Below are 144,179 nucleotides of genomic sequence, written 5' to 3'. Positions count from 1 at the left end.
TCAAAAAAATAAAAATGATTTTAACACTACCTTTTTTATTTATTTATTTAACCTTTAACTAGGCAAGTCGCTTAATAACAAATTCTTATTTGCATTTACATTTCTAAAAACATGTTGTCAATTTGGGGTATTGTGTGTAGATGGGTGAGAAAAAATAAATTTAATCAGTTTTTCAATTCCCAACAAAACTCAAAAGTCAAGGGTTATGAATACTTTCTGAAGGCACTCTGTATCCTAAAATTGTGGCCCCCAATCTGCAATAGAAATAAGAAAATGTCAATCTTATGGGTCATATTTAAAAAGTTTTGGCTAGAGCAGGGGTCTCCAACCTTTTCTTTCATAAAGGCTAGCGTAGTCCGGCTGGGATAGGCCGTCATTGTAAGTAAGAATTTGTTCTGAACTGACTTGGCTAGTTAAATAAAGCTAAAAAAAATACTCCTATACAGCCTGCATATGTTGTTATTGTGTAGGCCTAATTTGACGAATAGAAACAGCACTGCAAACATTATGTAATTGTGACCGACCAGCTCGATCTGGTTCTATGTAGCAACATTTAAAATTGTGGTTTTTACATGGATAAAAGTAGAGACTCTGAGCTAGAAAATGGTATATCATACATTAAAGTTGAGGACCAATGGGAAATTAATTCTGCTTTGAAAGTTGATACACTTGGAACCCCACTTTTGAGAAAATGGGCTTTGAATGTTTTGGTTCACTCACTGTAGAGCTCTTCTTTGTCTACACCCATTCAGCAGTGTTCACACCATCTTAAGCTATAGCCCGCCCGTAAACTCAGAGCTTTGAATTGACGAACGTACAATCTGACAATGTTTCAGAGGGCACACTGGACAGTCTGGCAGTAGGGTTGATCCAAGGGTTCAGCCAGTTAGCTTGGGTTCTGGACAAACTTTGGTTAGCTACTTACAGAAACAAATGAGAGAACAGCTCACTGACCATTTCTCTCCCTAGCAGAGCTGGATAGGCGTATTCAACGGGTGTTGAGCGTTTGTAAATTCGTCAGTTATTCTGCACTCTGGCACACTCAGACGAGAGTGCTCTGAAAACGGAGTAGAGCGCCAGAATGAATTTACCACCTACGTCTATCATCAGTTGTCGCAGTGACATTCTATTGAAATGGTTACTTGCATAGTGGAGTCTTTTGTTTGGGCTAGGCGTCCCGCTAGTGGGACAACCTCTGAAACTGGAGGGCGCGCTATTCAAAGAAATAAAACCCACTCTGTTGGGACGAATGGTGCCACAAGCCCACACCTTCAGCTTCCTCAGATCTGTAAACAGGGTAGGGCTTATGTAAGAGTACCTCCTCCAAGCTGCCCACTGCACTGAGACTAGGAAACACTGTCACCACTGATAAATCAACGATAATCGAGAATTTCAATAAGCATTCCTCTATGGCTGGCCATGCTTTCCACCTGGCTACCCCAACCCCAGCCAACAGCTCTGCACCCCCCGCAGCAACTTGCCCAAACTCCCCCTGATTCTCCTTCACCCAAATCCAGACAGCTGATGTTCTGAAAGAGCTGCAATATCTGGATCCATACAAATCAGCTGGGCTAGACAATTCTTAAAAATATCCGTCGCCATTGTTGCAACCTTTATTACTAGTCTGTTCAGCCTCTCTTTAGTATTGTCTGAGATTCCTAAAGATTGGAAAGGGGGAGACACTCTTGACAATCTGTGAACAAACAGATCACAGACAATTTTGAATCCCACCGTACCTCTCCGCTAAGCAATCTGGTATCAAAGCTGGTCACAGGTGCACCTCAGCCACGCTCAAGATCCTACACGATATCACAACCGCCATTGATAAGACAGTACTGTGCAGCCATCTTCATCAACCTGGCCACGGCTTTCGACTGTCAATCACTGTATTCTTCTCGGCAGACTCAACAGCATTGGTTTCTCAAATGACTGCATCTCCTGGTTCACTAACTACTTCTCTCTGATAGAGTTCAGTGTGTCAAATCAGAAGGCCTGTTGTCCGGACCTCTGGCAGTCTCTATGGGGTGCCACAAGGTTCAATTCTCGGGCCGACTCTTTTCTCTGTACAAATCTCAAAACGAGCTTCAATGCCATACAACATTCCTTCTGTGGCCTCCAACTGTTCTTAAATGCTAGTAAAACTAAATGCATGCTCTTCAACCGATTGCTGCCCGCACCCGCCCTCCCGGCTAGCATCACTACTCTAGACTTAGAATATATGTGGACAACTATAAACACCTATGCGTCTGGCTAGACTGTAAACTCTCCTTCCAGACTCACATTAAGCATCTCTAATCCACAGTTAAATCTAGATTTGGCTTCCTATTTCGCAAACAAAGCATTCTTCACTCATGCTGCCAAACATACCCTCGTAAAACGGACTATCCTACCAATCCTTGACTTCGGCAATGTCATTTACAAAATAGCCTCCAACACTCTACTCAGAAAATTGGATGCAGTCTATCACAGTGCCCTCCGTTTTGTCACCAAAGCCCCATATACTACCCACCGCTGCGACTTGTATGCTCTCGTTGGCTGGTCCTTGCTACATATTTGTCGCCAAAACCAATGGCTCCAGGTCATCTGTAAGTCTTTGCTAGGTAAAGCTCCGCCTTATCTCAGCTCACTTGTCACCAGAGCAACACCCACCCGCAGCACGTGCTCTAGCAGGTATATTTCACTGGTCATCCCCAAAGCCAACACCTACTTTGGCCGCCTTTTGTTCCAGTTCTGCTTCCAATGACTGGAACGAATTGCCAAAATCACTGAAGTTAGAGACTTTCCTCCCTCACTAACTTTAAGCATCAGCTGTCAGAGCAGTTTACTGATCACTGCATCTGTATACAGCCCATCTGTAAATAGCCCATCCAGCTACCTCATCCCCATATTGTTATTTTTTGCTCTTTTACACCCCAGTATCTCTACTTGCACATCATCTGCACATCTATCACTGTAACGGTTTTCTTCTGGGGAAAGAGAGGCGGACCAAAATGCAGCGTGGTGGTTATTCATGTTTAATTTATAAAGACACTATACATGAATAAACTAACAAAAACAATAAACGTGGGAAAACCTAAACAGCCCTATCTGGTGCAAACACAGAGACAGGAACAATCACCCACAAAACCCAACACAAAACAGGCTACCTAAATATGGTTCCCAATCAGAGACAATGACTAACACCTGCCTCTGATTGAGAACCATATCAGGCCAAACATAGAAATAGACAAACCAGACACACAACATAGAATGCCCACCCGTCCTGACCAACACTAAAACAAGGAAAACACATACGAACGATGGTCAGAACGTGACAATCACTCCAGTGTTAATGATAAATTCTAATTATTTCGCCACTATGGCCTATTTATTGCCTTACTGTCTAATCTTACTACATTAATGCACACTGTACATAGATGTTTCTATTGTGTTATTGACTGTACGTTTGCCTCTCTGTTGTTTTTGTTGCACTGCTTTGCTTTATCTTGGCCTGGTCGCAGTTGCAAATGAGAACTTGTTCTCAACTGGCCTACCTTGTAAAATAAAGTTGAAATATATATATTTTTTAAATAAGAATCTCTGGATTAACTATCTATTGTCAGCTAAATGTAGTAATAATCTGTGAACTGTCTTCGGCAAGTTTTAAATTGACACAATACCTGTTAGCAAAGGTGTCAGCTAGAGATAACGTGAAGGAGCTTGCAAGGATTTGTAGACTTGCATGATGTTTACTTTGATGTTAATGATCATTTTCTAATCTGAGAGTAAATGGAGCTTAATATATTGATAAAAGTCACCTTGTCCGGAAGTGATTTACATGATTATCAAAACGTTACACCAGGGTTAGCGTACACGAAACACAGCCCTTATTTTAAGTGTTTCTAAAATTACCGATGAGAAAAATGTATGGTGGAAAAATGATTGGAACCATTTCCCTGTTTGACCGCTTGGTTTTATGGGCATCATGACACATCCACTGTGGAGCTCTATTATATTACACTCTAGGAACAAATCTAAACCTTTTTCCTAAAGGTGTACAAACACTTGCCACTGTAGTGGTACCCTTTAACGATCCAACTCAGATGTATTTATCTCAATCAAATAATTTCTGGGTAACAATTAAGTACTTTACTGTAATTATTCTCAAGTAAAATGATAAAAAATAAACACGTAGCTTCTTAGCAAAGCGCAATTTGTCAAGCAAGAATTTTGCTACGATTGTCTGAGTGGGGAGGGGAAAGCTGAAAGGTTTTCTTATTGGTCAATTAACTTATTTCACCAGACAGACCAACTCCATCCCACCGTTTTTCCCAAAACCCCATTCTTTCTCCATTATCTTCCCCCATAGGAATGGCTGGACGAACCAGAGGTACAGTTGAAGTCGGAAGTTTACATGCACTTAGGTTGGAGTTATTAAAACTCGCTTTTTAACCACTCCACAGATTTCTTGTTTACAAACTATAGTTTTGGCAAGTCGGTTAGGACATCTACTTTGTGCATGACACAAGTAATTTTTCCAACAATTGCTTACAGACAGATTATTTCACTTACAATTCACAGTATCACAATTCCAGTGGGTCAGAAGTTTACACTAAGTTGACTGTGCCTTTTAAACAGCTTCCAGAATTCCAGAAAATTATGTCATGGCTTTAGAATTTACTGATAGGCTAATTGACATCATTTGAGTCAATTGGAGGTGTGTCTGTGGATGTATTTCAAGGCCTACCTTCAAACTCAGTGCTTCTTTGCTTGACATCATGGGAAAATCCAAATAAATCAGCCAAGACCTCAGAAAAACAATTGTAGACCTCCATAATTCTGGTTCATCCTTGGGAGCAATTTAAAAATACCTGAAGGTACCACGTTCATCTGTACAAACAATAGTACACAAGTATCAGAGGTGTGGACTCGAGTCACATGACTTGGACTTTAGTCACACTCGAGTCACAAATATGATGACTTGCAACTCTACTTTGACACCAATGACTCATAACTTGACTTGGACTTGAGCCTTATGACTCGACCTAACTTGATACCCTCTCCAAGCCCAAATATTAAAAATGATGTTATTTTAAAAAGTGTACAGCGCATAAACTCTTCATTTAACAGATTATAGTTTGAATCGGACAGCAGCCATTCAATTTGTGCCAGCTGAGAAAAACTTGTGGGTGACATTGCAGAGGAACGTTGGCGGATGAATTCAGATGGAGCGCTTGGAAAGAGGATACCCCAAATTATTATTTTCGGATATAAAGACGATGCTGTATCACCAATAAACAAATTGTAACTTGCAAAACATATGGGATGAAAATTACAGACGGAGGCACAACAATTTCCAACTTTGTTCGACATTTGAAGCTGCACAAAGAATGGTCATGGCTAATATAGCCGACAACTATATATTTTATTACTTTGCTAGGGTATCATGTAGGTTAGCGTAACGTTAAATCAATGAGCCGCCACACAGTCAGTCAGTGCACGAACATGATCATTGCACCCAAGATTGAGCTACAACTGGCTAGGCAGTTGGTAGCCTAAATCCTGCCTGATGTTCCTAAAACAAGGTTGGGCGATTGTGGTTGGGTGATTGCGTACAAGTTTTTCTCATCGCTATTTCCATGGCAACGTTTATTTGGAAAGTAATAAATTATATAGATATTTTTTAAAGCATTCATGATTTACGTAAATGTAATATACAAACTATTACTCTTTGTTAAACATATGAAATGGTATTACATTTGGTGAAGAGCACATTATGATTTGTTTAGGACTCGAAATTCAAAGTTAGACTTGAGACTTGACTCGGACTTGCCTGTCTTGACTTGGGACTTGACTTGCTGAGTGCTAAGACTTGAGACTTACTTGTAACTTGTAAAACAATGACTTGGTCCCACCTCTGGCAAGTATAAACACCATAGGACCACGCAGCCATCATACCGCTCAGGAAGGAAACGCGTTCTGTCTCCAGAGATGAACGTACTTTGGTGCGAAAAGTGCAAATCAATCACAGAACAACAGCAAAGGAGCCTGTGAAGATGCTGGAGGAAACCGGTACAAAAGTATCTATATCCACAGTAAAACGAGTCCTATATCGACATAACCTGAAAGGCCACTCAGCAAGGAAGAAGCTACTGCTCCAAATCCGCCATAAGAAAAGCCAGACTACAGTTTGCAACTGCACATGGGGACAAAGATCGTACTTTTTGGAGAAATGGCCTCTGGTCTGATGAAATAAAAATATAACTGTTTGGCCATAATGACCATCGTTATGTTAGGAGGAAAAAAGGGGAGGCTTGCAAGCCGAAGAACACCATCCCAACCATGAAGCACGGGGGTGGCAGCATCATGTTGTGGGGGTGCTTTGCTGCAGGAGGGACTGGTGCACTTCACAAAATAGATGGCTTCATGAGGCAGGAAAATTATGTGGATATATTGAAGCAACATCTCAAGACATCAGTCAGGAATTTAAAGCTTGGTCTCAAATGGGTCTTCCAAATGGACATTGACCCCAAGCATGCTTCCAAAGTTGTGGCAAATTGGCTTAAGGAAATTAAAGTCAAGGTATTGGAGTGGCCATCACAAAGCCCTGACCTCAATCCTCTGGAAGATTTGTGGGCAGAATTGAAAAAGCTTGTGTGAGCAAGGAGGCCTACAAACCTGACTCAGTTACACCAGCTCTGTCAGGAAGAATGGGCCAAAATTCACCCAACTTATTGTGGGAAGCTTGTGGAAGGCTATCCAAAACATTTGACCCAAATTAAACAATTTAAAATGGCAATGCTACCAAATACTAATCGAGTGTTTGTAAACGTCTGACATACTGGGAATGTGATGAAAGAAATAAAAGCTGAAATAAATCATTCTCTCTACTATTATTCTGACATTTAACATTCTTAAAATAAAGTGGTGATCCTAACTGACCTAAGACAGGGAATTTTTACTCTGATTAAATGTCAGGAATTGTGAAAACTGAGTTTTTAAATGTATTTGGCGAAGGTGTATGTAAACTTCCGACTTCAACTGTACTTATTTCTAGTTTTAGGACTACAAACTTGTGAGCACTATATAAGTGTATTTTTGTACCCTAGTTCATACCTCAGGCCACATCAGGCCTCCAAGTAGGCTGCAAAAGTCTGACTTTCCTCAGATTTTCCAAAAATCCTGGTTGTAGGATTTTGGATTTCCTGCTTCTGTTTCCAGGAATATTCCAAACAGAATTTCTGGAAAACCTGGGAATTTGGGACAATTACCAAAATGTTGCAACCCTACCTGCAAGGGTTGTTACGTTTTGATACCGGAGCTCCGAGGAATGCAGCTAACTTTGAAGCAGTGTGCCGGTGCGTGCATCTCTTTATCGGAAGTACGCCAATAATGACGTCCGACGCTTCTTTTGATCATAAGCTGTGTGTTGCAAAATGTGAGATCCCACTGATTTCACCTTATTTTCAGTGCTTTCTTCGATTCCAAGCTGCTTTCAAACACCAACCTCTACTTGCAAATATAATTAGGATTTTGTACAAAACGTTTCACCTGACTGGTATTTTAGCAGGTAGAGTAGGTAAATCAAATCAAATCAAATCAAATGTTATTTGTCACATACACATGGTTAGCAGATGTTAATGCGAGTGTAGCGAAATGCTTGTGCTTCTAGTTCCGACAATGCAGTAATAACCAACAAGTAATCTAACTAACAATTCCAAAACTACTGTCTTATACACAGTGTAAGGGGATAAAGAATATGTACATAAGGATATATGAATGAGTGATGGTACAGAGCAGCATAGGCAAGATACAGTAGATGGTATCAAGTACAGTATATACACATGAGATGAGTAGTTAAAGTGGCTAGTGATACATGTATTACATAAGGATACAGTCGATGATATAGAGTACAGTATATACGTATGCATATGAGATGAATAATGTAGGGTAAGTAACATTATATAAGGTAGCATTGTTTAAAGTGGCTAGTGATATATTTACATCATTTCCCATCAATTCCCATTATTAAAGTGGCTGGAGTTGAGTCAGTGTCAGTGTGTTGGCAGCAGCCACTCAATGTTAGTGGTGGCTGTTTAACAGTCTGATGGCCTTGAGATAGAAGCTGTTTTTCAGTCTCTCGGTCCCAGCTTTGATGCACCTGTACTGACCTCGCCTTCTGGATGATAGCGGGGTGAACAGGCAGTGGCTCGGGTGGTTGATGTCCTTGATGATCTTTATGGCCTTCCTGTAACATCGGGTGGTGTAGGTGTCCTGGAGGTCAGGTAGTTTGTCCCCGGTGATGCGTTGTGCAGACCTCACTACCCTCTGGAGAGCCTTACGGTTGAGGGCGGAGCAGTTGCCGTACCAGGCGGTGATACAGCCCGCCAGGATGCTCTCGATTGTGCATCTGTAGAAGTTTGTGAGTGCTTTTGGTGACAAGCCAAATTTCTTCAGCATCCTGAGGTTGAAGAGGCGCTGCTGCGCCTTCTTCACGATGCTGTCTGTGTGAGTGGACCAATTCAGTTTGTCTGTGATATGTATGCCGAGGAACTTAAAACTTGCTACCCTCTCCACTACTGTTCCATCGATGTGGATAGGGGGGTGTTCCCTCTGCTGTTTCCTGAAGTCCACAATCATCTCCTTAGTTTTGTTGACGTTGAGTGTGAGGTTATTTTCCTGACACCACACTCCGAGGGCCCTCACCTCCTCCCTGTAGGCCGTCTCGTCGTTGTTGGTAATCATGCCTACCACTGTTGTGTCGTCCGCAAACTTGATGATTGAGTTGGAGGCGTGCGTGGCCACGCAGTCGTGGGTGAACAGGGAGTACAGGAGAGGGCTCAGAACGCACCCTTGTGGGGCCCTAGTGTTGAGGATCAGCGGGGAGGAGATGTTGTTGCCTACCCTCACCACCTGGGGGCGGCCCGTCAGGAATTCCAGCACCCAGTTGCACAGGGCGGGGTCGAGACCCAGGGTCTCGAGCTTGATGACGAGCTTGGAGGGTACTATGGTGTTGAATGCCGAGCTGTAGTCAATGAACAGCATTCTCACATAGGTATTCCTCTTGTCCAGATGGGTTAGGGCAGTGTGCAGTGTGGTTGAGATTGCATCGTCTGTGGACCTATTTGCGCGTTAAGCAAATTGGAGTGGGTCTAGGGTGTCAGGTAGGGTGGAGGTGATATGGTCCTTGACTAGTCTCTCAAAGCACTTCATGATGACGGAAGTGAGTGCTACGGGGCGGTAGTCGTTTAGCTCAGTTACCTTAGCTTTCTTGGGAACAGGAACAATGGTGGCCCTCTTGAAGCATGTGGGAACAGCAGACTTGTATAGGGATTGATTGAATATGTCCGTAAACACACCGGCCAGCTGGTCTGCGCATGCTCTGAGGGCGCGGCTGGGGATGCCGTCTGGGCCTGCAGCCTTGCGAGGGTTAACACGTTTAAATGTCTTACTCACCTCGGCTGCAGTGAAGGAGAGACCGCATGTTTTCGTTGCAGGCCGTGTCAGTGGCACTGTATTGTCCTCAAAGCGGGCAAAAAAGTTATTTAGTCTGCCTGGGAGCAAGACATCCTGGTCCGTGACTGGGCTGGATTTCTTCCTGTAGTCCGTGATTGACTGTAGACCCTGCCACATGCCTCTTGTGTCTGAGCCATTGAATTGAGATTCTACTTTGTCTCTGTACTGACGCTTAGCTTGTTTGATAGCCTTGCGGAGGGAATAGCTGCACTGTTTGTATTTGGTCATGTTACCAGACACCTTGCCCTGATTAAAAGCAGTGGTTCGCGCTTTCAGTTTCACGCGAATGCTGCCATCAATCCACTGTTTCTGGTTAGGGAATGTTTTAATCGTTGCTATGGGAACGACATCTTCAACGCACGTTCTAATGAACTCGCACACCGAATCAGCGTATTCGTCAATATTGTTATCTGACGCAATACGAAACATATCCCAGTCCACGTGATGGAAGCAGTCTTGGAGTGTGGAGTCAGCTTGGTCGGACCAGCGTTGGACAGACCTCAGCGTGGGAGCCTCTTGTTTTAGTTTCTGTCTGTAGGCAGGGATCAACAAAATGGAGTCGTGGTCAGCTTTTCCGAAAGGGGGGCGGGGCAGGGCCTTATATGCGTCGCGGAAGTTAGAGTAACAATGATCCAAGGTCTTTCCACCCCTGGTTGCGCAATTGATATGCTGATAAAATTTAGGGAGTCTTGTTTTCAGATTAGCCTTGTTAAAATCCCCAGCTACAATGAATGCAGCCTCCGGATAAATGGTTTCCAGTTTGCAAAGAGTTAAATAAAGTTTGTTCAGAGCCATCAATGTGTCTGCTTGGGGGGGGATATATACGGCTGTGATTATAATCGAAGAGAATTCTCTTGGTAGATAATGCGGTCTACATTTGATTGTGAGGAATTCTAAATCAGGTGAACAGAAGGATTTGAGTTCCTGTATGTTTCTTTCATCACACCATGTCACGTTAGCCATAAAGCATACGCCCCCGCCCCTCTTCTTACCAGAAAGATGTTTGTTTCTGTCGGCGCGATGCGTGGAGATCGGATAGCGTCTCTCCAGTGAGCCATGTTTCCGTGAAGCAAAGAACTTTACAGTCTCTGATGTCCCTCTGGAATGCTACCCTTGCTCGGATTTCATCAACCTTGTTGTCAAGAGACTGGACATTGGCAAGAAGAATGCTAGGGAGTGGTGCACGGTGTGCCCGTCTCCGGAGTCTGACCAGAAGACCGCCTCGTTTCCCTCTTTTTCGGAGTCGTTTTTTTGGGTCGCTGCATGGGATCCACTCCGTTGTCCTGTTTGTAAGGCAGAACACAGGATACGCGTCACGAAAAACATATTCTTGGTCGTACTGATGGTGAGTTGACGCTGATCTTATATTCAGTAGTTCTTCTCGACTGTATGTAATGAAACCTAAGATGATCTGGGGTACTAATGTAAGAAATAACACGTAAAAAAACAAAAAACTGCATAGTTTCCTAGGAACGCGAAGCGAGGTGGCCATCTCTGTCGGCGCCGGAACATTCAGTTACGTGAGGGTATATGGTTTAGTCCGTTGGAAGACGCACTTAATGTTTTGTGAAACCACACTTTCTGCACTGTTCAAATAATTTGTTTTATTTAGTATAGTATAAGCTTCTGTCTTAAGTATCCTAAATAGTGCCATAGATTACATTTTAGAAAAAACAGTCAACTTGAAGGCAAAAAAGAGAAGCGTGATGTAAGATGCAAGCCTGGTTTTCCAACTGATAATAGGCTCCTGAAAGCCAACAATTTATCGCTGCGCCATGGAGTTTTGATAAAAAGTGTGTGGGGGAAGCAATATTCACGCGCTGCTATTTATTGCTGACCAGCAGATGTCACTAATGTGCATTGTGAAAAGATAATGAAGAACCGTTCTTCGACACAATTTGGTGAAAGCACCAAAGCCTTCAGAAAGCCTTTGTTTCCCATCACTAGAACCAGACAGAAGTAGGATATCCAACAGTTGGAATTTGTATTAACCTGCAACCTACAATCAGAATGAATTCCAAGTTTAGAAACATTGTGAGGAGACTACTCAAGGCTTATAAACTGGAACAAACATTTCAGTAACAAGTGCAAAAAATCTAACTGTTTGGATTAGTTTAGGAAAATGTATGTTATTTATCTTTGTGTGGCATACAACTAATCAATTCATGTACATGCACAAACATATATTGAAACAAACAATTCTGGATTTCAACCTGCAATAGAGCATGCTGGTATATGATAACGATGGGTGTAGTTTTCTATTCTAGTGTCTTTGGGTCCATAGACTCAACACTTTGTTTTGTTTTTTGGGGGGTTGTTTTACAATGGAGAATTTGCAGTTTCGTTAAAGGGATATCAAGGTTCAGTGCAGTCAGTGCATGGCTCTGGGGTAGTCTCAGTGATCCCAGTTGCTGCTTAAACCACAGGGCTGGACTTCATAGAGCAGCTCAGATTAGGAGTAATGATCTAGGATCGGGCCCCCCCCCCTCCAGGTCCATTCATTATAATCGTAAAGGCAAAAAAAGATCAGCACTCCTCTTTATGAATATTGGCCCTGATCTCCGAAGTCAATGACTCCAAACTGAGAGTTGCCATTGGAACAGCTCAATGTCTGTGGAGCCACAAGGACTGGTAGGCTGGTTCTGATCAGGTTAGTTTCTATCACTGATGTTTGCTGCATCTCAGATTCTATCGATTTTATTTTGGTATACATTTTAATTGATCATGGCAATGCTGTAACAATAGACAATAATTTTATACATTGACCCAGAGTGGAAGGTAGTTGAGGTGAATGAAGTGGGTTATTAGAGGCATGGTGAGGCACCAGGGAGTCTGCTCTTGCTCTTTCTCTCTCTCTGATGAATATGCTGCTTGTTGTAATGGAGACAGATACTGTGCTGATGTCTCTGTTCAGGAAGTGACCACTGATCACAGCAGATCGGGAACAGGGGTCTGGATGCGCACAGCAGAAATACATCACATCATTCGCTGTGGGCAATATATTAAACTGTCTCATTCTCTTACTGTAGACACTGGTCTCATACACTGCAGCCATTCTAAATCTGAAAAAAACTTTATGGATATTCATGGGTGATTCTGTGGAATAGTCAACTTGCGCATTCCCAAATCATTCTAATTTCAAAATTAAAACATGTTTACACTTATCCTTAAGGTCTATATGTTGGGATCATGCTTTATTTAAAAAGTTTAAGTAGGAAATCGCATGATTTTTGTCCATTTCAGAGTAGGAGGCCAAGTCTTAAAGGCTTTTCAGTCAATCATATTTCTTGGCTCACAACTGTCCCCCTATTTGAATGATGAAGATGAGATATTAATGAAGCAATACAGACCAAATTGAAGTGTCTAGAATTTTGTTTGCATGTTCTACAGTGTTGTAAAGACTGGGACAGGCAATCTAACGTTCATAATGTTTTTTAAGAAATGTTTTTGTAAAACAACATGCACCTCACATTGTATCATCTTGATCATCTCTGTATAGCTAACTTTCATCAAGGTTATATATGGTATTTTCATTGTCTATTCTTTTTCAGCGTTGTGAAATCAGTAAAATTGCTAACAGTTTTTGATGTGTTGGATATTGATCAATCAAATCTTAGATTCAGAAGCTTGTGCATTCACCACATGGTATGTGTGCTAGCCCATGTAGTATTCAGACTTTTACAGAAGCAATTGTTGGGTAGATACACCTATACACTACCGTTCAACAGTTTGGGGTCACTTAGACATGTTCTTGTTTTTGAAAGAAAATGACATTTTCTGTCCTTTAAAACAACATAACATTGATCAGAAATGCAGAGTAGACATTGTTCATCTTGCAAAATACTATTGTAGCTGGAAATGGCAGATTCTTTATGGAATATTTACATAGGCGTACAGAGGCCCATTATCAGCAACCCTCACTCCTGTGTGCCAATGGCACATTGTGTTAGCTAATCCAAGTTTATCATTTTAATAGGCTAATTGATCATTAGAAAACCCTTTCGCAATTATGTTAGCGTGGCTGAAAACTGTGCTGATTAAATAAGTCATAAAACTAGCCTTTAGACTAGTTGAGTATCTGGCGCATCAGCATTTGTGGGTTCTGAAACTTGTCAGTCTATTGTTGTTCTGAGAAATTAAGGCTATTCCATGTGAGAAATTGCCAAGAAACTGACGATCTCATACAACACTGAGTACTACTCCCTTCACAGAACTGCGCAAACAGGCTCTAACCAGAATAGAAAGCGGAGTGGGAGATCCCGGTGTACAACTGAGCAAGTGGACAAGTACATTAGTGTCTAGTTTGAGAAACAGACGCCTCACAAGTCCTCAACAGGCAGCTTCATTAAGTAATACCTGCAAAACACCAGTCTCAACGTCAACAGTGAAAAGCCAGCATCCTGGAGTTGTACACATAGCTAGTTTCAGCAGTAAATAATACAGCAAGAACCCAATTCAGACTTAGAAAATGTACGCCTTTCTTATGCACTTTTTAGTAGTTAGGTTTCAGACTTACATTATGCAGGTACGTAACGGGCTGTGCAGACATTGTTCCCTAAATAAAATTTAGCCGCTGAAAACCCTCTCCACCTGCTGGCCAACAGATGTTCTTGTGGAGTTTAAATTCAATAGGGTTTTCAGTACATTTATCTAAAGCCATCACTAAGTACCTTTTAATTTAGATTTTCTCAACATACACTAGAACATATGGAGAGAACGTTCCAGAATATTAGGGATGAATTAAAGAAAGCCATGTACAGTGCATTCGGTAAGTATTCAGACCCCTTCCCTTTTTCCACATTTTGTTATGTTACAGCCTTATTCTAAAATGGATTAAATATTGTTTCCCCTCATTCAGCTACACACAATTCCCCATAATGACAAGGTGAAAACAGGTTTTTAGCCATTTTTGCAAATGTATAAAAATAAAAATAAATTTTATTTACATAAGTATTCAGACCCTTTTGTTATGTGACTTGAAATTGAGCTCAGGTGCATCCTGTTTCCATTGATCATCCTTGATCATCCATGTTTCTACAACTTGATTGGAGTCCACCTGTGGCAAATTAAATTGTTTTGACATGATTTGGAAAAGCACACACCTGTCTTAGGTCTCAGTTGACAGTGCATGTCGATGGGTGGTGACAGACAATTGTTGATGGATCTTTATAGAGCTCTGATCAGGACGATAAATGATTACGGGTGTATAGTTTATGAAACAGCGGCGAAGATTTGGCTTCAGAAGCTCGACAGAATCCAGTAAAAAGCTATAAGAATATGTATTGGTGCATTTAAATCAACATCTGTACATGCCATACTAGTGGATGCAGGTGAGATGCTTTTGGATATATGGCATAAATAATTGTCATTAGTTTATTGGGTTAGGTTGAAAAGCTGTGAGATTGAGCATCCCACTGCTACTGATCTATATGACTGTTGGGAATATACAGTGGCTTGCAAAAGTATTCACCCCCTTTGGCATTTTTCATATTTTGTTGTGAAACAAACAAGAAATAAGACACACAAAAAAAAACTTGAGTGTGCATAACTATTCACCCCCCCAAGGTCAATACTCTGTAGAGCCACCTTTTGCAGCAATTGCAGCTGCAAGACTCTTGGGTTATGTCTCTATAAGCTTGGCACATGTCTCTATAAGCTTGGCACATCTAGTCACTGGGATTTTTGTCCATTCGTCAAGACAAAATTGCTCCAGCTCCTTCAAGTTGGATGGGTTCCGCTGGTGTACAGCAGTCTTTAAGTCATATCACAGATTCTCAATTGGATTGAGGTCTAGGCTTTGACTAGGCCACTCCAAGGCATTTAAATTTCCCCTTAAACCACTCGAGTGTTGCTTTAGCAGTATGCTTAAGGTCATTGTCCTGCTGGAAGGTGAACCTCCGTCCCAGGCTCAAATCTCTTGAAGACTGAAACAGGTTACCCTCAAGAATTTCCCTGTATTTTCATTCCTTCAATTTTGACCAGTTTCCCAATCCCTGCCGATGAAAAACATGGTATTCTCGGGGTGATGAGAGGTGTTGGGTTTGCGCCAGACAGTGTTTTACTTGATGGCAAAAAAGCTCAATTTTAGACTCATATGACCAGAGTACCTTCTTCTAAATGTTTGGGGAGTTCCCACATACCTTTTGGCGAACACCAAACATGTTTGCTTATTTTTGTCTTTAAAACTTCTTAAGGTATAGGGGGCAGCATTTTTGCTTTTGGATAAATAGCGTGCCCAATTTCAACTTCCTGCTACTCATGCCAGGAATATAAGATATGCATATTATTAGTGGATTTGGATAGACACACTCTGAAGTTTCTAAAATTGTTTGAATCATGTCTGTGAGTATAACTGAACTTATGTAGCAGGCAAAACCCTGAGGACTAACCTTTCAGAATGTTTTGGGGGGTCTCTGTCTGTCTCATTGGCAAATTATATTTCTTAGGAACCTGTTTTCAGTTCCTACCGCTTCCACTGGATGTCACCAGTTTTTGGAATTTGGTTGAGGTTATTAATTTGTGCAAATGAAGAAGTAGGCCATCTAGGAACTGGGTAACACTGTTGAGAGTGCGCAAGACATGAAAAGTAGCGTTGGTTTGTTGTCTTCCTGTATTGAACACAGACCAGTCTACAATTTGATCAATTTATTAACGTTTAAAAATACCTAAAGTTGTATTACAAAAGTAGTTTGACATTTTTTGGCAAAGTTTATAGGCAACTTTTTAAATATTTTGTAGTGACGTTGCATTTTTTGGAAGCTGTTTTCTTCTGGATCAAACGCGTCAAATAAATGGACATTTGGATATATATGGATGGAATTAATCAAACAAAAGGATCAATTGTGATGTTTATGGGACATATTTGAGTGCCAACAAAAGAAGCTCGTCAAATGTAATGTATGTTTTATATTTTTGTGTAGCGCCTGTAGGATTGAAATATGCTACCCTCTTTGTTTACTATTGTGCCATCATCAGATAATGGCTTCTTATGCTTTCGCCGAAAAGCCTTTTAAAAATCTGACATGTTGGCTGGATTCACAACGAGTGTAGCTTTAATTGAGTATCTTACATGTGTGATTTAATGAAAGTTAGATTTTTATATCATTTAAAAAATGTTTTGCTGCGCTGTATTTTCCCCGTTTTTTGCCCAAGTGGGACGCAACCGTCCCCTATACCATAAGAAGTTAAGCAATGGCATTTTCCTGGCCACTCTTCCGTAATCCCAGCTCTGTGGAGAATTTCAATAAGCGTTTTTCTACGGCTGGCCGTGCTTTCCACCTGGCTACCCCTACCACGATCAACAGCTCTCCACCCTCCACAGCAACTTGTCCAAGACTCCTCCATTTCTCCTTCACCCAAATCCAGATAGCTGATGTTCTGAAAGAGCTGCAAAATCTGAATCTGCTACAGACCTATATCTATTCTACCTTTCCTTTTGATTGTCTTCGAAGGTCTTCGAAAGCCAAGTTAAAACAAGCAGATCACCGACCATTTTGAATCCCACCGTACCTTCTCCGCTATGCAATTTGGTTTCAGAGCTGGTCATGGGTGCACCTCAGCCATGCTCAAGGTCCTAAACGATATCATAACCGCCATTGATAAGAGACATTAATGTGCAGCCGTATTCATCGACCTGGCCACGACTTTCGACTCTGTCAATCACCACATTCTTATCGGCAGACTCAACAGACTTCTCTGATAGAGTTCAGTATGTCAAATCGGAAGGCCTGTTGTCTGGACCTCTGGTAGTCTCTATGGGGGTGCCACAGGGTTCAATTCTCAGGCTGACTCTCTTCTCTGTATACATCAATGATGTTGCTCTTGTTGCTTTGGTCACCAAAGCAACACCCACCCACACCTACACCCAAAGCCAATTCTTCCTTTGGCTGCCTTTCCTTCAAGTTCTCTGCTGCCAATGACTAGAACGAACTGCAAAAATCACTGAAGCTGGAGACTCATATCTCCCTCACTAACTTTAAGCACCGGCTGTCAGAGCAGCTCACAGACCACTGCACCCGTACATAGCCCTTTGTAAATATCCCCTCCAACTACCTCATCCCCATACTGTTATTTATTTACTTATTTTTCTTGCTCATTTACACCCCAGTATCTCTACTTGCACATTAATCTTCTGCACATCTACCATTCCAGTGTTTTAATTGCTATATTGTAATTACTTCGCCACCATGGCCTATTTATTGCCTTACCTCCATTATCCTACCTCATTTACACATGCAGCATATAGACCTTTTCTACTCTATTATTGACTGCATGTTTGTTTATTCCATGTGTAACTCTGTTGAATGTGTCAAACTGCTTTGCGGTATCTTGGCCAGGTCGCATTTGCAAATGAGAACTTACTCTTAACTAACCTACCTGGTTAAATAAAGGTGAAATAAAAATAAATAAATAAAAAATGTAAGGGCTTCAAAGAAAAGGGGGTGAATATCACTTCACCAATTTGGACTATTTTGTATGTCCATTAAATGATATCCAAATAAAAATAAATTGAAATTACAAGTTGTAATGCAACAAAAATAGTACTAACATCAAGGGGGATGAATACTTTTGCAAGGCACTGTACTAGTAGACAAGGCAGTGGTTTTGGTAGGACAGTTGGCAAGCTTGCTGATGAGAGCAGTTTGAGTGAGTTGGAAGCTGGCCCTTCTGTGGTGATAGGGGATGTTACTCCCAGATCCTGTTGTTGATCTAACCTAGATAGAGAAAAGGAAATATTGGTCAGAAGTCAGTGATATAGGGAAACTGGTTGACAAATTGTCACGTTCTGACCTTTATTTCCTTTGTTTTGTATTTATTTAGTATGGTCAGGGCGTGAGTTGGGTGGGCAGTCTATGTTTGTTTTTCTATGATTTGGGTATTTCTATGTTTCGGCCTAGTATGGTTCTCAATCAGAGGCAGGTGTCATTAGTTGTCTCTGATTGAGAATCATACTTAGGTAGCCTGGGTTGCACTGGTTGTTTGTGGGTGATTGTCTATGTTGTAGCTTCACGGTCGTCATTTGTTTATTGTTTTGTATACAGTGTCAGTACTTTCGGTATTAAAGATTTACCATGGACACTTACGACGCCGCATTTTGGTCCGATCCTTCTCGCCTCTCCTCTTCAGATGAAGAGGAGGACGACCGTGACACAAATACTGTACATACACTACGGGTCAGAAGTTTTAGACCACCTACTCATTCAAGGGTTTTTCTTTATTTGTACTATTTTCTAAATTTTTAATAGTAGAATAATAGTGAAGACATAAACTATTAAATAACACATATGGAATCATGTAGTAAACAAAAAAAGTGTTACACAAATCAAAATATATTTGAGATTCTTCAAATAGCCACCCTTTGCCTTGATGACAGCTTTGCACACGCTTGTCATTCTCTCAACCAGCTTTGAGGTATTCACCTGGAATGCATTTCAATTAACAGGTGTACCTTCTTAAAAGTTCATTTGTGGAATTTCTTTCCCTCTTAATGCATTTGAGCCAATTAGTTGTGTTGTGACAAAGTAGGGGTGGTATACAGAAGATAGCCCTATTTGGTAAAATACCAAGTCCATATTATGGCAAGAAAATTATGAAACTGGCTCAGACGCATCTCAAAATCAACTGTTCAGAGGAGACTGTGTGAATCAGGCCTTCATGGTCAAATTGCTGCAAAGAAACCACTAAAGGACACCAATAATAAGAAGATACTTTCTTTGGCCAAGAAACACAAGCAATAGACATTAGGCTGGTGGAAATTTGTCCATTGGTCTGGAGTCCAAATTGGAGATTTTTGGTTCCAACCGCTGTGTCTTTGTGAGACGCATGTGTATTTCCCACCGTAAAGCATAGAGTTGGTGGTGTTATGGTGTGTGGGTGCTTTGCTGGTGACACTGTCTGTGGTTTATTTAGAATTCAAGGCATACTGAACCAGCATGGCTACCACAGCATTCTGCAGCGATGCTCCATCCCATCTGGTTTGTGCTTTATTTATTTTTTATTCTTTTAACTTGGCAAGTCAGTTAAGAACAAATTCTTATTTACATTGACGGCCTACCCCAGCCAAACCTGGGCCAATTGTGCACCACCCTATGGAACATCCAATCATGGCAGGATGTGATTCAGCCTGGATTCAAACCAGGGACTGTAGTGACTCCTCTTGCACTGAGATGCAGTGCCTTAGACTGCTGCACCACTCGGGAGCCCCAGTGGGACTATCATTTTGTTTTTCAACAGAACAATTACCTCCAGGCTGTGTAAGGGCTATTTGAAAAAGAAGAGTTATGGAGTGCTGCATCAGATGACGTGGCCTCCACAATCACCCAACCTCAACGAAATTGAGATGGTTTGGAATGAGTTGGACCGCAGAGTGAAGGAAAAGCTGCCAACAATTGCTGAGCATATGTGGGAACTCCTTCAAGCATTCCAGGTGAAGCTGGATGAGAGAATGCCAAGAGTGTCCAAAGCTGTCAAGGGAAAGTGTGGCTTTTTGAAGAATCTCAAATATGAAAGATTTTGATTTGTTTAATACTTTTTGGGTTACTACATGATTCTATGTGTTATTTCTTAGTTTGCTGTATTTACTGTTATTCTACAATGTAGAAAATAGTAAAAATAAAGAAAAACCCTTTCATGAGTAGGTGTTCTGAAACTATTGACCCATAGTGTAGGTAAAAGTTTGTTTTTGCTTTTTTTACAGCTTTTCACAGATTGATGCAAGAACCCAGATAGTGGGCGCACAGTTCCTGAATTTGATTTGCAGATATGTAGAAGACTAACAGATGAACTGTCAGTATACTCAGTTGAACTGTTGGCGATAATAGTTTCCCTCCAGTGGGTGGAGGACGTACAACCTGTTAGAATTATAGTATGCTCAGATTATCTGTCTTTATTGAATAGTTTATCATCTGGTAAATCTAATAGGAGTGACTTACTATTGAAGGTATTAATGTTATTATGGAGAATTGAGAGAATAGGTGTGGAAGTGAGATTCTGCTGGTTCCCACATTCGGAATGAAATTGTTAGCCAAAAGGGCTTTGAAACTAGATATAATTGATAGTAGCTTTTTTTCTGAATGCTTAAAACACTAACAGTGATACTTGAAGCACTATCCCTGAAACCATTAACACTTGTTGCCAATGCATTTATCAAGTGTGCAAAATGGAATGCACGTTCTCTGCTTTACACTCAGTTTGTAATTTTATAACACACTTTTGCAAACTGTTAACACAACTCACTGCATAACACTCAGGTTGCAATTTAACAACACGTTTCTAGCAAAATTGTAAACATAGGTCTCTAGATTGCAACACTACTTCGCCAATTGCCTTTCCACATTGACACATGTGAAAACACTTTTAGATAATGAGTTCACTTACAAATCAGAGCTTGAGCACTATCAATAGGCTGCAGGTAAACATTTGGTTTGGACAACAATGGAGGCCAATAATGGACAGAGTTAGAGGGGTGAGAACTAGAGGAAGTGGAGGATGAGGAGGTGAAGAAGTAGGAGGTGGAGGAGAAGGAAGAGGTGAAGGAGGACAAGGAAGGGGAGTCAGGAACACAATAACTAAGGGGTGCGTACTGGCGGCAGAGAAGTCAGGCGCAGGAGAGCAAAAACTGTGTTACAACGGTGCAGTTTAATAATAAAATCACCGTAAACAATCAAATACAATGGGTACAAAACCCTTCGCACACCAGATATGACGTGCACAAGCATTTACAATAAACAATTCCGGACAAGGACATGAGGGGAACAGAGGGTTAAATACACATACAGTGCCTTGCGAAAGTATTCCGGCCCCCTTGAACTTTGCGACCTTTTGCCACATTTCAGGCTTCAAACATAAAGATATAAAACTGTATTTTTTTGTGAAGAATCAACAACAAGTGGGACACAATCATGAAGTGGAACGACATTTATTGGATATTTCAAACTTTTTTAACAAATCAAAAACTGAAAAATTGGGCGTGCAAAATTATTCAGCCCCCTTAAGTTAATACTTTGTAGCGCCACCTTTTGCTGCGATTACAGCTGTAAGTCGCTTGGGGTATGTCTCTATCAGTTTTGCACATCGAGAGACTGAAATTTTTTCCCATTCCTCCTTGCAAAACAGCTCGAGCTCAGTGAAGTTGGATGGAGAGCATTTGTGAACAGCAGTTTTCAGTTCTTTCCACAGATTCTCGATTGGATTCAGGTCTGGACTTTGACTTGGCCATTCTAACACCTGGATATGTTTATTTTTGAACCATTCCATTGTAGATTTTGCTTTATGTTTTGGATCATTGTCTTGTTGGAAGACAAATCTCCGTCCCAGTCTCAGGTCTTTTGCAGACTCCATCAGGTTTTCTTCCAGAATGGTCCTGTATTTGGCTCCATCTATCTTCCCATCAATTTTAACCATCTTCCCTGTCCCTGCTGAAGAAAAGCAGGCCCAAACCATGATGCTGCCACCACCATGTTTGACAGTGGGGATGGTGCGTTCAGGGTGATGAGCTGTGTTGCTTTTACGCCAAACATAACGTTTTGCATTGTTGCCAAAAAGTTCAATTTTGGTTTCATCTGACCAGAGCACCTTCTTCCACATGTTTGGTGTGTCTCCCAGGTGGCTTGTGGCAAACTTTAAACAACACTTTTTATGGATATCTTTAAGAAATGGCTTTCTTCTTGACACTCTTCCATAAAGGCCAGATTTGTGCAATATACGACTGATTGTTGTCCTATGGACAGAGTCTCCCACCTCAGCTGTAGATCTCTGCAGCTCATCCAGAGTGATCATGGGCCTCTTGGCTGCATCTCTGATCAGTCTTCTCCTTGTATGAGCTGAAAGTTTAGAGGGACGGCCAGGTCTTGGTAGATTTCCAGTGGTCTGATACTCCTTCCATTTCAATATTATCGCTTGCACAGTGATCCTTGGGATTTTTAAAGCTTGGGAAATCTTTTGTATCCAAATCCGGCTTTAAACTTCTTCACAACAGTATCTCGGACCTGCCTGGTGTGTTCCTTGTTCTTCATGATGCTCTCTGTGCTTTTAACGGACCTCTGAGACTATCACAGTGCAAAAACCAAGCCATGCAGTCGAAGGAATTGTCCGTAGAGCTCCGAGACATGATTGTGTAGAGGCACAGATCTGGAGAAGGGTACCAAAAAATGTCTGAAGTGTTGAAGGTCCCCAAGAACACAGGTCATATTAGGAAGGAAGAGGTGGTGTTTGTTCAATTGTGCTGTCCATCATTCTTAAATGGAAGAAGTTTGGAACCACCAAAACTAGAGCTGGCCACCTGGCCAAACTGAACAATTGGGGGAGAACGGCTTTGGTCAGGGAGGTGACCAAGAACCCGATGGTCACTCTGACAGAGCTCCAGAGTTTCTCTGTGGAGATGTGATAACCTTCCAGAAACCATCTCTGCAGTACTCCACCATTCAGGCATTTATGGTAGAGTGGCCAGACAGTTGCCACTCCTCAGTAAAAGGCACATGACAGCACCTAAAGGACTCTCAGACCATGAGAAAAGAGATGATGCTCTGGTGTGATGAAACAAACATGTAACTCTTTGGCCTGAATGCCTTGTGTCACGTCTGGAGGCAACCTGGCACCATCCCTACAGTGAAGCATGGGTGTGACAGCATCATACTGTGGGCCTGTTTTTCAGCGGCAGGGACTGGAAAAATAGTCGGGATCAAGGGAAAGATGAACGGAGCAAATTTCAGCAAGATGTTTGATGAAAACCTGCTCAGGACCTCTGACTGGGGCAAAGGTTCACTTTCCAATGGGGCAAAGACCCTAATCACACAGCCAATACAACACAGGAGTGGCTTTGGGACAAGTCTCAATGTCCTTGAGTGGCCCAGCCAGAGCCCAGACTTGAATTCGATCGAACATTGCTGGGTAGAATGGAAAATAGCTTTGCAGCAGCACTCCCCATCCAACCTGAGTTTGAGAGGATCTGCAGAGATGAATGGAAGAAACTTGTAGCTTCATACCCAAGAGGACTTGAGGCTAATCGCTGCCAAAGCTGCTTCAAGAAAGTACTGATTAAAAGGTCTGAATATTTATGTAAATGTAATTTATTTATTCTATATATTTTTTTGCCAAAAATATTAATGTATATGTGTGTGTGTTTGTTAAAATGTTTTGCAAATATATTCCTACAAGCATTTAAATATAAAACAATGTGCCAAATCATATAGTAGTGCAATGGTGACTGTCTTAACAGTGAAACTTTAGTAGGCTCTTTGTTATCATGTTCACTTATGTCTCAATAAGACTGTACAGTGCCATTTCTGCAATCTTAACCTTTATTCACAGAACACACATTAACTTGCATGACAATCCTTCTCAAGGAATGGAAAAAAGGTATAAGACAAAGCCTAGCTCCAAACAATCCACGCCTCCAAGTATTCCAATAGGCTGTCACCGGTTCAATATATTTTCTCAAAATTCTTTTTTTATTGTACTTGATACATACCAAAAGCATTAACATGCATTTAAATGGCTACTAAAACGACTACAAATATGATACGTTATTGGTCATGTTCTGACTCCATGTCTTTCATGTGCATATGACAAATAAACAAACTTGACGAGAGCATTGCAACCAACGTCCAACAGCAGAACTAACATGTACTGGGTCATTCCATGAGATGCTTTTGAATCCCTTTATGTTTAGTAGAAATGATGCACTAATATAGAATTTTAAAAGCCTGTTATATGAAATGAAGTGCCCTTTAATATGGACTACATGGACATCTCTATAAATCAGATTTTCAATATGAAAAAAAGACTTCTGAGTGCCCTGCGTGCACCCTCGGTGACTTCTAGGAAGATATTAACCCACTAGCCCCCTCCCAAAAAATACTCCCAAGTTTCGCCATCATTGTAAGACTCTAGTTATTTTGTTGCTTTGACAAAGTTAAATAAACACAGTTATCTAATTTTCAGCACCAATTGGTATATTTAAAAATACTCTGATCTTGTATATTATTTAGGGTTAAGAAAAATCTGCTTTGGAGAGCCTTTACGAACTAAATATATTGGTGAATCAGAAAGACGGTAGTTTGCTTTATACTGAATGTTGCCATATTGAAGTGTACAATACACTGTAAAACCAAGTGCGCCGTGGTGATCTTAGGCTTGTGTGCGGCTGGTTGGCCATGGAAACCCATTTCATGAAGCTCCCAACGAACAGTTCTTCTGCTGAAGATGCTTCTAGAGGCAGTTTGGAACTCGGTAGTGAGTGTTGCAACTGAGTTCAGACAATTTTTATGCGCTACGCACTTCAGCACTCGACGGGCCAGTTATGTGAGCTTGTATGGCTAACCACTTTGCGGCTGTGCCGTTGTTGCTCATTGACGTTTCCCTTTCACAATAACAGAACTTATAGTTGATCGGGGAAACTGTAGCAGGGCAGAAATTTGAAGAACTGACTGGAAAGGTGGCAATCTATCAAATCCACTAATTTGAAGGGTTATCCACATACTTTTGTATATATAGTGTACCTTAAAAAAAGGTAAGGCTGTGTATCAGAAAACCAGTCAGTATCTGGTGTGACCACCATTTGCCTCATGCAGCGCAACACATCTCCTTCACATAGAGTTGATCAGGACGTTGATTGTGGACTGAGGAATGTTGTCACACTCCTCTTCAATGGCTGTGCAATGTTGCTGGATATTGGCAGGAATTGGAACATGCTATCGATCCAGAGCATTCCAAACATACTCAATGGGTGACGTGTCTGGTGAGAACTGGGACATTCTCAGCTTCCAGGAATTGTGTAATGCACGACATGGGGCCATGCATTATCATGCTGAAACATGAGGTGATGGCGGCAGATGAATGGGCCTCAGGATCTTGTCACAATATCTCTGTTCATTCAAATTGCCATCGATAAAATGCAATTGTGTTTATTGTCCGTAGCTTATAACATAACCCCACCGCCACCACGGGGCACTCTGTTCACAACGTTGACATTGGCAAACAGCTCGTCCACACAACCCCATACACGCTGTCTGTCATCTGCCATGTAAAGTTGAAACAAGGATTCATCTGTGAAGAGTGTGCCAGTGAAGGTGAGCATTTGCCCACTGAAGTTGGTTACGATGCCAAACTGCAGTCTGGTCAGACTGCATGGCAGCCCATTCTTGCATAATCAATGCTTAGAGTTTGTCAGAATTTGTGTGGTTTTGTTTGTCCACCTGCGTCTTGAGGATTGACCACAAGTTCTCAATGGGATTAAGGTCCGGGGAGTTTCCGGGCCATGGACCCAAAATATAGATTTTTTTGTTTGTTCCCCGAGCCACTTATTTATCACGTTTGCCTTATGGCAAGGTGCTCCATCATGCTGGAAAAGGCATTGTTCGTCACCAAACTGTTCCTGGATGGAGAAGTTGCTCTCGGCAGATGTGTTGTTACCATTCTTTATTCATGGCTGTGTTCTTAGACAAAATTGTGAGTGAGCCCACTCCCGTGGCTGAGAAGCAACCCCACACATGAATGGTCTCAGGATGCTTTACTGTTGGCATGACACAGGACTGATGGTAGCGCTCACCTTGTCTTCTCCGGACAAGCTTTTTTCCGGATGCCCCAAACAATCGGAAAGGGGATTCATCAGAGAAAATGACTTTCCAGTTATCAGCAGTCCAATCCATGTACATTTGCAGAATATCAGTCTGTCCCTGATGTTTTTCCTGGAGAGGTGGCTTCTTTGCTGCCCTTCTTGACACCAGGCCGTCCTCTAACGTTTTCCCCTCACTATGCATGCAGATGCACTCACACTTGCCTGCTGCCATTCCTGAGCAAGCTCTGTACTGGTGGTGCCCCGATCCCGCAGCTGAATCAACTTTAGGAGACGGTCTTGGCGGTTGTTGGACTTTTCGCTCTCCTTGAAGTTCTTGATGATCCGATAAATGGTTGATTTAGGTGCAATCTTACTGGCAGCAATATCTTTGCCTGTGAAGCCCTTTTTGTGCAAAACAATGACGACGGCACGTGTTTCCTTGCAGGTAACCATGTTTGACAGAGGAAGAACAATGATTCCAAGCATCACGTTCCTTTTGAAGCTTCCAGTCTGTTATTCGAACTCAATCAGCATGACACAGAGTGATCTCCAGCCTTGTCTTCATCAACACTCACACCTGTGTTAACGAGAGAATCTCTGACATGATGTCAGCTGGTCCTTTTGTGGCAGGGCTGAAATGCAGTGGACATGTTTTTTGGGATTCAGTTAATTTGCTTGGCAAAGGGGGACTTGGCAATTAAGTGCAATTCATCTGATCACTATTTGTAACATTCTGCACTATATGCAAATTGCCATCATACAAACTGAGGCAGCAGACTTTAAAAATGTATATTTGTGTCATTCTCAAAACTTTTGGCCACGACTGTACAGTGGCAAGAAAAAGTATGTGAAGCCTTTGGAAATACCTGGATTACTGCATAAATTGGTAATACAATTTGATCTGAACTTCATCTAGGTTACAACAATAGACAAAAGCAGTCTGCTTAAACTCACAACACACAATTATACGTTTTACTGAATCCACTGTGTAAACAAGTCTGTGAACCCTTGGATTTAATAACTGGTTGACCCTCCTTTGGCAGCAATAACCTCAAACATACATTTTCTGTAGTTGTGGATCAGACCTGCATAACGGTCAGGAGGAATATTGGACCATTCCTCTTTACAAAATTGTTTCAGTTACTCAATATTCTTGGGATGTCTGGTGTGACCTGCTCTCTTGAGGTCATGCCACAGCATCTCAATCGGGTTGAGGTCAGGACTCTGACTGGGCCACTCCAGAAGGCGTATTTTCTTCTGTTGAAGCCATTCTGTTGTTGATTTACTTCTGCGTTTTGGGTTGTTGTCCTGTTGCATCACCCAACTTCTGTTGAGCTTCAATTGACGGACAGATACTCTAACATTCTCCTGCAAAATGGCTTGATAAACTTGGGAATTCATTTTTCCGTTGATGATAGCAGTCGTTGATAGCAAGCTGTCCGGGCACTAAGGCAGCAAAGCAGCCCCAAACCATGATGCTCCCTCCACCATACTTTACAGTTGGGATGCGGTTTTGATGTTGGTGTGCCTTTTTTTCTCCACACAGTGTTGTGTGTTACTTCGAAACATCTCAACTGTAGTTTCATCTGTCCACAGAATATTTTGGCAGTAGTGCTGTGGAACATCCAGGTGCACTTTTGCAAACTTCAGATGAGCAGCAATGTTTTTTTGGGGCAGCAGTGTCTTCTTCTGTGGTGTCCTCCCATGACTCCATTCTTATTTAGTGTTTTATGTATGGTAGACTCGTCAACAGAGGTGTTAGGATGTTCCAGAGATTTCTGTAAGTCTTTAGCTGACACTCTAGGATTCTTCTTAACCTCATTGAGAATTCTGCACTGTGCTCTTGCAGTCATCTTTGCAGGATGGCCACTCCTAGGGAGAGTAGCAACAGTGCTCAACATTATCCATTTTTATAGATAATTTTTCTTACCATGGACTGATGAACTGAGGCTTTTAGAGATACTTTTGTAACCCTTTCCAGCATTATGCAAGTAAACACTTCTTAATCTTAGGTCTTAGGTGTGAGTGTTTTTAATAGGGCAAGGCTAATGTTGTTCACTCTGGAAGAGTGATGTCAACAGCCATGTCAACGGTTCGCATTGGTGATGAGCGTTGTAGGATAGTCTCACTTATTCTCGATATCTGACTTAAGACCGCTAATCAGCTGTCCCAGTGATTGTCTGAGATGAGCTTCTCGACGCTTCCTCCTCGTGTTGGTATTCAGGATTCAGACCACGATGGACATGAGCTGCAGCTCTTCGTCTCTCTGGTCTAAAGGAAGGTGAGTTTTTTTTTCACCTCGTGTTGAGGTTCAGAGTTTGACCAATTTAAAACATGTAGCTCTACACCTCACATTTCCTGGTCTAAAAGTTGATTCCTCTTCACAGACTTTATACACTCTTGGTAAAAAAGGGCCATTCCGTCATGCTGACAAGCTCTATGACCTCACTCTGAGCGTGGCTAGTTAGTTACTGGGCAATGGATATCAAAAACTATTATATCATTACAAAACTAAAATCCCATTCCTATCTTAACACAAATACCTTAATCACTTTTCTTATTGTATTCACAGCATATTGGATGAAAACTTGACAGATAAAGGGGTATCCTTTCCAAGTTACAGTATTTGGTCCATACAGTTTTTTTTATAACATTACAAAATGAAAAACAATATGACATTAGTTTTCCATAGTCCTCCACTGATCATTTCCCACATTCCCCATGTTAGAATTTTCTACTTTTAGAGTTTTGGGCAGTCAACAGTCTCTGGAGACAAATGCATTCCTTTGGTTGAAACGGGTAGAGGGAAAAGTTCTCTACTGCTTAAATTTATGACCGGGGTGGAGGTGTCAAAACTCCCCCCCCTTTCCGGGCGAGAGAGGGTCTGGTTATTGTCAGTCATTGCCAAGCTGATCTGACCCACTCTGATCCTCACAGGACAGTCATGAAACTTGGGAAAGGAGAAATGCTCTCTAACAGCGATGTTAGAGCTTTTTGTGCTTATGGAAGATTTCTGGGATCTTTTATTTCAGCTCATGAAACATGGGAACAATCACTTTACATGTTGCGTCATATATTTTATATGCAATGCCCACTGGACAAAAAGTGTGGATACGGCATACACCTGTGTATAGAACCCACTATATCACTGAGTACACCCTTCTGTAGTCTTTTTTAAAAATGAAATCATACCAAATATTCAGAATTCAGAAAAGTGGATTGGCTGTGTAAGCACAAGCATATTGTCTCATTTGCATATTTTGTTACAGTATTTCAGAAAGATTGTAATATTTTTTATATATATGTATTTGTGTCTACATTCAACTGATGAAGCTTAATTTTTATATACAGTACCAGTCAAAAATTTGGACACACCTACCATTCAAGGGTTTTTCTTTATTTTTTTACTATTTTCTACATTGTAGAATAATAGGGAAGACATCAAAACTATGAAATTACACATATGGAATAATGTAGTATCAAAAAAGTGTTAAACAAATATTTTATATCTGAGTTTCTTCAACGTAGCCACCTTCGGCCTTGATGACAGCTTTGCACACTCTTGGCATTCTCTCAACCAGCCACACCTGGAATTATTTTCAAACATTCTTGAAGGAATTCCCACATATGCTGAGCACTTGTTGGCTGCTTTTCCTTCACTCTGCGTTTCAACTCATCCCAAACCATCTCAATTGGGTTTAGGTTGGGTGATTGTGGAGTCCAAGTCATCTGATGCAGCACTCCATCACTCTCCTTCAAGGTCAAATAGCACTTACACAGCCTGGAGGTGTGTTGGGTCTTGTCCCGTTGAAAACAAATTATAGTCCCACTAAGCACAAACCAGATGAGATGGTGTATCACTGTTGAATACTGTGGTAGCCATGCTGGTTAAGTGTGCCTTGAATTCTACATAAAGCACAGACAGTGTCACCAGCAAAGCACCCCAACACCATCACACCTCCTCCTCCATAATTCACGATGGGAACCACACATATGGAGAGCATCCGTTCACCTACTCTGAGTCTCACAAAGACATGGTGGTTGGAACCAAAAATCTCAAATTTGGACTCCTCAGACCAAAGGAAAGATTTCCACCAGTTGCTCATGTTTCTTGGCCCAAGCAAGTCTCTTCTAATTATTGGTGTCCTTTAGTAGTGGTTTCTTTGCAGCAATTTGAACACGAAGGCCTGATTCATGCAGTCTCCTCTGAACAGTTGATGTTGAGATGTGTCTGTTACTTGAACTCTGAAGCATTTATTTGGGCTGCAATTTGAGGTGCAGTTAACTCTAACTCTGGGTCTTCCTTTCCTGTGGTGATCCTCAATAGAGCCAGTTTCATCATAGCCCTAGATGTTTTTTAGACTGCACTTGAAGAAACGTTCAAAGTTCTTGACATTTTCCGGATTGACTGAGCTTCATTTCTTAAAGTAATGATGGATTGTCATTTTTCTTTGCTTATTTGAGCAGTTCTTGCCATAATATGGACTTGGTCATTTACCAAATAGGGCTATCATCTGTATACCATCCCTACCTTGTCACAAGGTAGGGATGGGGCGGCAGGGTAGCCTAGTGGTTAGAGCGTTGGACTAGTAACCGGAAGGTTGCAAGTTCAAATCCCAGAGTTGACAAGTCATTCTGCCCCTGAACAAGCAGTTAACTCACTGTTCCTAGGCCGTCATTGAAAATAAGAATTTGTTCTTAACTGACTTGCCTAGTTAAATAAAAGGTCAAATAAAAATATATCAAATTAAAACAACACAACTGATTGGCTCAAATGCATTAAGAAGGAAATAAATTCCACAAATTAACTTTTAACTAGGCACACCTGTTAATTTAAATTAATTCCAGGTGATTACTTCAATAAGCTGGTTGAGAGAATGCCAAGAGTGTGCAGAGCTGTCATCAAGGCAAAGGGTGGCTACTTTGAAGAATCTCAAATATAAAATATATTTTGATTCGTTCAACACTTTATTTGTTACTACATTATTCCACGTGTTATTTTACAATGTGGAAAATAGTTTTTTTTAAATTAATAAAAACCATTGAATGGGTAGGTTGTCCAAACCTTTGACAGGAACTGCATATAAAGCAGAAAAAATACATGTTAGAGTGTGGTGCCTGACCTTGTATACTATATTCAGCCTAACTATTCAGTAATGTCCATAATACTGAAATTGCCCTCATATTTTAACAGAAATGTATATTGATGTTGTACATCAACAATTCCACGTCTATCTTCTGTATGATATAGTGGGATGTGTTTCTAATTGTCTGTGTGTTGTTCCACATGAAATCAATCACCTTTTTGACCTCACTCATGTTGATTTGAACAAGTGATGGGATGGGCTATGCAAAACTTATCAACTTTGACAACCTATATCTCCTGAATGGTTGGACATTCAGGTCTAAAATTCACATTCCGACTATTTCTACACTAAAGTGTGTGTGTGTGTGTTTCTCTCTCTCGTCAGATTCTGTGGGGATGGAGTTGAGCAGAAGAGAGGTGCCTCTGTATGTGAGTATGTCCCATTATTGAGTTGTGTTCCACCACCATTTTTTTTTTAATATTCAGAGCTGGTTCCAGCTAAATTTGCAGACGGCCGGGACATGGTTTCGAACTAGAATTCCCGTCTATTGTTATATTTTCTAAGTCCACCACAAAATGGTTTGTGTTGGAGTGAACAATGAGAGAAGGGAGAGTGGGTCTCCTCTCCTCCCTCTGTGACTTTGGCAGGTTTTGAGAAGGTCTGAGGCTGGGATGATGTTTATCACCATACACAAGTTTATGTTTTCGGCCCAAATGGCTTCCTAAATAATGCACTACTTTTGACCTGGGCCCATATAGCTCTGGTCAAAAGTAGTGCGTTATGTGGAGATGTATTATTTTGGAATCCATTTCGTAAAACTGATATGTTTAAAGTTTTGTCTCAAGCGTTTAACCCTTTGTGAGAGGGAAGTGATCATTGACGCTACCTTGTTATCCACGGACTGAGGAGCAAACTGAAAAGGAAATTCAGAAAGTCTTTGAGGCTAGTGGAAGTTCATAAAACAATGCTTCTATAGCGATAAAAAAACTATGTTTTTCAGCCATTAGCCGTCTTCAAGAAAAACCGTGATGAAGGCTTGCCTTCTTAAATAAAGGTTTAAAAAAGACTATGGGCCGAAACGTGTTGGTTTTTATGAATAAAGAAGCGCATCCACTGCTCTTCAAGATCTGCTGAATTCATTTTCATTGCAACCCTTCATGAGAGCAAAGATATGGGTATGTTGAGGAAATAGTCAAGGAATACTGATAGAAAGTTAAGGGTATATTGATTGAATCAATACCTCTCGTATCTCCCTGAGTAAGGTCAAAGAAAGGTGAGGGGTTGAGGACTTCACTGCATACAGTATAACTACTGTCATACTCAGACTTCTTATTTCCAAACTTGCATTTGCAATATTTAATGCAACATTCTAGCTTTCAACTCATTGATAAGCTAAAATTCAATAGATTTTTATTGCAATCCTCAGCGCTGGAGATATTTTATGTATTGTTTCTTAGCTCAAGAATGATTTTTAACATCCCTTGTAAACATTACATTCTATTGTACAGAATATTTCCAGTCTATCAACGCACTGACTTTAATGTAACTATGCATTAGTAAATTTGAAAAGTTCATTTAAAAAAGTTAATCATTTATTTACTAAGGTGTGTTTTATTTGCTAGTAAACTTATATGACGAAGAAAAGCACTTTATTCTGGTAATGATTTACCAGTTTTTGGTCACTTTGAACAAATTATCAAATTTGTCTATTAGCTTAGCTTAAGCCTCAGCCGTCTCCCAAAAGGCACCCTATTCCCTACACAGTGCACTACTTTTGACCAAATGCCTATGGTAGTGCCCTATATAGGGAATAGAGTGCCATTGGGTGCAACATCAGTCTAATCATGATTGTTTTGGTTCTAGAGCCTTTTGTGGATTTCTGAGACTGAGTCAAGTGAATGAACCAACAATGTATGGTCATCTGAAGATTAAAGTTATATTTTGGAGCCTACAGTGGTTCGTCCTTTAAAAGTTGCAGCATACTGCGACGCAGTTTGAATGGTGCTGCAGAATTCTATGGCACGTTATTTAAGTTTGAACCACTCGTACCATTAATGCTAGTTAGTGCTAGTTTGACCACCAGAGGGCATCTTTGAGAAGCATTTGATAGCCTTCAATAGTGGCTGTACTAGAGAATGCAGGCATGTGGGAGACTGGGGTTAAATCCCCCGACAGGGAGAAAGGAGTTGGCTGTCCTTGTAAATAAGAATTTGTTCTTAACTGACTTGCCTAGTTAAATAAAGGTTACACTAAGAGCATATCATTTCTACACCTTAATTTTCTAGTTATAGTCTAACCAATACCCAAACAGAGATTCAGTGAAAGTAAAAATCTCATTGATTTATCAAGACCAGTCCCCATGCTTGTCTCAGAGCAGCGCAAAACAGTGCTAAAATGGTTGTAGGCTATTGCTTCAAATCCAATTTGCTTCTAACTTCAATATGCTCTTTAAAATAAACAAGACATACACCACTTAACAGCACATTACTCAACACTAGTGAGACTCATGTCGCCTACGGTTGGCCTACAGTATATCGAAAAAATATAATGTGACTCTCCACCAATAATTACATATAGCAGGTTTGGAGGATTCTAAATTAAAACCATAAGCTGCCTCATGGGTCTCCCAGTGGCGGCCAGCATGGGTATCTGTAGCAACGCATTTTGCATTGCGATGCAGTGACTTAGACAGCTGTGCCACTGGGGAGGCCCCATCCACAAATGATCAAAATACAGAGAGGTGTTGGTAAAGGTTTATTGTCCTGCTAATAGCTCATAATGGTCAATTATGATTCTGTACATGGTGTCCAGATCAGGATAACCAAAACATGTATTTATTAAAGAATATCAAAAAGAATGTTGGTACTTATTTATTTTGATCCAAAGCCATGAATGAGTGAGTCACTCAGCTTTATGTAGGTGCCGGCTATATGACTGTGTTATCAACTTGATAATATATAATGATATTTTGGAGGTTATTTTGTTTTTTTAAAAATAAAAGAGAGCAACTGTAATCTGAATAAAGGCAAGAATAATATTAGCAAAGGTCAACATATTTAGTTCTGTTTTTAGGGGCAGAGAAACGCTGGGCCAATTGTGTGCCGCCCATAAAGGCAAAAATATAGCCCTGCTAATAGCCATAATGGCACTGTACAACGTGACCTTGTGCATTTGAAAGTATTTGAGTATTTTTAGCATTATTTTATTAACGAAAGCAAAAAGATGCTGAAGAAATACAGTACTGTATATGCTTTTACATTTGGATAATAAAGCAGTTAAAGCATTTTGAAGATACAGTACATGGGCTTTGGTTGCTATCATGTTACAGCCTAAGCCCTCTATGTGATTTGAATTATGCAAAACTGTCATTAAGAGTGGCTACTTTAAAGAATCTCAAATATGAAATACATTTTGATTTGTTTAACACTTTTTTGGTTACTACATTATTTCATATGTGTTATTTCACAGTGTTGACGTCTTCACTGTTATTCTACAATGTAGAAAATAGTAAAAATAAAGAGAAACTCTTGAAAGAGTAGGTGTGTCCAAACTTTTGACTGGTTCTGTATATGTATATACAGTTGAAGTCGGAAGTTTACATACACTTAGGTTGGAGTTGTTGAAACTCGTTTTTCTACTACTCCACAAATGTCTTGTTAACAAATTATAGTTTTGGGCATTTACTTGGTTCATGACACAAGTAATGCATGACACAAGGAAGAAAAACTGAGTTTAAATGTATTTGGCTAATTATACTGTGTCTTACTGTATCTCATGCACCTTTAAATCCAGGAGCTATCCTGACAAGAATGGAAGACAACCAAGCCCTAAACAGTTGCTCTCCATTTGTCTTATAGGTCTCAAAGAATGACTCGAAACTTGAGAGACAACTTGAATTTTCATGCAAATATACCATTCACATCAATCTAAGGTTTAATGTGAAAGTGTACACATCTCTAGTTATTTGGCGCACAGCTCCCAGATCAGTGGTCTTATGTGTTTTGGCCTGTGAAGATCAGGGTAGATCAGAGACTGGAACATTCCTCTTTTTATTGAGTTGGGGGGAAAGATGTCTTCATAAAGTATGCTGAGGTAGGATTTAGTGTATATCTTTACTAGATCGTCCTAACTGTAATTTGATCATATCAAATACCTGTCTCTATCTTTCCCCCTTCTTTCTCTTCAACCTCTCCTCTCCCCACCTCCAACCCCCCTTCGTCTCCCTTACCCCTCCCCTCAGGGGCAGGCCAAGGTGTTTGCATTGCTGCAGGCCCCAGACCCCTTGCCAAAGGAGGCAGAGATCTTCATCGTTCTAGAAGGTTCTACGCTTGCCCATGTGATCAGAGCCCAGAACGATGTCATGCTCTGCTTCATCGTGCCTGGTGAGAGAAACGGTGTAGAGTAAAGTTGTCCCTAGACACTGATCTGTGTTCAGTTTAGCATTTCCCTACTAATGGTTAAGGTTAGGATTGGGGAGGAAAAACAAGAAACTTCACCCCAAAGTGAGAGGGAGGAAGAGGTGGGTGGGGGTGTGAGTGTGTTGTGTGTAACTGCCATCGTAAAGATGCCTATGACCTATGACCATCTCTATGACCTGTGTGTGAGTGAACCCTATGACATGTGGGGATCAACCACAATAACTGCTTCCCAAATGGCACCCTATTCCCTACTTAGTGCACTACTTTTGCCCAGAATCCTATGGGTCCTGGTCAAAAGTACTGCACTATTTAAGGAATATGGAGCCATTTGTGACACATACAGTATGTTGCATGTGAGACTGGGCTATGGAAGGATGCACTATCTTATCAGCTTTCTCTCAGGAGGGAAACAGTCAGACTCAGCACCCCAAAAACAACACCAACAATGGAGAGACCCCTGGAGAACTGTGAACTCTCCCCTGGCTGGCTACAATACACATTACTACACTACCACCCCTGGGTTTTTGCTCCATCTCAGCACTAGCAAACCTGACATTATTTCTTCAATCTAGCCTAATTAGTTGAATCAGGTGTGTTGGTGCTGGGCTTGAACAAAGGCCTGCACCTTGTGTGGCCTCCTGTTGTAAATGCTTTTTCTCAACAAAGTTTCCCCCAGGGACAGATCTAGGATCAACTTCCCCTCTGCTGATCCTAAACTTGAGGAAAGTTCTAAACCGACCGAAGATCCACGTCTAGGGTCAACTTAGCAGGTTGACGTTTATTGGGATGAGTGTTGTCCTTGAAGCAGAACTGAGCAATTTACCCTAGATGGACAAGCTACAAAGTCAAAATTGGCTATATTGTAAAAATGAATGATATTCATTTAAGGTTAAGGTTAAGCATTAGGGTTAGCAGTATGGTTAAGGTTATGTTTAAAATCTGTTTTTATTACTTTGTTACTGTGCCAGCTAGTGACCACTCTGCAAAGTTGCCTCCAGAACAAGATTCATGATGAAAAGCGCTAACCTGCTGCAACTTCACCCTACACTAGTGTTTCCCAACTACAGTCGTCGAGTACCCCCAACAGTACACATTTTTGTTGTCGCCCCGGACAAGCACAACTGATTATATTTGTCAACTAATCATCAAACCCTCAAGCTGAATCAGGTGAGTTTGCCTTGGGAAACAACAAAAATATGTGCTCGAGGATTGGAGTTGGGAAACACTACTCTACACCATTGTAAACACCTTGGTGTGACATCCTTTCCCATTGTTTTGTAGGTCATAACCTGGCTGAGACTGTCTCAGTCTGTGCTTACATCTACTCAGAGACTACACCTTTTACCTGTGTGGGAGGGTCCAGGCTCAAGTACGTCCAGGACGACGCCCAGGTAGGGTTGGCACACACACACACACACACGAGCATGTGCACAAACATACACAGTTACACAAACACACACTAGCAACAGTCATTGAAATTGTTAAAAGGTTTTAAAAACAATTATAATAAATGCAACGGTTGGAACATTTGGATGAAGATACTCCAAACTGAATTTTGTAAAAATGATCAACTTTTATTATCCAGCAGATATTGACTGAATTGAAGCACATAAAACATTTTACTGGCTCGGAGAAATAATGAATGAAGTTCAGGGATTTTGGTGGGAATTCAGGTATTTCATTTCAGGTAAAATGTCACTATTGTTTTTTGTAGAATGTACTCATACTGTATATACATTTTCTTATTGTACCAGGTATGTTTGTGTGTGTGTAAAAATATAGACAATTATAGGTGCATAATTTGCATAAACATACGGTGTGTATTTGCATAGGTGAATCAATTAACATAGAGGGGCGGAACAAAACACCAAACACTGAAGCCTGTCACATGCTTCCCAGTCGCTTATATTATGATTACACTTTGTGATGTATTTGTTCGTTTTGGTGTTCGGCAGGTTTTTTTCCGGCTGGTCGCGCACACAAAAATTTTTCTTGAGGCAAGTCGAAGTTCGGCAGCTTGAGTCTGGGCACCTTCACCGGTGATTGGTCAACAGTACTACTCCTAGTACAAGCATTTTGCTACATAACATTTGCAAACACATGTATGTGACAAATTAAATTTGATTTGATTTAGTAGTGGTGGGAACTGTGGACAGGATCCTTCAATTAAGTGTTTGTCAATGAGAGATCAATCAACGAGAGACTAGTTTTCATGCACATTTTTTTACTTGAGAAATACTTCACCAGTTAGATGTAAAATTGCACTACTAAGACCTATGCAGAAACTTCAAAACGAATAACAGAATTCTTGATTTAGCTAAGATTAATTGAGACTATTTTGAGGAAGTGTATACTGGCTATGTTGTTGCTACATCGTCTCAAGAGGGACATACCATAATATTGCGGAGGGGTTTTCTTCATGTTTTTCATTTTCTTAGAGCCGTTTCCCGCAGTCATATTAGCAAATCACCCTCGAGTGGCCTTATGGGTGAAAAGTTATTCATATTTTCATAATTTTGTAATTAATCAACTTTTCCTTTTTTTTTTACACTGACAATCCAGTGTTTCTACTGTATGTGAAATGGTTTCATAAAAGTGGGATGCAAAATTTTATACATTTCCACTATATATCTGACATGGTACAGGTGTCTTATTGTTTTATGCCCATAACCATGTGTGTGAGGTGTATTCTTTTGTTTCAAAGTAGATTTGTTTAAGACTACCAAGAAACACTCTGTGGGACCCTGATTTAGCCCACTGCAGAAAAAGGTTTGACAGGAATATTTCCCAGGCACAGAAATTCGCTTAGCCAAGCAAGTTCTGTTAGCAGCAAACGGAACCTAGTATGCGGGCGCCTTTACTCTGTCTACCCTACCTGGACTCACTTGCACTATCTAGACTGCATCATTAATTTCTGTTGTTGTCGATTTCTCTTGCATATCTCATCAAGTGTGTCAATGGCAGGATACCATCAGATAAAAAATCTACGCGCTTGGCTCTCGATTATATCTATCTAAACACACCTTACATTGTTTGCGAGATCAGGCATAATATCACTATAATCCGAGTGTTCCTGTATTAAATTATTTGTTTTTTCAATTCCACAAAAAAAATGAACACTCATCAAAATAAAGTTATCTTTCTTGTGATGTAATTGTCGAGACAGTGCGTTAAATCCCAACAAAACTTTAGCATTCATATACAGCATCAGGCAAAAGTTTTGACACACCTACTCATTCAAGGGTTTTTATTTATTTATACATTGTAGAATAATAGTGAAGACACCCAAATTATGAAATAACACATATGGAATAATGTAGTAACCAAAAAGTGTTAAACAATCTAAATATATTTGAGATTCTTCAAATAGCCACCCTTTGCCTTGATGACAGCTTTGCACACTCTTGGCATTCTCTCAACCAGCTTCATGAGGTAGTCACCTGGAATGCATTTCAATTAACAGGTGTGCTTTGTTAAGAGTACATTTTGGTAATTTATTTCCTTCTTAATGCGTTTGAGCCAATCAGTTGTGTTGTGACAAGGTAGGAATGGTATACAGAATATAGCCCTATTTCCTAAAATACCCAGTCTATATAATGTCAAGAACAGTTCAAATAAGCGAAGAGAAATGACACTCCATCATTACTTGAAGACATGAAGGTCAGTCAATCTGAAAAATGTCAAGAACTTAAAAGTTTCTTCAATAGCATTCGCAAAAACCATCAAGTGCTATGATGAAACTGGCTCTAATGAGGACTACCACAGGAAAGGAAGACCCCGAGTTACCCACTGACGCAGAGAATAAGTTCATTAGAGTTACGATCCTGCGAAATTGTAGCCCAAATAAATATTTCAGAGTTCAAGTAACACATGTCAACATGAACTGTTCAGAGGAGACTGCGTGAATCAGGCTTTCATGGTCGAATTGCTGCTAAGAAACCACAACTAACGGACACTGATAAGAAGAAGACACTTGCTGGGCCAAGAAAAAGGAACAATGGACATTAGACCAGTGGAAATCTGTCCTTTTGGACTGATGTGTCGAACTGCTTTGCTTTATCTTGGCCAGGTTGCAATTGTAAATGAGAACTTGTTCTCAACTTGCCTACCTGGTTAAATAAAAGTGAAATTAAAAACATTTTAAAAAAAATAAATGTGTGCAAATATTCGATTTTTGGTTCCAACTGCCGTGTCTTTGTGAGATGTGGATGATCTCCACATATAAGTTCCCACCATGGAAGAGGAGGTGCAGTGGTGTGGGGGTGCTTTGCTGGTGACACTGTCAGTGATTTATTTAGAATTCAAAGCACACTTAACCAGCATGGCTACCACAGCATTCTGCAGCAATAAGCCATCCCTGGTTTGCGCTTAGCGGGACTATCATTTGTTTTTCAACAGGACAATGACCCAACACACCTCCAGGCTGTGTAAGGTCTATTTGACCAAGAAGGAGAATGGAATGCTGCATCAGATGACCTGGCCTCCACAATCACCCGACCTCAATCCAACAGAGATAGTTTGGGATGAGCTGGACCGCAGGGTGATGGAAAATCAGCCAACAAGTGCTCAGCATATGTAGGAACTCCTTCAAGACTGTTGGGAAAGAATTCCCGGTGAAGCTGGTTTAGAGAATCTGTCTGTCCAAACTTTTGACTGGTACTGTAGATTCAACAGAAAGACACTACATCCAATTGAGCCCATTTCAGCCATTACCGGTTTGTGTTGACAGGTCGTTACAAACATTTAGATGGTCGTAATGTAAATAGGTAAAAACGACCAGCACAAGCAAGAGTGTGAAGGAGTCGCAATCAATCAATCAAAACAGTCAACTTTGCGAGATACAGTGACAAGTGTATTTTGCACCCCTGAAACACAGAAAATAGATTGCTGAAAAAAATGTATCCTCAGGTGGGACATTGCTACACGCACATTGCTACACACACAAACACAAAACCTGTATGGTGATAAAAGCAGCTATGGTGGAATAATATGATCATTATATAATATTGTATGTGAAGCACTTTGCACTGCTACTATTGTATGAAATGTGCTATTTCACAAAAATATAAACACAACATGTGAAGAAATAAAATATACCAGAAATGTTCCATATGCACCAAAAGTTTATTTCTCAAAAATGTTGTGCACAAATTTGTTTATATTCCTGTTAGTGAGTATTTCTTCTTTGCCAAGATAATCCATCCACCTGACATGTGTGGCATTTCAAGAAAAGGATTAAACAGCATGATCATTACACATGTGCACCTTGTGCTGGGGAAAATAAAAGGCCACTCTAAAATGTGCAGTTTTGTCATACAACACAATTCCACAGATGCCTGACGTTCGCATGCTGACTGCAGGAATGTCCACCAGAGCTGTTGTCAGAGAATTTAATGTTAATTTCTCTACCATAAAACACCTCCAACGTCATTTTAGAGAATTTGGCAGTATGTCCAACCGGCCTCACAACTGCAGACCACATGTAACCACGCCAGCCCAGGACTTCCACATCCGGCTTCTTCACCTGTGGTATCATCTGAAACAAGCCACATGAAAAGCTGATGAAACTGTGGGTTTGTACAGGCAAAGAATTTCTGAACAAACTGTCAGAAACCATCTCGAGAAGCTTACCTGTCTCCTTACCAGGGTCTTGACCGGACCGCAGATGGCGCCGTAACCAACTTCAGTGTCAAATTACCTTCGATGGCCACTGGCACCCTGGAGAAGTGTGCTCTTCAAGGATTAATCCAAGTTTCAACTGTGCCGGGCAGATGGAAGAAAGCATGTATGGCGTCGTGTGGGCGAGCATATTCAATGTTGTGAACAGAGTGCCTGATGGTGGTGGTGGTGGGGTTATGGTATGGGAAGGCAAAAGCTAGGTACAACGAACACAATGGCATTTTATCAGTGGCAATATGAATGCACAGAGATACCGTGACAAGCTCTTGAGGCTCATTGTCGTGCCATTCATCCGCTGCCATCAACTCATGTTTCAGCATGATAATGCATGGACACAATTCCTAAAAGCTGAAAATGTCCTAGTTCTTCCATGGCCAGCATTCTCACCAGACCGGATTTACTTGTACAACATGGTGTTCCAGTTCTCGCCAGTATCCAGCAACTTCGCACAGCAATTGAGGAGGAGTGGGGCAATATTCCACAGGCCACAATCAACAGCCTGATCAACTCGATGCGAAGGAGATGTGTCATGCTGCAAATGGTGGTCACACTAGATACTGACTAGTTTTCTGATCCACACCCCCAACTTTTGTTAAGGTATCTGTGACCCAGTCATGTAGAAATCATAGATTAGGATCTAATGAATTCATTTCAAATGACTGATTTCCTGATATGAAATGTAACTCAGTAAAATATTTGAAATTGTTGCATGTTGCATTTTTGTTCAGTGTAAATAAAGATTGATTTGATATTGTTGTCCCAACCCTACCCACAGGATCTGGCTGAGCACCTAATAACCCACGGTCACCGCCTGAGCTCCAGCGACCACAGGGAGCTGAGCAGCCGCTTCTGCCTGAGCGAGGAGAGCTCTCGCTGGGCAATGGACCGCCGTGTGGCCCTGGCCATGGCCAACTTGGATATCCCCCACAGCTGGAATGTACTGGCTAGTCCATCTGGAGAGGGTGAGAGTGGGTTTCTTTACATGATACAACTGCTAGGTCTAAGTTTCATGTGACATTTTTATTGTTGTCGTACAATACAAGCATCAACATAGAGAGCTGACTGCTAGGTCTAAGTTAAAGCATACAATAAAGAAAATAATTTACAAGTATGGCGTTTCAGATGTATCCACACATGCTACATAAGAATTATTGTGTGGGATTGTTTTGGATGAGTGAAAATTGGACAGAATTCTTAGTAGTTCTTCTCATTGTTTTGTCTCAACCGTGTCCAAGACTCCAAAGAAGGTGAACTCTTCAACTTTTCTTTCCTCCTTCTATCCCTTTTCTTTATCTCTTTCCATCCCTTCTCTCTTTCCTCTGTCATTCAGTTCATTTTTGCATGCTTGCTGTCCAGCAGTCGGAAGTGGCCATGGCTACATGACATGTGGAGCTCTGTTAAATTCATCAATGCCAATTAACCAGCGTGTTATTTGATTAGGAGAGCTTCACGGACTGGAAGTAGCTCTAGGGTATAGGCAGGGTTAAATAAACATGTGCGTGTGCGCCTGCGTGTGTATTTGTCTCTGTGTGTGTGTATTTCACGTGGGTGTGTGTAGACCTCTAATGTAAATGACAAATCTCATTAAGGCGATAATGTTGTTATGGCAGTCTGTTTCATAGCAAAACGACACAAATGTCTTTCCATGAATTTCCACAGTTAAGTGATCTAATTGGGTAACATAGCCTATGACATCAGCCTATTACCACTGTGAGCAGAATATGAAAACCCCACTTACCCTCTGTTTGAATATTTAGGGTATATTAGGCATAAGTGAATATAGAATCAGTGGTAGAGGTTCACCGCTAAATCATAGTTTGTCTGTTGTTTACAAACATAAAAAGTGGATATTGTAAAGTTATCCCCTCGACTTGAGACCACCTTTGAGGTACCAGCTTCATGCAAACAACCGGTGGTGTTACCAGGGAGAGTAACAGTTGTAGGGTTATGGGACCATATCAAATCACATTTTATTTGTCACATGTGCCGAATACAACAGGTACAACTTACAGTGAAATGCTTACTTGCAAGCCTTTAACCAACAATTAAGTTTTTAGAAAATCCCGATAAGAATAACATATAATTAAAGAGCAGCAGTAAATAACAATAGCAGGGGCTATATATGGGGGGTACCGGTACAGAGTCAATGTGTCAATGTGCTGGGGGCACCGGTGTCGAGGTAATTGAGGAAACGCCGAAAAATATTCCAAATTAGATCCATAATAATCGACAAAAACATGGCAAACTTTTTTTATAATCAATCCTCAAGGTGTTTTTCAAATATATATTCGATAATATATCAACCGGGACAGTTGGCTTCTTAGTAGGAAAGAGAGAAACAATGGCCGCATTTGTCTATTACGCACAAATCATTCTGAGACCACCAGCTGACCACTGTTGTTGTCGTTCTGGCTCATTTTTCCAAATAAAAGCCTGAAACTATGTATTGTGACACTAGACACATTAGGGAAGCCATAGAAAAAGGAATCTGGTTGATATCCCATTCACTGCTCAATAGGGACGCCTAGGAACGCAGAGCTTTCTAAATAAGAGTCCCTTCCTGATTTCATTTTTCTCAGGCTTTCGCCTGCAATATCAGTTCTGTTGTACTCACAGACAATATTTTTACAGTTTTGGAATTTTTGAGTGTTTTCTATCCTAAGCTGTCAATTATATGCATATTCTAGCATCTTGTCCTGACAAAATAGTCAGTTTACTTTGGGAACGTTATTTTTCCAAAAATGAAAAGTTTCAAGAGGTTAATGTCCCATTGGTAGGATATGTGCTTTTAGTTCGTCCCATAAATTTTCTAGCGATTGAACATTGGCCATCAGCACGGAAGGCAAGGGCAGATTAGCCACTCATCGCCTGATCCTCACAAGGCATCCTTATCTCTTTCCGCAAAACCTACGTTTCCTTTTCCAGCGAATCACAGGGATCTGGGTCTGGTCGGTTGTCTGTAGTATATCCCTCATGTCTAACTAATTGAAAAATAACTCCTCATCCAGTTTGAGGTGAGTAATCCCAGTTCTGATGTCCAGAATATTTTTGGGGTGATAAAACGGTAGCAGCAACATTATGTACAAAACAAGTTACGAACAGCGCGAAAAAAACAAGCAAAATAGCATGGTTGGTTAAAAGCTGATGAGACGGCAGCCTTACCCTCCGGCGCCAGTCAGGCAGTATGTTAGTGGGCCTTTATTAGGGTAAACTGTAAATTGCGTTAACTAGGTTAGTAGAGCAGAGATGTACAGTTTAGCAGAGGAGAGGAGATCATTGGGACAAACAGCAGTGTTGGAAGTGGGTCTCTAATAAATCCCTTCTGGTCTTATCACTGGATGTTGGTTATTGAGGCTAATTGAAGTTACAAAGCTCTCTCTCCCTCATCTCTTTGCCTCTCTCGCTCTCTCGCTCACGCTCTCTCACTTACACCCTCTCCCTTACACCCTCCCTCTATCTCTTTACCCCTCTCTCTCTCCCTTACATGCTCCATCTCTCTCTTTCCCCACCTCCTCACTCCTCTTCCCTCTCTCCACCCCCCCCCCCCCTCTCTCTCTCAATGAAATGTAATTCAAGGGCTTTATTGGCATGGGAAACATATGTTTACATTGCCAACGAAAGTGAAGTATATAATAAACAAAAGTGAAATAAACAATTCAAATTAACAGTAAATATTACTCACAAATGTTCCAAAAGAATAAAGACATTTCAAATGTCATATTATGTGCATATTATCTCTCTCTCTCCCTTCCGCCTCACACCTCTTCCATCTCTACCTTTTTCCACAGAGTTGCGTCCCAGAGAATCCCCTCTTCACTTGGCTGTGCGCTGGGGTCTGTGTTGTCTGGCTGAGCTGCTGCTGTGCCAGCCGGGAGGACTGATGGCAGTGACTCTGCCCAACGAGGAGGGGGTCACCCCACTGCAGCTAGCACACAACAGAGGGCACACACAGCTTCTGGAGCTACTCACACAGTAAGATGTTTAATACCATGACATTATATCTGACTATTACTCTTATATACTGTATCATCTGTATACTATGAAAAAGGGATGAGCAAGCATAGACAAACATTGGCAGTAGAATGGCCCATACTGAAGAGCTCAGTTACTTTCAACATGGCACCATCATAGGATGCCACCTTTCCACCAAGACAGTTCGTAAATGTCCTGCTGTGCTAGAGCTGCCCCCGATCGACGGAAAGTGCTGTTTTTGTGAAATGGAAACTGCTAGGAGCAACAACAGCCCAGTCTTGAAGTGGTAGGCCAAAAAGCTCACAGAGTGCTGAAGCGCATAGCTCACTACCGAGTTCCAAACTGTTAATCGGGAACTTCATGAAATGGGTTTCCATGGCCCAGCAGCCATACACAAGCAAAAGATCACCATGCGAAATGCCAAGCGTTGGCTGGAGTGGTGTAAAGCTCACCGCCATTGGACTATGGAGCAGTGGAAACGTGTTCTCTGGAGTGATGAATCACGCTTCACCATCTGGCAGTCCGACGGATTAATCTGGGTTTGGCAGATGCCAGGAGAACACTATCTGCCCCAATGCATAGTGCCAACTGCAAAGTTTTGTGGAGGAGGAATAATGGTCTGGGGCTATTTTTCATGGTTCAGGCTAGGCCCCTTAGTTCAAGTGAAGGGAAATCATAACGCTACTGCATAAAATGACATTCTAAACGATTCTGTGCGTCCAACTTTGTGGCAACAGTTTGGGGAAGGCCCTTTCCTGTATCAGCATGACAATGCCCCCATGCACAAAGCAAGATCCATACAGAAAAGCTTTGTCAAGCTCGGGGTGAAAGAACTTGACTGACCCCCAACTCCATCAAAAACCTTTGCAATGAATTGGAATGCCAACTGCGAGCCAGGCCTAATCGCCCAACATCAGTGCCTGACCTCACTAATGCTCTTGTGGCTGAATGGAAGCAAGTCCCCACAGCAATGTTCCAACATCTAGTGGAAAGCCTTCCCAGAAGAGTGGAGGCTGTTTTTATTTAACCTTTATTTAACTAGGCAAGTCAGTTAAGAACAAATTCTTATTTACATTGAAGGCCTAGGAACAGTGGGTTAACTTCCTTGTTCAGGGGCAGAACAACAAATGTTTTACCTTGTCAAGCTTTCAGTTACTGGCCCAACGCTCTAACCACTAGGCTACCTGCCTGGAGCGGCACAGGGGGGACCAACATGATTTTGGAATGAGATGTTCATTGAGCAGGTGTCAAAGAGCATACTTTTGGTCATGTAGTGTACTTGTCTCTCTGCCCTAACAATGAGAGTCATTGTCCACAAAGCATTACGGCAGGCTGTCAAACTCCCGCCTATTCCTCTTTTTGGATTGGTGGACACATCTCATTATTTGAAAACATTTTTGAATATTCGATAAGGGTTGTTAAGGTCAACCACCTGTATTCAAGTTGACCATGTGGTGTATATCACAACATGTTTGCTGTCCATTTAAATTAATTGAGTGTAAATTGTGTGTATTTTTTTGTTTTTGTGTGATTACTGTTTGACAACCAAATTTCCCTTTGGCATAATTGATTGATTGAATGATTGATTGCCTGTCTTTCATCAGCCCCCCCAACCCCCTGGCCACACCGCCGGCCGGTCTGTCCCAGGTGTGGGCTGTCCACTCTCATCTGCTGAGGTTCTGTCACGACTCAGAGAACCTAACCCTGACTGTCCGACAGAACCCACAGTGGAACCACCAGCAGAACCGACAGGCTGATATTCTTCTCCTGAGAGACAGACTGAGAGATCACAACTTCCTCCGACAGGTCAGTAAAATTCCAATTGAAATGTCACATACACTGTTTATCTCCCAATAGGAGACCAGGGTTCAATCCCTGCGTCACCCTTCCCATTGTTTCTCACTCTTGCCTGCTTCCCCATCTCATTTAAATACTGTCTGAATAGTGTTAAACACCTAAACATATATATTTTAAAAGACTTGAAAAAACATTTTTAGTTGAGAGCAGCAATGAACGGGGTTCACAGAATGACACAACTTAGAGTAAGTAAGGGGTCCAATCTCTAAAAAGGAATTTACAAAATGGGACAAACATCCAATTGAAATACTGCATGCAGATACCCCCTTCTCATTCGAATAGAAAAAACAGCCATCAAATTTTACAACCATCTAAAAACAAGTGACCCCAAAACATTCCATCACACAGCTCTACAATGTCAAGAGATGAAACAAGAGAAGAGTCCCCTCAGCCAGCTGGTTCTGAGGCTCAGTTCACCAACCCAAACCAACCCCATAGAGCCTCAGGACAGCACTCAGAAAATCTGGCCCAACCAAATCATCACAAAACAAAAACAAAAATATATCACCTATTGGAAAGACACCACAAAAAATCTATTTGGCTCTAAATAGACAGTACATGGTGGCAGACTATCTGACCACTGTAGAAAACTGAGGAAAACATTGACTAGGTACAGACTAGGTACAGACTCAGTGAGCACAGTCTGGCTATAGAGACCGGTCGTCACAGACAAACCTGGCTGCCCAGAGAGGACAGGCTGTGCTCACTCTGCTCCAGGGGAGAAGTAGAGACAGAGCTGCATTTCCTATTACACTGTGACAAATACTCAGACCTAAGAGAATATTTCTTTCCCAAAATTATAATTCAATACAAAGAATTTGAAACTATAAAATATGAGGAATAAATCAAATATTTATTGGGTGAATTGCCAAAATGTGCAGTTTTGTCAGCCAAATATGTGTCCTCCTGCCACAACCTGAGGGACAGCCAGTTTTGTTTTGTCTTTCATGTCATGTGTCTTCTCAGTCATGTTGACACTGGTCTACTACCATTGCTTTAATGTATTGATGTCTACTACCATTTATTTATATATAAATATATATTTTTCGATATGTATACTTTGACAATGTAAGTAATAATGTAATTGCCGAGAGAGAGAAGGGGAGAGAGAGAGAATTGACTGATGGAATAGATGCCAATCTGATGATAACATGATTGAACTGTTCTCATCTTTTTGCTCTTAGATCAAGGCCCTGAGAAGAGAGCAGTCAGAGACCATACTGGAGAAAGAGGAACTAGTGGATGAACCAGGAGATAATGGTACTTTAGTTTTTGAGTGTATCCCAAATGGCACCCTATGCCCTATATACTGCACTAAGGATGCATCATTAGTCTTTGTCTGTGTGATTTGATCAATCCATGCAGTCCAAAGCGCTTGTTCAAGCTAACGCAGCCTGTTCCACTCTTAGTACACTCCCCAAATCCTAAACTTTGAGAAACCTACTCTGACTTTGCCAGAACAGAAGGGCCCAATCGAAAATCGACCCCTATATCCTATACATTTGTGGAGATCTGACTAGATTTGACAGGTGTAAACCGTATGGTAATAGCTCCATCTTGCCCTCTGATAGACAAGGTGGAAGTCTCACCAATTTGATTTGATTAGGTGGCCTGAGAAGAGGGCAGTCAGAGACCATACCGGAGAAAGAAGAACGAGTGGTTGGGATTGAGCCAAGCTCTCGTTGGCTCAGATTGTTTGAATCACTGAACTGTATTGCCCTCCAATGGGATATAGGAGTACTACCAGTCTAAGTAAACCAAGCCCAAGCGGATCTAACTTATTTATATAGTCTGAAACTATCTAGGGCACAGTGGGGCAACTTTATCTTTATGCTCATGACCTTTATGTAAATTATACATTGCACAATAGCTCGAGTTTAGTGCTCAAGAGGGGATTCATTCTAAAGTAGGCAATTGGGTGTGTTAGTTTAAACCAATTCTGCACTCATCATTACAGCTTGTAAATAGTATGCATTAAACCAGAGTGACTATTCCTCTCAAAGTTGGATGTAGAATATTCAAACATATTGGATCAGGCCTGGTAGGCAGGCAGATAGACAGGGCAGACCCAGGGTTCATACGGTCTCTAAACATTCTTCAAACCTCTATTTAACTGGATCAGGCCTGGCAGATAGACAGGGCAGGCCAATTGTGAGTTCCAAATGGTATCTTATTCTCTATGTAGTGCACTTCGTTGTCAAGGGTCCATAGGGTCTCTAAATGGTCTCTAAACCTCTATATAACAGGATCAGGCCTGGCAGGCATACAGACAGGGAAGGCCAAGATTGAGTTCCAAATTCTCTTTGTAGTGTGCTATTTTGACAAGGATCAATAGGGTGTCTAAATGTTCTCCAAACATCTATATGTTGTGTCTTTGGCATCATTAAATTGAAGACTTATTTTATCAAATCAATTCTCTGTAATTATTATTACATGATTAAACTAATCATGTAATTAACTAGGAAGTTGGGGCAACAAGGAAAATCTTCAGATTACAAAGTTATAATCTTCATAATATAACTCTTCAGATATTTTAATATCTGATCAATTAGTCTTCTTATTAATTAATTATTCTTTACCTCACGTTAGTCTCATTCCGAACGTTGTAAGCCGATATGACAGCTTGGTGGACGGGAAAGACAAGTCACTACACAGTTGGTAATTGTATTGAAATGATAAATCCTTTGCACATGAATGCTCACTCATTTGGGAATAATTGCAATCAATATATACTTACGCCTAGTGTGTCGTCGGGATCTCTGTTGGAAAATTCATCCAAGCTTCTCTCTGCTTCCCTGGAGTCTTTTGTGGTTAGAATGGATACTTCAGAGTCCCATCTTCAATTTTTTTAATTTTTAATTTGACCTTTATTTAACTAGGCAAGTCAGTTAAGAACAGATTCTTATTTTCAATGACGGCCTAGGAACAGTGGGTTAACTGCCTGTTCAGGGGCAGAACGACAGATTTGTACCTTGTCAGCTCGGGGGTTTGAACTTGCAACCTTCCGGTTACTAGTCCAATGCTCTAACCACTAGGCTACCCTGCTGCCCCATATATTATATAATAATTAGACATTCAGAAATGTTCTTATAGGATAGATGTTTTGACGGTTGTCTGTCTTCGCATTCCAGGTCGACATAATTCCTAGCTGCAGACTAGTAATTAGTATCGAAGATTTCCTCTTATTCTGTCGGTATTTATAGTCGCAGAGTTGAACCATTTCCACCTGTGTAGCCAATGCTCCACGTGGTTTGGTTAGGAATTCAACAAGCCACCTTAGCTTATACTGAGGTTTTTGTGGTCTCTCTTCAAACCTTCGCCCCCCCTCTGTGATCGAGGTTCGCATGGTCTGAAGTGGGTTTCTCCAGGTGGGGGTTTTATTCGGAACTGTAGAAAATGGCTCTCCCATGAGCCAGATCATGTCTGTGTTCATGGGGGCAGGCCAATGACTTAGCTAAACTTTAAAGGAATACAATTGTCTCACATGAACTGTTTAAAATCACATTACATAATTTCACAAATAGTTTAATCTTTACTCATTCATTTTATATCATAATTAGACAAAAACCTCATAACGGAGGCTCCTTTATAAACAGAGTTATGGTAATGTGGCTGTATTGTCTTTCATGAGGTCACAGCCTGAAACAAAACGGACCAGGTCGTAGCTGGCTACTCCACCGACCGTTTACACATTCTCCAAAACATGGATATTGTTCAGTTCTCAAGTTCTGTGGTGTAGAAGAAGTTATTTTGTTCGACTGTGAAACTCTCTCTATACTGCCTGGCCAGGGGTAGAGTCTCCTCCAGGAATTTATGACCTGAGATAACAGAACCTGGGTGTATGAGAGGGAGAGAGAGGGGGAAGGTACTCGCTATACCCAAAGAGGGCCACGTCATGATATATATATATCCTGATCAGTCTTGGCATGCAGACAGACAGGGCAGGCCCAGGGTGAGTTCAAAATGGTACCTTATTCTCTATGTAGTGCCCTACTTTGACAAGGGTCCATAGTGTCTCTAAACGTTCTCCAAACGTCTATTTGTCTGGATCAGGCCTGGCAGTTAGACAGGGCATTTCCAGTGAGTTCCAAATGGCACCTTTTTTGCTTTGAAGTGCACTACTTTGACAAGTGTCCACAGGGTCTGTAAACATTCTCTAAACCTCTATAAAACTGGATTAGGCTGGCAGGCAGACAGGGCAGGTTCAGCATTAGTTCCAAAATGACATCTTATTCTCTGTGTAGTGTACTTCTTTGACAAAGGTTATTCGGTTCTCTAAACTTTCTCCAAACCTTTATAATTCTGGATCAGGCCAGGCAGGCAGACAGGGCAGGCCCAGTTTGAGTTCCAAATGGTACTCTATTCTCTATGAAGTGCACTAATATTACAAGGGTCCATAGGGTCTCTAAACGTTATCCAAATCTCTAAATAACTGGATCAGGGACTGTGAATAGACATAAACAAAGGCATAGACATATGCATACACACACAAGATAACATATGCACTATACACACACGTACACATGGATTTTGTGTTGTAGATATGGGGTAGTAGAGTAGTGGCCTGAGGGCACACACTTAATGTGTTGTGAAATCTGTTGTGAATGTATTGTAATGTTTTTAAAATGTTAGAACTGCCTTCATTTTGCTGGACCCCAGGAAGAGTAGCTGCTGCCTACCAAAACGGGATCCATAATAAATACAAATACCATGGCTAGAAGAAGATGTCTCTGTGACTTTGAAAGAGGGGTCTCAAAGGATAATAGAGGGTTTAAAGTGTGTGTGTGTGTGTGTGTGTGTCTCAGTCACCAGATCTCAACCTAATTGAACACTTATAGGAAATTCTGGAGCGGCGCCTGAGACAACGTTTTCCACCACCATCAAAAACCCAACGTTGTTGCCACGTCATTTCAACCCCAAAACAAATTGGATTTGCAAAAAGGAATCAACTTAAGGGCATTTCGTCTTTTTTTCACCCAACTTTTAATCTAAATACAATGACATGTTTTGATTTATGTTTTGAAATCACTTTAGTTGACAACTCAACAAAATGTAAATCAAAACTAGACGTTGAACTGACATTTGTACTTCGTGTCAAAACACCAAATAAATGGTGTTGGATCCCTCCAATAGAGTTCCAGACACTTGTAGAATCTATGCCAAAGTGCATTGAATCTGTTTTGGTAACCCAACACCTTATTAAGACACTATGTTGGTGTTTCCTTTATTTTGTCAGTTACCTGTATGTCATAGAGCAGTCTTTGAACAACCACTGGACTTGTTTTGAATGGCTGTCTGAAATGTTATGATTTCTGTATGACCTCATCATCATCATCATCATCATCATCATCATCATGCTTATTTTACCATTTCTTTGTCGAGGTTTGTATCCTGTCATCACTGCAGGCAATACCGCTACAGTAGACAATGTGAGTAGTGACTAAGAAATACCTTTTATTCTTTGAGTATTAACTATTCAATATTCCACATTGTTAAATTCTGAAGTATTGTTAGGGTGTTGAAGTTGGCATCAAACTGGTGAAAAGTGGCTTTTATGAGAGGTGTGTGTGCTCGTGTTTGTGTTCATGCTCATAGTGTGCTTCAGGATATATTTGTGATGCAGGTGGTAGGAAATTGACTACACACACACACACACACACACACACAAACACACACATGCACGCACACACACACAAACACACAGACATGGGCGCGTGCACAACACACACACAGAGATTCCAGGTACCATGCACAAACTTACTTATCACTCCCATTTTTCTCAGTGTGTGTAGCATTGTGAAAAGCCTCTTTGTGTCTCCATTCAGGACTTGGAGGAGCACCTCATGTTTTGTCTAAAAGAAGAAGAAGAAGAGCAAGAATCACTGACATACTCTGGTAAGGCTTTTTATGTCTCATCAGATCACAGTATTTCAGGGCCCTTGTTCATAAAGCCTCTCAGAGTAGGAGTGCTGTTCTAGGATCTGCCCATGTAAACGTATTCATTATAATCTAAAAGGCCAAACTGATCCTAGATCCTACTCTGAGACGCTTTATGAATACAGGGCCAAGTGTATCATGAAATAATTCACACAAAATGAATGTCACAGTGAATGTGGCCGATAGCTTCCTTCCTACCATAGATTATTATGTTTGTAACTGAACCTAGAAGGAAAAGAGAGAGAGAGAGAGAGAGAGAGAGTTGTGTGTCAGACTTTGACGCTGCTCAAGTGAGGAGACCTCATCTGCAGGATCTAATTGGCGAACGGAAAAGGAAGATTTAAGCTAGCAGACTCCACAAGGGCACCATTACTGTACTATACTTCAGTAAACCACACACTTCTCTCTTTCGCGTACTCTCTCACCACTTCTCTCTCTCTCTCTCTTCTAGTCTCTCTCCCTCTTTCCTTTCCTTGTCTCCCCTAGCCATAATCTCGCCACAAAATGTAGTATCATGTTTCTGCTTGCTGGCCTCCACTGGGCCCTTCCACACATTTCCTGGAGTCCTTTTGCTCTGCATTAGCACAGATATGGGATCAGCTTCCCCTTCCCCAGACTCTTACCTTTACCATTTGAAGAGAAAACACAAAACTCACCTTAGATCAGGGTCTAGTGGTACTGGGTTTGGCTGACTTTTGGTTGGAGACTGTGTGAACATCCTGCGAGTTAATGATTGGCTGGTGAACATCCTGCGGGTTAATGATTGGCTGGTGTGAGCTGCGTCCTAAATGGCCCCTTATTTCCTACATAGTGCATTACCAGCCCTGGACAAAGGTAGCGCACTATGCAGGGAATAGTGCGCTACCATTTAGGAATCAGACACATGTTTCTGGGTAAGAATGTTGTGGCTGCATGCTCAGGGCTGGTGTTTTAACATTTGGCACTGGCAGCTGTAATTGTAATATCCCGCGGTCGGTGTTGTTTTCACCCTGTATGGTTAAGCCATTTTAGTGACTAAAATGTGTGTGCATGTTTGTGTGTCGATGGGTGTGTGTATGTGAGTGCAAGTGTGTGTGCGCGTGTGTACATTTTATGTATGTGTTAACAGATTTACTAGTCTCTCTGTTCTTTGTATTGGTTACCACACTATCACATTTCTTATATACTATCACACACACAACTGTAGTGGAATAAAGTGGACACACACATGCAATCCAATGAAATTCCTTATCACAAATACCAAACATGACACGTTCAAAATGTGTGTCAGGCTCTCAAGCGTTACAAATGACCTCCAGTATTTTTGTTAACAAGTTTGTGGAGTATGACAAGTATCCACAAAGCAATATGTATACCTGCAATATGGTGCTCTGACTGCACTTAATTTGGTAGCTAATAGACAAACATTACTCCAATAGATGAAGGTTCAGATGAGGAATCTGGAGTGTAGTTTTCATGTTCTTCCTGTTCCTCTCTTGATAAGCTGTCTCTTTATTGCTCTATACCTCCAATTAACACATGCCGCTCTCTAACCCTCTGTCCCTATCCCTTTGCCCCCTCTTGCTACTACTCTCCCTCCTTTTGTTTGCTCTCATCCTCCTCTACACCTTGATTTTTTCCTCACCCCCTCCCCAGGGAAAGAAAGCGAGTTGTTAAAGTGCCAGACTTTGACGCTCCCTCTTTCCTCTCCTCGTCTCCTCTTAAGGTTTTTGTCTGAAGGGTTGTTGCAGCCAACTGTGGTGGAATAGAGTGGACACACATGGTCTCTGTTTTTAGCTCCCGATCAGACCTCCAGGGGGAGTACAAACTGTGTTTGGATATAGAATACTGCACTGGCAACTTGGTGTGTGTGTGTGAGAATCTCTGACAGTCTCTTGGTTTCTGCTGCCTGTTTCCACTTTACTGACATGGCAATCTGCCTTGAAACCCCTCTGTTTCTCAGTCACTATCCTCTCCAAGAGCTTTCTTCCTTTCTGAAGACTGCTGAAGACTCTGGTTACTTTGACCCTATGGGCCCTGTTCAAAAGTAGTGCTCTGTATCAGGAATAGGGTGTCATTTAGGATACAGCCTCTCTCTGAGGATTAATTTAGAACATTTCTCTGTGCATATGTGTGGTGAGGCCGTGTGTTTAGTGAGTAGTGTTGTGCCCTGGGCTTGTGCAGTAGGGGGATGTGTAGTGTTGCCGTGTGTGTTGTGTTCTCTACACAGCGTTAACTCTAGGACTGAGATTAATTATTCTTATCTCAGACTCGTCTCACTCTAACTGACCTCCTTGTCGATTCCTCAGGTCAGGACCAGCTGTCTGGCCCTGTGTTTGTCTTTCAAGATGGTCTGTAGGCGGGCACTCCTCTCTACTCTGTTTCTCTCTCTCTCCTTCGCCTTTAGTCATTTTTATCCCTGTCACTCGTTCCTCCTCCCCTCATGTTCTGGTCTCTCCCCCTCTCTGCTGAGTGTGGTGGGTGAGTGAGGGAAAAGGAAAAAAAGAGAGACTGGACTGGAGAGGGTAGGATAGAGCGAGAGTTGGGGGAAGAAGGGATTAAAAAGAGAAAAGGAGGAGAAGAAGGAAAGAGTGGACGGGAGAGGGTGGGTTAGAGAGAGGGTTGGGGAAGAAGGGAGAAAAAAGAGAAAAAGATGAGAAAGAAAGACAGGACGGGGTAGGATAGAGTGAGGGGAAGAAAAGGAAAATAAGAAAAGGAGGAAGAGAAGGTGAGAAAGAGAGACTGGATGGGAGATGGTAGGATAGAGCGAGGGTTGGGGAAGAAGGGAGAAAAAAGAGAAACGAAGAAGGCGAGAAAGAGAGACTGGACGGGAGAGGGTAGGATAGAGCGAGGGTTGGGGAAGAAGGGAGAAAAAAGAGAAAAGGAGGAAGAGAATGTAAGAAAGAGGCTGGATGGGAGAGGGTAGGATATAGCAAGGTTTGGGGAAGAAGGGAGAGAAAAGAGAAATGGAGGAGGAGAAGGTGAGAAAGAGAGGCTGGATGGGAGAGGTTAGAATAGAGCGAGGGTTGGGGAAGAAGGAAAAAAAAAGAAAAAAGGAGGTGGAGAAGGCAAGAAAGCAAGAGAAAAAAGAGACAAAGTGAGCAGTCCCGATATGCTAGATGATTTGGAGTTTTGAGGGGAACAGGGTAGGAGGGGCGTTTGGAGTCGGGGAAGGGGGAGGGGGAGATGTGGGAACATGCTGGCTCACTGCTGAAGTGTCAGAGTCTGCACTCTGCTGATACTCAGACGGAAGGAAGGAGTAAACTGGTTCAACATCAGTCCAACCAAGACTCCTGAAGAACTGAAGAGCACACTGAATGTACAAGAGATAGTCAGGAATATCCAACCTGGAGGAAAATTGAGGTTCAGTAAAATATGTTTATTTTTGTCATTAAAAACAAAGGTGTTTTGGTGTTAAAGCCTTGGTCAAGCTGCAGGGTGCTCTGAGACTCAGACGAAACACAGAGTCATGGATTCATACTCTGACTCTCCTTTTAACTACTCCTGGCCCTCTTTCCCCAAGATGAGGATACACAAGAAGATGGACAAGCAAGGTAACACTGGGACTATTTGACATCTTTTCATTTAATTTTATGAAACCTTTATTCATCCAGGTTGGTCCGGAATAAATGTATTTTCAAGAATAGACCTTGGAGTCTCCTGTGCTTTAACTATCCATTTACATTGATGGTTAGATGTGGTTCAATGGATTGTGAGAGGATCACTTTCCATGTAGACTAAATGCTTGAATTTGGAATCTTTTTCAGAATGTGTTTTCCCTTTCCAATGTTTTCCCTTAGTGGAACATCTCCTTGAAAACAATCTGGTCACTGACATGTTGAGAGCAATGTCCAAAGATGTGTGACTGCACCCTTACTTTGTTGCAGAGTATGACCAAAGTTGAAGGGATAGTTCGCCTAAATTACAAAATGACATATGGGTTTCCTTACCCTGCAAGCAGTCTATAGACAAGGTATAACAGCCGTCAATGCTTTGGTTTTGATTACCTTGATACTGTCTCCAAATGCTATTTATTTTTGCCCCCAAACCCATTCCAGTCAATATCCCAGATATTATGTTCTGTTTGTAATTAGTTGGTATATAGCAGAAGCTGTGCAGTAAGTCTGTGTTTCCTTGTCTATCCTTCATGTCCCTAAGTCATACAAGGTTTGCAGGAAAGCTTAGAGTGGTAGTCACAATGCTATATTCCACAAAGACATCAGCAGAATGAAGAATGATAATCAGTCTTTTTGGCAGTGATGTTTCAATGTTTTTTTCTTCTTCTTATTACCCATATTTAGCTGTATACCGTTGCAGTGAGAGTGTGTTTGCTAATGATGTACCTGGGATAGCTGACAACTAATAGTGGAATGTCAGATATTCTCTCTAGGATAACGGATTGGCTTGTATCTTGTGGACAGACATCTCCTGAGGCCAGATCACTCGCACTTCCTATGATGGCAGGGAGAACATAAATGTTGCCCTCTGTTGTACTTCAGTGACTGACACTGTCTGTGGCTACTCAACCCAGTTGAACTATTTGTATTTTCTTACTATTACTGATTTCCCTGATCAGCTGCTTTACTGAGGAATGTTTTCTTGCAATGACTGTGATATTTGGTTGTCTTACCTCCCTTATTTTAGTTTAGTTTATTCATTTGATCATAAAAAAACAAGCACACATAAAAGCCATACATGCACATGAGTAAAATCATTGAGAATGACACACAATAAAGTCTGGGATTTATATCAATTGTGGTCATCTTGAGGCAAGATGGCGAGGCAGGATCAAACATGTTTGAACACAGTATGGAGTGAGATAATAAAACATAAAAACAAAGAAGAACATCTCATCATTGCATTTACACAGAAGACAAACTGTTTTTAACTTTATTTTTAAAGCTGCCCAGAGAGGACGTAATTTTTATGGGCAGAGGCAACTCATTCCACGCTGATGCTCCAGTATACAAATACCTTTCCTAAGCATTACTCCTGAACCTGTATAAGCACACATTAGCAACACCTGATCTGGTGCTGTGATTTTGTGCTTCCCTAACATTGGGAAAGTAATCAGTTAGATATCTGGGTGCAGAACCATAAATTCTCCTGTAAACCAAACCCAGTCCTATCTGGGACACCCTAACCTCAACATGCAGTAAGTTGAGTTTCTGAAAGCAGCTCCTGCCTTTGTGACTATGTGGACTCACCTTCAATACTACCCTGATCAGCTTATTTTGGATACCTGTAGTTTCCCCTTCAGAAGCTTCAATAAGCTCCCAAACCAGGAAGCGTAGTCAAAATGGCATTGAATGAGAGCAGTGGCACGCACTCAAAGATTCCTTATCAAGCAGCTTGGACATTCTAGACAAAAACTTGTTTCTGGCATAAACCTTCCCTAGCACTTTAGTGACCATGTTCACACCCCCCAAGCAGAAGTAAATTAAAAGAGTTAAATTCATTGGCAACCTCTGCTTTGTCATATACCATCTCCGCCCTGATGCTCAGTCCAATACTGTTTTAGTTTGTTTTTCGTAGTAGTACTACAGCCTAGTTCCTTAAATGATTTCCAACGCTTTTTAATGGTAATTTTTGTTCTCAATGATTTTATCAGCAAAGTAACCTCTTAGCTTCATCCATCCTGCTCTGTGCTTAATTTCTGTGACGTTTACAGTGCATTCGGAAAGTATTCAGACCCCTTAAACTTTTCCACATTGTGTTACGTTACAGACTTCTAAAATGGATTAAATGTAAAAAAATATAAAAAATAAAAACTCATCAAGCAACACACAATTCCCCGTACAGACAAAGTGAAAACAGGTTTTTAGAAATGTTTGTAAATGTATTACAAATGAAAATAGATAGCTTATTTACATAAGTATTCAGACCCTTTGCTATGAAACTCTAAATTGAGCTCAGATGCATCCTGTTTCCATTGATCATCCTTGAGATGTTTTAACAACTTGATTAGAGTCCGCCTGTGCTAAATTCAATTGATTGGACATGATTTGGAAAGGCACACACCTGTTTATAGAAGGTCCCACAGTTGACAGTGCATGTCAGAGCAAAAACCAAATCATGAGGTCAAAGGAATGGTCCGTAGAGCTCCAAAACAGGATTGTGTCGAGGCAGAGATTTGGGGAAGGGTACCAAAACATTTCTTCAGCATTGAAGGTCCCCAAGAACACAGTGACCTCCGTCATTCTTAAATGGAAGAAGTTTGAAACTAACAACACTGTTCCTAGAGCTGGCTGACCGACCAAACTGAGCAATCAGGGGAAAAGGGCCTTGGTCAGGGAGGTGAAGATGGGAGAACCTCCCTCTGTGGAGATGGGAGAACCTTATAGAAGGAGAACTGTCTCTGCAGCACTACACCAATCAGGCCTTTATGGTAGAGTGGCCAGACAGAAGCCACTCCTCAGTAAACGTCACATGACAGCCCGCTTGGAGTTTGCCAAAAGGCACCTAAAGGACTCTCAGACCATGAGAAACAAGATTCTCTGGTCTGATGAAACCAAGATTGAACGGAGCAAAGTACAGAAAGATCCTTGATGAAACCCTGTTCCAGAGCGCTCATGACCTCAGACTGGGGAGAAGGTTCAACTTCCAACAGGACAACGACTCTAAGCACACAGACAGGACAACATAGGAGTGTCTTCGGGATAAGTCTCAGAATTTCCTTGAGTGGCCCAGCCAAAGCCCATACATGAACCCGATCAAACATCTTTGGAGAGACCTGAACATAGCTGCGCAGCAACTCTCCCCATCCAACCTGACTGAGCTTGAGAGGATCTGCAAAGAAGAATGCGAGAAACTCCCCAAATACAGGTGTGCCAAGCTTGTATCATCATACCCAAGAAGACTCAAGGCTGTAATCGCTGCCAAAGGTGCTTCAACAAAGTACTGAGTAAAGGATCTGATTACTTATATAAATGGAAATGTATTTAATTTGATACATTTGAAAACACTTCTAAAACCAGTTTTTGCTTAGTCATTATAGGGTATTGTGTGTAGATTGATGAGAAAAAAACAATTTTATCAATTTTAGGATAAGGCAGTAACGTAACAAAATGTGGAAAAGTGAAGGAGTCTGAATACTTTCCAAATGCAGGAGAAAATCAGGCTGCTCTTGAGTGTTCTTACACCTCTTAAAACCTTTTTTGGGATAGGGGGCAGCATTTTCACTTTTAGATGAGGGCTTCCACTAGGGCTTCCACTAGATGTCGAAGGGCTTCCACTAGATGTCAACTGTCTTTTGAAAGTTGAATGAGGATTCTACTATAAAGGAGGGGCTCATGAGACCTGTTTGAGGCAGTGGTCTGGCATATGATGCGGTCTCATGATGCGCGCTCCCGACAGAGTTGCCTCTCGTTCCAGTGCCTTTTCTGAAGACGAAGGAATTCTCCGGTTGGAACATTATTGATGTTTTATGTTAAAAACATCCTAATGATTGATTCCATACATCGTTTGACGTGTTTCTAAAGGACTGTAACGGGACTTTGAGTTTTTGTCTGGATGAAATGCTCGCGCCTCATGAAGATGGATTACTGGGCTGAACACGCCAACAACAAGTGGCTATTTGGACATACATGATGGAACTTCATGGAACAAATCAGTAATTTATTGTCAAACTGGGATTCCTGGGATCTTCTGATGAAGATCATCAAAGGTAAGTGAATATTTATGGTGTTGTTTCTAACTGTTGATTCCAAAATGGCGGCTATTCCTCTGGCTCTTTTGGGTTCTGAGCGCCGTTCTCAGATCATGCTTTTTCTGTAAAAAAATAAAAATAAATCTGACACAGGTTGCATTAAGGAGAAGTCTCTTTAATTTTGTGAATAACACTAGTATATTTTATCAATGTTTATTATGAGTATTTCTGCTAAAATCACCGGATGTTTTGGAATCAAAACATTACTGCGCGTAAGGCGCCAATGTAAACTAAGATTTTTTGATATAAATATGCACATTATCGAACAAAACATACATGTATTGTGTAACATGATGTCCTATGAGTGTCATCTGATGAAGATCATCAAAGGTTAGTGATTCATTTTCTCAGTATTTCTGCTTTTTGTGACTCCTATCTTTGGCTGGAAAAATGGCTGTGTGTTTTTACGACTTGGCGGCGATCTAACATAATCATATGTTGTGCTTTAGCTGTAAAACATTTTTGAAATCGGACACGATGGGTAGATTAACAAGATATTTCTTTAATTTGCTGTATTGGATTTGTTAATGTGTTAAAGTTACATATTTCAAAAAATAATAATAATTTCGTGCGCTGCCTTTTCAGCGGAATGTTGTCAAGGTGTAAGTAATCTTACTCTAAACTCCACCAGAATACGGTCAGTTTTGACAAATGCCAGAAGGGCTGGTAGTCCTGTCTAAATTGTGGGGTTTGCACAGCATGATCATGACTTGGCTGATAATAGGGGTCTCGAGAAGCCGGTGTGGGGGCCTCAAGGGGATCAAATGGGCTGGTGACTGTTAGAAATGCACGTGTCTATCTGTAGTGTATGGAAAGAGTTTTGTAGAATCACAGTATTTTGGTGTCAATATATTCTCTCTGTAATGATTTAAACAGTTCAGCTTTGGGAGAGATTAAGTTACTGCCATGTCTGTTTCATCACTGCTGAAATCTCTTCTCCTCCTGTTGCACTGCTGGATGTGATAGGCGATAACACACATTATTGCCTCATAATTGAGAATGATACTGTAAGATGATACTGTAAGTGTTATTTCTGTTATTCATGTGAAGATTAGGTGAATGGAATCCAGCCCACAGTGTATTCTTCTTACTAAAATGTTATCTGCATAAACATTACTGGCGGACTAAAGTATGATATATGTCCAATTTAAGTGTTCATTTTGTGTATGCAAAGTTTGTAGAAGTCAGTTTTCCTGGTTGTTTTTGCACCTCTCCCATGCATCTGTGAGGTAACATCAGGTGTGCAAAAGTTATTTTAGTTATAATTATTTGTGAATTTGAGCTTTCCGACTGAGAAATATGTGAACGCTTAAACACACACATTGTAATGATCAGGATTGGTTTGACTGCACAGGTGTCATAGCACAGAATAGTTGCTTGGACTTTAGAGGTTGTTTGAACGATTTACCTATTCCCAAGAACAGTTCAAGTGAAATAATTATAGCTATCTTTTATCCAAGATTTTGTTATTTTGCACTCTCCCATTTCAAATTCCATGATGTATGCTGGTCTTGAGCAATTGTAACTATTCACTCTATGATATTGTGATATTGATATTGTGACACTGTGTACTCATTTGATTTCACAGTCAAATCAGGTTTTTACAGTCTTGATAAACAAGCCCCACAGGTGATCATTGTTTAAATCTTGTGTTTTTCCAAGGGGTTCTTTTCTCAAATGAAGCACAACAGCTTCTAAACAGAACAGAACCTTGGAAAAGGCCGGTGACAGCTCTGCCCCCTCCCTCTCTTACTCCCTCCATCTCCATCTCTCTCCCGGGGGTCTGTAAGCTGGTTGGAGGGCACGCTTTGTTTTACTGGAAACTCTAGAAACCTGGCTCTAACTGCTGTCTTTGTCTTTGCCTCTGTTGGCTGTTGGAGCTCTAGTTGCCCTCAACTGGAAAGTTCATGCTCATTCTACAGTGGGACAAAAAAGTATTCACTCAGCCACCAATTGTGCAAGTTCTCCCACTTAAAAAGATGAGAGACCTGTAATTTTCCTCATAGGTACACTTCAACTATGACAGGCAAAATGAGAAAATAAATCCAGAAAATCACATAGTAGGATTTTTTATGAATGTATTTGCAAATAAATTCCTACCCTCACCACCTGGGGGCGGCCCGTCAGGAAGTCCATGATCCAGTTGCAGAGGGAGGTGTTTAGTCCCAGGATCCTGAGCTTAGTGATGAGCTTTGAGGGTACGATGGTGTTGAACACTGAGCTGTAGTCAATGAATAGCATTCTCACTTAAGTGTTCCTTTTGTCCAGGTGGGAAAGGGCAGTATGGAGTGCAATAGAGATTGCATCATCTGTTTGGGCGGTATGCAAGTTGGAGTGGGTTTCTGGGATAATGGTGTTGATGTGAGCCATTACCAACCTTTCAAAGCACTTCATGGCTACGGACGTGAGTGCTACGGGTCTGTAGTCATTTAGACAGGTTGCGTTTGTGTTCTTGGGCACAGGGACTATGATGGTCTGCTTGAAACATGTTGGTATTACAGACTCTATCAGGGACATGTTAAAAATGTCAGTGAAGACATCTGCCAGTTGGTCAGCACATGCCCGGAGCACATGTCCTGGTAATCCGTCTGGCCCCGCAGCCTTGTGTATGTTGACCTGTTTAAAGGGCTTACTCACGTCTGCTACGGAGAGCGTGATCACACAGTCGCCAGGAACAGCTGATGTTCTCATGCATGCCTCAGGGCTGCTTGCCTCGAAGCGAGCATAGAAGTGATTTAGCTGGTCTGGTAGGCTTGTGTCACTGGGCCACTCGCGGCTGTGCTTCCCTTTGTAGTCTGTAATAGTTTGCAAGCCCTGCCACATAAGACGAGCGTCGGAGCCAGCATGGTACGATTCAATCTTAGCCCTGTATTGACACTTTGCCTGTTTGATGGTTCGTCGCAGGGCATAGCAGGATTTCTTGTAAGCTTCCGGGTTAGAGTCCCGCACCTTAAAAAGCGGCAGCTCTACCCTTTAGCTCAGTGCGAATGTTTCCTGTAATCCATGGCTTCTGGTTGGGGTATGTACGTACAGTCACTGTGGGGACGACGTCCTCGATGCACTTATTGATAAAGCCAGTGACTGATGTGGTGTACTTCTCAATGCCATCGGAAGAATCCCGGAACATATTCCCATCTGTGATAGCAAAACAGTCCTGTAGTTTAGCATCTGCTTCATCTGACCACTTTTTTATAGACCGAGTCACTGGTGCTTCCTGCTTTAATTTTAGCTTGTAAGCCGGAATCAGGAGGATAGAGTTGTGGTCTAAGTTACCAAATGGAGGGCGAGGTAGAGCTTTGTACGCGTCTCTATGTGTGGAGTACAGGTAATCTAGAATTCTTTTCCCGTCTGGTTGATGATGACTTAATCATTTGAATGCGCTGTGTAGTGCTAAGGCAAAAACAAAGACGTGCACCCCTTTGAGTTCCCAGGATCAGGACTGAGAACCGCTGCTCTTCATTGGAAACTCTTAATCTGCATACACGCTTTCATAGCTCTCTGTATCTGAGGACAGAAAACCTCACAAGAAATAGACTTCATTATATTCTCTCTGTCACATGGATGACGCTGGAGAGACGAAGCAGGTACGGGGAGCCAAACATTTAATAAGGAACGTGCATGGAACGAGACAAGAAAACAAAGAAAAAACTATCAATGTATCAGCAGGGAATAGAGCAGGGAAACTGACAAATGTAGGGGAGGTATTAACCAGATAAGTGAGTACAGAGTCCAATATCGCTGAAGCGTGTGACGAGGGAAGGCAGATGTGAGTAATTGATGCCAGGAATGCATGATGCAGGGCAGCCTGGCGCCCTGTTAAAAATATAATGTGTCCAGCCTAGTAGCTGGTCATATGTAATTAACTTAGCTAGCTATCTATACAGTATGTAAATTAGCTAGCTACGTAAGTAGCTCATTTGAGTTCAAATGCACTGTGGCTAGTTACTGTAGCTAATAATTAATCTGTCAAGACTTCCGCCGAAGTTGGTGCCTCTCCTTGTTCGGGCGGCGTTCTGCGGTCGTCGTCACCGGCTTTCCAGCTGCCACCGATCTACGTTTCTTTTTCTATTAGTTTTGCCTTGATTGTACACACCTGGTTCCCATTACATTATAATTATTTTCCCTATATAACCCTCTGGTTCCCAATATGTTTTGTGCGTGATTGTTCCTTGTTGAGTGTTATTAGACAGCTGTGTTATGGTGTGTTTTCCCTGCGTGGAATTTTATGCTTGTTTCTTTTCGAGTAAAGTATGATATTATACTCAGTTCTGTGTCCTGCGCCTGATACTATCCTCACCGCTGCACACTGACACTTGACAGAATCACGCAACAACTAATATGGTGTCAGCAGGTGCACCCAGTCCTCCGGTACCAGTGGAGGAAGGCGTCCAGCAGCACGTGACGATGCTCCAACATCTGGCACAGCCATGGATTGCGTGCTGCTTACCATGGAGTGATGGGAGAGAGGGGGTTATCCCACACCCCCATCAACTTCACCCCGACCAACACCACAACCCACACCGCTGTCCACTCCTCCGTCAAATGGACCCAGTGGGATTCGGCTCTCGCTCCCGAGCGCATATGATGGGACGGCTGCCGGGTGCCAGGGGTTCCTGCTATCTGGTGACCGTCCACCCGGCTCCCTCGGGATACAAGAGCGTGTCCGCCCTCATCCCCTCTCTGTCGGGGAAAGCGCTTGAGTGGGCCAAAGCTGAATGGGGAAGTATAGATGCAGCGTTGGTCCGCTATGAGGATTTCACCCGCCGCTTCCGGACGGTCTTCGATCATCCCCCTGAGGGGAAAGCGGTGGGGTAACGCTTGTTCCATCTCAGACAGAGGATGAGGTGCGCACAGGAATTCGCACTGGACTTCAGAACCCTGGCTTCCAGCGCAGGATGGAATGAGAGGGCACTAATCGACCATTACCGGTGTAGTCTAAGTGAGGACGTTCGTCGGGAGCTGGCCTGCAGGGACACCATCCTTACCCTCGACCAGCTGGTAGATTTATCCATCCGGCTGGATAACCTGTTGGCCACCCGCGGACGTCCGGATCGGGGTCCGTCCATTCCATGGAGGGTCATGAGGAGAGAATTAGTCTCTTTCTGATCGATTTTCCTGTGGTGTTGGGGCTTCCCTGGTTGGCCTATCATGACCCCACTATTTCGTGGCAACAGAAGGCCCTCAAGGGATGGTCACGTCAGTGTTCAGGGAGGTGTATAGGTGTTTCCATAGGTGAAACTACGGTGGAGAGTCCAAACCAGGTCTCCACCATGCACATCCCCCCCCTGAATATGCCGATTTGGCTCCGCCTTCTGTAAAAGAAAGGCGACTCAACTACCACCCCATCGACGGGGGGATTGTGCGATAAATCTCCTGGTAGACGCAGGACTTCCCAGGAGTCATCTGTATCCACTGTCACAGGAGGAGACGGTGGCTATGGAAACATATGTCACCGAACCTCTGGGACAGGGATACATTCGGCCTTCCACTTCACCTGCCTCCTCGAGTTTCTTTTTTTGTGAAGAAGAAGGATGGATGTTTACGCCCGTGCATTGACTACAGGGGTTTAAATCAGATCACGGTGAAGTATAGTTACCCGCTGCCTCTCATAGCCAGTATGACCGAGTCATTGCATGGGGCGCGCTTCTTCACCAAATTGGTTCTCAGGAGTGCATTCAACCTGGTGCATATCCAGGAGGGGGATGAGTGGAAGACGGCATTTAGTGCCACCTCTGAGCACCATGAGTTCCTCTTCATGCCTTACGGGTTTTTTGAGTTCTCCACTCATCTTCCAATCATTTCCAGACGAGATTTTCACGGACCTGCACGGGATGTTGTGTATATAGATAGTAGTTTTGTGGTTGTGGTCAGTAGTTGTGTTTTTGTGGTTAGGAGTTGTGCTCAAGAATTTTGTTCAGTAGTGTGGTTATGGCCATTAGTTGTGTGTTTGTGGTTAGTAGTTATGGTCAGGGATTTTGGTCAATGTTTTGTGGTCAGTTGTTTTTGTCAGTAGTTGTGCTCGGTAGTTTTGGTCAGTAGTTGTGTGGTTCAGTAGATTTGAGGTCACTAGTAATCTGTTTGTGGTAAGTAGTTGTCTGTTTGTGGTCAGTATTTATGTGCTTGTGGTCAGTATTTGTGTGCTTGTGGTCAGTAGTTGTGATCAGGGATTTTGGACAATGCTCGTGGTCAGTTGTATTTGTCTGTAGTTGTGGTTTTGGTGAGTAGTTGTGGTCAGTTGTGGTCAGTAGTTTTGGTGAGTAGTTGTGGTCAGTTGTGGTGTGGTTATTGTAAGTAGTTGTGTGGTTGTGGTCAGTAGTTTTGTGGTTGTGGTCAGTAGTTGTGTGGTTTTGGCCAGTAGTTGTGGTCAGCAGTTGTGTTGTTTTGGTTAGTAGTTGTGTGGCTGTGGTCTGTGCTTTTGATTAATGTTTGTGGTCAGTAATTTGTGTAGTTCAGTAGTTCTGTGGTTGAGATTAGTAGTTTCATTGTAGTTGTCAGTGGTTTTGGTCAGGAGTTTTGTTCAGTAGTTGTGTGGTTGTTGTCACTAGTTGTGTTTCTGTGGTCAGTATTTGTGTGGTTGTGGTCAGGAGTTTTTCTTCTGAAGATGTGGTCATTGGTTGTGGTCAGTAGCTATGGTATGTTGTGTTGTTGGGGTTAGTATTTGTAGTCAGTAGTTTTGTGGCTGTGGTCAATAGTTTTGGTCAGTGATTGTGGTCAGTAGTGGTGGTCAGTAGTTTCATGGTTTATTAGTTGTGGTCAGTAGTTGTGTGGTTATTGTAAGTAGTTGTGTGGTTGTGGTCAATGATTTGTTAAATGTTTGTGGTCAGTAGTTAAACTATATCAAAAAGTTGTATGTAAGCCCACTGGTCCGAGCCAGTCTACACATTTTAAAGTTTGAATAGCATTTCTTAAGGAGTAGCCTGTTTAATAATAATAATAATAATAATAATAATAATAATAATAATAATAATAATAAATCAGAAGTAAGTTGAAGATGTAAGTATTTTGAAGATTTAAGTGGGGGGGGTTTGCTTTGCAAGCACCACAATAATAATAATAGATGGAGGGATTAACATATGAAAGGAGGTTGAATTGGACTGATTGGTACGTTAAAGGAATCAATGTATTGTTGAAGGGAGGTTGGGGGGGGGGGGGATTGGTAGTAGTTATTGCTGTTCTGATTTCAGATTTGAATATAATAGAAGTAAGTCACAATGTTTACTCATTGTCTCATGCTTAGAATGTGCTCCCTAATTTGAAAGTTCTAAAAAGTTCCATGGCAGTTATTCAACAGTGGGAAGTTACCTAAATTAGTTGATGTGGTTACTTAAACAGCTGTACCTATTGACTGGTAGTAGATATTTCCGTTCTTATTTTAGATTTGAATAGCAAAGACGGAGACAAAGGTGTCATACCCTTTAAAATTTTGCTACGTTGTTAGGAAAAGTGGGCATGGTAGCTGATTTTCGTCAAGTTACTGTGTTTGCTCATTGTCTCATGCTTAAAATGTGCCATCCCACAGTTATAATTTGAACGTTTTGATAGGTTTCATTGTCTAACTTGTTCGGAAAGTGGTCAAAACGGCAGTTTTGTATAGAAAAAGTTGTTGATGCCATTACTAAAACAGCTGTATCGTGAGATCTGTGTAATATATTTCTGTTCCGATTCCAAACTTCAGTGTAAATTAAGTTTGATTTTAGTTGAAGTTGAAGTTTGATTTTGGTTGATTGATAGGATAGTCTGAACATGTGAGAGTTGTGTTGTGTGGTTGTGGTCAGTAGTTTTGGTTCGTAGTTGTGGTCAATAATTTGACCACAAGTGTTTTAGTAAGTAGTTGTGTGGTTCAGTAGTTGTGGTCAGTAGTTGTGTGGTTGTGATAAATAAGTGTGGTCAGTCATTCTTGTCAGTAGTTGTGGTCATTAGTGGTCAGTAGTGTTGTGGTCAGTAGTTGTGGTTTATTAGTTGTGGCCAGTAGTTGTGTGGTTGTGGTCAGTAGTTGTGGTCAGTAGGCTGCATAGATTTCATGACTAGAGCTCAAATTGAAATGTGCTATCGTAAATGTTAGCAACACCTCCGCCTTTGCAGGATGCATGGGGGATATGGTCACTAGTGTAACCAGGAGGTGAGGCTTCATTTAACACAATAAATTCATCAAACTGTTTAAACATAGCCTGGACATTTGGATTAATTCAGATTTGGATCTGCGCCACAACGACCAAATGTGTACTTGTTTTGGAGCTGAGCTCATTGGAATAATTCCCAACATGCTTTGCTTTGTTTGTATTTACATTTACATTTTGGTCATTTAGCAGATACTCTTGAGGCTATCTACATTTTAAGGTAGTACATTTTCTTGCTCCCAACTCATAGGAATCCCCACCCAGTTGACTCTAAAATGTCCATGCTAAAACATGTTATATCCATGATGAGTCCTCTATCTTCATGACAACAGGCACAACCCCAAAATGCCGTGTGAATCAACTTATGTCAGTGCATTCGTAACAACCTAACCATTACGAAAATGATTTTAGATCAAATAAGCCTCACATAGTAAATTAGCAATTACATTTCTATTGACCAAATTCTACACTTAATGACCTCCATTCAAAAAATATTATTATTTATTTTTGTGGACAGACTTTGGGCTGCGTAAAACCTTTCGCTTCGCCTCTTCCGCTATGTGTTATGCCTGAATTTGACCCAAAACCAACGAGTAAGTCTGCCGCAGTGTTGAGAGCGGTTGTATGAAACCAATTGGTATATCAAGCAAAGGTCTTTAAGCATGCCAGCCCGTTCTTAATTGACACTGATCAAAAATATAAACGCAATATGTAAAGCATTGGTCCCATTTTCCATGAGCTGAAATTAAAGATCCCAGAAATGTTGCATAAGCACAAAAAGCTGATTTCTCTCAAATTTTGTGCACAAATTTGTTAACATCCCTGTTAGTGAGCATTTCACCTTTGCCAAGATAAACCATCCACCTGACAGGTGTGGCATATCAAGAAGATGATTAAACAGTATGATCTTTACGCAGGTGCACCTTGTGCTGGGGACACATAAAAAAGGCCACACTAAAATGTGCACATATGTGACAAGTTTTGAGGGAGTGTGCACTTGGCATGCTGACTGCAAGAATGTCCACCAGAGCTGTGTCCAGAGAATTTAATGTGAATTACCATAAGCATCCTCCTCCTTTGTTTTAGAGAATTTGGCAGTGCGTCCAACCGGCCTCACAACCGCAGACCACATGTGCAACAATTGTACCTGTTTTATATAAGGAAATCAGTCAATTGAAATGAATTAATTAGTCTATAATCTTTGGATTTCATGGGAATATAGATATGCATCTGTTAGTCACAGATACCACAGATTTAAAAAAAAAAAGTAGGGGGGTGGATCAGAAAAGCAGTGTCTACTGTGACCACTTTTTCCACATGCAGTGCAACACATCTCTTTAGCATAGAGTTGATCAGGCTGTTGATTCAGGATATCATCACGGTATCTCTGTGCATTCAATTTGCCAACGATAAAATGCAATTGTGTTCATTTTCCATAGCTTATGCCTGCCTGCCTGCCCATACCATCTTTTGAGAATTTTTTTTTGCTGTACTGTGCTGTCCAAACTTGTGAAACCAGACCCAATCTGAACCAATCATAGACATCTACTGTATGTTTGGGCTAAATCAAGGCCGTTCTGGCCGTTCTGTCAGTTGACGTTGAAATCAAGGCCGGTCTGGACCGCACCAAAAAAAATACCAAATTAAGAAAGGGAACCAGTGACCCTGTTGTGCACAACCTTCTGAGCCATTAATATCAATATCATGTGGGTAGGAGGCCATAGATGAGAGGAGAAGGGAAGTGAGGAGAGGCCACATACATTATTGAGGTGCAACCCTAGTCTGCGTTGGAGTCATGCAGAAACACTGGGTGTCAGCCTCCTGTTCCCAAACAAAGACAAGCTACCATGCAGGATGTATGATGTCACATCCTGTGTTTGTGAAACATGACAAGGCATTTCTTTGGAAACCCCATGGAAATACAGGACTTTCACATATTGAGAGGAACATACTGTAGTTACATACTGTACTAATGTACTAAACTGACCGTAACTGATACCTTTAGTGTTTATATTTGTTTTTTATATTGTCAGTGTTGTGTTTGTCCTCTTTGAAGTACCCTGTCAGCCCGGAATGAATTGCCCCTTGGGATTAATGAAGTTGTATTGTACTAGTAGGAAAGGTAACTAATAATGTAATATAAAATGTTCCCCCTCTCTCGGTGTGTAGAGAAGAGCCAGTCAATGAGGAGGGCCCAGGCTCTGTCCTCTACTCTGGCTGCTGCCTCCAGACTCTCAGCCATGATCCACCAACCAGGGAAGGACCAGATGCACACTAATGCCATGCTGGTGGACCAGGTGAGTTGTCGTACCCAGGTTTTTAACCAGGTAGAATATGGTGGACCAGGTGATCTGCCACAATGAGGTTACAACCAGGTAGATGCTGGTGGACCAGGTGAGCTGTCATAACCAGGTTATAACCAGCCATAACCAGGGATTGGACTGCTTTTGTCCCAGACACTGACCTCTCACCTGTTCCCCTGCTCAGGTGGATGACCTGGATATAAAGTACCGTTCTCCAGTGGAGGAGGAGGTGAGCTCTGTGCCACAGAGGAACAACCCTGCCTGGGACTCCTTCTTTGGAAGTCTCCCTGGCTCCATGGCTCCTCACAGGGACCAGGCCTTCCCCCTTCCTTCCTCTCCCTTGGCCTACCCCTTTCCTTTCTCTGGTGGTGGAAATAGGGGGAGGATCCAGCCGTCCGTCTCCCTCTCCTCTGGGCTCAGTCACAGAGGAACCAGTCAGCCTGAGAAGACCTGTGTACCGAGGTAAGTACCACACCCAAACACCCGCGCTCTGCTCTACCATGCTTGGTTAGTTATAGTTACGTAAGGTCAAAAGCCGACCAAAAATGGGGGGGGTTTCATAATATGTTATTGTTGCATACTTACTGGGGTCTCGAAGATCTCCATGTTAATGTATTTTGCAATGTAATTCCTCTAAAGGTGTCAATCAAAAACCAAAACTAACTTAAATGTAGAATAAGCTTTTTGGTCCATTACTGTATCCAGCACAGTAGCTGTAACAGCAGTAGGGGTGAAAGTCACAGGAAGTCACAATGAACCATTCTCTTTGGTCAAGATGCCGAGGTGAGCAGACACTGAACAGTGCGATGATTCTGCATCAAAGGACTTGTGGTTTCAGCTTCTTTTACGAAAGACAAAAGTATGAATAGTCATCAAGTCTAGTAGAAACTAAATGTACTAAAATGGAATAGGAAAGTGGAACTTGTCTGTCGGCAATGCATTAAAGACCATAATTCGTTAAAGAAAATTGTGATGAATAAAAAAGTATACCAGTTTCATTTAATGACCAAAAAATTGACAGCTGTGTTATGTAGATTGGAAAATATTTGGGAAGAGATTTTCGATGTACCGATTCCATGGCACATGGTTTATGAACTGATATGCAAAATGAAAATGAATATTAAAAATTCTTGCAACCAATAGCATGTTAGATACAGTTGAAGTCAGAAGTTTAAGAATACATTTAAACTCAGTTTTTCACAATTCCTGACATTCAATCCTCGTAAAAATGCCCTGTTTTAGGTCAGTTAGGATTACCACTTTATTTTAAGAATGTGAAATGTCAGAATAATAGTAGAGAGATTTATTTCAGCTTTTATTCCTTTTATCACATTCCCAGTGGGTCAGAAGTTTACATACACTCAATTAGTATTTGGTAGCATTGCCATTAAATAGTTTAACTTGGGTCAAACGTTTTGGGTAGCCTTGCACAAGCTTCCCACAATAAGTTGGGTGAATTTTGGCCCACTCCTCCTGACAGAGCTGGTGTGACTGAATCAGGTTTGTATGCTTCCTTGCTCGCACAAGCTTTATCAGTTCTGCCCACAAATGTTCAATATGTTTAAGGTAAGGGCTTTGTAATGGCCACTCCACTACCTTGACTTTGTTGTCCTTAAGCCATTTTGCCACAACTTTGGAAGTCTGCTTGGGAAGACCCATATGCGACCAAGCTTTAACTTCCTGATTGATGTCTTGAGATGTTGCTTAAATATATCCGCAGAATTTTCTTTTCTCATGATGTCATCTATTTTGTGAAGTGCACCAGTCCATCCTGCAGCAAAGCACCCCCATAACATGATGCTGCCACCCCCGTGCTTCACGGTTGGGATGGTATTCTTCGGCTTGCAAGCCTCCCCCTTTTTCCTCCAAACATAACGATGGTCATTATGGCCAAACAGTTATATTCTTCGGCTTGCAAGCCTCCCCCTTTTTCCTCCAAACATAATGATGGTCATTATGGCCAAACAGTTATATTTTTGTTTCATCAGATCAGAGGACATTTCTCCAAAAAGCACGATATTTGTCCCCATGTGCAGTTGCAAACTGTTTTCTGGATTTTTTTATGGAGGTTTTGGAGCAGTGGCTTCTTCCTTGCTGAGCGGCCTTTCAGGTTATGTTGATATAGGACTCGTTTTACTGTGAATATAGATATTTTTTGTACCTGTTTCCTCCAGCATCTTCACAAGGTCCTTTGCTGTTGTTCTGGGATTGATTTGCACTTTTCGCACCAAAGTACGTTCATCTCTAGGAGACAGAACGAGTCTCCTTCCTGAGCGGTATGATGGCTGCATTGTCCCATGGTATTTATACTTGCGTACTATTGTTTGAACAGACTAACGTGGTACATTCAGGCATTTGGAAATTGCTCCCAAGGATGAACCAGACTTGTGGAGGTCTACAAAAAAAATTCTGAGGTATGGGTGATTTCTTTTCCCATGATGTCAAGCAAAGAGGCATTGAGTTTGAAGGTAGGCTTTGAAATACATCCACAGGTACACCTCCAATTGACTCAAATGATGTCAATTAGCCTATCAGAAGCTTCTAAAGCCTTGACATTATTTTCTGGAATTTTCCAAGCTGTTCAAAGGCACAGTCAACTTAGTGTATGTAAACTTCTGACCCACTGGAATTGTGATGTAATTCACTGTAAGTGAAATAATCTGTCTGTAAACAATTGCTGGAAAAATTACTTTTGTCAATCAGTAAGTAGATGTCCTAACCAACTTGCCAAAACTATAGTTTGTTAACAAGAAATTTGTGGAGTGGTTAAAAAAACAAGTTTAAATGACTCCAACCTAAGTGTGTGTTAACTTCTGACTTCAACTATATACAGTGTGGAGAACAAGTATTTGATACACATTGCCGATTTTGCAGGTTTTCCTACTTACAAAGCATGTAGAGGTCTGTCATTTTTACCATAGGTACACTTCAACTGTGAGAGACGGAATCTAAAACAAAAATCCAGAAAATCACATTGTATGATTTTTAAGTAATTCAATTTAATTTTATTGCATGACATAAGTATTTGATCACCTACCAACCAGTAAGAATTCCAGCTCTCACAGACCTGTTAGTTTTTCTTTAAGAAGCCCTCTTGTTCTCCACTCAATACCTGTATTAACTGCACCTGTTTGAACTCGTTACCTGTATAAAAGACACCTGTCCACACACTCAATCAAACAGACTCCAACCTCTCCACAATGGCCAAGACCAGAAAGCTGTGTAAGGACATCAGGGATAAATTGTAGACCTGCACAAGGTTGGGATGGGCTACAGGACAATAGGCAAGCAGCTTGGTGAGAAGGCAACAACTGTTGGCGCAATTATTAGAAAATGGAAGAAGTTCAAGATGACGGTCAATCACCCTCGGTCTGGGGCTCCATGCAAGATCTCACCTCGTGGGGCATCAATGATCATGAGGATGGTGAGGGATCAGCCCAGAACTACATGGCAGGTCCTGGTCAATGACCTGAAGAGAGCTGGGACCACAGTCTCAAAGAAAACCATTAGTAACACACTACGCCGTCATGGATTAAAATCCTGCAGCGCACGCAAGATCCCACTGCTCAAGCCAGCACATGTCCAGGCCCGTCTGAAGTTTGCCACTGACCATCTGGATGATCCAGAGTAGGAATGGGAGAAGGTCATGTGGTCTGAGACAAATATAGAGCTTTTTGGTCTAAACTCCACTCACCGTGTTTGGAGGGAGAAGAAGGATGAGTACAACCCCAAGAATACCATCCCAACCGTGAAGCATGGAGGTGGAAACATCATTATTTGGGGATGCATTTCTGCAACTGGGACAGGATGACTGCACCGTATTGAGGGGAGGATGGATGGGGCCATGTATCGCGAGGTCTTGGCCAACAACCTCCTTCCCTCAGCAAGAGCATTGAAGATGGGTCGTGGCTGGGTCTTCCAGTATGACAACAACCCAAAAGACACAGCCAGGGCAACAAAGGAGTGGCTCCGTAAGAAGCATCTTAAGGTCCCGGAGTGGCCTAGCCAGTCTCCAGACCTGTACCCAATAGAAAATCTTTGGAGGGAGCTGAAAGTCCGTATTGCCCAGCGACAGCCCCGAAACCTGAAGGATCTGGAGAAGGTCTGTATGGAGGAGTGGGCCAAAATCCCTGCTGCAGTGTGTGCAAACCTGCTCAAGAACTACAGGAAACGTATGATCTCTGTAATTGCAAACAAAGATTTCTGTACCAAATATTAAGTTCTGCTTTTCTGATGTATCAAATACTTGTCATGCAATAAAATGAAAATGAATTACTTAAAAATCATACAATGTGTTTTTCTGGATTTTTGTTTTAGATTCCGTCTCTCACAGTTGAAGTGTACCTATGATAAAAATTACAGACCTCTACATGCTTTGTAAGTAGGAAAACCTGCAAAATCGGCAGTGTATCAAATACTTGTTCTCCCCACTGCGTGTGTGTGTATATATATTTATTTCTCTCTCAGTTCCAGTCTGGAACCAGTAGAGTGTGACAGTTGGGAGGAGAACACCCTGTGCCAGTCTCCCCCCTCCCTCCCCAACTTCTCATCTCCCTGGCAACGCTCCGACCTGCATACTAGCTCTGGGGACGTGAGGGACTCCTTTGACAACTCGTTGCACTTCAACCGTACACACTCTAACAATTCACACACACCTTCCAAGGTATTTCACACACATACACCCGACTCCACATACACACCTGCCAAGTTACTTCACAGATATACACTCATCATATACACTCACCTGCCAAGGTGTGATTGTATTGTGCTGTTATAGTTGTCCCCACATTCGGTTACTGGTTAAATGTGGCTGAAAGCATCACTTACGTTCTCTAATTGTAGTGATACTCCCTTCCCTAATAATCTATGGTTCTTGTGTGTTTCGCTCAGGATCAGTCAGACCCACAGCTTCGTCTGCGCTCTTACTCCTACTCCTCCCCCAAGACCCAGCTTTCACGCCCCCTGTTCACCCGAGATGCAGCGATCTCTGACCTGACAGAAGGTCAGTCACCTTAAACCCCTGACCCCTGACTTCTCTCTTCCCAGGGCCATCCACCATTTGTCAGACAGAAGCCTTTTTAGGATAACGTTGCAGCTGGGTTCTCTCTGTAGCTCTTCAGGACCTGGGGTCAACACAGTGAACTCTCGCTGTGTGTGTGTGTGTGTGTGTGTGTAACTCCTACTCAGTTAGTGATCATGTGTCATTATCCTGTGAAGGTTGTGCATTCAGCAGCAGTGGCTGCTCCCTTCTTCAGGCTCTCTCTCTCTCTCTCTAAACTCTCTCCTCAACCCAGTTAGTAAGTACAGTCTTGAACAGCCCTTTTAGAAACACCGGTCCCCCGAGTTCTGCTATATGAATCTATGGTTGCGCTTGCTGATGTATGGGGCTGACCATATCGTCACTATTGTTGCAATGATGTAGCCTGGGTGCCTGACTTCTACATTCAGCAGTCTTAACTACATCATTATCATATCAAGACAAACTGGCTGAAACAGGAACTAGACTGGTGCCGAGGCTATGGTGGGAGTGTAGCTATGGTTACAAAGTGCATGGTCCTGTCAGAATCCTATTTTGAATATAAACCTCACATTAACTTGAGGCCAGTCTAATACAATGATAACAGGATATGAAATGAACATGGGCTTGTCCCAAATGGTACCCTATTCCAATTTAGCATAGGGCACTGGTTTATACTACTGTACTATATAGGGAATAGGTTACCATTTGGGATGCAGTACATGTGTTTTGTACCTTGAGGCTTGACAGTAATTCTCTTTGAGGGTTGGTTTGGTTTTGTTTCGTGGAAATGCAGTGGTTCTTTATGGGGAGATGGTTTTGTTTCTCTCATGGGGAAATGTTTTGGAATTGATACCGTCTGCTATCTTTTTCTCCTCCTGTTCTCTCTTTCTGTGACCTGTTCTTCCTCAGCAGCTCTTTCCTGTGTGTGTTTCTTCTCACTCTGTAGGGGTCTGCTGGACCTGGGGCTTTATAAATGTTCTAGTTTACCTCCCAAATGGCACCCTGTTCCCTATATAGTGCACTACTTTTGACAGGTCAATGGAAGTGCACAACACACTCGCCTGCCAAAGTTTAACATAGACAGATGTGTGATTGTATCTGTAGCCCTAATGTTGACCTTTTTCTTCACACATGACATACTCAAACTGTCAATGTTTGTGTCAATCTAAGTAACAAAATAAAAAAATCCCCATCAAAATCTATAATTTTATTAAGCTATAGATATATATTTTTGCATGGACTGGTCTAAATCCACTGCATCCGCCTATGTCGGCCTTCCGCATCTACGGTGGAAGGTGGCCAAGCTACAGTGGTGTTTAAGAACATGAGACATCCCGAATATCACAAAAACGTCTCATCTCTTTAAAAAGATGAGATTCTCACAAACACGATCGTGTTCTCCGTTTTGTTCTACGACCCCCACAAGTGTCACTGGACTCGTCTGACGGTAACCAGCTACCGGTTAATAAAACATTATGGAAGTATGAAGGTACAGTTGATGTCGGAAGTTCACATACACTTAGGTTGGAGTCATTAAAACTTGTTCTTCATCCACTCCATAAATTTCTTGTTAAAACAAACTATAGTTTTGGCAAGTCGTTTAGAACATCTACTTTGTGCATGACACAAGTAATTTTTCCAACAATTGTTTAGACAGATTATTTCACTTATAATTCACTGTATCACAATTCCAGTGGGTCAGAAGTTTACATACACTAAGTTGACTGTGCCTTTAAACAGCTTGGAAAATTCAAGAAAATTATGTCATGGCTTTAGAAGCGTCTGATAGGCTAATTGACATCATTTGAGTCAATTGGAGGTGTACCTGTGGATGTATTTCAAGGCCTACCTTCAAACTCAGTGCCTCTTTGCTTGACATCCTGGGAAAATGAAAAGTAATCACCCAAGACCACAAGTCTGGTTCATCCTTGGGAGCAATTTACAAACGCCTGGAGGTATCACGTTCATCTGTACAAACAATAGTACGCAAGTATAAACACCATGGGACAACACAGCCTTCATACCACTCAGGAAGGAGACTCGTTCTGTTTCCTAGAGATTAACATACTTTGGTGCAAAAAGTGCAAATCAATCCCAGAACAACAGCAAAGAACCTTGTGAAGATTCTGGAGGAATCAGGTACAAAAGTATCGATATCCACAGTAAAACGAGTCCTATATCAACATAACTTGAAAGGCCGCTCAGCAAGGAAGAAGCCACTGCTCCAAAACCGCCATGAAAAAGCCAGACTACGGTTTGCAACTGCACATGGGGACGAAGATCGTACTTTTTGGAGAAATGTCCTCTCGTCTGATGAAACAAAAATAGAACTGTTTGGCCATAATGACCATTGATATGTTTGGAGGCTTGCAAACCGAAGATCACCATCCCAACCGTGAAGCACAGGGGTGGCAGCATCATGTTTTGGGGGTGCTTTGCTGCAGGAGGGACTGGTGCACTTCACAAAATAGTTTTCCTGCCTCATGATGCCATCTATGTGGATATATGAAATTAACATCTCATTACATCATTCAGGAAGTTAAAGCTTGGTTGCAAATGGGTCTTCCAAATGGACAATGACCCCAAGCATACTTCCAAAGTTGTGGCAAAGTGGCTTAAGGACAACAAAGTCAAGGTATTGGAGTGGCCATCACAAAGCCCTGACCTCAGTCCCACAGGTTACATGTGTGGGCAGAACTGAAAAAGTGTGTGCGAGCAAGGAGGCCTACAAACCTGATTCAGTTACACCAGCTCTGTCAGGAGGAATGGGCCAAAATTCACCCAACTTATTGTGGGAAGCTTGTGCAAGGCTACCCAAAACGTTTGACCCAAGTTAAACAATGTAATGGCAATGCTACCAAATACTAATTGAGTGTATGTAAACTTCTGACTGACTGGAAATGTGATAAAAGGAATAAAAGCTGAAATAAATCACTCTCTCTAATATTATTCTGACATTTCACATTCTTAAAATAAAGTGGTGATCATAACTGACATTAATCAGGGAATTTTACTAGGATTAAATGTCAGGGATTGTGAAAAACTGAGTTTAAATGAATTTGGCTAAACTTCCGACTTCAACTGTAGGTTTGTAGCATCAAAAAAGGGGGTTAAATATGTGTCCAAAACACAAATATTTCCTGAGCTTCTTATATCCCCTAGATGTAGGACAGACACTTCAAAACCTTATTCCTTATGATTTATATTTTGACTGTCTGTTTTGCCATTTATGAATGTGATCTTCAATACATTTCGATGGGATGTAGTAGTAAAGGCCAAATTCAATATTTTTTTCCCAATTCTTTTTTTAATACCTACTGGGGTCCTAAAATTCTAAATCAAATAGATAATAATCCATGGGGTGACCATCTTAAAATAATTAGATATGTTAGCTTTGTAGATCCCCCACCAATTTAAAATAAGTATTCCATCTGTGAGTATGTCATCTGTGAAGAAAGAAGGTATACTGTATATGATGCAATATTATCCCTAAAACATTAACATTTACCATACATTTGCAGTCTTAGCAAATCTGACCTAGGTATAATTGATCATTGCTTGTGATCCAAATGGCACCATAGTCCCTATGTAGTGCACTACTTAGAGTATTATCTGCCCTGGTTAAAAAGCAATGCACTATATGGGAAATAGGGTGCCATTTGTGACGTAGAAATTAACTCAGCTTCTGGTGTTTATTAGTTGATGGGGACTCCTGGTGAGTCTCACTTTCCTTGTTACTCACATTACTGTCATTCCTTGTTACCCTTCCAGAGCATAGAGACTTCAACTTGACTGAGACACCCAGAGAGAAGAGGTATGGACAATCTTTCATTCTACTGTATTTATTTTAGAGTCTTTGCAATGGCCCACCTCTCTAGTGTGTGTATGCATGCGTGCTTGTTTGTGTGTGTGTGTGCGCATTTGCGTGTGCGTGTGCCTGTGTGTGTGTAACACGGTCTTAGTTGCCTCTCTAGTTTAGCCCTGTGGTCAGTGACTGGCTGGGCAGGATGTGACATACTCCCTGTTACATGGCCCACGGGTCAGAATAAACTCGGATTACAACCTCAAAATAACCCCAAATACAACACACACACAGACACCACAAACAGGGCTTTCCTAAACATCTGAACTCATACACAACTTTTTGAATGCTGTAGTTTTGGAAGTGATACTAATACAATAACAACATGCATCATCATTTGAAACAGATATAGTTGTTGATTTACTTGTAATTATTTACTTGTCCATAATGTTTTATTTATCTGTTGACGTTATCAGATTGTTTGTAAAGTGTCTTTTCCATGTACGTTTTTTTTAAATCATTCATGATGACTCATACTTGCGTCTCAGTTCATCTCACTGTCGTCTCATAATGTCTTGTTGAAGAAACATTAATGCATTGCTAACAGCACAGAGAGCATATGGGATGATGGTATAGCTAGTTAAACTACATACATTATCTCAGTTAATACACAGACAGTCTTACTCCGTCTCTACAACATCGACATTCTAAAATGGTATTCCATTTTAACACAGACGGATGATGTCCATATTATTGCCAATATGCAAGTCTTGCTAAGAGGATGGGTCTCTACAGAAGGGGTAAACTGCTCAGCCAAATGGTCAGCCAATTGCTCAGATGGTCAGCCAACTCAAATGGTCAGCCAACTGCTCAGCCAAAACTGATAGAGACATACCCCAAGCGACTTACAGCTGTAATCGCAGCAAAAGGTGGCGCTACAAAGTATTAACTTAAGGGGGCTGAATAATTTTGCACGCCCAATTTTTCAGTTTTTGATTTGTTAAAAAAGTTTGAAATATCCAATAAATGTCGTTCCACTTCATGATTGTGTCCCACTTGTTGGTGATTCTTCACAAAAAAATACAGTTTTATATCTTTATGTTTGAAGCCTGAAATGTGGCAAAAGGTCGCAAAGTTCAAGGGGGCCGAATACTTTCGCAAGGCACTGTATGTCTATGCTGGCCTGGTATGATTGGGAATCAAGACAAATCTCCGTCCCAGTCTCAGGTCTTTTGCAGACTCCATCAGGTTTTCTTCCAGAATGGTCCTGTATTTGGCTCCATCCATCTTCCCATCAATTTTAACCATCTTCCCTGTCCCTGCTGAAGAAAAGCAGGCCCAAACCATGATGCTGCCACCACCATGTTTGACAGAGGCAGATGTTTTTCCTTGTCTCTGATTGGGGGATCATATTTAGGCAGCCATTTCCTCTTTTGTGCTTTGTGGAATCTTGACTATGTATAGTTGCCTGTGAGCATATTTGTAGCTTCACGTTTAGTTTAGTTTGTTTATTGTTTCGTTTTGCTTTGAGGTTCACATAGCAATAAAGATGTGGAACCCAGATCACGCTGCGCTTTGGTCCAGTTATGACGAATGTGACACACAATCCTTATTGCTATAGAACTGTTTTTAGTAGTAAAAAATCTCAGCGGTACTCAAAGTGATCATGACTCAGAAAAGGTTGGTGACCAATGCTCTAATCAAATCCAGACATATTTAAATGTAATATGCTTCAGAATGACAGTTATGGTTTTGGCTGGAAATACCGGGAAAGGTGATTTATTCTCAGGATGGAACATTTGTAAAATACCTGGAAAATATTCAACCCTAGCGTACATGTGCTTAGACCACCAGGCCATGAGGCCTGTGCAGTAGCCTCAAGATCTGTTGAAAAGGGTTCAAGACAGACCTGGTAAGCAGTGACCTCCAGAACTCAGTCATTCAGTGTGTTTCACCATAGGGATGTGGGTTTCCGTAAGAGGGTCCAGTCTGCTGAGGACGAAGGCAGCTCGTCATCATCACTCCAGCACCTCACCCTCTCAGAGTTCCTCAAAGAGTATGTCCCATTTCACTAATCTGGCTCCCATGCCACGCATGAGTAGGGCAAGACCCACCTATAATAACCCATTAACCCTGGCCCACCATTTTCTTGGATTAAGCCTGGTATGCTCCAGGGTGAAGTTTCCACTGGTTACAGATCTAGGATCAGATTACCCTCAGCCAATCTTAACCTTAACCATTAGTGGGGGAAAGGCAAAACTGTCCTATGATCAGTGTCTAGTGGCAACTTCACCCTACTCTGTCTTGTTCACCCGATCTAAAAATGTTTTTAACTAATCTAATAGCAACTCAATATGACACCTACCTCTTTACAAAACTGAACCATACCGCAACTTCTTAACCAGCCACGATACACTTGTCTTAACACTATCCAAAAGTTTTTTTTTATATCTATGTATTAATTTATTTTACCTTATTTTACCAGGTAAATTGACTGAGAACTCATTAGTTACAGGGGAGAGGAGTAACCCTTCATCACTACTTTGTCCATCTGAAGACAAGTGGAGCTCCTACCTGATGTCAACTATGATTCTAGCCAATGGCAGGATAGTTAATGAATCTCAAATGGCACCCTATTCCCTATGTAGTGCCCTACTTTAATTTAATTTTCATTTGACCCTTATTTTACCAGGTAAATTGACTGAGAACACATTCTCAGTCAACTTAATGACCAGATCCCAACGGGCTTTTGTCTAAAAGTAAGGCACTATATATGGAATAGGGTGCGATTTGGGAGGCAGCCCTTTTCTTTGAAGTCTGTTACACCAGATGTTATCAGTATGGCTCAGTTCTGCTTTGACATGGAAAGACTGTGTATTGCATTGCATGTACTCTAACTGTCCTCCTGCCTCTAACAGAATACCTATCACCTGGAATGTCAGTGTTATGAATAGCTAACATTATGTGTCAAGGTCATGCCTTGAATAGCATCGATGCATAATTTAAACTGTTGGGTTATTCCAAACTTTCCAAGTATGTTACTAAGAGTGCTGGTCTTTTTAACCAGGGGTGGCCAATCCTGGAGGCCAATCCATTTATCATGGTCTTCAATCTCTACACCCTGAATAGTTTTACTCAGGTGTTAAGGTGTTTGAGTTGACCACTCCTGGTCTAGATTAATGAGATAAACCTAGCTAGCCTGGTCCCAGATTTGTGTGTGCTCTTGCCAACTCCATGGCTCACTGTCAAGCCAGAAACAGACTGTAACCCAGGCTAAAACCTAGCTTTACTGTACTATGGAATGTAATACTGAAATTCCTTTCCTAAAAACAGGATTGAGGATGAGGAGTGGGATAAATACATAATTCCCTCCAAAATTGAATCAGAGAAATACAAAGTCAGCAGAACCTTCAGCTTCCTGAAGAGCAGGATGTCCAGCCCACGTAACAAGATCAAGGTGAGCGCTCCGGGGTGAAGTTTCCCCTAGGTACAGATCTAGGATCAGCTTCCCCTCCCCCAATCATAACCTTAACCACAAATAGCAGAAATGCAAGAATGACCCAAGATCAGCATCTAGGGGCAAATTCAACCTACGTACACCCAAGTGAGAGAGACAACAAACACTCTGTTGGTTATTCTCCAAGTTACAACAAAATATACTGTAGTACTACAGCAAAATCCAGTTCTTGGGTTAAAAGTTTAAGATAATCCACACCAGACGTGCTACTGGACCTGTTGGACTCTCCCACACAAACCTTTAAACACCTCTGTCAGGATTACTATTCTGCTGGGAGCCATTTTTCGGGAATGGTGCCTTTGCTCGGGGAAGGGAAAATTCCCTTTCCATACAGTTTAGTAACAGGACACAATGAAAACATCCTCTAAAATAATCTACAGACCCCCAGCGCAGGACCGGGATCCAAAACACATCCCATTATACTCAATCAGTCATATACCCATGTGCACTGAAAAGAACACAAAAATCCAATAAACTTTTATTTGTCACATGCTTCCTGAACAACAGGTGTAGACTAACAGTGAAATGCGTACTTAAGGGCCCTTCCGACAATGCAGAGAGAAACAAAGAGAAAAAATTGAAAAATAATAACACAAGGAATACAATGACAAACAATAACTTAGCTATACATACAGTTGAAGTCGGAAGTTTACATACACTTTGGCCAAATACAATTAAACTCAATTTTTCACAATTCCTGACATTTAATCCGAGTAAATATTCCCTGTTTTAGGTCAGTTAGGATCTCCACTTTATTTTAAGAATGTGAAATGTCAGAACAATAGTCGAGCATGATTTATTTCAGCTTTTATTTCTTTCATCGCATTCCCAGTTATTCAGAAGTTTACATACACTCAATTAGTATTTGGTAGCATTGTCTTTAAACTGTTTCACTTGGGTCAAACATTCCGATTAGCCTTGCACAAGCTTCCCACAATAAGTTGGGTGAATTTTGGCAGAGCTGGTGTAACTGAGTCAGGTTTGTAGGTCTCCTTGCTCCTTCCTCGCTCAAACTTTTTCAGTTCTGCCCACAAATGTTCTATGGGACTGAGGTCAGGGCTTTGTGATGGCCACTCCAATACATTGACTTTGTTGTCCTTAAGCCATTTTGCCACAACTTTTGAAGTATGCATGGGGTCATTGTCCATTTGGAAGACCCATTTGCAACCAAGCTTTAACTTCCTGAGTGATGTAATGAGATGTTGCTTCACTATATCCACATCATTTTCCTGCCTCATGACGCCATCTATTTTGTGAAGTGCACCAGTCCCTCCTGCAGCAAAGCACCCCCACAACATGATGCCACCTCCGTGCTTCACGGTTGGGATGGTGTTCTTGGGCTTGCAAGCCTCCCCCTTTTTCCTCCAAACATAACAATGGTCATTGTCGCCAAACAGTTCTATTTTTGTTTCATCAGACCAGAGGACATTTCTCCAAAAAGTAAGATCCCCATGTGCAGCTGCAAACCGTAGTCTGGCTTTTTTTTATGGTGGTTTTGGACAGTGCCTTCCTCCTTGCTGAGTGGCCTTTCAGGTTATGTCGATATAGGACTCGTTTTACTTTGGATATAGATACCTTTGTACCTGTTTCCTCCAGCAGCTCCACAAGGTCCTTTGCTGTTGTTCTTGGATTGATTTGCACTTTTCGCACCCAAGTACGTTAATCTCTAGGAGACAGAACACGTCTCCTTCCTGAGTGGTATGACAGCTGTGTAGTCCCATGGTGTTTATACTTGCGTACTATTGTTTGTACAGATGAACGTGGTACCTTCAGGTGTTGAAGGCCTTGAAGTACATCCACAGGTACATCTCCAATTGACTGAAATAATGTAAATTAGCCTATCAGAAGCTTCTAAAGCCATGACATCATCTTCTGGAATTTTCCAAGCTGTTTAAAGGCACAGTCAACTTAGTGTATGTAAACTTCTGAACCACTGGAATTGTGATACAGTCAGGCAACCTGGTATCACACCAGAGAACACACACAGGAAATAAACCTTTTAGCTGTGAGGACTGTGGAAAGAGTTTTACGACATCTAACCATCTTATTGTTGTCTTATTGTTATTGTTGTTTAACCCACACTTAATTAAGTGAAATAATCTGTCTGTAAACAATTGATGGAAAAAGGACTTGTGTCATGCACAAAGTAGATGTCCTAACCGACTTGCCCGAGTTTATTCATATGAAATTCCTGGAGTGGTTGAAAAAGGAATTTTAATGACTCCAACCTAAGGGTATTTAAACTTCCGAATTCAACTCTACATATTACTGTGCAATAGAATATGTCACTGTCTACACAACAGTAGCAGGTAATAGCAACATCTGACTGTGCCTTAATCTCTCTCTCAAGCTCTCTCTTCCTCACTAAAACACCCCCCACCCATGGCTTTGGCTTCTCTGGGGCTTTCTGCACTGCAGGTGAAGGATGGAAAAGAGAAGACTGGAAAGGAGAAGACAGGAGCAACTAACGTACACCAGTTTGTGCCAGTCTCTCCCTCAGGACCCTCTGGGCTGTCTGTATATGTGACCTGTGACAAGCCTGTCCCTGGGAAAGAGTTTCTGCAGTGTACCAGTGAGTCCTGTACTTTTTGTCGCTCTGTATTCCCTGTAGGGGACTATTGCTCAGGTGTTTGGCCATGTCCAATAACAAGGCAATTTGATAGCAATTCCAATCCCTTAATTAAGATTGCTAATTAGATTTTTTTATAAAATCTTTAATGCTAACATGGAGGATAGTTTGGTCAAACTCTGTGCACAATTGGCTCTGCTGAGCACTAGTATCTGATTACTGTGACAATTAACATACTGAGTGAAAGTCATAAAATGTCACTTCCTCCCTAGACTGCTCTCTGAGTGTCCATAAGGGCTGTCGTGACTCGACTGCAGCCTGTGGGAAGGTATGGGTCACCTACTGAACATATTCTTTCACATTTGACCCCATGAGTACTGTATATCACTGAGAACTAATGCTACATTCACGCCATGTGTTCGGAAATACAACTTCTAAATTCAGAGCAACAAGTTGTTTGCATTCATGTGCTTTGAATTCAGAGAGAATGACAATTGACTAACACCTGACTAGTTACTTCAACCATAAACGAGAATTACGGCTAACATGCTCGCAAACAAACAAATTATAGTGTTCTAAAACATATTTATGTAAATAGGCTGTTTTTGATGAATAACATTTTGTTGTTTATAATTAACTGCCGAAAACATTTTGTCATCAACGGTAATTTCCTTGGTAGGTGATATCAGAGTTCAACATGTCGGAGAAGTGTGTAAGGGATTTCTTCCATTGACGGAGAGGCGGACCAAAGCGCAGCGTGGTTATTTTGATTCATGTTTTAATAAATCACTTCACATGAACAAACTAACAAACTAACAAAAACAAGAACCGTGAAAACCCAAAACAGCCCTATCTGGTGCAAAACACAGAGACAGGAACAATCACCCACAAACACACAGTGACACCCAGGCTACCTAAGTATGATTCTCAATCAGAGACAACTAATGACACCTGCCTCTGATTGAGAACCATACTAGGCCGAAACATAAAAATACCCAAATCATAGAAAAACAAAAATAGACTGCCCACCCAACTCACGCCCTGACCATACTAACTAAATACAAAACACAGGAAATAAAGGTCAGAACGTGACAGTACCCCCCCCCCCCCCCCCAAAGGTGCAGCTCGGGACAGAGGTGGGGCAGCTCGGGACAGAGGTGGGGCGGCTGCTCGGGACAGCGGGGCGGCAGCACTGGACAGAGGGGCGGAAGCTCTGGACAGAGGGGCAGCTCTGGACAGAGGGGCTGCTCGGGACAGAGGGGCGGAAGCTCGGGACAGAGGGGCTCTGGCGGCCCCTGGCTGACTGGCGGCACTGGCGGCTGCTCGGGACAGTGGGGCGGCAGCTCTGGACAGAGGGGCGGAAGCTCTGGACAGAGGGGCGGAAGCTCTGGACAGAGGGGCAGCTCTGGACAGAGGGGCTGCTCGGGACAGAGGGGCTGCTGCTCGGGACAGAGGGGCGGAAGCTCGGGACAGAGGGGCTCTGGCGGCCCCTGGCTGACTGGCGGCACTGGCGGCCCCTGGCTGACTGGCGGCACTGGTGGCCCCTGGCTGACTGGCGGCACTGGCGGCCCCTGGCTGACTGGCGGCACTGGCGGCCCCTGGCTGACTGGCGGAACTGGCGGCCCCTGGCGGCCCCTGGCTGACGGGCGGCACTGGCGGCCCCTGGCAGACGGGCGGCACTGGCGGCGCCGGGCAGACGGGCGGCACTGGCGGCGCCGGGCAGACGGGCGGCACTGGCAGCGCCGGGCGGCACTGGCGGCGCCGGGCAGACGGGCGGCACTGGCGGCGCTGGAGAGGAGGAAGGCTCTGGTAGCGCCGGAGAGGAGGAAGGCTCTGGCAGCGCTGGACAGGCGGGAGCCCCGGTAAGGATGAGCCGGAGAAACAGCCTGGTGCGGGGGGCTGCCACCGGAGGGCTGGTGCGTGGGGGTGGTGACGGATAGACCGGGCCGTGCAGGCGCACTGGAGCTCTTGAGCACCGAGCCTGCCCAACCTTACCCGGTTGAATGGTCCCGGTCGCCCTGCCAGTGCGGCGAGGTGGAATGCACTGGGCTATGCAGGCGAACCGGGGACACGCAAGGCTGGTGCCATGTAAGCCGGCCCAAGGAGACGCACTGGAGACCAGATGCGTAGAGCCGGCTTCATGGCACTTGGCTCGATGCCCACCCTAGCCCGGCCGATACGCGGAGCTGGAATGTACCGCACCCGGCTGTGCACCCGCACTGGGGACACCGTGCGCTCCACAGCGTAACACGGTGCCTGCCCGGTCTCTCTAGCCCCCCGGTAACCACAGGAAGTTGGCTCAGGTCTCCTACCTGGCGTAGCCATACTCCCTGTGAGCCCCCCCCCAATACATTTTTGGGGCTGACTCTCGGGCTTCCATCCGCTCTGCTGTGCTAGTTCCTCATAATGCCGCCTCTCTGCTTTTGCTGCCTCCAGCTCGGCCTTGGGGCGGCAATATTCTCCTGGCTCTGCCCAGGGTCCTTTCCCGTCTAGAATCTCCTCCCAAGTCCATTTCTCCAAGTAGTGCAGCCTCTCCCACTGCTGCTGCTGCTGCTCCTGTTGCTGCTGCCTCTGTTCCTTCTCCTGCTGCTGCTTTTGCCGTTGCCCGTCACCACGCCGCTTGGTCCTGTTGCGGTGGGTGATTCTGTAATGGTTTTCTTCATCTGAACGAGAGGCGGACCAAAACGCAGCGTGGTGGTTATTCATGTTTCTTTAATTAAGACACTATACATGAATAAACTAACGAAAACAATAAATGTGAGAACTCAAAACAGCCCTATCTGGTGCAAGACACAAAGACAGGAACAATCACCCACAAACACACAGTGCCCAGGCTACCTAAGTATGATTCTCAATCAGAGACAACTAATGACACCTGCCTCTGATTGAGAACCATACTAGGCCGAAACATAGAAATACCCAAATCATAGAAAAACAAACATAGACTGCCCACCCAACTCACGCCCTGACCATACTAACTAAATACAAAACACAGGAAATAAAGGTCAGAACGTGACAAAGTGGGAGTACTCTGATCTCATCCGAGTTTCCGATTTGTAATTAGGAGTTGGAGGGCCATTCAAATAGATTTTTTTACCCTCGGAAACTACAATTTCAGAGTTTCAGACATGTTTTGAACGCGTCATAAAGAACATGGAGACCTATGCTAGGATCCTATTCACACTATAGCTGAACTGGGAGAATACATGGCATCCAGTCTAGCTTTGTCTTGTAAATGTACTCGCCAGTGTCGATTTTAGCATGTACATCTTGGTGTGGCAAACCAAAAAATGCATACCAGCAAAGCCACTACACAACACAGCACTAAACAATACATTAATTGCACTATAACGGTGAGAAACGGTGCCAACAAACTGTTAGGGCCTGCATAGAGCTGTCCAAACAGCAGTCCCAACTTACCACTGCTACACCTGGCTATCAGCGAAGCCTTGTCTAGCAGGGCAACAGTTCATTCAGCCTTATTTACTGCCTTTAAAAAAACATCGCTGAAATGGCTGATTTGCTTAAAACCTCTTAAAGGATTAGCCCTTTTTTTCAAATGTTCGCCTAAAATGACATACCCAAGTCTAAGACCCTGGAAGCAAAGATATGCATATTCTTGGTACCATTTGAAAGGAAACTTTGAAGTTTATGGAAATTTGAAAGGAATATAGAGGAATATAACACAGTAGATCTGGTAAAAGATAATACAAAGAAAAAAAAACGTTATTTTGTATTTTTTTGTACCATCTTTGAAATGCAAGAGAAAGGCCATAATGTATGATTCCAGCCAGGGGCAATTTAGATTTTGGCCACCAGATGGCATCGGTGTATGTGCAACGGTTTAGACTGATCCAATGAACCACTGCATTTCTGTTCAAAATTTTGTCATAACTTTTCATGTTCTTAATTATGCACTCTCCTCAAACAATAGCATGGTATTCTTTCACTGTAATAGCTACTTTAAATTGGACAGTGCAGTTAGATTAACAAGAATTACAGACCATTGCTCGTGTTTCTTGGCCCAAGCAAGTCTCTTCTTATTTTTGGTGTTCTTTCGTAGTGGTTTCTTTGCAGCAATTCAGCCACGAAGGCCTGAATCACACAGTTTCATCTGAACAATTGATGTTGAGATGTGTCTGTTACTTGATCTCTGTGAAGCACTTATTTGGGCTGCAATTTCTGAGGCTGGTAACTCTAATGCACTTATCCTCTGCAGCAGAGGTAACTCTGGGTCTTCCATTCCTGTGACTAGAGCCAGTGTCATTGTAGAGCTTGATGGTTTTTGCGACTGCACTTGAAGAAACTTTAACGCATTAAGAAGGAAAGAAATTCCACAAATTAACTTTCAACCTCTTGGAACTACCCATCCCGGATCCGGGAGAATTGTCAGCAACTACACAATTAGCATAGCGCAACGGTCAAATAATCTTACTAGAAAATATTAATATTCATGAAATCACAAGTGAAATATAGCGAAACACAGCTTAGCCTTTTGTTAATCACCCTGTCTCAGATTTTGAAATTATGCTTTACAGCGATAGCAAGACAAGCGTTTGTGTAAGTTTATCGATAGCCTAGCATAGCATTATGTCCAGCTAGCAGCAGGAAGCTTGGTCACGAAAAGCAGAAAAGCAGTCAAATTAACCATTTACCTTTAATGATCTTCGGATGTTTTCAGTGACGAGACTCCCAGTTAGACAGCAAATGTTCCTTTTGTTCCATTAAAGATTATTTTTATACCCAAAATACCTCCGTTTGTTTGTCACGTAATGTTCAGAAATCCACCAGAAATAGCGGTCACGACAACACCGAAAAAAAAATCCAAATTATATCCATAATATCGACAGAAACATAGCAGACATTTTTTTATAATCAATCCTCAAGGTGTTTTTCAAATATCTATTCGATAATATATCAACCGGGACAGTTGGCTTTTCAGTAGGGCCGGGAGGAAAAATGGCTACCTCTCTCTTTTACGCAAGAATCACTCTGAGAGCCATCAGCTGGCCACTTACGCAATGTGCTCGTTTACACTCATTCTTCAACATAAAGGTGTGAAACTACGTCTAAAGGCTGTAGACACCTTAGGGAAGACGTAGAAAAAGGAAAAAATTGAAAACATTTCAAAAAATGGTCCAAAACACACTTTTTACGAGGTAAAATGTATTTTATTAATTTTGAAGATTTCACGTTTGAGACCTGACTTTCTGACCATTTCATATATGAAATGCTACGGCGGAGCGCGCTCGCCAGCTGTTGTATTTTTGGTTTATAGCACCTGGCATTTGACATGTTCATCTTGCAATATGTTTTTGACCACCATCCAATTGAGTGGTGTTTGCGATTGTGTGTATGGTTGGCCCAATGCCAATAGATGCCATGCATTTTTGTCCATTTCATGGGGTTCTTCCTTTACCAACCCCTACGCTCTGTATTTTCCACTGGCTGCCCCACCAACACAGAAAGCACTGAGCTAGGATGAAACACCAGCATTTTGGAGCTGCCTTACCCATGAAAGCAAAAAAGACACGTAGTTTGTGTGCGGCTTTATTAACACAATTATTCTTTTATTTTTTATATTGTTTGCAAACTGATATGTGACACATATTAATGGCAAAATAACATGCCCCACCTGCCCTGAATGACGCGTCGCCACTGCATATGATAAACTACAGATTTATAGGGACCACCCCCATACAAGTCAATCTCATGTGCAGATTAGAGAAGGCTATTAGATGTACTGATAATGAAGTAAGTGCTACTAATAAATCTTGATTTGATTATCCTGTCCTCAGAGGCCTCTGGAGAAGAATGTGGCGATGTTAAAGTCCAAATCTCTCCCACACAGTAAGTTTGCCATTCCTCCTCTCCTCTGCTATCTCCATTCATCAACATCCTCCTCCTCTTCTCCTTCATCTCTCCTGCCGAGTAAGTTAGGTATACCTTCTCCCTCCCTCCCTCCCCCTTCCTCCCTCCTCCTCTCTGATAATGTGTTACAGTTTAATGGGGGCCAGGTGCGTGTGCCTGCAGTGTGAGGACATTGAGCATTTCTCACACACTGAATGAATGCGCCATTGCGCTATAACTACAGTGTGAGGCTTTGTCCCTGTTATGGGTGTTTGTGACTCAGAGGTCAAGTTAAGAAGTCAAGGTCAGATCAGAGGTGACTGAAGGAGACATTCTCACAATTAGTAGAATTGTTGTTGTTATATACAACTCCAATGGAGCTGGATGAATGTTGTCATCTTTGACATGTTCCCTTTTCTCCCCCCCTCTCTCCCCTGTCCCCCCCCCCCCCCCCCCCCATATTCAGTGATGAGGGAGGGTTCCCCTGCCTCCCCCACCTCTTCCTCCTCCCTCCTCACTATGCTGCCCCGAGGCAGAAAATATATGACTGCTCCCCTATCTAAGAGCCCCTCTGAGTCTACAGACAGGTGAGTACACACACACACACACACACACACACACACACACACACACACACACACACACACACACACACACACACTGCACAGGTCTCTCCAGCTTCACTAATAGATCCCGTCTCGCTCTCTCTAGGAGGCTGAAGGATGCTGTGGGGGTCAGTGTGGACAGTGACATGTGGAACAGCTGCTCCCTTAATGAAGAGGGGGTACAGGTCACAGGGACCGCATCATCCACAGACTACCATCTCACCACACAGGGTAATGGCTTGAACTGTACAACTGCACAACACCAGGGTATTAGAAGGACCAGACCTATTAAAGTACATCATCAACACATACTGTAAACATACAAAACAGACAAGATTCAACAGCAGAAGTGTGTGTTAAGTTTCTCAGATGGAGCCTTGTCCAAGCCAGAATGGCCCATAGGGCAGGATCTGTCTCTGTTTCATCTCCTGTTTCTGTAGTGTGAGGCAGCTGAAAGCACAAATACACCCCTAGACAGGACGCTACTCTATTGCAGTGCCTTTCCTAATAATTTTACCTCCATCAGAGTCGGTCGACACCCCCCTGCTCAGCGACCTATCGGCTGACCTGGTGGGGTTTGAGGTGGAGTCCTGGAGTCTGGCCGTCACAACTGAGTTCTGCAGAAAACACGACAAACACACCGTCAAACGTCAGGATGTCATCTACGGTGTGTTAGTGTGTGTGTGTGTGTGTGTGTGTGTGTGTGTGTGTGTGTGTGTGTGTGTGCATGTGTGAGAGTGTGTGTACGTACAATGGTCATGTACCCATGACAAAGGAATGGCAACACATTTCAGTGTCTCATATCTACGGTGTGTTGATGTGTGTGTGTGTATGCATGTGTTTGTGCATGTGCACCTGTGTGTGTATGTGCGTGAACAGGCATTTATACATAATCCTCTGTCTGTCTCTCTCTCTCCCCGTGTAGAGCTGATGCAGACAGAGTTGCACCACATCCAGACACTGACGGTGATGTCCGAGGTGTTTCGTCGAGGGATGCTGGATGAGCTCCAACTGGACTGGGAGTGTGTGGCTCGCATCTTTCCCTGTCTGGATCCTCTCCTGCTCTTCCACAGGAATCTCTTCGGATCTCTACAGGAGCGGCGATACGCTTCAGCCCAGCCCGGACACCCACACAACTACTGCATCCACAGTATAGGGGATATACTGTTGCAACAGGTTGACACGCACACACAACAACAGATGCAAGCACATGCATGTATGCTTATTACTCACATTATGCACATTCACTGTTAACATACAAACACAAACACCACATCATACAAACACCACATTTACACACTTCTGGACAACTCAAGGCCTATTCATATTCCCTATTTCTGTTGTTAGTTCTCAAAAGACAACGCTGTGAAGATGAAGCAAGTATACGGAGAGTTTTGTAGTCACCACACGGAGGCTGTCAAAGTCTTCAAAGAGCTGCAGCAGCAGAACAAGAAGTTCCAGGTGTTTGTCAAAGTATGTTTCTGATGGAAGCTTTCTTTTTTAGTCCAACTTGGTTTTTATGTTTGGTCAATAATGTCCTTAAGGAGGGACTGAACAGGATGATTTTACCTTGGTTTTGTGTGTGTTATTACACTTTTCTTATGACAACCGATGCCACTGAGGCCGTTTTTAACTGGAAAAGTTGTTTGGCAACTGCTCCTCTTTAAAATGTCTATCTTTCACTCAACACACACCAGTTGTTGTCTCTTCTTCAGCAACAGAGTAACAACTCTCTGGTCAGAAGAAGGGAGGTGCCAGAGTTCATCCTGTTAGTGACTCAGCGCATCACCAAGTACCCTGTACTACTGGAGAGGATACTGCACTATACACCCGGTCAGTTACAAAGAGCGGGGAAGGAGGGAGGGAGAGACAGAGAGAGACAGAGAGAGAGAGCAAAATTGAGAGAGAGAGAGCATAAAAGCAAGAGAGGGAGAGAGCATGAGAGAGAAAGTATGTGCTTCTTTGCACTATGTATACAACTATACAATGAAACTTTGTCAAGTATGCCAGTATAGATCGTTTTTAGCCGCTGAATGGAAGCGTTTTGTTCCTTCTACCTCCAGAGGGCAGTGAGGAGCACACTGAGCTGTCGCGGGCACTCACTCAGGTGCGTGACATCATCACTGCAGTGGACACGAGTGTGAGCAAGTACGAGAAAGCCCAGGAGCTGCAGGAGGTGTTGAGCCGCGTGGAGAACAAGAGCCTTTCCAAGCTGAAGAGCGGCGAGGTGTTCCGCAAGGACGACCTGCTAGGAAAACACCAACAGAGGGAGCTGCAGCACAAGGGACTTGTCTACTGGAAAACCGCTACAGGACGACTGAAAGGTAGGGTGAGGTCAGTGTGTGTGTGTGTATAACATTATTTATTTTTTCTGTTCTTTTTTGGGGGGAATGTGGCAGTCCCACTCTTTTTATATGATAGGATAGATCAAGTGGAAAGATAGAGGAGAGAGTTTCTGAAATAGCAGTGGGACGATTTCGAACCCATGCTGCAGCGGAATGCATTCCAGAGGCAGTGGCTTATACTGCGGCACCAACCTAGGTCGCAACAGTGTCTATTCTAACACTCTCCCTCACCCACTCTCTCTGCAGACACCCTGGCTCTGCTGCTGACTGATGTCCTGGTGTTCCTGCAGGAGAAGGACCAGAGACTCATATTTGCTGCCGTGGTATGCCGGTTTGGTCAATCTCGTTACATTACACTTCATTCATTATTTCATTACCTCGTGCCTTATCTGCAATTAGATTACATACCTAAAAAATCCCCCAAAAAGTAACAAAAAGGATTCGTTAAAGGGATGCTTCGGGATTTTGACAATCAAGCCCTTTGCCTACTTCCCCAGAGTCAGATGAATTCATTAGTGTTAGCACAATGACATGACTGGAAGTATAGGGGGACAGCTAGCATGCTAGCATGATTGGCTCGCGAAACTACCTCTAACTGGCATCGCGCATGCCCCGCCCACCCGAGGGTCTGTATTTTTTAGCCATCTATTTCCAGTGTTTGAGGGGTGCAAAATCCACTTGTAACACTGGCTTGATTGCTTCCATTTTACTCCTGCGACTCTTTCATTCTTTTGCTTGTGCCTGTCGATTGTTTCCCATCAATGTTTGTAATGACCTCTCAAACACATCCCTGTAATGGCTGAAATGGATTCAATGGGATACATTGGCTTCGTCAGGGATTTAACGCACCATCTCGACACTTACATTACCGTTCAAAGGTTTGGGGTCACTTAGAAATGTCCTTGTTTTTGAAAGAAAAACAAAAGAATTTGTCCATTAAAATAACATCAAATTGATCAGAAATACAGTGTAGACATTGTTAATGTTGTAAATGACTATTGTAGCTGGAAACTGCATATTTTTTAAATGGAATATCTACATAGGCATACAGAGGCCCCTTATCAGCAACCATCACTCCTGTGTTCCAATGGCACGTTGTGTTAGCTATTCCAAGTTTATCATTTTAAAAGGCTAATTGATCATTAGAAAACCCTTTTGCAATTATGTTAGCACAGCTGAATATTGTTGTTCTGATTAAAGAAGCAATAAAACTGTCCTTCTTTAGACTAGTTGAGTATCTGGAGCATCAGCATTTGTGGGTTCGATTACAGGCTCAAAATGGCCAGAAACAAAGCACTTTCTTCTGAAACTCGTCAGTCTATTCTTGTTCTGAAAAATTAAGGCTATACCTTGCGAGAACTTTTCAAGAAACTGAAGATCTGGAACAACGCTGTGTACTACTCCCTTTACAGATCTCTCCAGAGATGTTCAATTGGGTTCAAGTCCGGGCTCTGGCTGGACCACTCAAGGACATTCAGAGACTTGTCCCGAAGCCACTCTTGCATTGTCTTGGCTATGTGCATAGGGTCTTTGTCCTATTAGACTGGGCCAAAGGTTCACCTTCCGAGGTCTTGAGCGCTCTGGAGCAGGTTTTCATCAAGGATCTCTCTGCACTTTGCTCCATTCATCTTTCCCTCAACCTGACTAATCTCCCAGTCCCTGCTGCTGTAAAAACATCCCCACAACATGATGCTGCCACCACTATGCTTCACCGGAGGGATGGTGCCAGGTTTCCTCTAGATGTGATGCTTGGCATTCAGGCCAAAGAGTTCAATCTTGGTTTCATCAGACCAGGGAATCTTGTTTCTCATGGTGGTGAGTCCTTTAGGTGCCTTTTGGCAAACTCAAAGTGGGCTGTTGTGCCTTTTACTGAGGAGTGGCTTCCGTCTGGCCACGCTACCATAAAGGCCTGATTGGTGGAGTGCTGCAGAGATGGTTGTCCTTCTGGAAGGTTCTCCCATCTCCATAGAGGAACTCTGGAGCTCTGTCAGAGTGACCATCGAGTTCTTGATCACCTCCCTGGCAAAGACCTTTCTCTCCCGATTGCTCAGTTTGGCCGGGCAGCCAGCTCTAGGAAGAGTCTTGGTGGTAGACAACACTCTAACGTTTCAAAGACTGTTAAAATAATGTCTGTGAGTATAACAGAACTGATATGGCAGGCAAAAACCTGAGAAAAATCCATCCAGGGAAAAGAAATTGAGGTCACTCTCTTTTCAATGGGCTTTCTCTATGGATCTAGATTTCTCTGGCTCTTGCTTGCAGTTCCTATCACTTCCACTAGATGTCAACAGTCTTTAGAAATTGGTTGATGTTTTTCCTTTGAGAAATTAAGAAGTAGGGCTGTTGAGGACGAGGGTCGAGTCTAGTGTACTGTTGTGGTTGGGGCGCGCGACCTGAAAGCACGCTCCACTTTGTTTTCGTCCGCTTTTGAACACAAAATCCCATCTTAAATTTGATCGATTATTTTAAAAATACCTAAAGTTGTATTAGGAAAGTTGTTTGAAATGTTTGGAACAAGTTTACAGATAACTTAGATATTTTGTAGTCACGTTGCACGAGTTGGAACCAGTGTTTTTCTGGATCAAACGTACCAAATAAATGGAAATTCTCTGAATTTTTCGAACAAAAGGACCGTTTGTGATGTTTATGGGACATTTTGGAATGCCAACAAAATAAGTTCTTCAAAGGTAAGGCATGAATTATATTGCTATTTCTGAGTTTTTGAAATCTGACATGTTGCCTGGATTAACAACAAGTGTAGCCTTAATTTGGTGTATTGCATGTGTGATTTCATGAAAGTTTAATATTTACAGTAATTTCGCTCTGCCATTTCACCGGATGGTGTCGAGGGGTTCCGCTAGCGGAATGTCTAGCCGTAACAGGTTTTAAAGGGGTAAACTGGGATTGGTACTATCATTTTAATTTCATGTATGGTCAGTCCTTGCATCCATAGTTCCGTCTATGAATTTAAGAGTCTATACACTTCTCCAACCCCATCATTTAGCTGTTTACCAAAAAACATTTTGTTGCAGAACTCCGGTACTTCACAGAGAACAGGCTGAAAAGTAGACAAAACAAAAAAGGAGAACGAAAAAACAAAGAACTATTCAACTAAACAGGGAGCCAGGGAGAACCATCAGTCAGACAGAATGCCAGTAGTGTTCTTTCCCGGAAAATGACCTTATTTAAACTGTCCCTCTCCAGGACCAGAAGCCCCCAGTCATCCCCCTGCAGAAGCTAATTGTGAGAGAGGTAGCCAATGAGGAGAGAGGGATGTTCCTAATCTCTGCTTCCTCAGTGGGGCCTGAGATGTACGAGGTTCACACCTTCTCGAAAGAAGAGAGGAACGCCTGGATGAGACACATACGACGGGCCGTAGAGAGGTGAGGAGTGTGTGTGAGTGTTTGTGTGTTGATATTATAACAATAATAAGCCATTTAGCAGACACTTTTTTCCAAAGCGACATACAGTCACACATTTTACATAATGGTGGCCCCAGCGGGAATCAAACCCACAACTATTGGCGTTTCAAGTGCTATGCTCTACCGACTGAGCCAAACAGAACATGTGTGTGTGTGTGTGTGCGTGCGTGTGTGTGTGGATGATTTTGTCCCTAATCCCCTATGCTGTGTGTTAGTTGTCCTGAGGAGGAGGAAGAGAGAAGTGTTGAGACTGAGGTCAGACGGAACACTGAGCTGAGAGTTCAGAAGATCTACAAACTCCAAGGTAAGACATCAGTCATCCCTCCCTACACATTCATCATGTACTTAACCATTTCCATTTCAGACACTTTGTAGTGTTTCCCCCCCCCCAAAATTGATTTTCTTATGAATAGCCATTACAAACTTCAGCTGACTTTATTACCATAGATTACATTTTCTCCTGGCCAATAGACCAATTTCAGGTTGAGGAACCATCCACTATTATGTTGCAATTTACAGTACTTCCCTTTAAACTGAGTGTGATCCATGATCTATATCGTTCTTTCAGACACCCTGGCAAGTCAGGACCAGCGTATCTGCAGTGGTCTGGAGGAGAAGCTACAGCTGTATGCCGAGCTGACAGAGTTAACCCTTCATACACCAGAGCCCCTGCCACAGCACCACCTACTGGTCCAACCAGACCCTGATGCTCAAATGCCACCGCAGACCACTGCACTACTCACAGCTGCACTCAAAGAGGGTGAGAACCACACACGCAGGCGCTGCATCCTCTCCTTTTATATTAGAGAGTATATTGAGAGATATCTCTTCTCTCTTTCCTCGCTCGCTCTCTTGTTCTCTCTCGCGATCTCTTTGTTTGTAGCGGAGAAGCTGATGTCTACCTTGCAGGCCAGTGAGGCCCACACTGAGCCCAGCCACAGCCCCCCTGTCAGAGTCCCAGAGTACTGCAGCTACAACAGCCATTGCAGGATCCAGGAGTCACCTGCTGAGTGTGAGTCAATATACTAACCCTAACCCTAATAACCCCCTAACTCTTAACCCTAACCACGACCCCCAACGACTATGGAATTACCCAGGAATCGCCTACAGAGAGTGAGTATGAGACACACAACCACACAGTAAAGGAATAGTTTACCCCAAAATAGAAAGAATGTCAAAATTGTTCGATTCTACTATAATCATGAACTGTTTCTTTAAATGGACTGTTTTTGGTGTCCTCTTACTGTAGTGGACTATCCGAGCAGTGTGAGCTCGGCCTCTCTGGTGTCGGATGGCGAGTGGGCAGGGCCAGACACCATCTTGTGGCACTCTATAACTGAGCTGAGGAGAAGAGACACCAATGGAGCACCAATGAAGGTGTGTGTGGATAGGTGTGGGTCCTTGTGGGGACCTAAAATCCCAAAATGTCAAACAAGAAAAATTCTCCCTCTTGGGGACATTTCTCATGTCCCCTTGATGACAAAGGCTATTTTTAGCTTAGGGGTTAGGGTTACAATTAGGATTAGATTTACAATTAGGATAAGGGTTAGTGGTTAGGGTTAAGGGTTTGGTTTAGGTTTAGGGTTTAGATTCGGGTTACGGGTTAAGGTCAGTGGTAAGGGTTAGGTTTAGTGTTAGTGGTTAACATGGCCCCACACGTCCCTCTAGGGGTACCCTCCCCCACTGCTCAACTGACACAGTGGCGCACAGAACGCAAAAATATTCTTTGAAATATTTAACCTCCACACATTAACAAGTCCAATAGCTCAAATGAAAGATAAACACCTTGTTCATCTAGCCACCAAGTCAGATTTCTAAAATGTTTTACGGCGAAAACATAGCACATATTTATGTCAAACCACCACCAAAGATAGGCTAATTTACATAGCCATTTTGTAGAACAATAGATGCAATCACAAAAGCAGGATTAAAAGAAAAATAATTCACTAACCTTTTGAAAATCTTCATCAGATGACAGGAATAGGACGTTATACAGTACATTTATGTTTTTTTCAATAATATGCTAATTATATCCATAAATCACGGTTTACATAGAAGGTCATGGCCAAAAAATGCTACAACAATGCCCGGAGAAATTATGATAACTCTGCCAGATAACAGAAATACACATCATAAACGTTGACTAAATATACATGTTCTACATATAGTTAGAAAGATACACTTCTTCTTAATAAAACAGCTGTGTTACATTTATTTTTAACGTTACAGAATTCGTTCACTTGTCAATAATATGAGACGGCGCTCATAGATTAGCAATATGGCTTCGCTATTTCGGAGTCCACAGAAACACATAATAACCACATAAATCTTCCCTTACCTTAGCCGTTGTTCGATCAGAAGTCGTGGAAGAAGTCATACTTACCAAAACCAGCGTTTGCCTTTCAAATGTGTGTCTTTGGGTTATCAAACGAGACTAATTTCGAAACTAGCATCGAAACTTCAAAATTACATATTATATGTCGACTAAACTGGTCAAACTAAGTTCAGATTCGAGCTAAAACATGTTTTAATCATATATAAAAGATATAAGCTCGAAAGGAGAAGCCTACGTCGTTTGGTGGATCTTGTAACAAAAGAGAGAATTTGCAGACGCGCGCACGTATTATTGCGCGACCGGAGGGTTTCGCCCCGCAAAAGGGTGAGGGAGCGTGCAATCTTCACAATGACGCACCCCATTGAAAGAGGACATCGCGCTGAAGAGATAGAAACTGTTTCCAGATCTGTAGCTGGTTGGGAAGGGTGGGGGCGATGACGTCAAAGTTGGGCCAACTTTTCTGATGACAGAAAGAGTTTGGAAGAATGGATGCCCTGTGAGTTCTGCTTTACATAGAGACATAATTTGAACGGTTTTAGAAGCTTTAGAGTGTTTTCTATTCAATAATATTTATTATATGCATATATTAGCAATTTTTTACAGATTTTTTGTCAGTTTACTATGGGCACGCATTTCTCCAACGGGGGCAGTATTCTGCCATAGCCTTAACAGGTTTTAAGGAAAATATAATTTTGAATGGAAGTTAATTTTAGGTCACCACGAGGATAGAGTGTGTGTGTGTGTGTGTGTGTGTGTGTGTGTGTGTGTGTGGCAAAGGAGTGCCAACAGATTTCATAGTTTTGTCTGTCCTCTTGTAATGGCATATTTTATCCTGCAGGTGGCAGAGAGTGTCCAGAGCCTGACCCAGCTGCTCTACAGTCTGCAGGTGAGAAACATCACACACTCTTTAACCCTAGTGCCCAAACAACCACCTGGCGGTAGCATCCCTTAGCCTGGAAGGCTACTTATAGCCATCACCAAATTACTTAAACCTATTTTGATAAATTCAGATCCGCCTACACCAAAGGGTCTGTTTGTAAATACCATGTATTGGTGTGTGCAGGCAGCTGTGACCATCCAGGACAGCTGGTATGAGGTTCAAAAGCTCCTCCTACTGGAGCTAGAGCACCCGCTCCCACACACCCCCTCCTGTCTCCATGGCAATGTGGCCCAGGAGCAGGAGAAACAGCCGAGTACTGAGAAGAAAAAGGAGGAGGTAGAGAGGATGAGTGTGGAAAGGTGGAGAGAGGAGGTGGAGGGGATTCAGAAGCTACAGGGGAGGCTGAGACAGGACCAGCAGCGCTGGGAGAGAGAGTGCCTGGCCAGGGAGAGACAACAGGTAAGCACTCACAATACATCATCTTGTCATAACACTGACTTTAGAATTACATAGGGTGACATAGTACTGTCAAGGCACAATCTGATAGGAGATTTAGGTCAAAGAGAACACTACGTAAGCCACTCATACCAGTCAAAAGTTTGAACACACCTTCTCAATCCAGGGTTTTTCTTTATTTTTACTATTTTCTACATTGTAGAATAATAGTGAAGACATCAAAATTATGAAATAACACATATGGAACGATGTAGTAAACAAAAAAGTGTTAAACAAATATTTGAGACTCTTCAAAGTAGCCAACCTTTGTCTTGATGATACATTTGCACTCTCTTGGTCTTCTCTCAACCAGCTTCATGAGGTAGTCACCTGGAATGCATTTCAATTAACAGGTGTGCATTATTGAAAGGTAATTTGTAGAATGTCTTTCCTTCTTAATGCGTTTGAACCAATCAGTTGTGTTGTGACAAGGTAGGGGTGGTATGGAGAAGATTACCCTATTTGGTAAAAAAGTCCATATTATGGCAAGAACAGCTCAAATAAGCAAAAATAATTGACAGTCCATCATTACTTTAAGACAGGTCAGTCAATGCAGGAAATTTGAAGAATTTTTAAAGTTTCTTCAAGTGCAGTCACAAAAACCATCAAGCGATATGATGAAACTGGCTCCCATGAGGGCCGCCACAGGAAAGGAAATTCAGAGTTACCTCTGCTGCTGAGGATAAGTGCACTAGAGTTACCAGCCTCCGAAATGCAGCCAAAATAACAGACACATCTCAACATCAACTGTCAAGACTGCGTGAATCAGGCCTTCATATGGTCGAATTGCTGTAAAGAAACCACTACTAAAGGACACCAATAAGAAGAAGAGACGTGCTTGGGCCAAGAAACACGAGCAATGGACATTAGACTGGTGGAAATCTGTCCTTTGGTCTGATGAGTCGAAATTTGAGATTTTTGGTTCCAACCGCCGTGTCTTTGTGAGATGCAGAGTAGGTGAACGGATGTTCTCCGCATGTGTGGATCCCACTGTGAAGCATGGATGAGATGGTGTGATGGTGTGGGGGTGCTTATTGAGTGAGACTTATGTTATTATCAGAATCAGCTAGTTATTTGCAGTCTTTTCTTTTTCAAATAAGAGTGAATAACAAAAGAACTTGATCAACATTTTTACATGTTTAGTTGACCTCTTCTATCTCTACAAGTTGCCGAAAAATGCATAACATTTGATGGTATTGTCAAATTATTATTTTCATTTTTGGAAAGCAATAACATGGTGGAACCAGTTGAGGCTCCTCAGAAGAGGATGGGGAGAACCATCCTCCTCAGTGAATTTCATAAAAATGTCAATTGTAAAACATTTAAAAAGTTGTCCTTAGATATAACTACACTGAATATATTTACGTCACCAAACAATTGATTAAAACACACTATTTTGCAAAGAAGGTCTACAGTGGCCAACAAACAGCACACTGTAGAGTAGCACAATGATCTAGCTGGAGGACAGATGAGTAGGTGAACGGATGATCTCTGCATTTGTTGTTTCCACTGCGAAGCATGGAGGAGGAGGTGTGATGGTGTAGGAATGCTTTACTGGTGACACTGGGATTTATTTAGAACTCAAAGCACACTTAACCAGCATGACTACCACAGCATTCTGCAGCGATACGACTTCCCATCTGCTTTGTACTTAGTGGGACTATCATTTGTTTTTCAACAAGACAAGGACCCAACACACCTCCAGTCTGTGTAAGGGCTATTTGTCCAAGAATGAGAGTGATGGAGTGCTGCATCAGATGACATGACCACCACAATCACCCAACCTCAACCCAATTGAGATGGTTTGGGATTAGTTGAACCGCAGAGTGAAGGAAAAGCAGCCACCAGTTGCTCAGCACATGTGGGAAATCCTTCAAAACTGTTGGAAAAGCATTCCAGGGGAAGCTGGTTGAGAGAATTCCAAGAGTGTGCAAAGCTGTCATCAAGGCAAAGGGTGGCTACTTTGAAGAATCTCAAATATATTTAGATAGATTTGTTTAACACTTTTTTGGTTGCTACATCATTCCATGTGTGTTTTGTCATAGTTTTGATGTCTTCACTATTATTCTACAATGTTGAACATAGTAAAAATAAAGAAAAGCCCTTGAATGAGTGGGTGTGTCCAAACTTTTGACTGGTACTGTAAGAATGACATAGGGTGACATAAGAGTGCCATAGGACATTATGTTCATTTTAAGCCTTTATTAAAACCTCTTAGAGCTCCCCCCCCTACTTTGTGCAATTTCCACCTGAAGACATACCCAAATCTAACAGCCTGTAGCTCAGGCACCGAACCAAGGATATGCATATTCTTGGTACCATTTGAAAGAAAACACTCTGAAGTTTGTGTAAATGTGAATTGAATGTAGGAGAATATAACACAATAGATCTGGTTTAGATAAAACAATGGAAAAAAAATATGATTGTTATTTTTGTATCATCATCTTTAAAAAACAAACATTCAGATAGGATGATGGGGACAATTTCAGTGACAAATATAAGAGAGCAACAGTACTTGTACAACGTTTCAGAATGATAACATCTAAAATTAGTGTGCTTACATGACATTTATCATGAAGTCACCCAGGTGTCCCACACAAGTAGCCCAAATGTACCCAAGTGGCCAATATGGTGAAGGTATACATTTTGAAACAAATAACTATATACAAAATACCAAAATGGTATTCTAACACCCCCCCCCAAAAAAATGTTTTGAGAAAAATAAATGGAAAACAAAATTGGGAAAAATATAATTATTGATAAAACAAAATATGAAAAAATGTATATATACATCGACAAAATAACATAGGTAACTATTTACACACTTTCAATATTTGGAAGACCCTCAGTCCTCTATCAAATCAAGTCAATTTATATAGCCCCAGCCTAAAACCCCAAACAGCAAGCAATGCAGGTGTAGAAGCACGGTGAAAAGGAAAAACTCCCTAGAAAGGCAAAAACCTAGGAAGAAACCTAGAGAGGAACCAGGCTATGAGGGGTGGCCAGTCCTCTTCTGGCTGTGCCGGGTTGAGATCACAGTGGTTGTAGAGGGTGCAACAGGACAGCACCTCAAGAGTAAAAATGAACAGTTTAGCGTTCCATAGCCGCAGGCAGAACAGTTGAAACTGGAACAGCAGCAAGGCCAGGTGGACTGGGGACAGCAAGGAGTCATCATGCCAGGTAGTCCTGACGCATGGTCCTAGGGCTCGAGGCTTCCGAGAGAGAGAAAGAGAGAATTAGAGAGAGCATAATTCACACAGGACACCGGATAAGACTCCCATTCGGAGTCAGTGTCACTGTGAAAGAAAATGTTCAGTTAGAATAGTTTCACATATGAGCCCAGAACAGCTAGATCTACTGTCTTTATTATATTACAACAGACCAGCTGCATCTACTGTCTCCATCTCACTTTGGCCATTGTTGTGGGCCTGCCTTCCCCTCAACAGCCTCAAATGGGTTATTTCATGTGGGTTGGAGTGGGGCTGCAGACACACGCATCTCACATTTCATGACATTACATGTTTATATATTGCTTCTAAAATTAAAATTAAATCACATATTTTATATTATTAATTTCAAACAAGGGCATTAGCATGGTAAGAACTTACCAGTCCAAAACGATCATCCCATCTCTCTGATGCCAATACTATTCTTCTGCATATAGGGGGAGAAGGTGAGTCTGTTGAAGCAGCGCGAGCGACAGTGCCACCTGGAGGCTGAGAGCCTGCGCCGCGAGCGGGAAGAGCTGGAGCAGCAGCTGTTGGAGTACCAGCAGAACCTAGAGAGGCTGAGGGAGGGTCAGAGGAGCATGGAGAGGGACAGGGACAGGGTGGAAGCCGAGCACAGGCTGCTCCAGAGCTGGAGACACAACCGCCAGAGCTCCCTGCCTATTATGATATCGCTGGACCTGGAACAGGTGGGTGGTAACCTTCAAAAGACTAATTGGTGCAACAATGACTCAAATCTGGCCTATGTGGGAGTACATTTTTTTAAATAATAATGATATCTGAACATGCAAGTCGTGGCTCTGAATCAGAAAACGTGTGTGTGACAGTAAAAGCATTCCCCTAAATTTGAGATGCTAAACAGTAGTTCGCTGACTTAATGTAGATGCCTTGCTGGCTATACATCGAAATCTGTGTGGTCAATGTGTGTCAATCTTGTGGGAGAAAACAAATGATCCTAATAAAAATGACAAAATGGCCTCAAACAGCTGAAATCTCCTTGTTGCATCAGACGTGATGTTCGAGGGAAGGTTTGGAAGGAGTTGGTTGATTATGGCCCAATAATACCAGGACAGACCTCTAGCGACCAAACTACCAGTCACCAGTCGTTTTCAATGGGGGCAGGAAACACAAGGATACATTCAGTGACTTAGCAGTCGGTGACTCTGAGCGCGGTGACAACTTGACCGTCCGATAACCAATCAGAGGAGGGAGGGTCTCCCTAGCTAGCTTTTGAAACCATGCTTTTGACACCTTGATGTTCTGCATGCTGTTTGGATATATACACCCACAAAGGAAGAGCTTGAAGATTCATTACTAATTTGTAGCTTCTGGTATAATCAATGGCTATGGATCAGGACTTTTTCTATTGGACTGGGACTTTTTTCCATTCTTTCTTTTCTTTGATCTACCAGACCTTCCGAGCATTGGGTGGAAGTGTCTGGTGAACAAGATTAGGTGGGTGGGGAAGGTACAAGGAGGGAAAGGGGAGGTGGGGGTTGAGACATAGAAAAGGAAGGAGTGAGTGAATAAGTGTGACATAGAGAAAAATTGGAAATATGAACGAATGTGAAGGTTGGTAGGAATGTGTGTGTCTGTGTTTGTGAGTGTGCTCTGCTGAGATTTACAACTACTTTCTTCTCCCCACCCTCTCCCCCTCCTCTCCCCTCAGGTGTCCAACCACAGTCGGTCAGGCAGCCTGGACGGCAACGAGGCTGCTCTTCTTCATTCCCTCCAACAGAATCGTCTCCACCACAACCAGCACCAGCACCAGAGCCTCCACTCTTGCCTGAGAAAGAGCCAGGACAGCCCCCTCCATAGTCCCAACCTGAGCCTCAGGCCCAGCCTCTATAACAGCCTCAACACTCTGCTCAGCCAGGCCCACAGTAAACCATCCACAGAATTACTGACATACCAACACTATGCTCACCCCCAGCACAGTCACCTCCAGTCAGGAAGCTCCCCAAACAACCCCTTTAGGAGCAGGTTCACCACAGGACATGAGGGGCCCAACAACAACAGTGAGTATGATGCTGTCATAGACACAAACCTTTGTGGATCTCAGAGGATTTTAAGCCAGGGGTTCTCAAAGTGGGGTCTGTGGGTACTGCAGACAGATATTTTTATTTATTGTTATAATTTATTATATGAACATTACTAACAACATATTACATTAATTCTGGCCAAGGGACACGTGGAATACATTTAAAGAATGTTATACAATGTAATATTATTAATCTATAATTTATGTTCTTAACCCTGGGCAACAAGGGCCTGGGAGGCTCACAGGGATATTGGTGGATCCACAGTACTCCACCAATTATGTATTCCCCCCCAAGTAAAAAAAACAAACCATAAATGCACTGTAATTTAAGCTTTAAAACAACATAGACATATTTCTTACAAATATTCTGTCCATTCTGATCCACCCAAATGCATATGAGAGGGGGCAAGAGGTTGATGCAGGTGCAAGGGGTTGATTTGGGATTGGCCGATAATGTTCCTTGTTTTCTTCTGTTAGATTTCAGCCCTCCACAGGACAGGCTGACCCTGGGGTTGTTGGGCTCATTGGGGTCAGGGGTCACAGGCCTGGGTCTGTACGAGGAGAACTTCCCCACCTCGACATCCCTCACTCCTCTCCTCACCCCACAGGCCTACTTCTCTTTGAATGGAAAGAACAGTGAGGATGGGGGAGAAGAGAACATTGTGTACCTCTGAGGAATGACAAGACTGATGGAGTGATGGGAGAGAAGTGTGCAATGCCAACTGCCTTATGTACATCTATCAATGTACCCCCTCTCTGCCTTTGTGTGTGTGTGCATGAAAATGTTTTTTACCAAAAAAATGGGAATGCAGGGCTGTAACTAGGGTTTGAGTTTTCGTCCGGAAGCGACGAAACAAAAAAGCATTACATTTTTAGCTGTATTGTACTGTATTGTTTGCATTTTAATGTAGGCCTTTAGGGAAGATTTGCCATTTGAATGTTTATACTGAAACATTTAAGTTCATAGCTTGTTTGATAAGATACAGATTTTCTCAGGGGACACCACTTTGGGCCTTGACCCCAACTTTAGGAACCACTGTACTAACCTCCCTCTCTGCTTGCTCCCTCTCTCATCTGCTTCCGCCTTGCAGCCTGCCTTAGCCTCACATCACTGTCTGTATCAGTAGCTTACTCTATAAAGCAAAGTTACAACTTTGTGTTGTTTTTTCTCCTGCTGAGGTAGGCTCCGTTTAACGTTAGCTTCTTACTTCATCCTTCCATCTGGCTAAGTAAAACTAGCCAGACACCTTCAACTTACTGCAATAAGTCTCTGCCAGCAGATGGCCACCTGACTGACATATCTATAAGCGACTATTTACCAGTTGTGCACTCATTCTCTGATAATCGTTTTTTGTTTGGGGGATGTCTGTAGACACGGCTGGAGTGCGGGACAGTTAAATTGCCTTTAGTCCGACATCTCGCAAACACTGTCAACATTGTCTCTAGACTAGTTTCCTATTGAGCCGATTGCAAGCTGGGGTAGTTCATTTCACGTCGCTCTCGGCCTGTGCCGCATAAGGGCAGAGTTAACCGTTTGAGAGAGTGGAGAATGAGCTGCTAAAAAGGCAAATCCAGGCGTACATAATGGACAAACCACTGTTCATGATTCCACTCATTCGCAAAGAGGCAGGCGTGATTGGAATTCTGTCAGATCAATGATATAAGCATTCTGAGCTTTGATCAACGCTGGGGAACAATATTTAGATGTTGACCCTTAATAGAGCTTTATACACTGAGTATACCTGTAATACTGGAGCTGTGAGTCGGGATGCAGGTGCAGTTGAAACGTTTAATAAAACAACAAAACATTTCCATATGGCTACACTCCGGTACACAAGAATAATACCAACTGGTGAGTGAACATAGGAGAGTGACTTAAAGGGGAAGAAATTATGAATGAAGTCCAGGTGTGAATCATAATGATTAACAGGTGCAAGTAATGATGAGTGCCAGGTGTGCGTAATGATGAATCCCAGGACCGATGGTTAGTATCCCGGCGACGTCGTATGCCAGAGGGGAGGAGCAGGAGAAGATGTGACAATACCAAACATTAGGAACACCATTCTAATATTGAGTTGCACCTCCTCTTTTGCCCTCAGAACAGCCTCAATTTCTTAGGGGCATGGACTCTACATGGTGTCGAAAGCATTCGACAGGGGTGCTGGCCCGTGTTGACTCCAATACTTTCAGTTGTGACAAGTTGGCTGGATATCCTTTGGGGGGTGGACCATTTTTGATACACGGAAAACTGTTGAAAAACCAAGCAGCGTTGCAGTTATTGACACACTCAAACTGGTGCACCTGGCACCTACTATCCATACCCCGTTCAAAGGCATTTTAATCTTTTGTCTTGCCCTCTGAATGGCATGCACCCAATCCATGTTTAAATTGTGTCAAGGCTTAAAAATCCTTTGTTAACTTACCTCCCCCTCTTCATCTACATTAATTGAAGTGGACTTAACAAGCAACATCAATAAGGGATCATAGCTTTCACCTGGATTCACCTTTTTATTCTATGTCATGGAAAGAGCAGGTGTTCTTATTGTTTTGTATACTTTTTCAGTTTTTGGTCCTCATATTTAGCTATTGCCATGACTGAAAGTATGAAAATACAGGTGTATATTGCCAATTTTTGAGTTCCTGTATGTAATCAGAAATAAGTGCCTGTTCGTACACACTGTTAGAAGTAAACCTGCCTGGAAGAACCTTTTTGAGCGGAACCTTTCCAGTTCAGAGGTTGTTTGAGGAACCCCTCTTCGAGGAACCCCTGTGTAAAGGTTCAAACCGGAACCTTTTTGTGATGGGAGGGGTTAAATTCTGAATCAATTTAATAATATATGATAGGGCCTCTCGAGTGGCGCAGTGGTCTAAGGCACTGCATCGCAGTACTTGATGCGTCACTACAGCCCAAGTTCGATCACGGGCTATATCCCAATCGGCCGTGATCAGGAGTTCCATAGAGCGGCCCAGCGTCGTCCGGGTTAGGGGAAAGTTTGGCTAGGGGGCTTTACTTGGCTCATTGCGCTCTAGCGACTCCTTGTGGCGGGCCGGGCACCTGCAGGCTGACCTTGATCATCAGGTGAACGGTTTTTCCTCCGACACACTGGTGAGGCTGGCTTCCGGGTTAAGCGGGCGGGTGTTAAGAAGCGCAGTTTGGCGGTTCATGTTTCAGAGGACGCATGATTTGACCTTCACCTCCCAAGCCTGTTGGGGAGTGGCAGCAATGAGACAAGATTGAAATTGGGGAGAAAAAGGGGGTAAAAAAAATATATATATATATATATATATATATATATATATATATATTGTAGAGGTGGCAGCCTATTTGAAGATTGGAGGCGTGGTTTCAGATAGTTATTTTTGGGCACCCATGAGATTAAATGTTATTCCTGTTCATCATGTTAAGTTTGTACACTGCAAATTTCAAATTTCCTTCAATATTTATACATGTTACATATTCTAATATAATATTAATAAGAATTTCATCATAATAATATAAACATAGCTGATTACATATAGTAATAAATTGTCAAATAAATTGTATTCCAACTTTGGGAATTGCATAGGCTCTCGAGGAACTCCTAAATATCTGTACGCCTCAATGAAGCTACAAAACTGTCAGTGTTCAACTTTAACATGTGATGACAATAGATATGAACAGGAATGACATTTAAAAATATATAAATCTTATAGCCACGCCCTTACTAAGCCACGCCTCCACTACATGGTTCCTCCAGGAACCTGTTGTTACATTGCAACGTTAAAGGTTCCTCCAAGGATCTTTCAACTAACCAAAGGTGCAAATATGAACCAATGACTAGCAATGATTCCTTGAGGAACTCCAGGTGATCCTTGAGGATCTCCGGGGTTCCTCGAGTCGCCATTAATTCTAGTAGTGCAGTATGTGTTTTATGTAAGTAACCCTCTCTTTAGTGGCTACTCAAACCAATTTTCCTTTGTGCCCAAAAGCTCCTTAAAACTATAGGTATTTTAATTCGGTGCACTTTGTGTTATTGTGCTTCCCTTGTCAAAACTAGTTGCACTTTTATGATGGTCTTAATTTCCCTCGTTGAAATACAGGATTGCAGGGTACTCCCATAAGAGGTTAAGACACACTCTCATAAGTGTTAAAGGTGTAGTTTGTTCAAAAACTATATTTTAGTATTTTGTTCACTAATCAGCTGTTAAAAAAGTCAGCAGTTAAGTTTTCAAGATAAAGCACTTTCATTGCACAGCAAAGAAATTTAACAAAACAATTAACTGACGACATGCACATTTTCAGGGGAGTTTTTGGGATCTCTTTGAGTTTTTAGCTACTAGGGGCATTGGGAAGATGTGGGGGGGTGCTGTGATTTTGTTGTTGTTGTTGCATGCGCTATAGATTGCTATATCGGTCCGCTAATACAGGACTAGTAAAGGCCAAGTGCACTACTTTTGTGGAAATGTTTATTCATATTTTTATTTTTATCCTGATTTTTTGCAGGGTGCTGCAGCACCCTCAGCACCCATGCTCTACTATGTGCCAAATGTCAATTGTCAAGATGTAGTGTGTTTAATAGAGCTTGCTTATTACTCTAAAGAGAAAATACAGATTACATGTTGGTTTGTTTGTTATTTATTGTGACGTATTCATGCACTGTCAGAGTGGTTGGGTTAAATGCGGAAGACACATCGTATAATGTTATGTTTTTGTTGATGTTGTGTAATATGGATGTTTTCCCCCTTAAGTTGTAATATATGTATAATTGAAAGAAACCTGTGCCTTGTGCCATATTAACTATATACTATAAAATGCATAACCAGCAATTGTATAGCATTTTTATTTTGTGTGAATAGTTCACAGTTTTACATAGGCTCTACCTCATGGTAACTAGCCATGTTGTCTTGTTCCCATTCGTGCCAGGATACTATCAATATAATAGCTTATGCAATTACTCAGTAATAATACATTTTCAACATCATGGCGTCCTCCCCAGATAATTTACTGACCTTAGATCAGTTTCCAGGGGCAACTTCATGCAACTCACACCATCAACAGGCTGCCATTGGACAGATTTCGTCCTGAAGGCTGCTTTACCACAGTGCCCTCTAGTGTCCCCCCATCTCATACTCAAACAACCATATTATTGCTCAATACTGAGCCCGTCAGCTGACAATGACAGTGCCCAATGTTAATATCATAACTACTTCTGACTCATTCCTGGATGCCAACTCAGTCAGCGTGGACTGTGAATGAACACCGGTCTGCAGGAACAGAGGCTACAAGAACCTTCAACATTAGACCTGTACTTTTACTAGTATCATTAATTTGAACAGCAGAGTTTGCTCTGAGAGGTTAGAGGATGCACTGCGGTATATCCTGGTTTATTCATGTGCTTCTGTTCCTTTTAACTTCCTCTGTATATCTAAATGGATCCTGCTTGGAATCAGGTAAGACCTTTCTTGTATGAAGTCAAAGGTCAACTCAAAGTTGTATAGTATTGTAAGTGTACATAGCAATTAACAGTCAGATGAAACGGATGGGATTGTTAAATTGAAAGCATGCCTATAAGTGAGCTAGCCATATGTTGTTTTAGCAGGCAGTAAACCTCCTCGGCCAATAATCACTGAGCTGCGGGCTAATGTTGCTACACAGAGCCTTGTGGTGAAGTGGCTGGTCAATCACACTGGTTTAACAAGGGAAAGCGGTGATACTTATGAAATACAGGTCGGACGCACTGACAACCTCACTATCGTTCACAACGTGAGTAACAGTTCAGGCCATTTGTCCAATTGATTGATTATGTATGTGTTTGTTTCCAAGGAGAACCATTGTCTTGTATTACTGTATACAGTGCATTCGGAAAGTATTTAGAACCCTTGACTTTTTCCTCATTTTGTTACGTTACAGCCTTATTCTAAAATTGATTGTTTTTCTCCCTCATCAATCTACACACAATTCCTCATAATGACAACGCAAAAACAGGTTTTTAGATGGTTTTGCAAATGTAAAAAAATATTTTTTTGTAAATGAAGTATTACATTTACATAAGTATTCAGACCATTTACTCAGTACATTGTTAAAGCACCTTTGGCAGTGCTTTTACACCCTCAATTCTTCTTGGGTGTGACACTACAAACTTGGAGCACCTGTATTTCGGGGGTTTCTCCCATTCCTCTCTGCAGATCCTCTCAAGCTCTGTCAGGTTAGATGGGGAGCGTCACTGCACAGCTATTTACAAGTCTCTCCAGAGATGTTAGATCGGGTTCAAGTCTGGGCTCTGGCTGGGTCACTCAAGGACATTCAGAAACTTGTCCCGAATTCACTCTTGCGTTGCCTTTTGCTGTGTGCTTAGGGTCGTTGTCCTATTGGAAGGTGAATCTTCGCCCCAGTCTGAGGTCCTGAGCGCTCTGGAGCAGGTTTTCATCAAGGATCTCTCTGTACTTTTCTCCGTTCATCTTTCTCTTCGATCCTGACTAGTCTCCCAGTCCCTGCCGCTGAAAAACCTCCTGACAGCATGATGCTGCCAGCACCATGCTTCACCGTGACGCTTGGGTGCCTTTTGGCAAACAATTGGTAGTTACAGTCTTGTCTCATCGCTGCAACTCCCGTATGGACTCGGGAGAGGCGAAGGTCGCGAGCCATGCATCCTCCAAAACACAACTCAACCAAGCCGCACTGCTTCTTGACACAATGCCCAATTAACCCGGAAGCCAGCTACACCAATGTGTCGGAGGAAACACCAGACACCTGTCGTGTCTGACCGTGTCAACGTGCATGCGCCCGGCCCGCCACAGAAGTCCCGAGAGCGAGATGGGACAAGGACATCCCTGCCGGCCAAACCATCCCCTAACCTGGACGATGCTGGGCCAATTGTGCGCTGCCCCATGGGTCTCCTGGTCGCCACCGGCTGCGACAGAGCCTGGACTCGAACCAGGATCTCTAGTGGCACAGCTAGCACTGCGATGCAGGACCTTAGACCACTGCGCCACTCGGGAATCCCATTTTTTGGTAACTTCCCCAGATCTGTGCCTCGACACAATGCTGTCTCGGTCCTCTACTGACAATTCCTTCGAGCTCATGGCTTGGTTTTTGCTCTGACATGCACAGTCAACTGTGGGACCTTATATAGACAGGTGTGTGCCTTTCCAAATCATGTCCAATCAATTGAATTTACTACAGGTGGACTCCAATCAAGTTGTTGAAACATCTCAAGGATGATCAATGGAAACAGGATGCACCTGTTCTCAATTTCGAGTCTCATAGCAAAGAGTCTGAATACTTATGTAAATATTTGCAAACATTTCTAAAAACCTGTTTTATTGTGTGTAGACTGATGAGGAAAATTTTATCCATTTTAGAATAAGGCTGTAACGTAACGAAATGTGGAAAAAGGGAAGGGGTCTGATTATTTTCCGAATCCACTGTATGTACACAGGAAAGGACTTGACAGCAGGACAATAAACAAAGACATGACAGTAGGACAATAAACATGACAAGACAGTTAAAATCAGTACTACCAGTCAGATTTGACTGTTCTGTGTTTTCATGATGTGTTTAATTTCTGATTTCCATAATATAGAGTAAAGTGAGTAGCTGTCCTTTCGGTAGTGACTCCACGTTAACATGGACCTGGGTGTCAACTCTGCCTTTACAATGTGCTGATCATTCAATCAGAATACGACATTTCTGCAGCCATGCAGACCCAAGTGACTGGAGTCAATGGAAGACAAATTATGGTGAGAAATGTAGTTGTTCATGTCTGTTAGAAAAGGCTATGCTTCTAACACTTGTCATGTTATCAGATCTGTGTGTGTTGCCATTTTTAAGAAAGAGACCTCTTCCTTTTCCTCTTCTCTTTGTAACTATCATCTCATCAAAGTTGCTCAATCAAGACTCTTGCTAGAGGCTGGGGATTTTTACTTGATTCATTTTATCATATTTATGTAAAAGAGGCTAAACTAGTAAAGTTTAACCTCATCCCCAGGCTTATTGCACAAATGAATTGGACTGAAGTTTCCTATTGTAACTTCAAATGTTTGTTTTGGGTATGCTTGGAAATAGTACAAAAATAAAATCATGTTAATTGGTGAAAGGTCAAGCTACCATACAGCAGATAGGGTCACAGACCTGCTCACTGCAGCCTTGAGTAATGAGATATAGACTTGATTATGTCATGTTTAAAATCACATGGGTACATACATCATTCATATCAATATTTGTTACATTTGAATAAACATTCTAGGAAGAGTAGCCTCAATTGGTTTTAGCCCCTCTGGGGCTTGGACCCCTAATAATCTCCATCTTCCCCAACCAGGTGCCCAAGACACAGTGGACAGAGTTTGGAAAAAGACCAAGATGTTTCCCTACCAGCAGGTGTTAAAGGAGGGCTCCACTATCTTGTTCTGCTGTGTCCCTCCTAGAGGCATCCACGTCACCAATATGACCTTCAACTCCACCACCAGCTACCCCCTGATCAACATCACTCACAGAGTCACAGCCATTGCTGTCCACAACCTAAACATCACACAAGCATCCGGCTCCGGGGTGTACTCCTGGTGTGAGGATACAACAGAGAAGAGGAACAACTACTGCTCCAACTTCATCAGCTGTTAGTATGGAGGAGTGTTTTCTCTCCCATCTTGACCTCTGTCATAAGGCCTTCATAGCAATGTTATAGCAGATTTAACAAACGTTAAAGCACTTCACATTGTCCTAGGCATACCTTAGTCGGGTCATTGTGGTGCCTTTTGGACCTCCTAACTTTTACGGAAAAATTATAAATACTATATATATATATATATATATATATATATATACAGTTGAAGTCGGAAGTTTACATACACTTAGGTTGGAGTCATTAAAACTTTTTGTTCAACCACTCCACAAATTTCTTGTTAACAAACTATAGTTTTGGCAAGTCGTTTAGGACATGTACTTAGTGATTGACAAAAAATAAAATTCCAACAACTGTTTACAGGCAGATTATTTCACTTATAATTCACGGTATCACAATTCCAGTGGGTCAGAAGTTTACATACACTAAGTTGACTGCCTTTAAACAGCTTGGAAAATTTTTGAAAATGACATCATGGTTTTAGAAGCTTCAGATAGACTAATTGACATAATTTGAGTCAATTGGAGGTGTACCTGTGGATGTATTTCAAGGACTACCTTCAAACTCAGTGCCTCTTGGTTTGACATCATGGGATGCTTTGCTGGTGACACTGTCTGTGACTTATTTAGAACTCAAGGCACACTTAACCAGCATGGCTACCACAGCATTCTGCAGCGATACACCTTCCAATCTGCTTTGATCTTAGTGGGACTAAAACTATGAAATAACACATGGAATCATGTAGTATCCAAAAAAGTGTTAAACAAATCAAATGTTTCTTGGCCCAAGCAAGTCTCTTCTTATTATTGGTGTCCTTTTGTAGCTGTTTCTTTGCAGCAATTCTACCATGAAGGCCTGATTCACACAGTCTCCCCTGAACAGTTGATATTGAGATGTGTCTGTTACTTGAACTCTGTGAAGCATTTATTTCTGAGGCTGGTAACTTGTCTTCTGAAGCAGAGTTAATGCTGGATCTTCCATTCCTGTGGTGGTCCTCATGAGAGCCAGTTTCATCATAGCGCTTGATGGTTTTGTGACTTCAAATTTTCCAGATGGACTGACCTTCATGTCTTAAAGTAATGATGGACTGTCATTTATCTTTGCTTATTTGAGCTGTTCTTGACATAATATGGGCTTTGTCTTTTACCATTTTTTTTACTAAATACCACCCCTACCATGTCAAAACAGAACTGATTGACTCAAATGCATTATGAATGAAAGAAATTCCACAAATTAACTTTTAACAAGGCATACCTGTTAATTGAAATGCATTCCAGAATTCCAAGAGTGTGCAATGCTGTCATCAAGAAAAGGTTGGCCACTTTGAAAAATGTCATATAAAATATATTTAGATTTAACACTTTTTTGGTTACTACACCGAATCAAACTTTATTTGTCACATGCTCCTAATACCAGAAGTGTAGACTTTAATGAGAAATGCTTACAAGCCCTTAACCAAACAGTGCAGTTCAAGAAGAGTTAAGAAAATATTTACCTCGTAGACTAAAATAAAAATAATAATAAAAAGTAACACAATAAGAAAAACTGTAACGAGGCCATATACAGGGGACACCGGTACCGAGTCAGTGTGCGGGGGTACAGGTTAGTTGTGGTAATTCGTTGGTTATTACTGCATTGTTGGAACTAGAAGCACAATCATTTCGCTACACTAGCATTACGATCTGCTAACCATGTGTATGTGACAAATAAATTTGATTTGATTTGGATTTGATTTACATGTAGTTGGGGGTGAAGTGACTATGCATAGATAATATACAGCGATAATAAACAGTGAGTAGCAGCAGTGTACAAAAGGAAGGGGGTCAATGTAAATTGTCCGGTGGTGATTTATTTGTTCAGCAGTCTTATGTCTTGGGGGTAGAAGCTGTTGTGGAGCCTTTTGGTCCTAGACGTTGTGCTCCGGTACCTCTTGTCGTGCGGTAGCAGAGAAAATAAATTGGGTTACTGGAGTCTGACAATTGTATGGGCTTTCCTCGGACACCGCCTATTGCATAGGTCCTGGATGGCACGAAGCCTGGCCCCAGTGATGTACTGGGCCATACGCACTACCCTCTGTAGCGCCTTATGGCCAGATGCCATACCAGGCGGTGATGCAACTGGTCAGGATGCTCTCGATGGTGCAGCTTGTAGAACCTTTTGATGATCTGACCCATGTCCTGCAATAAATTAAAAATCATACAATGTGATTTTCTGGATTTTTATTTTAGATTCCGTCTCTCACAGTTGAAGTGTACCTATGATAAAAAATACAGACCTCTACATGCTTTGTAAGTAGGATAACCTGCAAAATCGGCAGTGTATCAGACACTTCTCCCCATTGTATACCTGCTGGAGTGCGTGCTACGGGTGGGTGTTGTTATCGGGACCCGTGAGCTGAGATAAGGCAGAGCTTTACCTAGCGTAGACTTATAGATGACCTGGAGCCAGTGGGTCTGGTGACAAATATGTAACGATGGCCAGCCGACTATAGCATACAGGTCGCAGTGGTGGGTGGTATAAGGGGCTTTGGTAACAAAACGGATTGCACTCTGATAGACTGCATCCAGTTTGCTGAGTAAGGTATCGGAAGCTATTTTATAGATGACATCACAGAAGTTGAGGATCGGTAGGATAGTCAGTTTTACTAGGATAAGGTAGGCGGTGTGAGTGAAGGAGGCGTGTTGCGAAATAGAAAGACTCTAGATTTGATTTTGGATTGGAAATGTTTAATATAAATCTGGAAGGAGAGTGTACAGTCTAGCCAGACACCTAGGTATTTGTAGTTGTCCACATATTCTAGGTCAAAACCGTGCAGAGTAGTGATGCTAGTCGGGCGGGCGGGTGCAGGCATTGAACGGTTGAAAAGCATGCATTTGGTTTTACTATTGTATAAGAGCAGTTGCAGGCCACGGAAGAAGTGTTGTATGGCATTAAAGCTTGTTTGGAGGTTTGTTAACACAGTGTCCAAAGAAGGGCCAGATGTATACAGAATGGTGTCGTCTGCGTAGAGGTGGATCAGGGAATCACCCGCAGCAAGAGCGACATCATTGATATATAAAAAGAAAAGATTCAGCCTGAGAATTGAACCCTGTGGTACCCCCATAGAGTCTGCCAGAGGTCCGGACAACAGGCCCTCCGATTTGACACACAGAACTCTGTCTGTGAAGTAGTTGGTGAACCAGGCGAGGCAGTCATTTGAGAAAACAAGGCTATTCAGTCTGCCGATACGAATACTTTGATTGACAGAGTCGAAAGCCTTGGCCAGGTCGATGAAGACGGCTGCACAGTACTGTCTTTTATTGATGGCGGTTATGATATCGTTTAGTACCTTCAGCGTGGCTGAGGTGCACCTGTGACCAGCTCGGAAACCGGATTGCACAGTGGAAAAGGTACGGTGGGATTCGAAATGGTCAGTGATCTGTTTATTAACTTGGCTTTCGAAGACTTTAGAAAGGCAGAGCAGGATGGATATAGATCTATAACAGTTTGGGCCTAGAGTGTCACCCCCTTTGAAGAGGGGGATTACCGCGGCAGCTTTCCATACTTTAGAGATCTCAGACGATACGAAAGAGAGGTTGAACAGACTGGTAATAGGGATTGCAACAATGGCGGGGATAATTTTAGACAGAGAGGGTCCAGATTTTCTTGCCCTGCTGATTTGTACAGGTCCAAGTTTTGCAGGTCTTTCAGAACATCTGCTATCTGGTTTTGGGTGAAGGAGAAGCTGGGGAGGCTCAGACAAGTTGCTGCAGGGGGTGCGGAGCTGTAGAGGGGTAGGGGTAGCCAGGTGGAAAGCATGGCCAGCCGTAGAGAAATGCTTATTGAAATGTTTGATTATCATGGATTTATCAGTGGTGATCATGTTACCTAGCCTCAGTACAGTGGGCAGCTGGAAGGAGGTACTCTTGTTCTCCATGGACTTTACAGTGTTCCAAAACTTTTTGGACTTAGAGCTAGAGGATGCAAATTTCTGTTTGAAAACGCTAGCCTTTTCTTTCCTGACTGACTGCGTGTATTGGTTCCTGACTTCCATGAACAGTTGCATATCACGGGGACTATCCGATGCTATCGCAGTCCGCCACAGGATGTTTCTGTGCTGGTCACTGGCAGTCAGGTCTGGAGTGAACCAAGGGCTATATCTGTTCGCCACAGGATGTTTTTGTGCTGGTCAATGGCAGTCAGGTCTGGAGTGAACCAAGGGCTATATCTGTTCTTAGTTATACATTTTTTGAAAGGGGCATGCTTATTTAAGATGGTGAGGAAATTACTTTTAAAGAACGACCAGGCATAGTCTACTGACAGGATGAGGTCAATATCCTTCCAGGATACCAGGGCCAGGTCGATTAGAAAGGCCTGCTCGCAGAAGTGTTTTGGGGAGCATTTGACAGTGATGAGGGGTGGTCATTTGACCGCGGACCAATAGCGGATGTAGAAAATGAGGCAGTAATCGCTGAGATCCTGGTTGAAAACAGCAGAGGTGTATTTGGAGGGCAAGTTGGTCAGGATGATATCTATGAAGGTGCCCATGTTTATGAATTTAGGGTTGTACCTGGTGGGTTCCTTGATAATTTGTGTGAGATTGAGGGCATCTATCATAGATTATAGGACTGCTGGGGTGTTAGCCACTCGGTAGCAGCTAGCTAGCAGCGATGGTCCGATGCAAATGTCCAGAGATTCTAGCCGTGTTGGGGGTAGAGTCCGGGAGGCAACGGCTGAGTAGCCGGGTGATCACAGAGCAGGCTGGGTGGTGGGCATGGCTGAGGGCTAGCTTCGGGGCTGGGTCACTCGGTGGCAGCTAGCTAGCTGTGATGATCAGGAGTAATGGTCCAGGGTTTACGGCAGGAATTCGGCGTTGTATTGGAGACAAACTGTCCGAGGCTGGCAGGTATTATCCAGGCTAAAAAAAACGGCTGGTGCCAGTGCAGAAGGTAAAGGACGCTAGCAATGGCTAACAATGAGTAAATAGCTAGTAGCTAATTAGCTGGTTAGCCTCTGATGGCTAGCTTCTGATTGAGGTTCTGGCTATAAGGTCTTTAAAAAATAGCGGATCCGTGTCACATTGAGTGAGGCAGGTTACCGGAAGGTATATTTAATTTAAAAATGGAAAAGAGATTGAAAAATAAATTGAAATATATACAAAAAAGACGAAAAATAAGAAAAGTAAATGAGAGGACAACAAACCACGTCTGCACTGCTACTCCATCTTGGAAATAAGTTAGTCCTAAATATTTCAAAAACTAAAAGCATTGTATTTGGGACAAATCATTCACTAAACCCTAAACCTCAACTAAATCTTTAAGCAAGTTGAGGTGACTAAACTGCTTGGAGTAACCCTGGATTGTCAACTGTCATGGACACAAAAAAAAAATATACAACAGTAGCTAAGATAGTGAGATGTCCATAATAAATCCCTGCTCTGCCTTAACAGCACTATCAACAAGGCAGGTCCTACACGCCCTAGTTTTGTCGCACCTGGACCACTGTTCAGTCCTGTGATCAGGTGCCACAAAGAGGGAGTTAGGCAAATTGCAATTGGCTCAGAACAGGGCAACACGGCTGGCCCTTGGATGAACACAGAGAGTTAACAAGTCAATCTCTCCAGGCTCAAAGTGGAGGAGATATTGACTTCATCACTACTTGTATTTGTGGGAGGCATTGACATGTTGAATGCGCCGAGCTGTCTGTTTGAACTACTGGCACACAGCTCAGACACCCATGCATATCCCACAAATCATGCCACCAGAGTCTCTTCACAGTCCTCAAGTCCAGAACATACTATGGGAGATGCACTGTACTACATAGTCAGAACTCTATTCCACATCAAGTAACTCATGCAAGCAATAAAATGTCATTTAAAATACAGATCAAAACACACCTTATTGAACAGAGGGGTCTGTGAAGCAACATAAACATAGGCACAGACACATGCATACAAACACACAATAACATGCAGTATGCACTATACACACACGGACACATGAATTTAGTGTTGTAGATATGTGGTAGTAGAGTAGAGGCCTGAGGGCCCACACTTAATGTGTTGTGAAATCTGTTGTGAATGTATTGTAGTGTTTTAGCTTGACCCCAAAAAGAGTAGCTCCTAATTTGCCAGCAGCTAATGGGGGATCCATAATAAATACAAATACAAAGAGTACTGTTAGCTAGCTAGTGAACATTAGCTTGCTGGCTCGCAAGCTAACGTTACAAGTATAATTTGTGTAGTAATATTATTTGATTCTCAGAAATCTATTTGCATTGCTTATAAGGGCACAAGGCGAGACCCAGATGCAGACATGGGAGGCAGGTGGTCTGAGTCTTTGATATTTATGAATCAATCCAAAAGGGGTAGGCAAGAGAATGGTCGTTGACAGGCAAAAGGTCAAAACCCGTTCAGAGTCCAGGAGGTACAGAGTGGCAGGCAGGCTCGAGGTCAGGGCAGGCAGAATGGTCAGGCAGGCGGGCACGGAGTCCAGAAAACAGGCAAGGGTCAAAACCGGGAGGACTAGCAAAAAGAGAATAGAAGCAGGAGTACGGGAAAACGCGCTGGTTGACTTGAAAGACATACAAGACGAACTGGCACAGAGAGATAGGAAACACAGGGATAAATACACCAGGGAAAATAAGCGACGCCTGGAGGGGGTGGAGACGATCACAAGGACGGGTGAAAGAGTTCAGAGTATGACATTGCTTGTTATAGCCTAATGTTAGCTAGCTTGCTAAAACTGAACCTCATTGGTTAGCTTTAGCTACATGCAAAATCATACTCCAGCATTTCATGCATGGTGGCTAGCTATGACAATCCGTTTGTACTGTAGCTATGGGTTGGGATTTTGGTTCATTATGGCTGGGGGGCAGTATTGAGTAGCTTGGATGAATAAGTTTCCCAAAGTAAATGGCCTGCTCCTCAGTCTCAGTTGCTAATATATGCATATCATTATTAGTATTAGAGAGAAAACACTCTAATGTTTCTAAAACTGTTTGAATGATGTCTGTGAGTATAACATAACTCATATGGCAGGCAAAATCCTGAGGAGAAATCAAAACAGGAAGTGAGAAATCTGAGCTTGGTATGTATTCACCACAGTTCCCATTGAAATCCCCTTGAGATATTAATGATGTTGCACTTCCTAGGGCTTCCACTAGATGTCAACCGTCTATAGAAATTTGAATGAGACTTCTACTGGGATGTGGGACTGAATGAGAGCAGAATCTATCAGGTGACTGGCAGTCAGCCATTTTCTGATCACGCGCATTCCTCATGGTATCCACTTGCGTTCCATTGCTCATCAAGACACAAAGGAATACTCCAGTTGGAGGTTTATTGAAGCTATATGTTAAAAACATCCTAATGATTGATTCTGTACTTAGTTTGAAATGTTTCTTCGACCTGTAATATAACTTTTTGAAGTTTTTGTCCGACGTAACGCTGACCAGAATGAGCGTTTGGATATGTATACCAAACGCGCTAACAAAAGGAGGTATTTGGACATAAATAACGGACATTATCGAACAAAACAAACATTTATTTATTGTGGACCTGGGATTCCTGGAGTGATTTCTGATGAAGAGCATCAAAGGTAAGGGAATATTTATCATGTAATTTCTTGTTTATGTTGACGCCAACATGGCGGCTATTGTAACTCTTTTTCTGAGCGCCGTCTCAGATTATTGCATGGTTTGCTTATTCCGTAAAGTTTGCATCAAGGATAGGTATATCTATAATTCCATGTGTATAACAGTATTTCTGTTGAATGATGTGACTATACAAAATCACTGGAGGTTTTTGGAACTAGTGAATGTAACGCGCCAATGTAAACTCATATTTTGATAATAAATATGAACTTTATCAAACAAAACATGTATTGTGTAACATGAAGTCCTATGAGTGTCATCTGGTGATCATCAAAGGTTAGTGATTAATTTTATCTCTATTTGTGCTTTTTGTGACTGCCATCTTTGGCTGGAAAAAATGGCTGTGTTTATTGTCGTTTGGTGGTGACCTAACATAATCGTTTGTGGTGCTTTTGCTGTAAAGCATATTTGAATCGGACACTGTGGTGGGATTAACAACAAGATAACCTTTAAAATGGTATAAAATACATGTATGTTTGAGGAATTTTTATTATGAGACTTTTGATGTTTTGAATTTGGTGCACTGCACTTTCACTGTCTGTTGTCATATCGATCCCGTTAACGGGATTTCAGCCCTAAGAAGTGTTAAGAGAGCTAGCTAGCTAGCTACATGTCTAAACAAAAGACATCCCATCAAGTTAGCCAGTTGTGTCTGGGGGTGATTACGGCCATCTATTGTATTCATGGACATGTGTACATGTCTAAACAATATAGTGACCTATCCATTTAGCTAGATGTGGCTGGGGGGTGGTTATAGCATTTCTTTCACATGACCAATCAATGTCTAGGTAAGCATCATCTAATAATTATAAAATATTTATATCATATTTTTATCTGGACACTTTCAAAATCAGATTAGGATATAGGCCAAGGACTAGATAAAGTATATTTTTACCTTAAAGCACTTTTAGTCTTGAAAGCTTTGCTTGTTTACTAAACTACCTTAGTCACTCTGTTTAGTCACTCTGTTTAGCCTGACATGAATCCTTAAAGAGATGGGTGGGGCTAAGTCTTAAGAGGGTGTTAACAATGCTGAATAGGTGTAAACAAAGAAGAGGTTTCCGGTAGATGTACCAAAACATTCAAGGGGGGCTATTTTTTTAATTAAAGGATTTACTACAAACTAACAGGGTGGAAAGTGAAATCAAAGACACACAGAAAATCTTAAATATAATAATAATAATAAATGCAATAATCATGAAAAAAGGATAATAAGAGAGATTTTAAGTAGGATTATTAAAAATTAAGAAAGATTTTGAATATTATATTTTGAATGGCTTATTTCTCATAATTTAGAAGTTGATGAATAGAGGGGACGTGGCAAAAACGCCTTCGTCCACTAAAAACAAAATGCATCAAATTCTATTTGAGATCCATAGCTTTTTGTTTTATGCTGAACGACACCTAACTTTATATTTAAAGGCCTTTGGAATCCACATTTACACTAAATAAGAGGTGATATTTCCTGGGGACAGAAAAGGCACTGGATTGTAGGAATGACCTAGTCAAGTAAATACGTTTTATGACTGTGTTAAGTCAGTTGCTCCATTCTAATTCCACATACGCCAATGCAGGCGGTCTTTCCAAACAGCTCTTACACTAAAAGGGCATTATTATAATTTGCACAATTTCACAGTATTATTTTAACTTCATAGTTTGGATACATATATACATACACAGGAAATCATGTTTTTGACTGCACTGGGCCTTTAAGACAACTTAATTAAGCAAGAACATACATTTTCTTCAAAAAATGTACCTTTTCTAGTTCACCTCACCACTACTTTATGTTTGATCTAGTTTCTCCCCAGAGGCCGGAGAATCTGAGCTGCGGGACTGAGGACCTGAGAACTATTATCTGCACCTGGAACCCTGGTAGACCTGCTAACCTGTATGAACCCTACAAACGCACACACACCCTTCACATAAAGTGAGTCCACGCACACACACGCACACACAAATGTGTATAGCTCCACCCACCAGCTTCCTCTGGTGTTCTCTCTCTCAACAGATTATTAGCACGTGGAGGCATAATGATCATACTGTGTCAGACACATCTCTTACCTCTCTCTCCACTGTGTTTGTGCAGGAACACTGTTGAGGATCCTATCAAGTGTGGTGAGTGGTCCTGCAGGTTCCAGGCTGTCCCAGGCTTAGAGTGGTATCATGTCTCAGTGGTAGTCAAAAACCAGCTAGGAGAGGAGAAACAAAGCTACAGCTTCAACATCACTGACAGAGGTGAGTCAGGAAATACTGAGATAAATGTCATACAGCTCTTATATTACAACACTGTTTATGGCTAACATTCCATGAGTAATGTTGGTGTGCACCCACAACATTGGAAAAAAGTCTCCATTTGCTCCTATACCACCTTTAGTGTCACAATGTTTTGATCATCAGTGGTATCTAGATCTATTGTATTTGCATGCTGTGTGTGTGAAGTGTTCCCAGTCCCAGAGGGAGTGAAAGTGAGTCCAGGGGTGACTGAAGCCAACGTGTCCTGGGTTGTGAGGGGAAACCTGTCTGGGGTGGAGCTCTTCTGCCAGGTCACAGCAGACCCAGTAGAGCCTAGGAGACCGACACACCTGGCTGAAGCAGCAGACCTACAGAGCACATCCATGGTGAGAAAAACAATCATTGACAGGTGACAAAATGTAATTATCAATATAGCTCACACTAGCTCATCAGCTCAACTGTTTTCCATTGCAAAATGTTTTGCTGCAGTTTGCGTTAATGAATGTTCCACATAGGTCTGATATAAACCCAGTGACATTCTGTATTGTGGCTGTGTTAGCATCAGGTGTGCAATGGAGGCTCGGACGAACGTTGTGATGTCAGCCTGGAGCAGCTCTCGCCCAACACCCGTTATGCCACCAGGGTGCGCTGTGCTGTGAGAGGGAACCTAGAGGGAGAGTGGACACAACCCACGCACTTCACTACCTGTGAGTCCTATCATAGTGGAGTGGTGAAGTTATTTATTTTTGAAGGTTTATTGATGGGTTGATGAACCCACTTCCTGCTTCTTTGTGCAGACCCCCTGGTGAGGCTGGATGTGTGGAGGAGGGTCAGATTGCTGTCCCATGGTCAGCGCAACGTCACTCTGCTCTGGACCCCGGTGAGGCCTTACTGCTGGATGAGATGAAGGAGAGGAGACAAGGAGAGAAAGACAGTTCAGATTATTGGTTTATTGAGTGTTGAACGCGGTCTTACATTGTGCTGATCAAATCTCAGCACATGAACATCTCTCTCTTTCTCCTCAGCAATTAAGTGGCTCGGCATCTAGTGTTAAAATCCAGGGCTACAAGGTACGCTGGAGGCAGGAGGGGTGCCAGTGGATCCTGTGGAAGGACAGAGAGCAGACACAGACTGAGATCTCCATTGGCCCAGGGCAATGTGACATGATCATCCAGGCTGTTATTCAGCCTGGCTCCTCCCCCCCAGGCCACATCACCATACCTCCGGTGGAGAGAATAGGTCAGTTATCAACACCTGTGGGAATAGAGGGCTCGCACTTGCGTCACAAATCAACTAGCAAACACACCAGGCGCCTTGTTGGATGAGCAGAGTCAATATGATGGAAGTCCTCCAATCGTCTACAGAATGGCTGCGTTTTGCTACCACCGGAAATTTCTGGAAGATTGCTTTTTATTTAATCTCTCTATTCAAGTAAGTAAATATATGTATATATTTTTTTAACTATGTATTATAAGATAGCTACAGGAACCGTTGGCCCCACACGTCCCGCTAGGGGTACCCTCCCCCACTGCTCAACTGACACAGTAGCACACAGAACGCAAAAATATTCTTAGAAATATTTAACCACCACACATTAACAAGTCCAATAGCTCAAATGAAAGATAAACACCTTGTTCATCTAGCCACCAAGTCAGATTTCTAAAATGTTTTACGGCGAAAACATAGCACATATTTATGTCAAACCACCACCAAAGATAGGCTAATTTACATAGCCATTTTGTAGAACAATAGATGCAATCACAAAAGCAGGATTAAAAGAAAAATAATTCACTAACCTTTTGAAAATCTTCATCAGATGACAGGAATAGGACATGTTATACAGTACATTTATGCTTTTTTCAATAATATGCTAATTATATCCATAAATCACGGTTTACATAGAAGGTCATGGCTAAAAAATGCTACAACAATGCCCGGAGAAATTATGATAACTCTGCCAGATAACAGAAATACACATCATAAACGTTGACTAAATATACATGTTCTACATATACTTAGAAAGATACACTTCTTCTTAATAAAACAGCTGTGTTACATTTATTTTTAACGTTACAGAATTCGTTCACTTGTCAATAATATGAGACGGCGCTCATAGATTAGCAATATGGCTTCGCTATTTCGGAGTCCACAGAAACACATAATAACCACATAAATCTTCCCTTACCTTAGCCGTTGTTCGATCAGAAGTCGTGGAAGAAGTCATACTTACAAAAACCAGCGTTTGCCTTTCAAATGTGTGTCTTTGTGTTATCAAACGAGACTAATTTCGGCTGAAAAGCACTCAAAAATCTATGGGTTGCGCATCGAAACTTCAAAATTACATATTATATGTCGACTAAACTGGTCAAACTAAGTTCAAATTCGAGGTAAAACATGTTTTAATCATATATAAAAGATATAAGCTCGAAAGGAGAAGCCTACGTCGTTTGGTGGATCTTGGAACAAAGAGAGAGAAATTACAGAGGCGCGTACGTATTATTGCGTGACCGGAGGGTTTCGCCCCGCCAAAGGGTGAGGGAGCGCGCAATCTTCACAAGGACGCGCCCCATTGAAAGAGGACATCGCGCTGAAGAGATAGAAACTGTTTCCAGATCCGTAGCTGGTTGGGAAGGGTGGGGGCGATGACGTCAAAGTTGGGCCAACTTTTCTGATGACAGAAAGAGTTTGGAAGAATGGATGCCCTGTGAGTTCTGCTTTACATAGAGACATAATTTAAACGGTTTTAGAAGCTTTAGAGTGTTTTCTATTCAATAATATTTATTATATGCATATATTAGCAATTTTTTACAGATTTTTTGTCAGTTTACTATGGGCACGCATTTCTCCAACGGGGGCAGTATTCTGCCCTAGCCTTAACAGGTTTTAATGTGCAGGCTAACCCAAATGAGCTGTTAGCTTTACATGCGGCATAGCTAGCTAAGTGAATTAAATATCACCATCTAACAATGAGCTTATCATTGTAACTTAAAACCTCTTGATTCTAGCCATCCCGGATCCGGGATCGTGAATACAGCCTCAAGCTCATTACCATAACGCAACGTTAACTATTCATGAAAATCGCAAATGAAATGAAATAAATATATTAGCTCTCAAGCTTAGCCTTTTGTTAACAACACTGTCATCTCAGATTTTCAAAATATGCTTTTCAACCATAGCAAAACAAGCATTTGTGTAACAGTATTGATAGCTAGCGTAGCATTTAGCATTAGCATTCAGCGGGCAACATTTTCACAAAAACAAGAAAAGCATTCAAATAAAATCATTTACCTTTGAAGAACTTCGGATGTTTTCAATGAAGAGACTCTCAGTTAGATAGCAAATGTTCAGTTTTTCCTGAAAGATTCTTTGTGTAGGAGAAATCGCTCCGTTTTGTTTGTCACGTTTGGCTACCAAAAAAAAAAAGAAAATTCAGTCATCAAAACGCCAAACTTTTTTCCAAATTAACTCCATAATACCGACTGAAACATGGTAAACTTTGTTTAGAATCAATCCTCAAGGTGTTTTTCACATATCTCTTCGATGATATATCGTTCGTGGAAGTCTCCTCTCTCCTCTGAATCACATGGCTGAATGCGTGCAGCTGAAGATTTACGCACCAATTTCGACAAAGGACACCGGGCGGACACCTGGTAAATGTAGTCTCTTATGGCCAATCTTCCAATGATATGCCTACAAACACGTCACAATGCTGCAGACACCTTGGGGAAACGGCAGAACGTGTAGGCTCGTTCAGGGCGCATTCACAGCCATATAAGGAGACAATGGAAAACATCGCCTCAAAAATGTTGCTCACAGATAATATCTTTGCAGTTTTGGAGTCAGAGTGTTTTCTTTCCAAAGCTGTCAATTATATGCATAGTCGAGCATCTTTTCGTGACAAAATATCTTGTTTAAAATGGGAACGTTTTTTTATCCATAAATTAAAAGAGCGCCCCCTATATCCAAGAAGTTAAAAACACAAGCGGGAAATGCATTTGTAGCTTGGTAGCTAGCTAGCTAACAGCCACTGGATAGGGTGAAAGGAATAGCTAGCAGTTCCAGCTGTCAAAGAAGGGAGAGTAGGCTACTCTGGATAGGGGAGGGTACCTTTGTGGGAGGACGTTATGAAAAAATTATCCACTTCCAGTCCCTAGTGAGAAACTATAAGGACGAGAGATATAGAAACATTCAGTACTGTATCATTTGAGTATAATGCAGTCTGTTTCTTTATGATGTTTTCTGTCCTCAGATACAAAGCACCTCAGATACAAAGCACTCTTCACCCTGTCTGCAGGTGAGGAGGTCCCAATGAATGTCCCAAGAGAATAAAGGGACATCCTTGTATACCAAGGGTTACATGTGTACCTATGTTAGCAAATTGTGTAAACGAAAATACAGTTCTAAAGTCTGGAGCAGGCCAACCCTGCTGGGTGTGCAAGCTTGGGTTCCAGCTCCGCACTAACACACCTGATTCAGTTTATCAAACCTAAAAGGGTTGATTATCAAGTGTGCTATTTCTGGGCTGAAATAGAAGTATGCTCATCAAGTAGATCAGGGAGATAGGTTGGCCACATCTGGTATTGACTTTCTTTGGTAACACTTTACATGACACCCAGCGTCATAACACGTAATGCACGGTCATAGCCATGTCATAAACAGCTGACATAACTTGTCAAAATATGGTCATAACACTCTCATTTGACAAATAGTACCAGTCATGATGACAGCTTTGCACACTCTTGGCATTCTTTCAACCAGCTTCATGAGGAATGATTTTCCAACGGTCTTGAAGGAGTTCCCACATATGCTGAGCACTTATTGGCTGCTTTTACTTCACTATGCGGTCAAACTCATCCCAAACCATCTCAATTGGGTTGAGGTCGGGTGATTGTGGAGGCCAGGTCATCTGACGTAGCACTCGATCACTCTACTTATTGGTCAAATAGCCCTTACACAGCCTGGAGGTGTGTTTTGGGTTATTGTCCTGTGCAAATCAAATAATAGTCCCACTAAGCTCAAACCAGATGAGATGGCGTATTGCTGCAGAATGCTGTGGTAGCCATGCTGGTTAAGTGTACCTTGAGTTCTAAATAAATCACAGACAGTGTTACCAGCAAAGCACCCCCACACCATCACACCTCCTCCTTGCTTCATGGTGGGAACCACACATGCGGAGATAATCCGTTCACCTACTCTGCGTCTGACAAAGACACGGAGGATGGATCTAAAAATCTCAAATTTGGACTCATGTGACCAAAGGACAGATTTCCACCTGTCTAATGTCCATTGCTCGTGTTTCTTGAGCCAAGCAAGTCTCTTCTTCTTATTGGTGTCCTTTAGTAGTGGTTTCTTTGCTGCAATTCAACCATGAAGGCCTCCTCTGAACAGTTGATGCTGAGATGTGTCTGTTACTTGAACTCTGTGAAGCATTTATTTGGGTTGCAATCTAAGGTGCATTCAACTCTAATGAATTTATCCTATGCAGCAGAGGTAACTCTGGGTCTTCCTTTCCTTTGGCGGTCCTCATGGGAGACAGTTTCATCATAGCACTTGGTAGTTTTTGCGACTGTACTTGAAGAAACTTTCAAAGTTCTTGAAATATTCCATATTGACTGACCTTCATGTCTTAAAGTAATGGACTGCCATTTTTCTTTGCTTATTTGAGCTGTTCTTGCCATAATATGTACTCGGTCTTTTACCAAATAGGGCTATTTTCTGTATACCACCCCTACCATGTCACAACATAACTGATGGACTCAAACGCATTAAGAAGGAAAGAAATTCCACAAATTAACTTTAAACAATGCACACCTGTTAATTGAAATGCATTCCAGGTTACTACCTCATGAAGCTGGTTGAGAGTGGCAAGAGTGTCAAAGCTGTCATCAAGGCAAATGGTGGCTACTTTGAAGAATCTCAAATATAAAATATGTTTTGATTTGTTCTAAACTTTTTTGGTTAATACATGATTCCATATGTGTTATTATTCTACAATGTAGAAAATAGTAAAAAAATAAAGAAAAACCCTTGAATGAGTAGGTGTGTCCAAACTTTTGACTGGTACTGTATATTGTTATTTTGTGGCTGGTTATGACACCTACATAAGAGTGTCAGAACCTACCAATGTAGTAATTCTATGGCTGGTTATGACACCTCCATACGTGTCAAAACCCACAAAACCTACCACACAAGGCAAAACATTCCATTACACCATAGCCTACTTGTCAACAGTATGTTTATGTCATATATCATTTTCTGAAATTATCATTGTAATTGCGCATACAATGATGTCAGACATGCACCTACCCTAATGCTCTGTTGCTGATGACTGGGATGAATGTAGGAGCAGATTTCAGGAAACCCTCTTTTTTGACTGATACTATCATAAGGACATGTACGGGAGGCCTATCTCGCTTATATAATTATGATGGTCATAATGCTTCTTCATCAGAGTGCAACGAATGTTTGTTGTTGAATGTATCAAGGCACAAGGCGAGACCCAAATGCAGACACAGGAGGGAGATGGTTGGAGTCTTGCAATGTTTATTCATTCAAAGGGGTAGGCAAGAGAATGGTCGTGGACAGGCAAAAAGGTCGAAACCAGATCAGAGTCCAGGAGGAATAGAGTGGCAGGTAGGCAGGAGTACGGGAAAAACGCTGGTTGACTTGGAAACTTACAAGATTAATTGGCACAGAGAGAAAGGAAACACAGAGATAAATACACTGGGGAAAACAAGCGACACTTGGAGGGGGTGGAGACCATAAGGAGGACAGGTCCAACTGATCAGGGTGTGAGAGTACCCCCCCGCTAAAAGGGACGCCACCTGGTGTCTTACCTGGGCGCATACTTGGTTGACCGGGGTGTCGGCGGTGGAAGTCGGTGATGAGGGCTGGATCCAGGATGTCTCTAGCAGGAACCCAGCACCTCTCCTCCGGGTCGCAATACTCCCAGTCAACCAGGTACTGGAAACCCCTGCCCCATGGTCGAACATCCAGGAGACGTTTTACCATGTAGGCCGGATGGCCATCAATGACACAGAGAGGTGGGGGGGCCTATGGACAGAAGACAAAGAACAGTGAGACATGGGCTTAATCTTAGACACATGGAAGGTAGGGTGGTAGGGTGAATATGGAGGGGTACGGGGAAAAGGACCAATGAACCGAGGGGACAGTTTGCGGGACTCTACCCGAAGGGGCAGGTCCCGTGTGGACAGCCATACACTCTGCCCAATGCAGTAGCGGGGAGCTGGGGTCTAGCGATGGTCCGCTTGTCGACGATACCTGGAGTTGTTCTTGAGAATAGCCACCCTTGCTCTTCTCCAGGTACGTCGACAGCGGTGGACAAACATCTGGGCCGAGGGTACGCTGACCTCCTGCTCTTCTTCAGGGAAGAGTGGAGGCTGATATCCCATGGAGCACTCGAGAGGAGAGAGTCCCGTGGCAGAACTGGGAAGAGTGTTCCGGGCATACTCCACCCAGACCAGTTGACGTCTCCATATCTAGGAAAACCGAAGTTCCAAAGGCTGGGTCTAATATAGGTCATACAAGAAGTTTTGTAGTGATTTACATGTTGATGGTGTAAAGAATATTTGCTGGTCTGTGGCGTATAATGAGGAGCAACCAGTAGCTGCACTTGACACATTTATGAAATTGCTTATTCCAGCTACTAATAAGCAAGCACCCATTAAGAAAATGACTGTAAAAACTGTTAAATACCCTTGGATTGATGAGGAATTGAAAAAGTGTATGGTTGAGAGGAATGAGGAAAAAGATATGGAAAGTAAATCTGGCAGCCCAACTGATTGGCAAACGCACAGCAAATTAAGAAATCATGTGTCTAAACTAAATAAAAAATAATAAACTATACTATGAAACAAAGAACAATTATATAAAGAATTATAGTAAAAAGCTTTGGGGCCCCTTGAATGACATTTTGGGGAAAAAAGACTCATTGAATCACATGGCTCATTCATCACAAAGCCCACTGATATTGCCAACTACTTTAATTACTTTTTCATTGGCAAGATAACTTCTCTAGGGTAGGGGGCAGCATTCGGAATTTTGGATGAAAATCATGCCCAAAAAAAACAGCCTGCTACTCGGGCCCAGAAGATTTGGATAGAAAACACTCTAAAGTTTCCAAAAGTGTTAAAATACTGTCTGTGAGTATAACAGAACTGATTTGGCAGGCGAAAACCTGAGAAAAATCCATTCAGGAAGTAGTTTTTATTTGTTGATTTTGTAGTTTTCTATTCAATGCCATTACAGTATCCATTGACTTAGGACTCAATTTGCAGTTCCTATGCCTTCCACTTGATGTCAACAGTCTTTAGAAATTGTTTCAGGCTTGTATTCGTATAAATGAGGGAGTAAGACCAGTCTGAATGAGTGGACCCTGACGTGTCACAGAGCTTTTTCATGCGCAATCCCGAGAGAGTGCATTTCTTGTTTACCTTTTATATTGACGACGTTATTGTCCGGTTGAAATATTATAGATCATTTAGGCTAAAAACAACCTAAGGGTTGAATATAAACATTGTTTGACATGTTTCTATGAACTTTACAGATACAATTTGGATTTTTTTGTCTGCCTGTTTTGACTGCATTTGAGCCTGTGGATTACTGAAGAAAACGCGCAAACAAGGTTTTTGGATATAAAGAGACTTTATCGAACAAAAGGAACATTTATTGAGTAAATTAATGTCTTCTGAGTGCAACCATATGAAGATCATCAAAGGTAAGGGATTAATTTGATCTCTATCTGAGTTTTGTAATGCTTCTGCTTGGCTGGTTACTGTTTGTAATAATTTGTCAACTGGGTTGTGTTCTCAAATAATCGTAAGGTATGTTTTCGCCGTAAAGCATTTTTTAAATCTGACACCGTGGTTGGATCACAAGAAGTTAATCTTTAAACCTATTCAAAATATGTTTTGTTTTCTGAATTTTTATAATGAGTATTTCTGTATTTGAATCTGGCACTCTGCAATCTCACTGGATGTTGGCCAGATGGGACGCTAGCATCCCACATACCCCAGAGAGGATAAGGAAACTTAGGGATGACATGCCAGCAACAAACGCTGACACTACACATTCAAGTAAATCTGACAAAATTTTGGAAGACAAGAATTGTACTTTTGAATTCTGTGTGGAAGAAGTGGAAAAAATTATTGTTGTCTATCAACAGTGACAAGCCACCGGAGTCCAACAATCTGGATTGAAAATATTTAGGATAATAGCAGACGATATTGCCACTCCTATTTGCCACATCTTCAATTTAAGCCTACTAGAAAGTGTATACCCTCAGGCCTGGAAGGAAACTAAAGTCATTCGGCTTCCCAAGAATTGTAAAGCCCCCTTTACTGGCTCAAATAGCCGACCAATCAGCCTGTTACCAACCCTTAGTAAACTTCTGGAACAAATTGTGTTTGCCCAGATACAATGCTATCTCATAGTAAACAAATTGACAACAGACTTTCAGCATGCTTATTGGGAAGGACACTCAACAAGCACAGCACTTACACAAATGACTGACGATTGGCTGAGATAAATTGATGATAAAATTATTGTGTTGGCTGTCTAGTTAGACTTCAATGCAGCTTTTGGCATTATTGATCATGGAAAAACGTATGTGTTATGGCTTTACACCCTCTGCTATAATGTGGCTAAAGAGTTGTATAATAGAACACAGAGGGTGTTCTTTAACAGAAGCCTCTCAAACATAATCCAGGTAGAATCAGGAATTCCCCAGGGTAGCTGTTTAGGCCCCTTGCTTTTTTCCATTTTTACTAATGACATACCACTGGCTTTGCATAAAGCTAGAATGTCTATGTATGCGGAGACTCAACACAATACGTGTCAGCTACTACAGCAACTGAAATGACTGCAACACCTAACAAAGAGCTGCAGTTATTTTCAGAGTGGGTGCAAGGAATAAGTTAGCCCTAAATATTTCTAAAACTAAAAGCATTGTATTTGGGACAAAACATTAACTAAACCCTAAAACTCAAATAAATCTTGTAATAAATAATGTGGAAATTGAGCAAGTTGAGATCAAATCGATTCAAATTGTATTAGTCACATGCGCTGAATACTGTGAAATGCTTACTTACGAGCCCCTAACCAACAGTGCAGTTTTAAAAAATACGGATAAGAATAAGAGATTAAATTAAGAAGTAATTAAAGAGCAGCAGTAAAAAATAACAATTATATACAGTGCCGGTACAGAGTCAACGTGCGGGGTCACCGGTTAGTTGAGGTAGTATATACAGTATATGTAGGTAGAGTTAATTAAAGTGACTATGCATAGATGACAACAGAGAGTGGCAGTGGTGTGGAGAGGTGGGGGGGTCTTATGGCTTAGCGTAGAAGCTGTTTAGAAGCCTCTTGGACCTAGACTTGGCGCTCCGGTACCGCTTGCCATGCAGTATCAGAGAGAACAGTCTATGACTAGGGTGGCTGGAGTCTTTGACAATTTTTAGGGCCTTCCTCTGACACCGCCTGGTATAGAGATCCTGGATGGCAGAAAGCTTGGCCCCAGTGATGTACTGGGCCGTTCGCACTACCCTCTGTAGTGCCTTGCGGTCGGAGGCCAAGCAGATGCCATACCAGGCAGTGATGCAACCAGTCAGGATGCTCTCGATTGTGCAGCTGTAGGTCCCTTTGAGGATCTGAGGACCCATGCCAAATCTTTTCAGTCTCCTGAGGGGGAATAGGTTTTTTCGTTCCCTCTTCACGACTGTCATGCTAGGTCCACTTGACACAAGAGGTCTCTTCACAGTCCCCAAATACCCGAACAGGCTATGGGAGGTGTACAGTACTACATAGTCATTACTACATGTAACTCTAATCCATATCCAGTAACTGATGCAAGCAGTAAAATTTGATTTAAAAACAGATTTAAAAAAAAACTTTATGGAACAGCGGGGACTGTGAAGCAACCCAAACATAGGCACAGACAGACACATTTATACACACATACACGATTACACATGCGCTATAAACACATACACGTGGATTTAGTACTGTAGATATGTGGTAGTGGTTTAGTAGCGGCCTAAATTACACAGTGTGTTGTGTATGGGTGTCAAGTAAACTGTTACCCTTTTTTTTGTTCACCTGAAATAATGCTTTAGTAATAATAGCCTTCTTGTTACTAACATGTCTAACCTTTACATATGAGTTATCTTACTGTACATTTTGACATTTATATGAGTGTTGATTCTTTGAAGGGAACTTTTTTAAATTGCTGCCTTAAAACTATTATTCAAGATAAACTAGTGTCAATGTTGATTAATCACAGATCACCATCCTGCAATAGAGGGGAAGGGAATCTTGTTAATTTCTCTGTTTCTGTGTGGCATTCTCAAATGAACATTACAACCCTTTTTGTTCAGTTGTAAGCTCTCTAGTTTTATCTGAGTGTCAAACATTTTTTTCAGGATACCAGCCATGTGAACTCATTTTACAGCTGATAATGGGATGTAATGCCAATGCAACCATAGGTCTACAGCAGTGGTTCCCAACTCCAGTCCTCCAGTACCCCAAACAGCACCCTACAGCAGTGGTTCCCAACAGCACACATGTTGGTTGTAGACCTGGGCAAACATACTTGATTCAACTCATTGAGGGCCTGATGATTGGTCGACAAAGTTGAATCAGGTGTGCTACAATACAAATGTGTACTGTTGGGGGTACTCGAGGACCAGAGTTGGGAACCACTGGCCTACAATATGATGGCATTAGCCTTATGGGCATTTGCAATGCACCCCTTGACATTGTGCATCTGAAGCAGAGAATAGCTGAACTTATACACTGTATCTCAACAATATATAAACAATGTGTATCTTCTCAATATAAAAATGATACCAGTAGACAATGTATGAGGCTAATCATTATACTAGATGTTGTACATGCCTTGTGCTGGCATAGAAAAGCCAACCCTTGCAATCTAGGTAGTGAAATGTATGGAAGCAGGAGATGATGGGATTCTAATCTTAAAACACACACACACACACACAACTTTTACCACTTAATAAAGCCAGATACTTTTCTCCCAGAAGGTCTGAGTGGAGGTTCTATGATTGTTGTCCTATGGACAGAGTCTCCCACCTCAGCTGTAGATCTCTGCAGTTCATCCAGAGTGATCATGGGCCTCTTGGCTGCATCTCTGATCAGTCTTCTCCTTGTATGAGCTGAAAGTTTAGAGGGACGGCCAGGTCTTGGTAGATTTGCAGTGGTCTGATACTCCTTCCATTTCAATATTATCGCTTGCACAGTGCTCCTTGGGATGTTTAAAGCTTGGGAAATCTTTTTGTATCCAAATCCGGCTTTAAACTTCTTCACAACAGTAGCTCGGACCTGCCTGGTGTGTTCCTTGTTCTTCATGATGCTCTCTGCGCTTTTAACGGATCTCTGAGACTATCACAGTGCAGGTGCATTTATACGGAGACTTGATTACACACAGGTGGATTGTATTTATCATCATTAGTCATTTAGGTCAACATTGGATCATTCAGAGATCCTCACTGAACTTCTGGAGAGAGTTTGCTGCACTGAAAGTAAAGGGGCTGATTTTGCACGCTCAATTTTTCAGTTTTTGATTTGTTAAAAAAGTTTGAAATATCCAATAAATGTCGTTCCACTTCATGATTGTGTCCCACTTGTTGTTGATTCTTCACAAAAAAATACAGTTTTATATCTTTATGTTTGAAGCCTGAAATGTGGCAAAAGGTCGCAAAGTTCAAGGGGGCCGAATACTTTCGCAAGGCACTGTATATACAGGGGGTACCGGTCAAGAGTCAATCAATGTGCGGGAGCACCGGTTAATCGAGGTAATTGAGGTAATATGTACATGTAGGTAGAGTTAAAGTGACTATGCATAGCTAATAAACAGAGTAGCAGCAGCGTAAAGGGGGGAGGGGCAATGCAAATAGTCTGGGTTGTCAACAGAGTAGGCCTAGGCCTCTACCCTGTGATTTCCCGTATAAAAAAATATTCTGCTAGTTGTTTCCATTCATATAAAGTATAGTAAAATTGCATGTTTATCAAACGCCACGTTTTTCTTGTGCAAAGGAAAGAAACGACTCTGATATAGCCTATAGGCCTGCACCACCAAGCTCTCAATTATGACTATCCAATCTACTCAATCTAATTAGGAATAGTAGGCTTACATTAGTATGCAAGTGCAATGATAGATGCATGCAATGCTTTATTAAAGGTGAATTTTTTGGGTGAAAAAGTTGCTTCCCCAAAACTTGAAACTCGTGCACTGCCTATGTTTGAGACACATGCTAATAGCTAGACTACAAGCTTTCTAGCTAGCTAATTTTTGCTAACTTGGTCTTGTTTTTAACACCTCGTTAGCATAGCAGCTAACAATTAAACTTGAAATCAGACTTACCAGTGATGAAACGATTGGAGCAGACCCAGTAATGACAGCTGTCTGGGTTCAGGTCTTCACACGCAAAACAGTTTCTTTGCTTTTCTGACAGTTCTTGAGTCTTATCTCCTCGGTGTAAACATTTTTTATGCACTGTTATCATGCAATTTGGGGTAGCTACTCAGCTGTTGATGTCGTAAGAATTAATGCGGTGGTCTTCCAACATGGCCGCCAGGAGGCACCAAACGTCAACTGCAAGCCCTCTATACCTGCCTGCTTTGTGCCAACACCTGTTCCAAAACGGCTGTACCAACATATTTTCCCATTCTTGTGCTGATACCTGTGCTGATAACTGAACCAACATTCTTGTCTTATTGCTGTTACAGTTGTACACAGGTTGCTCTTCTTTGGGCCTACAGCAGTTCTGTGTGTGAGACTGTCTCTAGCTCTCTTATTGTCTTTTGTCCAGAGTATCTTTGGAATACCACGCGTGTGAGTGGGAGTGCCAGCGGAGGCTTCCACCTCATCTGGAAAGAGAAGGAAGGTGTCACTTGTGGGTACACTGTGGAGTGGTGCACAGTAGGAAGCGGAGTTTCCTGCACTCTGCAATGGAGGAGGGTGCCAGTGGGAAACACATCAGTGTCCCTACCAGCAGGTATCACACAACAGGTTTACACACACTACCATTACCCTTTTAGGTAACATCGTACATGAAGTCGCTGTGTAGTAATACTGTGATTACAGTAGTAACAAAGAAAAGGGAAACTGTCCAAAATCAATTTCAACTTAAAACCTACTGACACTACCTTTTTAGTTACAATATATATATTTTGCAGGGGATTTTAAAGCGGGTCATAGGTACACCTTTGATATATATGGCTGCACTGACGAAGGAGACAAACTACTGGGGATCCTCACTGGCTACTCCCAGGAACTCAGTGAGTGGGTTACGTTGTGATTATGTATTGTGACAAGTAAGAAATGGGTTGTGAAAGTGGTAGGGGATGTCTCTCTCTCTCATGTTCAACCCCTTCCCCTCTCTCTCTCTTCCTCCTTTCGCTCAACCTATAGAGCCTGTCCAGTCTCCCAGTCTCGTTGAGCCCATTCGAACAACTTCCTCTTCTGTGACACTGGAGTGGCATTACCATGAGGATGACCACTCTCACCCAGGGTTCATCACTGGTTACTTGGTAACCATGCACAAGACAGGGTCTCAGAGGTCACCAGGTCATGTGCAAAGTGGGTATCATCAATGTCAACATGGGTAACAAGCAATTCAATTTAAAAGAAGTCATGAAAGGATTTGTTCCTCTGACACAGTGTTTCCTGTATCTAGGTCCTTTTACCAAGACGGTGGCAGACCCCCACAATAAGTCTCTAACCATAGTAGGACTGCAGGAGCACCAGAAGTACACCTTCCATCTGAGTGCACTCACTAATGTTGGACCAGGCCCGCATACTACTGTAATTGTCAAGACCCAGACGATCCGTGAGTCAAACTCCGGCTGGAGCACTCTAGGGGCAGGGGCAGACTGGGTCATATTGAAATGTATTAATTAAAACCTCTTAAACGTTATGTCCCTTATATTGGGGACTTTGAGTGGTTCTGGACTGATTTCAGACCAACTTTTCCGTTCTGTGAACGGCACAGCACACCGTGAAAGCTCTGGTTGTCCCGCTTCACATGCCGCTTTGTCATAAGTTATATGAAATGTTGCCAATTTTGCACTGTCACTAAGTATGATCATATTTATTTGACAATTAAGTGGAAATATTATAGTAAGTTATTTATAATTTTATTGTTACTATATTTAGAAAGCATTTCAATCATTTCATGCCCTATATACCCCCACTTTTGTTGAAGAGGAAAAAATTCATTTGGTGTACTTTGTGTCCTCAAAAGTGAATATATATATATATATATATTTATTTATTTATTTTACCAGAAAGGAGAGATTTTGATCTTTCTGGCAGTACAATAATTACTAGGTATTGTTTATGGCTCTCTCAAGATAAATAATAACTTTTGGGTATGTCTATTTAGGTGGAATTCTATATTTTGACATAAAATTTTACCTGTAAAATAAAGCCTAATGTCCCGTAGGCACACAAGTATGTGGTGTGTTGCTCACTCTTTTTAAATCTGAAAGCACATTTATATTTTAGATCATGACATTCTGAGCCCAGTAGTAATGACCCGGTGTTACAGTATGTGCTGCTGTGTCCTGTGACAGCCTCTATTCTCCTGGCTAAGATCTTAACTCCTCTCCTGCTGCTGTTGGGGCTCGCCATCCTCCTGTGTCTATTCTGGAAAATGTGAGACGCTTTAAACACTATCCATTCAACATTATCACGTACAATTTATTTTTCAAGATTTACATTGGTCCTCCATACCACTATGTCATCCTTAACAGTCAAAGTGTAATGTGAACCCTGTCTAACCTCCTCTGTGGCTATCCTCCAGGCTGAGGAGTTGTATAGTGGAGCTGTTTGGGTACCCGGCTGGGATGAACATCAAACCAATTGAACTGGACCGCCACATACATGAGGTACTGTGCAGTTCTGTCCAGGCTTTCATATGTCTCATGTGTCTGAAGTTGATGAGTACTGCCTCTTTGTCCGTGGCGTTTTCTCTCATTTGGATTTACCTTAAACAGATGGCAATAAACGGATGTACAATATGTTATAGTCACAATTATTGTTTTGCAATCTGATAGAATGACTGTGCAACTTCTCGCCTGATTCCATTCATCCTCTATTCTGTCCATCACATCTACAGACCAGTGAGAGGCTGCGGTGTCTCAAGGTGGGGGACTGTGTCTGCAGTGACATAGAGATCCTGAGCGTCAGGCCAACCATGTCAGAGAGGATGCCTCTCATTCACCCCAAACTCCCCCGCCTTTCTTCCTCTTCCACCACCATTCCCTCCTCTTCATTCTGCCCTGTGCACCCTTCCTCCTACTCTTCATCAATGTCTTCCTCCTTGCCCTCCCTCTCACCTTCCTGCCCATCCTTTTCTACTCAACACCTGCACCAAAAAGGGTACTGTCCACAGTCACCCATAGAAGTCTGGGATTGCTCAGTCCAGACAAGCCTCACCAACAGAAGTTATTTCCCCTCTGTGGGGCAATCCGTTGAGCTGAAACCAATCAGAGTCACAGACAGCAGTGACTTCTCCAGCTCACCAATCAAGCTCTCCAATCTCATCACCAGCGAGCCTTCTGAGGGGCCGCAGTTACGACCAGGGGCATTATTGGAGAATATTGATGGATACATCACCACTGACTCATTAGTTAAGTCAATGACTGTATATATGAATGGACAAAGCCATTGATTACATGACACCATTCATTCCTATGTGAAGACTTAATAGCGCACTGAAGCCAAATTTAGTCAGTCATGTAGACATAACATGCTCAGTTTGAGCTACTCCTGGAAGTGACTTTGCTGGTTAGCTTAGTGCTGCCCCTCTCATTGAATAACTCAACTTGAAGCCCGACCGGTGTTGGCTGCCACTAGCAACTAAATTATACTTCTAAATCAAATTGTATTTGTCACATGCACCGAATACAACAGGTGTAGACTTGACCTTGAAATGCTTACTTACGAGCCCTTAACCAACAATTCAGTTAAAAAGTGAGAAAAAAATTTAACTAAGAAAGAAAAAAATTGAAATAGTAACACAATAAAAGAACAGTAATGAGGATATACAGGGAGTACCGGTACCGAGTCAATGTGCAGGGGTATGAGGTAATTGAGATCAGTGGTGTAAAGTAGTACTTAAGTAGTTTTTGGGGGTATCTGTACCTTACTTCACTATTTATATTTTTGGCAACTTTTACTTTTACTTCACTACATTCCAATAGAAACAAATGTACTTTTTACTCCATGCATTTTCCCTGACACCCAAAAGTACGTGTCACATTTTGACAGGAAAATGGTCCAATTCACACACTTATCAAGAGAACATTCCTGGTCATCCCTAATGCCTCTGATCTGGCGGACTCACTAAACAGAAATGTTTTGTTTGTAAATTATGTATGAGTGTTGGAGTGTGCCCCTGGCTATCTGTCAAAAAAAAAATTGTGCAGTCTGTTTTGCTGAATATAAGGAACTTGAAATGATTTATACTTTTATTTTTTGATATATTTTCGTGATTACTTTTACTTTTGATGCTAAAGTATATTTAAAACCAAATACTTTTAGACTTTTACTAAAGTAGTATTTTACTGGGTGACTTTCACTTTTACTTTAGTCATTTTCTAGTAAGGTATCTTTACTTATACTCAAGTATGACATTTGAGTACTTTCTCCACCACTGATTGAGATATGTAAATGTAGGTAAGTGTAAAAGTGTCTAGGCAATCAGGATAGATAATAAACAGCATAGCAGCAGCGTATATGAAGAGAGTGAAAGTGTGTCTAAGTGTGTGTCTGTGTGTCATCAATATGTATGTGTGTGTGAGCGTGTGTGTCTTGGAGTGTCAGTGTAGTAGGTGTGAGTGTGTACAGAGCCAATGTAAGAATGTCAGTGCTAAGTAAAGGGGGGGGGGGGGGGTATAATGCAAATAGTCTGGGTTTTCCATTTGAATAACAGTCTTAGAATCAGATCAGGAGCCTGGGCCAATTGTGCACCGCCCTATGGGACTCCCGATAACGGCCGGTTGTAATACAGGCCGAGATCGAACCCGGGTCTGTAGAGACGGCTCTAGCACCTCTGCGCCATTCGGGAGGCCCCGGGACAGAAGATTTTTATGTGCTTCAGCACTCTGTGGTCCCGTTCTGTTAGCTTGTGTGGCCTACCACTTCGTGGCGGAGCCGTTGTTGCTCCTAGTTGTTTCCACTTCAATATAAATAGCACTTACCGTTGACCAGGGCAGCTCTAGCAGGGCAGAAATGTGATAAACTGACTTGATGAACTGACTGACAATGTTTCTCTATGGAGATTGCATGTCTGTTTGCTCGATTTTATATACCTGTCAGCAACGGGTGTAGCTGAAATGGCCGAATCCACAAATTTGAAGGCGTGTCCACATACTCTTGTATATATAGTGTACATCTGGTGTGTTAGAAGCAATTATTGGTACCATGATTGTCTTCTAAGTATTTTTTTGTTTACACA

General features: G+C 42.1%; 3 protein-coding genes across 5 annotated transcripts; all 3 read left to right on the top strand.

Moving 5' to 3' along the window:
• Positions 1 to 34,828: 34,828 nt before the first annotated feature.
• LOC116360732 (rho guanine nucleotide exchange factor 28-like) lies at positions 34,829 to 45,217 on the top strand. Its single transcript, XM_031815691.1, has 5 exons — positions 34,829 to 34,837; positions 35,378 to 35,519; positions 36,837 to 36,946; positions 41,974 to 42,196; positions 45,023 to 45,217. The coding sequence occupies exons 1-5, from the start codon at positions 34,829 to 34,831 to the stop codon at positions 45,208 to 45,210; spliced, it is 672 nt and encodes a 223-aa protein (XP_031671551.1). The 3' UTR covers positions 45,211 to 45,217.
• A 1,552-nt stretch (positions 45,218 to 46,769) lies between these two features.
• On the top strand, positions 46,770 to 112,021 carry LOC109884587 (rho guanine nucleotide exchange factor 28). 2 transcript variants are annotated; one of them, XM_031807953.1, is made up of 32 exons: positions 46,770 to 47,012; positions 48,248 to 48,323; positions 52,446 to 52,492; positions 52,889 to 52,958; positions 70,974 to 71,101; positions 71,292 to 71,569; positions 75,575 to 75,770; positions 75,998 to 76,109; positions 79,899 to 79,941; positions 81,890 to 81,985; positions 83,263 to 83,386; positions 85,865 to 86,018; positions 86,288 to 86,343; positions 91,814 to 91,865; positions 92,332 to 92,452; positions 92,577 to 92,701; positions 92,997 to 93,137; positions 93,396 to 93,646; positions 93,818 to 93,943; positions 94,186 to 94,303; positions 94,534 to 94,794; positions 95,062 to 95,138; positions 98,020 to 98,198; positions 98,453 to 98,541; positions 98,806 to 98,997; positions 99,121 to 99,249; positions 99,487 to 99,614; positions 101,411 to 101,458; positions 101,636 to 101,911; positions 105,612 to 105,863; positions 106,844 to 107,192; positions 107,693 to 112,021. In XM_031807953.1, exons 1-32 carry the CDS (start codon positions 46,785 to 46,787, stop codon positions 107,887 to 107,889), a joined length of 4,719 nt encoding a protein of 1,572 aa, XP_031663813.1. In that variant the 5' UTR covers positions 46,770 to 46,784; the 3' UTR covers positions 107,890 to 112,021. The 2 variants fall into 2 exon arrangements, with proteins under 2 accessions (XP_031663813.1, XP_020332138.2); XM_020476549.2 differs by lacking the exons at positions 46,770 to 47,012; positions 48,248 to 48,323; positions 52,446 to 52,492; positions 52,889 to 52,958 and adding an exon at positions 55,286 to 56,533.
• A 405-nt stretch (positions 112,022 to 112,426) lies between these two features.
• On the top strand, positions 112,427 to 142,687 carry osmr (oncostatin M receptor). Of its 2 annotated transcripts, none has more exons than XM_031807950.1 (17): positions 112,427 to 112,645; positions 112,795 to 112,958; positions 114,778 to 114,934; positions 115,513 to 115,806; positions 125,245 to 125,374; positions 125,534 to 125,682; positions 125,887 to 126,065; positions 126,239 to 126,386; positions 126,477 to 126,559; positions 126,705 to 126,918; positions 139,527 to 139,712; positions 139,894 to 139,995; positions 140,129 to 140,296; positions 140,394 to 140,546; positions 141,292 to 141,373; positions 141,522 to 141,606; positions 141,837 to 142,687. In XM_031807950.1, exons 1-17 carry the CDS (start codon positions 112,558 to 112,560, stop codon positions 142,389 to 142,391), a joined length of 2,937 nt encoding a protein of 978 aa, XP_031663810.1. In that variant the 5' UTR covers positions 112,427 to 112,557; the 3' UTR covers positions 142,392 to 142,687. The 2 variants fall into 2 exon arrangements, with proteins under 2 accessions (XP_031663810.1, XP_031663806.1); XM_031807946.1 differs by having other exon boundaries at positions 112,792 to 112,958.
• Positions 142,688 to 144,179: the final 1,492 nt, after the last annotated feature.

The sequence above is a fragment of the Oncorhynchus kisutch genome, linkage group LG3 (genome assembly GCF_002021735.2).
Source record: "Oncorhynchus kisutch isolate 150728-3 linkage group LG3, Okis_V2, whole genome shotgun sequence".
Classification (NCBI taxonomy): Eukaryota; Metazoa; Chordata; class Actinopteri; order Salmoniformes; family Salmonidae; genus Oncorhynchus; species Oncorhynchus kisutch.
Note: the sequence above shows the minus strand (reverse complement) of the source record. Positions and strands in the feature narration are given on the sequence as shown.

What these genes read in the sequence shown, in the direction of transcription:
- LOC116360732 (XM_031815691.1), top strand. An exon ending in ACGTCCAGGACGACGCCCAG is followed by an intron (nt 36,947 to 41,973) that starts GTAGGGTTGGCA and finishes GTGTAAATAAAG; the next exon opens with ATTGATTTGATATTGTTGTC. An exon ending in GGCTAGTCCATCTGGAGAGG is followed by an intron (nt 42,197 to 45,022) that starts GTGAGAGTGGGT and finishes CTTTTTCCACAG; the next exon opens with AGTTGCGTCCCAGAGAATCC.
- LOC109884587 (XM_031807953.1), top strand. Translation starts at nt 46,785, where the DNA reads ATGATTGATTGCCTGTCTTTCATCAGCCCCCCCAACCCCCTGGCCACA. An exon ending in CTCTCAGAGTTCCTCAAAGA is followed by an intron (nt 81,986 to 83,262) that starts GTATGTCCCATT and finishes TCCTAAAAACAG; the next exon opens with GATTGAGGATGAGGAGTGGG. An exon ending in ATACGACGGGCCGTAGAGAG is followed by an intron (nt 98,199 to 98,452) that starts GTGAGGAGTGTG and finishes GCTGTGTGTTAG; the next exon opens with TTGTCCTGAGGAGGAGGAAG.
- osmr (XM_031807946.1), top strand. Translation starts at nt 112,558, where the DNA reads ATGCACTGCGGTATATCCTGGTTTATTCATGTGCTTCTGTTCCTTTTA. An exon ending in TCACTCTGCTCTGGACCCCG is followed by an intron (nt 126,560 to 126,704) that starts GTGAGGCCTTAC and finishes CTTTCTCCTCAG; the next exon opens with CAATTAAGTGGCTCGGCATC. An exon ending in ACCTCCGGTGGAGAGAATAG is followed by an intron (nt 126,919 to 139,526) that starts GTCAGTTATCAA and finishes TCTTTTGTCCAG; the next exon opens with AGTATCTTTGGAATACCACG.